This window comes from Abramis brama, assembly GCF_963993115.1.
Source record: "Abramis brama genome assembly, chromosome: 9".
NCBI classification, from domain to species: domain Eukaryota; kingdom Metazoa; phylum Chordata; class Actinopteri; order Cypriniformes; family Leuciscidae; genus Abramis; species Abramis brama.
This window is the reverse complement of record NC_139971.1, coordinates 40,606,548-40,727,119: the sequence shown is the minus strand read 5'-3', so window position 1 is coordinate 40,727,119 and position 120,572 is coordinate 40,606,548. Positions and strand designations below refer to the sequence as shown.

General features: G+C 38.8%; 1 protein-coding gene and 1 long non-coding RNA gene across 2 annotated transcripts; one reads left to right on the top strand and one right to left on the bottom strand.

Moving 5' to 3' along the window:
- Positions 1 to 7,381: 7,381 nt before the first annotated feature.
- On the top strand, positions 7,382 to 108,566 carry lekr1 (Leucine-, glutamate- and lysine-rich protein 1). The gene is made up of 13 exons (XM_084124157.1): positions 7,382 to 7,456; positions 10,936 to 11,018; positions 19,177 to 19,391; positions 36,713 to 36,802; positions 50,770 to 50,933; positions 60,771 to 60,956; positions 64,769 to 64,850; positions 73,917 to 73,982; positions 77,572 to 77,754; positions 86,048 to 86,141; positions 89,788 to 89,952; positions 92,382 to 92,603; positions 107,588 to 108,566. Exons 2-13 carry the CDS (start codon positions 10,971 to 10,973, stop codon positions 107,981 to 107,983), a joined length of 1,911 nt encoding a protein of 636 aa, XP_083980283.1. The 5' UTR covers positions 7,382 to 7,456; positions 10,936 to 10,970; the 3' UTR covers positions 107,984 to 108,566.
- Positions 103,278 to 107,592, bottom strand: LOC311089456. The gene is made up of 2 exons (XR_014607696.1): positions 106,241 to 107,592; positions 103,278 to 104,102 (listed from the first exon to the last, which is right to left on the bottom strand). It is a non-coding gene; the product is annotated as an uncharacterized lncRNA (long non-coding RNA).
- Positions 108,567 to 120,572: the final 12,006 nt, after the last annotated feature.

Sequence of the window (120,572 nt, the reverse complement as noted above, 5' to 3'; positions counted from 1 at the left end):
TACCAGTGGATGACAAGAAGCAATCGCTCTCTCTACGACGCTTCCTCCTTACCAGATTGCTAAATAATTGCTAAATCTCGCATCGGAGAGAGACATATTTGTTTAAGGTGTGTCTGGAAGAGACAGGCAAAGAATGTGCGTGATTTCAGATGTTTGACTTCTAATGCTGATTTCAAATATTTGACTTCTTGTTTGCTTCTTAGAAGAGGGTTAGGCTCGGGGGAACCAGAGAGAGCTCACAGAAAGCTCCGTGATGCTCGAATCCCCGTATTTCCTGCTCAACCCAGTTCCATATTGCTCCAATGACGCCCAGCTGCAACCAATGAACATTCCAGCTCACTTTTTTTTATCATTTCAAATTTCTGCCATAAGCCCTTAAGAGCAACAGGGACGGCCCAAATATGGGAAGGAGATTGTGCCCTGAACTTAGCGTGACCTTAAAACCAGCCCTGCTCTGCATGACCTCTGCTTTCTGCCCTGAAGAAGGAGGCTTTAATAACAGCCAGTTTTCCATGCATGGTCAAGCTTAGGATTTTCCTCCTGGATTTCTTCTTTGCACGCTTCCAGTTCATCTCGTTTATCTAGCTCCCTTTTCCTCCTGTTTTATCTCTTTTTCTTCTTGTGGGGAAAGAGCATTCTGAAGGGCTTGGCAGTTTGACGGAGCAATCAAGTCATTCATTCACTTTTCTTCAGGGCTTCTTTTATTGGATTTTAGAGTAGGTCATGAAGTAGATACGGGGAGAAGGGAGTTTAGAACCAATGCTATCAAGAAATTGACTCATTTGCAGGGCAGAAACTTGATAGGAGCCTAAATTGGACTGACGAATATATAGCGGCTCTATCCAGAGGCCAACAGGTTATCAAGTAGCTCTAAGTCCAGAGCTCTGCTTTATGCTGATAGCTCACTTACTCACGCTTCAGTAAATCTTGGCTGTTGTGGAAGACATGTGAATGAATTGCTCACTCGGTAAGTCAGCTGTCCTGAAACATTATTACATTCATGATGATTATTTAGTACTGTTTCAACTTCTATTGACAGATTGTGGAGTTTGTGCTTTCAGTTGGTTCTGTACTCTCATAAAATCTCCATCTGGAGGATTAGGGTGGAAGGCAAGGCAAGTCGAGGACAGGGGGAAGAATGGAGAACAGGAAAGAGGTGGATAAGTGAGGCTCATTGATAGTGTATACAGGTGGAGCAAAAGTGAGGAGGCTAAAGAGATCTCAGCCTGTTTAATGCCTGATGGATTTGAACATGCATACATCTCGGGAGTGAAACTAAACGCTTTTATGATCACATAAGAATTTAGTTTCATTCTGAGGGTCTTCTACTAGGCCTTTACCCAGCAAGCCGTCATTTCACCGTCTAGAGATTAACTAGACCCGATATAGTCCATCTATGAGTAACCCACTTCAAGCCAAAATAACCTTGAATGTGGTTACATGTCGTTTTTGCCAAAATAACTTGCGAGTTGTATGATATTCCATCACGTAAGCAAAGTCAACAGTGATTACGAGGTGTTTGGTTTCATTTCTACACTCATTTCATTTCTTTGTTATCTAATTGATGACTATTCTTGGGCTATGGTCTATTAATTTTTCACTGACAGCCTAATTTTAGCCTAGACGTCTATGCTGTGTTTGGACGGATATTAGACGTCTTTTAAACGCGCTGGGTACTGTCCTGTCAAGTTATTTGCTCCCTTATGTCTGAAGCTCTAAGCAGGCCAAATGCAACGACAAAGGGAAAAAAAATATCATAAAACTATATTTAAAAAAAAAAGGCAGCCCTGCCTGTGCATCGTCATGAGCACTTGGTTCATGGTTGGGCAGGGTTGTTGGTTGTGACAAGCCCCCTGGTAACATTTCGCTGACTGGAGCAATGGGAGGTTCTGGAATATGCTGGATGCCCAGAGGAAGGGTATGAAAGAGGAGGGAGGTGTAAAGCCAGGGGCAGCGTACGTGCCGCACAGCTTGAGACTGGTGCTGGAGGTGGAGACGAAAGGAACAGGATGCTGAGCCCTACAGGAATGCATACGCCCCGCCAGTGTGTGCATAACACTCATCCCTCCCGCCCATGACCATGCTGGAACAGAGAGAGAGAGAGAGATAGACCAGGAGAAAGAAAAAAGATGGAAACTGAGAGGAAAGGATCAGGGCGGAACTGCATTTTGGAGCATCTCTCGTAAAAGGAAATGATCTCTGCAGATAAAACTGCAGGGTAGAGTCGACTTTTGCATCACAGTTTCTGGTTATCACAAGAATCAGGGCTGATCAACATGCCACCAATGTGATTCATTGCATTTGGAAAAAAAATAAAAAATGTTTACGCTTTGCAGGATGTACCTGATTAACATGTGTGAATTAAACTGCCACATGAAAACACGTTCACTGACACATTAAACACACACAAAATAAATAATTTGGAAATGCACATCTGTGTAAATATAAACTCTTTAGAGCCGTACATTTCCCACACACTCACAGAAAGTCAAATATTTGGACAGCTGCTCATTTCTTAATGAATGCTATTGTCCACATTTTAGTAATAGTAATATTAAGATGGCAACTTCAAGCGAACCTTTACGGCTTTGCACATATGTGGAAGCTATCAGGGATGCTTTTCGAACAGTCTTGAATTTCACAGATGCTGAACATGTTGGCGGCATTCCCTTTCCTATCTGTTCCAAGTCATCCATTACGTTATGTAAATAATTTCACACAGGCAAAACTTACATAATAATTATAACTCAATAGTAAAAATCTTCAGATAGGGCAATCATGGGACACTTAAATCCTTTCAAGTGTGTTCGAACTTTTGACTAGCAGTTCCTCATTAACTGCGTTTACATGGAGCCTTTCTGTCCTTTTAGTGTCGCATCTAGTGACATCATGTCCTGGTTTTGGTTCGTTTACATGTCTTTTGTCCATGTTGCGTTCATATTTCATTGAAACCCTACCAGAGTTAGTTTGGGAGCGGACCGAGACCCATCTTTTCAGTGTCTCTGTCCGCTTGTTTGGTGGCACTAGGGTTCGAATGGCAGCGTTCACACTTATTCAGATGAACTGCACTAACAGAGCAATTGCACATGGGTTCGTTTTCACAAAAAATCGATTCTGATTTGAAGCTTTTGACATATAAATCCGCACATCAACCTGATCACTTTATTCAGCGGTCATGTAAACACTACGTTCGGATTCATAAATCAGAATTAATTCATTCCGATTGAAACAAAAGGTGTCCATGTAAACACAGCTATTGTCCCCTAAATGCATGTTCCTATGAAAGCCTGAATGCTAAGCTAACGTTAAAAGCCCAGCCGGATTCCAGGCCTGAGTTGAACAGAACACATGCCGCTGTGTCAAGTGTCGGCCTGCCTGGGTGTTGCTTACAACTGTAACTTCCCCTAACCCGAGGGATCTCAATCCAGTCTCTAACGCCATAAAACATTCCTGAGTCTCAGTGGTAGTCAGCTTTCATTGCAGGCACACAGCACCTTATATAAACCCTCCACCAAGAGGAAAATGCATGACTTGGTTTGGACCACAGCAGATGCTGGTGCTTTTGAGCGCGTTCGGAAACATTATAAAAAGGAGCATATCATTAATCCAATCGAGCTTCGAAACACAGAGGCCTGGACACAGAAGAATTGTCTCCAAGTTATACGACCTCAAATCCTATAAGCATATTTCCAAAATATGGCTGAGGTTTTCCTCTCAGAGGAGTTAAAAACAAAACAAAAAAACAAAGGGAAAAGAAAACATGCATTTGTGTCTTACATTTGCTTAAAGCACCACACGTGCGAGGCGACCCGGCAGTGGGACCAGGTGTCAAAGTACAAACATCGGTTCCCTCCGCTCATCCTGAGCTGCTCTTTCTACTGAACAGAACAAGCCTGGGCAGGTTGTCACGGCAACAGCGAGAGCACATAGTCTCACACTACCTGCGTCACCGGAATTCTATGTATGTGTGTGTGCGTTGTTCAACTCAAGCAGAAGAAGCCTCTCATGATCCGCCTTGGAGAGAAAAAAGGCTGAGAACTTAAAATTCCCCTCACGTTCATGTCCCTATGGTGAGCTGGCGTTTTACTGCTATTGGCTGGAATCGCAAGCAGTGTTTCCAGCAGTGCTTTAATTACGGATACTGGGTTAAGTCTTAAACAATGGCTTTATTTCAGAACTTTCTGACACTCAAACTCTCTCAAAAGTTTATGGGGTGGAATAAATGTGCAATGCAAATATAAAAAAAAATATGTTCAGTGTCATATTTGTCATTTCCATTTGGCAGGAGATGTTGATTTAGTAAGTGTGGGCTTGAAACCAGTTCCTAATTAGAAACTGGAGTTTAATTTCAACCATGCACAACAGACAACTAATCATAATCAACAAAAACAACTTAACCACATCACGGGTCACATGCAATGTCACATGGAAGCTTCATTTCTCCTCTGAGAATAAAAGTAATGTGAAAAAGTTTCATATGTAATGCCGACTTGACTGGAGTGTATGAGAAGTCATGCATTGCAATGATACTGAAACCATGTCTAAAATAAAACTGGCTTGATTAATGTCAAATTACATGCAAAGAACCTTGTGAAATATTAAACTGAACTGTTTCGCGAATGCAAATGCACCCCTTAACGTTCACACAGATAAACCTGTTCCACAGAAACAATCATGAAAAGTCTTTGTGTCCTGATACGATCAGTTATATTTAATACTGAGGCGCAAACTGAAACCTGCCTTCTCATTATGCATCATCACACACATTTATGTCACATTTAACTTCTAATCAGAGAGACACACACTACCACTTCCTTACTGTCAGCCTCAATCAATCCCTTTAATTCCCCCTTTCTCCCATTTAAACGCTTGATTAGATTCTTTCCACAACAGTCTTTCCCAGAGCTCAGTAGTAAACATCCACACAATAGCATCGCAAAGAAGGAGCTATTGTCGCTCAGAGTGTTTGCCTTCTCACAGAGGAATCTCTTTCTTTCAGGGCCGAGAGACTGTTTTCCCCCTCGTCCCGCCTTCATCAGGGGTGGTCCGGGAAGATAACCTCACGGAGAAGCGCTGATAGAGATCACATTTGGGAGGACTGGCTGGAGAACGGCCCACTAAAACAGTCACAGTTGATAGAGAGAGATTTCAAAAACACGATGAATGCTTATGAATGGGCAAATGTTGCAGGGTTATGTTGTGGATTGATTATCTTCTTTAGATGATTATGTGAAGGGATTTAAGGGATAATTGGACAGGCTGACTTCTTTTTTGTTTTAGCAACCAGAAAATGAAATAATTACCTTTTTAAAACACGCTGTGGCACTTTAATTCTGGGTTAAGCAACGTTTAACATCTGTCATTTTAAAAAAGGGGTTAGCACATTTTTTAACCATAATGTTATGAAAACCCAAGCACCAATTTTGCTTTTGCTGTGCTAATACTAAATGTAGTGCCAGTGTGAAACAATGCTGGAATGTTATAGTATAAACAAAAGACAACTAATCATAAACTAAATAGTGCTTACAACAGGCTCTGTGCATCCAGTCAACGTGACTGACCTTTATATTGATATGCAAATAAGAACTTTGGCACAGGGTTTGCAACTGTAAAGGGAAATTTAAAAATATTTAAAATATGGTGATGGGTTAACAATATCAAGTGTAAACAGTCCATTAAAGCCGCCTGTTACATGACATTTGAGATGAATGGTTATGGAGGGGCAGATTATTGGTTAGATATTCAGGAAAACCGCTTAGATCTTTCCGTGCTTTATCTACTCCAGACACACACTGTCGATGATTAACAATAAAATTTGAATCCACTATTTGACTTTTCATGCTTTAAAGTTTATCTCGGGTCACGGTGTTGAGTCCAGACCTGTTGTTTAAACTTTTTTAATTACGTTGCTCAGCATGAACAACAGCTCGGATGTGTATTGTCTTCAGGGTCAGTGTGTTTTTGGTGTCATGACCTGCATGCAATTCGACACTGATTCCTCCGTGATTAAAAAGCAAGAACTTCCGGAATTCATTCAATACAATATAACAATATAATATGGAAACATTTTAACTATGTTTTAAAGAAGTCTCTTATGCTCATCAAGGCTGCATTTATTTGATCAAAAATACAGACAAATACAGTAATATTGTGAAATATTATTACAGTTTAAAATAATGGTTTTCTATTTTAATATACTTAAAAATATAATATATTTCTGTGATCAAAGCTGAATTTTCAGCATCATTACTCCAGTCTTCTTCAGTGTCACATGATCCTTCAGAAATCATTCTAATATGATGATTTATTTTTAATGTTGGAAAAAAAATTAAAAACATTTCAGGATTCTTTGATGAATAAAAAGTTAAAAAAGAATAGCATTTATTAAAAATAGTTTTTTTTTTTTTGTAATATATACACTACCGTGCAAAAGTTTGGGGTCAGCCATTTTTTTCTCTTTTTTTTTGAGAGAAATTAATACTTTTAAATGTGTTAAATTGACACAAAAAAAGTGATAGTAAAGATTTATATTGTTAGAAAATATTTCTATTTTGAATAGGCTAAATCCTGTTCTTTTTAACTTTTTATTCATCAGTGAATCCTTAAAAAAATATTACAGGTTATGAAAAATATTAAGCAGCACAACTGTTTCCAACATTGATAATAAATCAGCATATTAGAATTAATTCTTAAGGATCACTGACTCTGAAGACTGGAGTAATGATGCTGAAAATTCAGATTTGTATCACATATATAAATAATATTTTAAAGTATATTAAAATAGAAAACCATAATTTAAATTGTAATAATATTTTTTACAATATTCCTGTTTTTTTTCTGATCAAATAAATGTAGGCTTGATGAGCAGAAGAGGCTTCTTTCAAAAACATGAAAAATAGTAATGTTTCCAAACTTTTGACCTGTACTGTATATAGCCTTTATGTATGTGTGTATGTATACATACATATATATGTCAAAATAATGATAAAAAAGATTCTGAATCATTTCTAATATAGCAAATTCCAAATAATTTAAATTAATTAAAATAATTATAAATAATACGTTTTCTGTGAATGCACTAATTAACACCTAATGCAGCCCACATTTTACCCGATATTTTCCTCGTGGTGAAGAACAGCCATAGACTGTAAAAAATGAGAACAGCCTGTATTTGTGTCAGTTGTGACGCAGTTGTTGAGGCCACGCCCCCTGTGCTTGATGCGTGACTGTGTTGCTCAGTGACTTCAGTCTGTCTCAGCGGTTATTTGAACTGATATGGCGGGGGTTTGTCACGACATCCGCCGCTCAAATGTGTAACACAACGCGCTGCCGTGAGAAGAGCAGGCTCGCTTCTGCGATTCTCATGCAAATCGATTCACAAGGGCGCCCTTAAATCTCCCTTCCTCCATCCTTAAACACACAGGCACGCACGAGGACAGCTTGCTCCTTCAAAAATGTACGTCTGTTGCCTAGTCTTAGTCTGGTGGTATTCATGTAGAATCATATAAGGGGTTACGTCACGCTCATCGCACTCCTCAATTTCATTTAAACCAGGGCTTATTTCCTGTCACAGGCTGCTTGCATGTCAGGTGTCTTCCACTTTATAGCCCTATCTCACGGAACTGGGACGAGAAGTGAACAGCAGTCACGCCATTGCCTGATATGAGAAGCGACACACTGGCAATCAGCTTTAATTGATTTGCGAGATTGGGTTAACGCGCGTGTGCGTGCAGACAGCACGAAAAGACCATTTGGTGTTTACTAGGTTCCCTGGGAGGCACAAATCCCTCAGGGCTGAGCGCGAGGCTGAAAAGTTGTAGTGGAAACAAATAACAAACACCAGCAAGCCTATTTATTGCACAAAGGAAAACATGCCCTGCTAGGCTATATATAACAGATCGAGTAAACAACATGGTAGGCTATGTGAAAAATAATTAATGCATGCGGATATAGCTTACAAATAGACACATATGGCGCACATTTTATGATATTAATTATTTAAGCTTAATGGTCTGTGCCTTACATCAGATCCATGCTATTTTCAGACAAGAAACAACCATGGTTACATGCACAATCTGAATTGGTCATATTTCTATAAGCTAAATGTGTCCTTTAAACATGAAAGCTTTTCTTTGTTATTTTTAGGGCAAGACAATTAATGTGTTGGTTAAATTAAAAATGACTAAATTAGAAAAAGACGCAAAAGTATCGCAGAATGATCCCATACGACGGTCTGGGGGAGAGGGTTTGGTGAAAAACAAACCGAAATTTAATGTAATGAAAGTCTTGACCTTATCCGTTGGTCTTCTCTTCTGTGTATGACTCAAGATACTTGTTGTGAGGAATTAAGATTAACAAAAACACGCAAAAAGAAAGAAGGGCATATGGCATTAGAACAACACCAGGGTAAAATGATGACTTAATTCGTATTTTACGGTGAACTGTCCCTTTAAGCGGAAAATGAGGTGGCCTACATGCTAACATATGCAACATGGTTTGGTAACATTTGTTTTGTTACATTTTAGGATTTTTTTTCTATGATTTTCTGAAATAACATAATCAAGCTAAGCACTGTTCAGAAGATGAGCCGTGATCACAGCCAGTAGACTAATTCATTGTCACAACATTTTATTATATTGTTTGCTTGATCTGTTACAAATAGCTGGTTAGGCTTTCTGAAGTTTTCAATAAAAGGTTTTCAGCCTTCAATAAAAAACTAAATCTTACAAACATTGAAAAATAGCATCCACAATACAGGTAAACAGTGTGAGAGGTTGTGAGAAATACAAATACAGATCAGAGCAAGGTAAACAGCATATTAATAGGATCATATTCAATACCTCTACAACGTTACAAATCAATAAAACAGTTTGAGTTCTTTTTCATTTTTTTTTTCTAGACCCCACCCATTTCTTCCTACTCTCACGCCACAGCACGCACAAGGGATCGCACGCACACTCTCAGTCATATCCTAACGCACGCAAACACACTCATTCAGTGACTTGTCCTTTCGGCAAGGTTCTATTTACATTACACACTTCCCCACACACATAGCGTGCCTGGATGAACTAACGTCCTGCAGGCACACTGCCATTAAACAGTGGCTCTCTATTGGATTAAAGGAATAGTTCACACAAAAATGAAAATTCTGTCATTAAATACTCACCCGCATTCATTCCAAAACCAGTAAGACATTAGTTCATCTTCAGATCACAAACTAAGATCTTTTTAATGAAATCTGAGCTTTCCTTCACAATTAACGGAAACTTTTGAGCTTCAAAAAGATCATAAAGGGATTGTAAAAGTAATCCATTGAGCGGTTTAGTCCAAATTTTCTGAAGAGACTCGATCACTTTATGAACAGATTGAATATAGGCTTTTATTCACATAAACGTTCATCAACGAGTTGTGGTAAACAAGCTCAAGTATGTTCGCTTGACGTGCGTTCATTCTCGTGTTACGCAGCACGTTTGAGCTTCAGCAAGGTTCGCTTCTGTTTATGTTCGCTGATGAATGTTTATATGTGAATAAAATCTGTTCAACATATTATGCCATCGTGTCTCTTCAGAAAATGTTGACTAAACTGCTAAATTCATATGGATTAGTTTTACAATCTCTTTATGAACATTTTGAAGCATCATATTTTCAGTTAATTGCGTAGACTGTCAATGGAGGGACAGAAAGCTCCCAGATTTCATTAAAAAGGTCTTAATTTGTGTTCTGAAGATGAACGAAAGTCCTACGGGTTTGAAACGAGGGGGAGTCATTAATGACAACATTTTCATTTTTGGGTGAACTATCCCTTTAACACAACATACAATCAACCGATTAAAAAGCGGTGCAATATTTCATATATTAACGACATTTATGTAGACTATCATTACTATTTAATCATGACAGGATAAAAATCCAAAGGAGCCATTACACGCAGAAAGAGCTTTCAGAGTAAATCCCGTTGCGTGTCTTCCAGGGTTTAGCATAGAGAGACACATAAGGTCGGGGTTTCGAGGATTTTCTCTGAAAAAATCCCCTCAAAGCCCACTTGTTTTATTTTTATCACACACATCCGTGCTTTTCTGCTGTAAATGCGGATCAGCCATCACGAAGGCACACAGAGCAGTCGAGTTAATCTGCGTATTTAGACATGATTCACAATTCATCTCATTAACTCAAACTGTCAAAGATGCGAAACATGGGCACGACAATTTCCAAGGAGGATCCTTAAATAAATACAGGTCTGTCAGTGCGTGGGTTGGGTATGTGAATCACTCTCATGCGCTCCGAGAATACTCAGCATTCTTTTAGTCTCTACGTAATTTGCGTAGAGACTTGCGCAGTCGTCGGGGTAACTACGTAACGCTTAAGTTTCACGTGCTTTTCACGCGCATTGATTTATACTTCTCAAGTCTAACAGTTTTTGTAGCAAACGGACAAAATAATGGGTATGTACATATGTTTTTCCATGTAGTAACGTGAGTCTCTTCACTTAACTGTTGAAAGCAATCAGAAATTTCACCAAATATGTAAGTTTTAGTGTTCGAGCTAGCGTGTTTTGTTATGCTTCGTTGGCTAATCTCTTTATGAGAAAAGGATTTAAAATGAAAACAACACGACAACTAACCCTGCTGTATTAAAAGCCAAATGTTTCAAAAGGATGGAATGAGACTAAATAATATTAAATGTATTATTGCTCTTGTTATCCAATGTAGTGTGATGTTATTTTAGTATCATTGAGATACTATTATAGTTTTATACTATTATTAATTTTTATGTATTATTTTTTTTTTCAGTTAACGTTTATTTTATTATATCAGTAATAAAAGTGTTTGTTTTTTTTAAAGTTTTTAGTTAACTATAGTAACTCTGATGTGTGATGGTTTGTATTAGTCTCTATCAGTAAAGTCAGTAAAATTAACATTTTTTCCCCTTCTATAGAGAAGATCCCTAGGGAGAGCGGTGATAAAGAGGAAATGGAGATACACACCCCCTCATACCCCCTACCCCTGGAAATACAGCAGGTAAATAACGTTAATTTCACAGTTTTACACCCCTGCTGCGCAGATGTAATTGCATAGGTTCTCAGTTTTGTTGCTGTTACACATAATTACAGACACTTCACATCTCTGCGTGATAGAGAGGGAAGTTTGATTCCGTGATAGAGAGGGAAGTTTGATATTGTGTGATCCGTTGTGCTCCGGGGCAGCTGGCGAGAGATATGAGAAGACCAGCATTCATTCTGTCTGATTTATCAGGTGCCTTTGTGTCCTAAAGAGGTCATGTTGCACTGGGTTGTTCAAAAGAGGTTTATTATCAAAACCTTCTTGTGAGTAGTTAAAACATTCAGACTTTCTACATTTGCCTTTTTATGCCTGTCTTTTTCTCTCAAAGCTCCAAAAACAGGCATACTCTTTAAACCAGTTTACCATCTGTATTTCAGTATTTAACATATTATTAAAGTTTGCCAGGATGACATTCTTGACAAAGGCTTCATTGAGATCAACAAGATCAATGTTTTTGAAATGCCAAATTTGACATGACATGAGAAATCAAATTTGCCTCAATCTTTTGGCATGGTCTTTGTACTATTAAAAACATCCTGCAATTTTCATAGCTTAAAACGTCCTCCTCATTACAAACAAAGCATTTGTTTAATCAAGCTCCAAAAATGGCTTGCTTGGATTTTGTGGGATGACGTCACATGGGCAAATACATTTGCATATGACTGCAGAGCAAGACATTGACGAATAGTTATACATCATCACATCATAGGCCCCGCCCACTGGCGTTCAGTCGCTTAATGGCCGACATTTGCCTACATTGGATGTGAGCGTTGCGTCAAAAGCAAATAGAGCCTCATTATTATCACTGACACTGTCTACACTGATACAGTATACAGATAGAGCTGCACGATTCATCTTTAAAAGATTGTGATTTTGATTCAAACGCCCACGCAAACTTTCTTAAATCCTTAAATGACGGCGATTCGCTAATGTCTTTTACACCTTTGACAAGTAGAATCGCAGCGAAAATTAAAACCTGAGTTTGCGCTGCCGCTGAGCCAGAAAGAGCAGTTGTCATGAATAGGTATGAAACAGCTTCACAATCAGTCTTTTCAACCACACAGTGTCATTATTTCTGTGTTACAGTAATTCAAATCATCACAGAAGTACTAAGGTAAAAGTTTATAGTTCAGATATAAACACTGATGTCTATGGTAGCGATCAAATTAGAGTAAATCACCTTTTGAAAGTAACTTGACACTTCAAATAAAGATTGTAGCAATTACATCATTACACCAGTAGGTGGCGACAAGTGACTGTTAAAAATTCAAGTCTATATGAGTGAGTCATTGAATCATTCATACAAACCGATTTCTAAGAAAAAAGGAATTTAATATTTTTTAAACTGACTGCAGGAATTAACATTTTCTCAGAACCATTAGTAAATTAGTTTAGTTGTCTATTCGTGGGAGAATCATGATCCATATTTTAAAGAAAAAAATTGTTTCGGTCATGCTTCACGTGCTTGAGTCTGTCGACAACAGGACGAATGGAAGAGTGACAGAACGTTTGCTTTGAGGCGTCCAGTTTAAACAGCTGGTTTGTGTCTCTGTACAGACTACAGAAGGATCCCTGCATCAGGAACAAGTGGATGGACTATTTTTAATAAATAACGTCTGAGAATTATATGTTTGTTCAGAGCATTTGACTGCAGCTGTTTTGTAAACGAGGCACAGTATAATGGAGAGTACTTTTGTTGTAAGATGAAGCAGCAGCTGTATTGGATCTGACAGCAGCTGCATCATAAACCGGTTAAATGGCAGTTTTATATGGATAATGTTTTCTAAACACGTACTCATGTGCCAATCATAACAGTGGCCGTTAACTGATAACCCTTAAAGGAGCAGCGCCTTAAACTGGATAATTTCAGACTGAGGGTCAGATTGAGAATTGAAAATGATCGTTTTCCTACAAATAAATATTTTTTTGTGCAAAAAAAACAAAACTTTAAAGTAGAAAAAGTATTTTTATTTAAAGCCTTATACGGTATATTTAAAGGGACTGTCTACCAGGAACATCACAGCTATTTAAATGCAATGCATAAAAGGATATATTTTGCTGTCTGGTTTCTCAAAGGCACTGAAACTCAACATGCGCTGACCGTGTTTATCTCAGAAAATATATAGTCACATGTACACATTTTGCCCTAAGATGCCCTCAGTTCATGCAACGTCTCTACATAGGGAGGATCCCAGTTAAATGAACACCTTATAGTATTGTGTTCTGCTGCCCAGATTCATGGCGTGCCACTCACATGCTGAACACCAGCTCACAAGTATTATCCTTGGGCTATAAACAATTAATTAAATTATTTGTATGTCTCGTAAAAAGTGTCTTTCACACAAATCATGTTTTTCTCAGATGTCGTAAATCTGACATTTAACAAATAGATACACACCTACTCTTTCCTGGTAATTTCTGATTGAATTCCCTTCCTGTTTTTTTCCTCCCTGGCTTTAACCCACATCCGCCTGTTTTAAAATGTTCAGACTTTCCACTATTCATTTTTGATGTTAGCGTGGCAAGTGGCTCCACTGTGACAAGAGAAATGATGGAGATCCCACTGAGTCTCACTATGGTGCCTCTCTCTAGCTCTGCTTCTCTCTAAATAATGAATGGGACAAAAAAACAGCCACATTTTTCAACCTTAGGAGACATGCGGGGATAATGGCGGCACATGTTGCGCGTTCAATGGCATGAAAGTATCCTCAGCTCGCCCCGCTGCTCACCCTCTCCACGCACTAACAACACCTCCTCTCGCCTCTCACCTGTGTCTGCTGGGTCAAAAAACAAACTCCTCTGCAAGTATACATTAACTTTTGTGTGTAAATTATACATTATATATAAGTTAATAGCTGGTAACTATCAGGAACTGCATGAAAAGCATGTGGTTTAAATGCAAGATTGATGTTCTACTAGTGGAAAATTTGGCATCAGAGGTTTATTGAGGATGTCTTAAGATTTGTTTCCATTCCGAACTCCATATGGCGACACATGATTGACACACGACCCATCATGTGAGTTTAAATTTTTTTTTTATTAGAGGAAGCCTTTCACATAGCGACTGGCTCAGACTTTCACAAGTCTCTGAGGTAAAGTTAAGTCTCAAACCCTTTTCCTAGTTTTTATTCTGTTTTTTTTTTTAAGGGGGATTTCCTTATTCATTGAGTCATACATAAAATATCATAAAAATTTTACTTAAAAAAAAAAAGAAAAAAAGAAACTATTACTTTTATTCAGCAAGGATCATTACATTGATCAAAAATGACAGTAAAGACATTCGTAATTTTTACGAAATATTTTTATTTCAAATAAATGTTGATCTTTTGAACTTTCTATTCATCAAAGAGTACACAAAGATAATTTGACGCTGAAGACCGCGAATAATGGCTGCTGAAAATCAGCTTTGCCATCACAAAAATGCAGGCTTGGTGAGTCTAGACTTCTTTATAAAACATTATTAATGAAACTTGAATGGTGTATATCTATGCTTTAAATGTGTTTTAGAGAACATTTACCTAAAATATATGATTATGTGAATGATACAATGACCTCTGCATTGCTATATACAGTATATTCATCTATATAATAATACAATATTTTTTACTCTCTGGTTCCACAAAGGAACTGAATTTATTTGAATATAATTATATGTATTTTAAATGAAAATACAATAAGAGAAATATTAATGTCTCAACTCCCTCTGTTGGCAGGTGTAAATTTGTATTCTCTTCCCATAGGCTTCTAAGTTATGTGTAGATTTATGGATGAGTTGTGAGCTGAATTTTCCTTCTTTTAAAACTCTTGAAAAAGCCATTGCAAAAAAAGAAGTGTTCTTATTTCTCTTCCATAAGAACAATGGAAAAAAACGCTCCACCCCCATCACTTCCAGCTTGTTTGTCTCTGCGTGCGTTGGGCTGTAGATCAACATGCGGGCAAAGGTGATTCTTCCCAGCCACTGCCCTTCTTCTCCTTCCACGCGAGGAAGTGTGCGTGAAGGCGGAAGAGGATGGAGGGAATTGGGAGAACTCATCCAGGCGTCAAATTCACCCATGACTGCTGAAGGCCATCGTCTGCCCCCCCCCTCCGCCCGCCCCAAGTCCTATAGTCTTCATCCCCCTGTCAACGGCCATCCTGCTGTCATGTAATGTGTTGGCACTGTGGGTCCAGATGAGAATCTCAGCATTGGCTCATGGTACAGTGAGCACCACGGGGGGTCTTTATCACCACGAAAATCCACAAAGCTGCAGTCACGAACCATCCTCTCATTGACGTGCTCCACTCACTCACAAACCCTCTCACTTGCTTGGAAACATAATTTAGGGAAATAACATGATCAGCAGTGTCCGAGACTATTTCATGGCTAGTAGGAGATGAGAGGAGATCAAATACAACGAAATTGAGAGCCAGGAATTGACTCTAGAACCAGTTGTTCTGGAGTTTTAAAGGGATAGTTCACCCCAAAAATTTGATTCTTTCATATTTACTCACAATGACATGACATTTCAAATAGGGCCGTAAGTAACCACTGTTGACATTGTCCCCCCAATAATCAGGATATGAAGAGAGTTTCAACCAGTATAACAAAAAGTGTTTATGAAAAACATTGGCTACACTAGCTTTAAACGTTACATTTTTGGCTCTTCCTCTTCCTCAGTGGTCTAACAGCTCGACAATTAACTACAAAATGTAAACTACAATATATATTTAAAAATGCTTGTGTCCCAAATTAACAGTAGCATCACGAAAAAAGGTCTTAAATGCATAATTTTAATTCATAACAGGTTTCTTTGTGTAGCGTTTGGCAATTTGCCGAGGTATTGGGGGGTATGTTGCGTGCCTGTAACACTGACCCATTTCTGACACGGGATTTGAGGGGGGTAGATGAGAAGAGGGGAGGGGTGAGTAGAAAAAAAGATTAGGGGTCTGTTTCTAAAGACCATGCCACATAAACCGCTCTTGCCTATCAGATAACCTCTGATGCTTCATGATGATGGCAGAAAGGTTCCAGTTAAATGAATGATGGCTCTTTCCTTGATAAGACCTCTGCTGTTATCTTCAGCCCCCCTGCTGTGTGTCATATGTTTAATTCATCTTGTGGCAAGTGCCATCATATCAATTAAAAAGACATAGAATAGGCTTATTTTGGCTTTGATATGACCTTAAGTGGGAAGTGTGTAATTTCTGCAAAACTAACAGCTTTAAAAGGAATCTATTTGTGTTAGTGTTTACAACAACATTGGTATAATTTGGGATGACCTGCTTGTCAGAGAATAGAAAACAAGGGCTTGTCTGAAGTCATTATTTTTGCAATTCTCTTTAGTGCTGCTAATAGCACAGAAATTACACGCTTCACCTTTCATTTGACTTCCCAGGCTGTTTTAAAATGTCTCACCGGCTTAACCGCCCAGTCAAATAAGTTTACTTAATCTTTTTTTTTCTTTTATTCATTGAAGGTTATATAAAGTGAACTTCTATATCGTTCTTTTGAGAAGGTATGTGGAAGCAGGGCCTTTCCTGTCTTGAAGTATCCATCCAGCTCGGTACAAGGAGTGTGTGTTAGCATGTGTGTGAGGACGCCAGTGTGTTTGAGCGCTAAGTGGAAGTGTCAGTGCCTGGGGCAAAGGGCTCCCCGAGGGCCATCACTGTCACGGGAACACGTTCCTACTGGTGGCAGACATCGTCCCCTCAGGCCAGTGTGTGTGTGTGTGTGTAAGCCTATGCATGCGTGCCTGTCTCCAATGCGTGAGGGAGAGAGAGCGGGGAGATCAGGGCTTTCAGATTTCGTGCAAATGTCCACATTTCTCCGGGAGGCAGACGATTGCGTGTGCGTGTGTTTAGACAGTTAGGTAAGCTGGATCACAGACAGGCTTTAACTGAGACGGGGTCAGACTCATAGAGAGTGTGTGAAAAATCCAGCCGTGATCCAAGACACTGCATGATTGATTAAAGAAAAAGTAAAAAAATGTAATGACTTGTTCATGATTCTACAGGTAAACCTCGACAAATTTGAATATTGTGCAAAAGTTCATTTATTTCAGTAATTCAACTTAAAAGGTGAAACTAATATATTATATAGACTCATTACATGCAAAGTGAGATATTTCAAGCCTTTATTTGTTATAATTGTGATGATTATGGCTTACAGCTTATGAAAATGTTCTACATTTCTGAGATTTTGAATTTGGGGTTTTCATAAGCTGTAAGCCATAATCATCACAATTATAACAAATAAAGGCTTGAAATATCTCACTTTGCATGTAATGAGTCTATATAATATATTAGCTTCACCTTTTAAGTTGAATTACTGAAATAAATGAACTTTTGCACGATATTCAAATTTTTCGAGTTTCACCTGGACAGTGCGTGCGGATCAGTCCTGAATATAAGGCTTTAACATGAGACGGGGTAAGACTCGTAGAGTGTGTGTGAAAAATCCAGCCGTGATCCAAGACGTGATCTAAGAGATTAAAAAAACAAAAAATGTAACGACTTGTTCATGATTGTACAGTGCGTGCAGATCAGTCCTGAAAATGAATGACACTGAGTGAAGGGGTGAAAATGACTAGTGAGAGATGAGATGATACAAATGCAAATAAATCATTCGTCTTGTCCTCTCAGCAAGAACGTCTTTAATACTTCTCTTTTCACAAACGCTATAATCAGAATGAGTCGCAGACCATATATATATATTTACAGTAAAATGACTGGAACACACTGCAGGTCCGGTCATCATAAACACATGGTTACAGTAAGTGTAACAGAAACCGATGCTGACACAAAAAATGAAACTGCAGTGCCTGACCTCTTCTGTTAATTTTTGCTTGTATTCACAAATGTAATGAAAGGGAAACACATTGACTACAGTGTGCTGTTCAGATCAAGGTTTAATGGGCTTTGGTGTGGCAATTGCACTCTGACAGGTCTCTTTCACTCCGGGGAGGAGTAGCAAGGCTTGGTTGTTTGTCATTCTCAGACGGTCTTTATAAAGCTGCCACTGGATTCAGTGAACTGTGGCGGTGTACAGAACTGACTATGATAGAGAAACTTAATCAATGACTAATTTGTTCTCCCTGGACTCCTGGCAGTTTTGAGTGTGTGTGCAGCGGCAGTGCTAGGTTTGTGATGGATGGGTTGATAGATGGGTAGATTTATTGATGATAGGAAGTAGGCGGGTGGGTAGATGGATGGATAGATGGTAGATAGGTAGATGGTAGATAGTTGGTTAGATGGATAAATTGGTGGATGAATAAATTAAGTGTTGGTAGATAGATAGATAGATATATAGATAGATAGATAGATAGATAGATAGATAGATAGATAGATAGATAGATGGGTGGAAGATAGATTGGTGGAAGATAAATAGATAGATGGATGGATGGATGGATGGATGGATGGATGGATGGATTGATAGATGGGTGGATGAGTCGATGAGTGGATGAATGGATGAAGGGTAGGTAGGTTGGTGGGTAGATAGATAGATAGATAGATAGATAGATAGATAGATAGATAGATAGATAGATAGATAGATAGATAGATAGATAGATGGGTGGGTGGATGATAGATAGATAGATGGGTGGGTGGATGATAGATAGATAGATAGATAGATAGATAGATAGATGGATGGATGGATGGATGGATGGATGGATGGATGGATGGATTGATAGATGGGTGGATGAGTGGATGAATGGATGAAGGGTAGGTAGGTTGGTGGGTAGATAGATAGATAGATGATAAATAGATAGATAGATAGATGGGTGGATGATAGATAGATAGATAGATAGATAGATAGATAGATAGATAGATAGATGGATGGATGGATGGATGGATGGATGGATTGATAGATGGGTGGATGAGTCGATGAGTGGATGAATGGATGAAGGGTAGGTAGGTTGGTGGGTAGATAGATAGATAGATAGATAGATAGATAGATAGATAGATAGATAGATAGATAGATAGATAGATAGATGGTGTTTGGTGTTTTAAGCCCCCAACGGCGCCTTCCAGGCAGCGAGGGGATGGGTAGGTTTAAGGTTGAGGTTAGGGTTAGCTGCCTCTAAGGAGCCATTGGGGGCTTAAAACACCATCGAGCGTTTATACTTGTGTTTGTGTTCAGATGGATCATTCGGAGAAGGCCTGTCGTTATTGTGGCGTGAGTTATCTGATCCTGCACGAATTCCAGCGTCTGCAGGAGCGTTTGTGGGAAGTGGAGAGAGAGCTGGAGCAGGAGAGAGGAGGTGTGGAGAGAGAGAAACCCCTGAGAGAAGAGCTTCAGGCAGCCTACACTCGGCTGGAGGAGCTGAACACATCTCTGCTTCAACAGGAGGACACGTGAGTCTCATACCTCATACATCTGATGACATGAACATAAAACAGAACGTTTCATTTCCTCTAGACGATCGTGTATTTTTAGATCAGGGTGAGTGTTTAAACTAGGCTTTAGTTTTGGGTAACAGGCATTTTCAGCTTTATTTATTCACTATATTAGGTTGTTGCACACATGCTGCATCTGCGGCTCATTTTGGCATCCCAAAGTGTGATGTTTGGATTCTTTGTTTTGAGAGGTCAGTAAATCCCTGCTGATAAATCCAGAGCTGGTCAATCAAATCCAGAGCTGGTTATAGTACTGGTCTAACTGGTGAACCAGCGTAGTCATGCTATTCTCAAGCAAAACTGAGCTGGTTGTAGCAGGTCCACCAGCGCTCCTGCTTCCCATGATGGACCCTTATACTGGTATTTTCAGCAGGAATGAATATTATACCCTGGCTTGTTGAGGAGAGCTGTACTTTGAGACTTCGATTTTCACCCATGACACTTTTGGATGGGTACTTATCACTCACATTTTCTTCAGAAAGTGTAAAAATCTTGTATCTATCATCCCATTGCTGTAAACCATCAAAGAGACATAATGGCAAAGAGAAAGACTAAATCTTACACCAAATCCCATCGTCCCCTTAAAAGTGAAGTCAGATTCTGTAACCTGTCAGTGCTGCGGAGGAACTATGATATTATACCACCGATTTCCCTCTTGCTTCTCATGGAGCTCGTTTTCACACCGGCTGCAAAACTGTTAAGCGCCCACAGCCCAAAATGTATGAATTCACTGATCGAGAAAATGTGACACCCACTGCATTACATACATTCAGTCTTTCACTTCATACAGCATCCACCCACCTCCTACCCAGAGCGCTTACAGTTTGGATTTACACGTCATCCTACAAGTCGAACTAGTTAGTGAGTCAGATCATGACTTAAAAACTAATTTTAATATATACAGTAGTCATCTGGTGCACAATCATATATATTGGTATGTGTTTGTAGACACATATAGAGCTTTTGTATACAGCTGTCGTTAAAAGGTTCTAGTACAATTTTGTGGATGGCAACCTTTTTGGATCAAAGATCTTACATTGTCCAAGACAGTATACAAAGGCCACTCATGTAGGCAAAGATATGTCTGGAGGCAATATATTAAAATAATAACATAAATTACTTAATTACAAAAAAATCCCAGTAAGTGAATGTTCTTCAGGGTTTACAGACTTAGTTACGAAATAATTGACATGACTTTTCCAGTATTTCCTGATTACTGGTTAAGCTTTTCTTTTTCTTTTTTACACACAAATAGCAATTAATCTGTAATATAAATATTTTAACATACAACAAAAGGAAACACTTAATGAAAAATATATTTGTATTTGTTTAGCAGCATGTTGTGAGATGATTAACCAACATCAGAGAACCATGAATATGCGAACGTGTTGTTAAATTATTGAAATATTACTTTAAAATCTAAAAAGTAAATATTTTGGGCTCACACAAACGTTTGGGAACCCCTGTCTTACAGGACCTTAGCAGGCCGGGGACTCCGGGCCCCTGATGAAGGGTTGTGTGTGTATGAATGCACGTGATAGTGCGATCACTTCGTGTTCAACTATTTGCATATGTGTGAATAGTTCCTTGTGCTTTGAACTCTTCAGCTCTGGTTTCCCTCGTGAGTCACCGTGGGAAAGACGTGCATGTGTACGTCCTCTCTCCCAGCTGACGCGAATGCCAGGCATAATTACACCGCCACAGCAATCAAAAATGAACCTCTCAACACCTACGCCTCCGTAGTTTAGCTCAGACAGAAATTCAGAGAATGAAGAGAGAGGTGTGAAGCGAGTGTGTGATTGTGGATGCCGTTTCTGCGCTCCCTCCTGCTGTTGCTGATAATAATAGCAGGTTGTGGTGTTCGTGTGAGCTCACGAGAGAAACCGAACAGCGCAGCAGTCGTGCTTCTAGATCGGCCCCCACCGATTCATTCATGTCCAGCACATACCAGATCCGACACGACTGAGCAGCGGGCGCAAGCGTGTGTGTTTGTTATGTGCTCGACTTCTGAAATGAGGACACAAAGTCACTTCTCTGCTTTTGGGCTTTGTTTGTCCAGTGTAAATTCATGTTCTAGCTGCATTTCAAAATCAATTCAAGCTCTTTATTGTCATTGCATATATAATATATATGTATATATATGTATATGTACATATATATATATATATATATATATATGTAAAGTTGGCACACCATGCCTCCAAAAAATGTCTTTACAGACTCTCACAAAGGCGACATTTCAAGCACAAAGGCTCTTCATCACACTGACCTTTGTGAGAGTCTGTTAATAAATTGATAAATTGTTGGAGCTGTGGTGTGCTGACTTTACACTTTTTCTTGTGCAAGTTATTTTTGGCCAAGCACCTACTTTGAGCAATGTGCATGCTTTTGTTTTGTGCTTATTTTGTGTATATATGGCATGTTATAAAGAAATTAGATTATAAAATATATTAAAATATATTTTTACTGTATTTTTAGATTTTCTACAAAAATATTAAGTAGCTGTTTTTAACATAAAGAAATGTTTCTTGAGCAGTAAATCATATTAGAATGATTTCTGAAGGATCATGTGACACTGAAGATTGGAGTAATGATGCTGAAAATTCAGCTTTGAATAATTATATTTTTAAATATAATAGAAAACAGTTATTTTAAATTGTAATATTTCACTATAACAATATTGTTGTTTATTTTTTTTAATTTTTTAAAAAATAAATAAAATAAAATGTAGCCTTGGTGAGCATAAGAGACTTCTTTCAAAAACAATATATATAATTATGTCAGGAATCCTGAACGAGAGAGGGCCCAAGAAGGTAATGGAGTAGTGACAGGCCAAACATAGGGCAGGACACACAATAGGAGAATAGGTTGAGACTGCAAAGGTGTGACGGCCAATGATGGAGACAAGACAGTGGCTCAGGGAACCAGAGGCTTGACAGTGGGTGATGAGACGATGCAGCAGACAGGAGAGTCAGCGACTGGGGAGAATGGGATGCAGGGCAGGAACCAACACAACACACAACACAACAAGAGATAAACACACACCAGAGCAAATAAAAACTGGCAAAACTACAACTGGGAAAAATAAAACTATATAACTGGAATCTGAAAAGAAACAAATATAAATTCCAAAAACATAACCCTTATTGTTTTATATATACCCTTATTATATATATATTGTTTTTGTATATATACACCCTTATTATATATATTGTTTTTGAAAGAAGTCTCTTACTTGCAAAACAAGAGAAAAGCAAAATAAGTAAATTCTACAAAAAAGTGACAGGATCCAAAAACAAAAGAAATCAAAACAAAACTGCAAACTTGCAGGAAACTAGAGAGAAAAATAAGAACTAAAAATCTAGTGAGAAACAAAAAGGCTTGAGAGAACTGGAGCAAAAGACTGGAACTTGTCTAAAGTAAAAAAAAAAAATACATGAATATCAAAAGAATTATCAAACAAGGGAAAACTAAATCTAGCACTGACTGACAAGATCTGCAAGCAACATATGAACACACACAACAAACCAGCAAAGACATGAGGGAAAGAGGCACAATATAAAGGGAACAGCACATGAGGATCAGGTGAAAACAATCAAGCAAAGGAGGACTAAACAAGGGGGCGTGGCCACGGGATACAAGAGGAGCACATGACGAACAGACAAGACAAAGCCATGTGCTGACACACAACACACACATAGAGACATGAAACAAAGTCGACACAGAGCCCGGACACATTAGTCAGCATTTTCTACCTAATAAAATATTTTAGAGCTTGATATAACAAGAAAAATATAAATTAATTATTGAAATGGCCATGATTTTTTAAAGATTATATTAATTTCCATAACTTTTCTAGGTATAGAAATCACTCTTTTAAAAAATATCCCTCGCATATCCAGATTTTCCAAGGCTGTGGATCCCTGGTGTCTATATATACTGTATATATGTATGTGTATATATATTATTATGGATTTTAAGTATTTTTCCAACAATAACCACAATACTGTAATACAGAACCAAGCTTATTTAATATAGCTTTTATGTATTGCTACTAACTGTTGTTCAGCTGTTATTGTTACACACCACAGGTGTCATGAAGGTCACATGACTTTTAATTTGACAAGTTGCATGAGTGACTCACTCAGCAGCTCACTCACAGATGATCATTTCAAATCATTTTAATTTTAAAAATAATAAAAAATAAAAAATAAAAAAAAAGTTAATTTTGATTCTGATGTGATTAAAAGTGGTGATATATAAGTCGGTGAATTGTTTAGGCTGTAATTAATTTGCCCATTTTCGCCAGTTTGAGACAGATTAGCACATCTGATGCAAGATGAGTCAATCACAACCACCTCTCAAAGAACGGATGCTTTGCACACTATTTGATCTCGTGTTTCATAATATTTGTTCTGTTTTACTCTTGCATTGAGGGAGCACTTCTCCAGAGAAAACAGTGTTTCTGCTCTTGTTGCTTCTGTTTGTATTTTGAAAGATTGCCTCCATTTTCCTACACCTAAAACTTAATCACACTTATTTGAACAGCTCAAATCATGCATCACTGTGTGAAAAAGAATTGGGTCAGTCACAGCTTAATACGCTGATTGACAACAGCTCGAGTTGGGACTTTCGGTTTGACTCAGACAGTTTTGCGACCTGCTAGTGAACCCTCTGAGGTGACGCTAAGCAAAACTCTCTGCTAGAGAAAGGAAGAGGCAGATGTGAGATGGCAGTAAATGGATCGTGGGAGAGACAGCATGTGGTAGATGTAGATAGTTCAGTGGGCAACAACATCCGGGAGAGAGGTGTGAGAATGGCACAGACATGTAGCTTTGAATAAAGGCTTTGGTTATAGGCTTAATTAATTCTGATGCAGGTTTTAGGGAAACTTTCAACCAAACAAAGAGAGGTGTGAGAATGGCACAGACATGTTGCGGTGAATAAAGGAATCAGCTAGGCTTATTGAATAGACAGAGTTCTGATGCAGGTTTTAGAATAACAGCTAAATAGGGAACTTTCAACCTAACAAAATAAAGTTAAAGGTGAAGTGCATCATTTTTACACCGCTAAGCACATTTGTGTGTGTGTCTGCATGCGTGTGGCTTTCGCAATAATATAAATTTATCGGGCGAACAGCACTGTACTGGATTTGGTGGTTTTTCACTTCCTCATCGTGCGTCTCTCAGCTGTATAGAGAACTTGATATCTTGGTACTTCTTGCACGCATGTTTACCAACTGCTGTGTGCCTGCGGTGAGCCTGTATACGTGTAGATAGACCTCTGTCACTATGAGGGTTAATGTGTTTGCATCATCCAGAGATGCAGCTGCCATATATGCACATGTACACGTACAGCATGAACAAAGACACGCTATTTGCCTGTGGTTGGTGCAGGAAGTGGAAGAGGGCAGTATATAGGTGTGCTATTTTTCTCAGCATGCTTTTCAAATACACAAAACACATACTTAAAGCCCTATTCAGACGGGATTAACTTTACAAGGGTAGATGGAGTAATGCAATTTTACCACAGGACGTCTGTAATATTAATGGCCAATTCGCACGGGATAAGAGATCTCAGTAAAACTAACAGAAGTGGGAGAGTAACTCGATTTGCGCATCGCCGTCACTCCTGTCATCATGTGTGTATTACGCTGCTTCCTGATATCACGTGTGCAAACACATATAACCTATATTTATATATATAAAACAGTTATGTCTGGTCGAACGATGTATTAATTAACTTCAGATTGGATTGTGTTGGTAATAGGCACTAACGCTAAAAGATGTTTCGTGCCTCTAACACGTGCTGTCGATCTTCTCTCTGATCTGAATGGTGTGTGTGTGTGAAACACTTGAGTTTTGCCACAGACTCGTCCCAGCGTCTAGAACGCAACTGATGCTTTTTCAAACGTCTCCATACTTGAAAAAACGCAGCAAACTACTTTTAAACAGGAAATGATGAAATATTTACATACATATGTACAGCGGGTCTATTCGCACAGGATTAGTATTACCTGAGGTCATTTTTCTGGACCTTTTTATTGAAGGTAAAAGTCGCTGTAATCTTTACTGACATTGTCCGTCATGATCACTGAGATGCACATTCAGCTCTGGTAATTATTACTTTACCCCACCTCTCCATGTTAAACTAGTCCTGTCTGAATAGGGCTTTAGACATTCTGCATACCATCTGAAACATGATGAAAATCGTGTTGTAGAGGCACATGAATCGAGTGTGCGCTTATTCAGATGTCTTTACACTTGTCGTATCAAGGTGTGAACATCATGCTTTATATGGCCGTACTTTATTTATATGCTAATGCGTGTTTGCGAGGTGATGGAAAAGAGTTTTGTTTTTGTGAAATTATGTCTGACAGCTTCAATTAGTTTTGAGATATGAATGTTGAAAGGGCCGAGCCGTGCTTGGCTTTGTTCTCACCTTAACTAACAGAGATCGACAGGCCAGCTGTGGTACCCGCTCTTCAGAAAACATCTTCAGATATCTTGTCTCTTCTAATATTACTATTCTTAAAAGATGAATTTTTTAACTTCATATGCTTTGTCTGTGGTCCCCAAGCCAGTGAGCGGTGGAGTAGTTCCTGTTTTCTCTCTGCGTGAGTTCAGACAGAGGTCACACAACGGCTTCTTTCATTATTGATAAGTGGTTCCCTTAGTCTTGTGAGTGTGTGGATTTAAATGACCCCCTGAGTCTCCCTGTAGGGCTTAAAGATGTTAAAAATGAAATTTCCTGGCTTTTTTTTTCATGATAACAGAAGTCTAGGGGCGATGTAACTACCATATAAGTTTCAAAACAGTCAATCCAAAGACAAATGCACACAGCCTGAATAAAGTAGCTGTACCTTTTCACGAGCCGTTGTGGCTTTCGTATAAATGTGATGTCAGTCACCAAACACTGTACACCATCCCTCACTCCTTTTGCCCAACCCCAGACAACATTGTTGCTGATCGAGCAACAACAACACGGAAACATGTCGAGAAAACACTGTTCAGTCGATGGATGTAGAGACCTGCACTCCCGCGGGACCCAACGCGACAGAGTGCGGCGCGGGACTAGATCTGATGGCCGAGTGCGGGCGTAAGCTACCCTGGAAATCCAGAGTTCTCGCGAGAGCACAAGTTGAATTTGCTCAGCGAGTTACTCTGGCGTCGAGTAATGATGCTCATTAAATATGCCCTTGTATCCGAGCTGCACCAATCGAGGCGAGATGACGAGATGACGACAGCGCTGTGACGTCGAAGTCATCAGTAAACATTGCAAGATGGCTATGGATGAACACCAGTTGTTTGAAACGGCTTTGGCCGCTACAATGAACGAGTTAGACTTGGCTTTTTATCTAAAAGAGGAACAGAAGACGGCGCTCGAATCGTTCCTTTGCAAGAAGGGCGTTTTTGCTGTTTTGCGACCAGATACGGCAAGAGTCTAATCTCCCAGTTAACTCCGCTGGTAGCTAAGCGTATGGGGCTTGTTGTGATTGGTCGTAGTGTTATCCAATTGCGTGCAGTGAGATTTTCAAATGCATGCTTGGTGCCGCCCCTCGAGCTGGCCGAGTTTCATTAGTCGATGCCAGACCATTATAAGGTCATAAGGTCTGGATTTCCAGGCTAGGCGTAAGGTACTCGTGTGTGTGTGTGTGTGTGTGTGTGTGTGTGTGTGTGTGTGCGGGTTGCGGGAGAATAAAACGATTCGCGGGACTCCCGCAAAATAGAAATATCTAAAAATAAAACATCTAAAAACAAATAAATTGTTATTCATATGTTGCACAAATGCAACAAGGATAACTAAAACTAAATATATGTGTTGATTTCTTGAACGCAATGGCCAATGAGATGCATTTAAGATAGAAACCACTCACCGCTCAAAACTGAGATTTTATTCAGTGCTGAATTCTGCTGGCAAATCCTCTGATTATAACAAATGAAGTGTTGACATTATGAAAGATGTATTGTGCAGTCAGCTTCATTGCTGCTTTATTGATAATAACGGAGCTTTGTGAGATCGCGATGAACTGAGATATCAGCTTTTTAGGAATTATTAATGCACGTTGTAGCCTATGCTTGCTTTTATTTTAAATTAACAGATGTTTATGCTTTAATAACAAATAATTTATCACCATCATTACAGGTGTTTTATTTACCTTACTTTATTTAAGCCACAGCAGGCTACAGCATACATGACCCTAGTTACCTGTGGTTGGCCTGGCCGTGCGTCACTCAGAAAACAACAGGCCAATCAGAAGAGAGGCTCATGAATATTAAGTAGACAGGCCAAAATCGACCTGTTCTTGGCAGAGCTCCCGAGAAAGGAGCTGTGAAAATATATTGAGATGTTTTTTGGTACTTATACCGCAAATATATATTCTCAAGGACATCAAAACCTAAAATAAAACTTCAGAAAGGTGTACAATATGGGACCTTTAAGTAAGACCCCATAAGCGTCATATCATTAATGGAGCTCTAAACAATGTTAAACCCTGACTCATTAGTATCCATGTCAGATTTGCATGTCACAGGCAGGGTCAGAAGATCAACTAATGCATGATGGGATTGGATTTATAGATAGATTTACAGAATAGATTAATCTAGCTGAGGTCTAGGGCACTACAGGGGATCTGGCAGTTTTAAAAGGGAAGCGTGGAGAATGTAAATCAGACGCTCTGGGCTGTTTGTGATTTTGTTCTTGATTTGTCAAAAAAGAGGCTCTGAAAGAGTCAACGAAGGGAATAGAGATTCAAATCAGGCTCGTGTCATGCCACTTTATCAGGAAACGGCCCGAAACGCTTTCCTTTGATGTGCGACTGCAATATGATTTTAGTTGCACACTGCAAAGAGATCAGGCTCCATCATAGGAGACTAATTATTCTTAACCAAAAATGACTTATTTTTATTTACCTTTCTATTAATTTCCCAAGCTAGACTTTAGACAGTAGAAAAACTAGCGTTCAAAAAAGTTTTTATTTATTAGTGAGGATCATATGTCAGATTAGTCAAAAGTGACAGTAAAGACATTTATAATGTTACAAAAGATTTCTAACTCAAATAAACGCTGTTTATTTGAAATTTCTATTCATCATCAAAGTTAATTTTTTTTTTGCACTATTTCCACAAAAATATTAAGCAGCAAAAACTGAGATGTTCAGATGTTCCTCTCAGTGCTGGAGGTTTGACAAACACAAACCACATACAGAGACATTCTGACATTCCTGTTCACTTTTCAATTCAAATGTTAAGTCAAATTGTCATGCTGATATTAATATAATTTGTATAATGATGTTAGAAACAAATGCAAAATAGAAGAATTTTCACTAATGGTCTTTTGGACTAGGGTTGTGCCGATAGACGATAGTATCGTGTATCGACGATAGACAGAGATATCGCCGATGGCAGATGCCTTTGACGATATCAATACGATAATTGGCTTGTTTTCCCATTAATGTATTAAATTATTATTATTATTATTATTATGAAGCTAGTATAGTTATTAAATTAATTAGGAACTACAATTATATTTGCCTTGCCTAAATTTATAACGACATCACCACATAACCACACTTGCGCCATATCACGCGCGTATGAGGACTCCTCAAAGAAAATGTTTTTAAAACAGACTAAAAAAACTACATCCCACAACGAAATTGAATTGCAAGGTGATCCATTCACAAATTGTCAAGAGTGCTTGTTTTAACAGACGCATCATTCTTATACAGAGCCAAGATGAAGACGCGGCATCGTTGTTCGTCAGTATTTTGTTTCCATAGCACATTAACAAAATATTTAATGACACTAATAACACTAAAAACAATACAATTACAAAATATTAATTATAATAATATCAATAAAATTATATAGGCCGCCTAGGCCTAAAAGTCTTTAGTTCACGAAGCATATCTGTGAAACTCTGCCATCTGTGAAAATCACAAGCTACTTCAAACTTGTTTAACAAGAAATATTCTTCAAATTTTTTCACTGTCAATAATGTAAGTCCACAAGAGAAATAATAAGGCAGTAAATTGATAGTTGCTGTACCGTTATGTCCACCGTCGTCTCTGAGAGAACGCGCCGTTAATGCAGTGAAAGCTCAGTTCGTTTCTGATTTCATTTTCAGGGATTGAGCGCGTTTACATGCACGTTATTAACTCGATTATGCTGAATAAACTGACAATGCATGTGGTCATGTAAACGCATTAACCCGTTTTCCTTTATCAGAGTCAAGTCATAGGTTTAAGTAGCCTATAACCGATCGACTTTTAGATTTTTGCCTCTGATTTCTCCCGGCATTTAAAACACATTAACCCGCGTTCTTTGGGCTTATTGAAGTGCGGTGCGCATAAGTGAAGTGCATCCAGACAGAGAGAGCACTGGTAGGAGGACATATATCGCAGACTCCAACACTTTTTTTTGACCCAAGAAATTAAAACGTGTTCTCATCTCGTGCAGAAGTAGCCTACAGGCAAAATGCTGCATCTGTAACGGCATGAGAGAATAATGTGTGTCCGTAAATTTCCCGCTGACGATTAGGATCTTTTTTTACCTCACTATACCGGGAAATAACCTGATTTAGCCTATTAATAAACACTCCACCTTTGCTAGCAAAATAGAAAAAAATTCTCATATTTAAAACTAAGTAATAAAACAAGCAAATTGATGAGTAAATTTAATAATTTACAGAGCAAGTTAATAATCAAATAAGTAAGCCCCGCCCCCCTCACGATAATATCGTGTATCGCCGATCTCACAGGCTGACAATAAGACGATATGAAAATGGAGCATATCGCCCAAGCCTATTTTGGACCCCATTGTGCATTTACACATAGCACTAGAAATCAACACAAAGCACATTTGGGTTGAATTAGTTGAAATAGAAGAACGAAACCTGTTGGAGTGATGTTAGATGTTAGATGTTCGATTACATGCTTGTCCTGCTGTTACTGAGAGCAACCAAGCAAACAGAACTGAGTCCTGTGTCAGTCTGAGTCAGCGCCAATCATGCTAACACACCCACCCACTCTTTCTTTCTTTCTTTCTTTCTTTCTTTCTTTCTTTCTTTCTTTCTTTCTTTCTTTCTTTCTTTTGTACTATTCTTTTGTCTGTTCTTTCGTTCTTTGTATAATTTCTTTCTTTCTTTCCTTCTTTCTTTCACCCTTTCATTCGTCCTTTCTTTTATTATACTATTCTTTTGTCTGTTCTTTCGTTCTTTGTTTAATTTCTTTCTTTCCTTCTTTCTTTCGCCCTTTCCTTCGTCGTTTCTTTCACTCATACTTTCTTTCATTCGTTTGTTCTTTTTTCTTTCTTTTATTCGTTTGTTTGTCTTTCTTTCTTTTTTATTTGTTGGTTCTATTGTTGTTTTATTCTTTCATTCCTTCATCCACTCTTTCATTCTTTTGTTCTTTCTTTCATCTGTTCTTTTATTCTTTTGTCTATACGTTCGCTCGCTCACTTGTTCATTAGTTTCGTAAAGCCTGAGCTCTATTTTCTATCCTTTCTTCCCTCACTCCATCAGCCTCGTCATCTCAAACCCCAGGCCCTGCTTGTATTTTTGCGTACGTCTGCTTACACTAGATGCGAATACAAAAGATATTTTGTGTATGCAAACCCAGAGGCCTCATTCACCCACCTGCACATAATATGCGTTTGATATACTTTCATGTGTCTGGCTTGTTTGGGAAAACATGAGTAGGCCGCACATTTAGCTTCAGGCACACACTGAAGACTCGACGGTTGTGATGACAACAGAGTAAACTGTAAAAGAGTAAACTACAATAAAGGCCTCCTGTTGTGGGTTTGAAGGAAAGGAGAGTGTCACAATGATGCACATGATTTTCATATTTCAGCCGAGTGTTTTGTGATCTCATTCAAGACCCAATTGCATAAACTTTGGTGAGCCTTGGGGAAAAGCGGATGACTGAAACCTTTTTGACTGAAATAACATCAGAGGATCACACATCCCTGAGAGAACGAGAGTGTGAGTGTGTGTGGTTTAGTGTGTCACCTCGGTGTTTGTGTGCATCTCATTTTGTTTGTGTTTTATGATGTTTGGTTTCCATGAATGATGCCATAGCAATGATTATAATCAAGGAAATACTTTAGGATGGGAAGGACAGGCTCTCTCTCTGTTTTACGCACAATGCACTATTGCCCCTTTGAAATTTGCGTGCTACTTCTATTCTTGTTTTCACATTACCGCTTCATTTGCTCATCAGTGCCAAGTAATAAAATTAGCCAGACCGTACATGTCAGTTCAATTAATTAGGATAGGTTTTGTTTGTCTTTGCAATGATTAAAGCGTACTTGCATTAATTTTCCAAAGGTTTGAGCGTGCATAGTCCACATAGCTGCTTCTCAGTAGCCTGGTTCTTTCAGTAAGACAGTGATTTAGACTGCAGCTCTTTGAACTTCTCGACTGATCGGGAATGTGACCATGAGTCACGTCTCTGATCTGTGTTCATTACTCTAATGCTCCCCAGCTTCACACTGCTGATCAAAACCTCACGTTCAAGCGCTCACTGGGTCTTCCGGCATGCCGAAAGAAGCGGAAACCACACATTCTGTTGGCATGATGCTGTATTGTACGATCATTGCATAAGTGATTTGGTGTAAGATGGTGTGATGTTGCTTCTGTTGATTACAATGACTGGCAAGAGATGGTTGGATGTGTGTTGGCAGAATAGACTTGAAAGCGCACGAAGATGAAGAATGCAAGGAAATTGTTTTTTAATTCAATAATCAAAAGGATACAGGACAAAAACACTGGGTAACACATTCACTTAACAAAGATGTGACCGGACGAAGATAAAACAGGGAGAATAGCCTATATACACAGACTAAATGAGGTAATTAACAAATAACAGGTGAACACAATCATTAATCAAACACACTTGGAAACTGGGTCAAATTATAGTGCAAACAGAAACAGAACTAAAACACAAAGAAACTAAGCCAAAACAGAACATATATGTGACACCTACTAAGTATATCTCCATCAAAAGATTGAGGACAAGTATAGGCCAAATATACTTAGACTTTTCTGTCACTATAAGTCAAGTATAATTTTTAGTTTAGTCCTGAGAAGTACTTAAAAAGTTGATTGAAAGTATACGGTACTTTCATATTTTTAGTTTAAAAGAAGTATACTAATAGCACACTTGAATTAACTTCCTTTTTGTAAGGGTCAAGGGAAGGGAATTCTTTTCTGCATTCCAAGATGGCAAAAATGTAAATATAATGATAAAAATGGTTTAATTAACTCTTTTCCCGCCATTGACGATGTTTTCCGACTTTCTGTGTTTCCACTGTTATACGGTAGGGGGCGCTGTTACACATCTTCTGAAAGAGTAGAGAATCTCCTGATCAAAACACAGGAGAAGAAGAAGCAGAAACAAGCGATAGCAAGCAGATGCACATGTAAAATAACACGATCATTAACATTAAACCGCATATAAATCAAAACTGCCTAATGTTACTGAATGAAATGTCGAGCCAGGACGAGCTGCAGGACTGTGAAGCTTTGAGTTGATGGACTCGATCGACTCCATCTGTGTTTTGATCATCGTTCCAGACGTAGTCTTTGACAAAAACACGATTTTCTCAGCTTTTTGTTCAAAATGTTGCTTACCCATTGATAAAATATGCATGAAGCTTTAATAAAATGTTGTTGTTTTTTTAAAGCAGAGGATCTGTTCTTTCTGTATTGCATGTTCAGATATTCATACAACAAAATATTCTGTGGGCCGTGAAACTTCTGTGAAAATGATCAAAAATGCTGGCGGCGGCTGGCAACGTTTTTCAAAAAGGCTGGTGGGGAAAGAGCTCATTAAAATCTGTTTTAATTTTTAAAATTTATTTGTAAGTTGTGCATTTTTATGCTGTTAGCTTAGCAATATGGTAACATCAACTCTACTGTAAAATTGTTGATTCGTCTGTGTGCTTCATATGAGGAGCTTTTACCTATGAAGAGTGTTCAAAATCCCTCACTTATGAGTTTCCATTTCAGCTTGGACGGCAGCTGCGGATGTAGGCAGTAGACAGCACGCAGCTCGCTTGGTATTGGAACGAAGCCAGTGACACAAATGTCTATAAGTAGCATAAAATCATTATCATGGTGATTCACCATTGCATGCACACTGATAAATGTGCGGAAGCACACGTGCACTCAGCCTCCCAGTAAATCACACATTAATAGAAAGAGCAGGTCGGTTCACCGGCACGCTCACGCACAGCCAGTTGCTATCTGTTATCACGATTCTTTCAGCCTCCTACACACACACACACACACACACACAGTCCTGTAGACGAGAGAACAGCAGAGTCGTCTTTAGTCTGAGATTTGCAGCCCATTATCACGACTCTTGGTACACACACACACACACACACACACAGTAGGCAGCTGACGCTGTGCTCTAATTCTGATTGAGTAACGTGAGGTAACGAACCAGACATTGTGCACTACTGGCCTGTGTCTCATTAAGCCTCGCTTTGAAACAACAGGACCCACATACATTTACCCATGATGCAGCAGGACGGCTTGACAATGCTGACATCAATCTGCGCTAAAGCTTAACGTATGGATTTATGAAACAGTCTGTAAGCTGCTCATCTCTGCAAGCTTTCTAAATACCCATAATCCCCGTTTTTTAGGACCCATTATTTACCTGTGTGGATGGTGGGAAAGTAAAACACAAATGACAGAGACATCTGGAGATGAATATAATGTTCGTGTTGCTCTCTCTCAGTGCCCTTAAATAAGTGATGAAGATTCTGGAACAGGTCTCTCATGTCCTTACAAGACTGTAGCGTGTGTAATTTTACAGACAGTTCTGGGTACAGTGCATTCTGAAGCCATCTGTGGCTACGCTATATATTTTAGCATGGCTGGATCGTCTGACAGCAGAAGTGAGAACAGTGCATTCTCACTCTTGAGAATGATTTGTTAAGGGAATAATGAAGAGTCGAAAGAGCCTTGTCTTTCATTTCCTTTGTGGGGTTTTTGAAGTCCTTATTTCACAGTATGAGCAGAGATCGTATATCAGATATGTCAGGCTGAAAATGTTAATATGGAAGCAGTTTTTGCCACTTATGCACTTTCAATTCCCACACACACACTATAATAATATAAAAATAATACAATTAAATTGATCTGGCAATTTTAACATTATCCATAATAAAAGAGTATTTCCATTAGGAGAACTTTAATAGAGTGTGTGTTTGTTTTTAGGTATTTTATTGGAGTTTTCATAAAACCTTGCTTGTTTGTTTGTTTTTTGTGTGTGTGTGTGTTTGTGTGTGTGTGTGAGTGTGAGAGAGAGAGAGTGCATTCTCTTCTATTATCATCCCTTTATGGCATCCTGTAATCCTGTCATTTTCCTTCACTTTACTGCTATTGAGATTAAAAGATCTTTTATGTCTTTAACGGGTTCATAACCCATTTTTGATTTTAGATATGTGTGTGTGTTTTATAATATAAAGAAACATACTACCTTTCATAAGATTTTTAATCCTCACTAAGTCCCTCATGCTCAACAAGGTTGCATTTATTTGATCTAACATACAGTAAAAACTATAATATTGTGAAATGTTACAATTCAAAATAAATGTTTTCTATTTTAATGCATTCTTCTATGTAATTTGACAAACATTTATTGATGGCAAAGCTGAATTTTCAGCAGCCATTAGTTACTCCAGTCTTCAGTGTCATATGATCCTTCAGAAATCATTCTAATACGTTTATTAGGTTACACTTTATTTCAAGGTGTCGTTGTTACAGTGTAATTATACATTTAAATACTGAGTAATATTAATTAACAACATGTACTTACTAAATGTTTTGGGTAGGATTAGGGTTTGGTTTAGGGTTAGTTGCATGTAATTATGCATAATTTACTGTTATTACTATGGTAAGTACATGTTACATATCGTCACCTTCCTAAAATAAGTCATTTTTTTGACTATTTTTATTTTTTTTTGCATTAGTCATCTCCTCATGATGCTCTGGTAAAATCGCCCACATCCTCAGTTGAACAGATCATGCAATTCAACCCCTGTAGTATAATGGCCTATGTCAAGAGTGTGACTTAGGCTGTTTTATTTTGCCTAAGTCAAAAGACAATGAGACTTAGGCAATTTTACAAGCTTTTCAAGATGGCAGCTGCATCAAGAAGAACGGAAATCTACTCAACCTCTGAAGTTAGGTTCAGTTTTTTGTGTTTTCTGAGAAACCTGAAAAAATGACGTGCAATTATTTTAGGAAGGTATGCATGCAACAAGGACAATGTAAAATAAAGTTTTACCGTTTATTATCAATGTTGAGAACAGTTGTGCTGCTTAATATATTTGTGGAGATCAACCACAGTTCAACAGTCAGGATGTATTATGCTTTCAAGAGCAGCACTGATAAATCCATTTAAAACCAGAGAAGTTTGAAGGGCATAACAATTTAATAATAATAAGAAAAATAAATTTCTCTAAAGCAAACTAGTTTTTGAACTATTTTCCATTGCTCTAGAGGGCTTTTAACTGAAATTAGTTTTTCAAAATGCAATTCAACATCTGCTGCACACCAGAAGCTGTCTGAAACGCAGCATATCCAAAGCGTGTGCACAAACACTAGGCCTTTCTGAGTTCAGCTACTGATAGAAGGGGAAACTGATCCAGTGAAGTTTTTTAGATCTGCATGCATTCTGATTTCTCACACACACATAAACAGATGGTGTGAATGAAATACATGACTTCGCCACAAGAACCCAAGAATCTGCAGCTGGTAATCTTCTGAGGGTCTAAATTTATTCATAGTCTTTTACCAGCACAAACACAAACAATAGCGCTCACACACACTTGCTCACGCTCTTGTTCGGTCGTAGGCACACGCAAACACAATGACGCTCCCAGCGGTATCGCACTTATATATCAGGTTTGATAATCCCCCGTTCGTGATCTCCCTTTGCTATAGCCACCATTTCTGTGTGAGATCCACAAAAGCCCATAATACTCTGCAGCCTGTATATATATATATATATATATACCCTACAGACGTCTGTGTTTCATTTAGTCGCACACACTCCACACACACAGCGCGTAACGCAACCCTCCTGCTCTGTGGCTGGGCCGCTCTCCTGCCATTGAACTTTTATTGAGGGAAAAAGAAAGGCTTTTTATATTTTGGAAAATCAACAAGTGAAATGTTTCCACACAAGCAATATTGTTCCATATATAAAAAACAAAAAAACTCAACGTTATAATTATTGTCTCTCTCTGTGTGGTTTCCAGCACGAGGGCCCTTGACCTGCAGCTGTGCGTGGTCACGCGTGAGACGGAGAAAGAGCTGGAAAACGAGCGCTCTCGCCGCCTGCACCTCAGGTAAGGAAACGAGGGAACAATGGCGTTAGAGGGACAAAAGAACGAGAGCGGCTGATTGGGTCGTGCGAGTGTGTGAGGAGTGTTTGCAGTAGCCACTTCAGCCACGGCACGACAGGAAGAGATGCAGATGGGAAACAACTGTGTGCGTGTGTGAGTACACTTGTGGGTGTTTTGCAGGCACAAGTGTGAGAAAAAATACAAAGTAAAAAGGGAAGGAGGACTAAAAAGAGAACAAGCGTACATTGATTTGAGCAGAATAGATTTCTGTGTAGTTGAATACTGGTATTATGTAAAATAAAAAGAAAAAAATACATGCTTGACCACTTAGTCACATTGCTTACATAAAGACTGATTAGGGTTCCTTAAAGATATGTTCCAGCAAGTTTGCTTGATCAGTCACCAAAGAAGCATGTCAATTTTACAGTTTTTTCCAGTTGCTAACACACTAAAATGACATGCACTGCACAATTATTTAAAATGACACACAGAGAGCAAAACCTCTTCTCAAGTCTCCAAAAGTCGAAACATATTTTCTGTTTTACACACATTTTGCAATTCAAAATGCCACTTTTTAAACACACTGAACACGGTTCTCTGCATAAGACACAACAATCTGACATAACGTCACATGTTTGCCATTTCAAAACACTGCCATTCAAAATGACACTTACATGAGCTGATTGGCCGATACACGTGTCACCTGACCAAACACCTCAATGCTTAATTGTTAACACTTCAATCTTTTTCAGTGTACTGTTTTTTTGTGAGCATATTTGTGTTCAGTCCGATGTAAATATTTCTGCTGTGCATATTATGTTGCACTGACTTGTTTGGTGAAAAATAAAAAAATAAATATTTCAACAGCATGTGTGTGTATCTGCAAATATTTCTGTGCATGTGAACAATCTGAAGAATTTTCTACAATTTTAACTATTTTAGTATTATGGCAAAGCATCCTAAAGATGAGAGTGTTTTTCATTATGCCCAACAGTGTGTAGTTGGTTAGACAAAAATCTGCTAATATGAATGAAGTGTGTGCCATTTTGTGCAAAAGTTTGATTTTGATTATGCCATATGTAGTTTTGGTTGCAGTGCTTCATTTAGCAGGATATATTAGGTATTTTGCAGTTTGAGTGTGTGGGTTTGTGAATTGTGTTACGTATTTTGATAAAACCAGCCTAGTTTGCAAAATTGTGTGTTAGCAATTGGAAAAAACTGTATTCAGGAAAAGATTTTCTTGTCCAAGTAATACAATTTTGTGTTGCAAAAATGAGTATACCCTCCTGAAAGTCACTAAAAATAAAACATTTCTAGTGCAAATTAAAGGCAATTTTTGATCCATAGGTGAGGATGTTGAACTGAAAGATTTAAATAAGTGTTATTTATTATTATATTTCTCAGCATCGCCTCTGGAGCATCACCATGCAACTCGTGATTCATGATTCATCACTCATCACACAACTTCCCATATTCTGTCCCATTCATTCAGTCTTTGATGTTTTTCTGAGACACCAGTTGCTTTTTTTAAGTTGTGCATTTGCTTAAATATGGCTCATTTCCTGACTAATAAGTTGTGGTTAAGACAAGTTTGCCCAGGAGTGTGTATATTTTTAGTATGTTCGAGGCTTGTTCCTGCAGATATCTGCTGTTTGAGATGTGAACAGTTAATAAATCAGGTGCTGTGAAGTGAAGCTGTCATGAACGACTGAGTCTCGGTTGACTGGCAGGTGATAATGCAGTCGTGAGCTCTCTGACAGGCGTTTCTATCTTCTCCAACCGTCTATGTGGGCGGCACACACAAATGCCATGATGGCGTCATGCTGCAAAGTGCTTGTCTATGAGAGGTGTGTGTCGGGGAGTGTAAGCGAGTAAAGGAGTGTGTGGCAAACTTTTATGTGTGGTTGAAAAACCTTTTTCTAATTTGCTCTGAGTTTGCTCTCTTTGTCCCATTTTGAATTTGATAATTTCAGCTGATAGAAATCTGTCAAAAAGTCGTTGTTATCAGTTTTTAATATGCTGCCAAAACTATTACAATTCAATTCAATTCAACTTTATTTCCAGACTCAAGGTCCATTAGAGAGAAAACATACAACAACCTACAATGATCTCCAGATACAAAACATTTAAAATAGGCAATTATACCAATACTTTCTCATAGATGACTGGCATCGCACCACACTTTGCCTAGGCCTTGACAACAGCATAATAATAGCATTCTGTGAATTATCCAGCTGACAATTGCATTTATACATCAAATTTCTCATTAAAGCCATAAAGGTTTTCTTTAAAAAAGGTGCCCTAAAAAATCTTAACCTGATCCGAACACATAGAAAAAAAATTTCACCAACATATTAGCTTTAGCATATAACATTCAGCGCTGTGTCATCATCACACATTTCATAATTAATGATATGCCCCAAATATTTTGTTTTAGTGCATACGTTTAGTACTTGCCCTGACAAATAAAAAATAAAATAAAATGAAGATCCTTATTCCCTTTTGTTCTACATATCATGGCAACACTCCTCTTTGCATTATATTGCACATCATATTTAATCCCATAATCAGAGCAGACATTTAGCAGCTGTTGAAAGCCAGCACTACTTGGAGAAAAAATGATCTCCAGATCGTCAGCATACATAAGATATTACAGAAAAGACAATACTGAAAATAAACATAAAGGTGCAATGTTTAAAGTAACACAGCAGCAGAATACAGTTGTCAGTCCTGTATTTGAGCCCTTAAGACGGTTAAGTTCACACACAGTTCAGTTATTTATGGGAGTGACAACCGCATTCTATAACCAACTCACACCCGTAAATTTTCAGGACTTTTTTCAAGGCCCAGAAAGGTAGTAAAGACATCGTTAAAATAGTCACTTCATAACATTACATTCGAACCACTTCAAAATAGTCACATGGACTATTTTAACGATGTCTTGACTACCTTTCTGGGCCTTGAAAGTTGCAATGACGTTGCTGTCTATGGAGGGACAGAAAGCTCTCAGATTTCATTAAAAAGATCTTAATTTGTGTTCTGAAGATGAATTAAGGTCTTACGGGTTTGACATGAGAGTGGTAAAATGATGACAGAATTTGAATTTTTTGGTGAACTATCCCTTTAATGAAGATTTGACGGATGATCTAGTGGCTCGATTGGACTCTTGTCATGTCAAAACAAAAAAATAAAAATAAAATTACACTTTTAAATTTAATGAATGTCACCATCTTTGATATTACTTGGGTCACTGTCGCGATGGTTACTGGTTAGAGAATACGGGCTGGACTACCGTTGCATGTTCATATTGATGCTACTGTAAGTTGTTGTTTGAATGGGACATTTCGAATCTCACAGTAAAGAAAACAGTAAAATAAATGTGGTTGTCAATCCCAAAAACTGACAGTGTGAGTGTAGCCTTTATATGTCATGACCTATTATATTGGAATGTGTGCCGTTTGTGGTATATAGTGGGTGTTAATATTACATTTGATTTCTGTGGTCTTACATTGCACCCCATCAAAATGTATCCCTGGATAAACAAAATGTTCTATTCTGTGTTCCTGTGCTTTTAGGGATTGTGATAGTTAAAGTGTTTCTCTCGCTGATTTTTTTGTCCTGTCCCGGTTGTGCAGGACTCTATGGAGTGCAGTCTTAAAGTCCCCCTGTAGTCAATAATTGTATCCCTTAAAACTGATCACCAAAATTACATATTTAAACATTTTTCCTTGAAAAAAAATTCTTCATGCCGTAAAATAGCTCAGATGTAACTCTACACCCTTGCCTCATTTAGTATACGCGGTTCTATGAATATGCAAATGAGCCCTGCCTCCACTCACTCACTCAGCTCAGAGATCCACTGGTTGACGATCACACGTTGATCTGATTGGTTACAAGGTAGTTTGTGACGTCAGAAACATCAGCGATTTCAAACCGTGTTTTAAAGGCACACTGTCAAACTTTTCAACCTTCATAATATATTTCCCCATAATAAGACCCTTGTGATGGTACATCGACTTACAATAGGTTGAATGACACGTCTGCCATAGCCTGACGGGATCTGTTTCGCTTTTACTGGCACTATGTAACTTCGGGGTTCGGGTAGGTACCCGAGCACAAAAAGAACTACAAAATTCGACTGCTTTACGGCATACGTCACTTCCCCCACCACTTCCTCAAATTTGGACGTGAGAGGCCAACCAGCGTTTGTTTTCGGCTTTCGTGCGTATGTTTTTGTCATGGGGCTGTTTACACCTGGCCACTTCATGCGTTTTCTCAGATGGGATAGCTATCTGATCGTGAAAAGACCAGGTGTAAATGTCCTCCGAAACGCATTCGAGACGGATTTGAATCCGATCGCTCAAACCACTTCAGGAGGAGGTCTGAGACGCATTCCAGACGAAACTGGACAAGTGTAAATGCATCTGGTTGTTGAAACCACATGTAAATTGTACTCCTCTCAAAAATGCTAAAAATAAAAACGTGTGAGAGCGTGTTATAGGCTATATGTTATAGACAGATATGACGACGCTCCTGGAACACACATCACCGCAGATGAGCAACTGAGCATAGTCATCAAGAGAACGTGCAAACTATCGCAAATCAAAGTGAAAGTAAGTCGCAGACGCTTAACACACAATCATCATCATTAAAAGTAAAGAAACGAAATGATCTTACCAGGGCTGTTACTGCTCTCTCTTATTGCGGTCTTTGATTTGAAATTTTAGCTGATGATCAATAAAATGCTGTTCATATCTGTTGCTTTCGGTGACGTGCACTCCGTTAAATCTGCATACAGCGCGGGAATTGAAGATCGGATTTAAATCCGTTTCGCAAAAACACATTTATGTGACCAGGTGTAAATGGAATTGTTTTGATAAATCCGATCTGAGAAAACGCATGAAGTGGCCAGTAAATAAATCTCTTATTTGTAAACTTGTTTGCATTCTATGTTGTATGTTGTTGCGCTTGCTTGTAGTATGTTTTTTTATATGCTGTTCATTCATTTATTGCTGATAATTAGACCAGTCCAATAATTTCCACATATGTCTAGCTAGCTTTCGATTATCAGAGCTGTTAACAGACTTGCTAACAAACACTCGTTTCTCTTACGTGTTTTTTGCGTTATGTTTTATTGCCTAGTTTGCCAGCTGAACTCAGGTGTTGTGAGGTGTATTTATCACGTAGGCCTGAGGGATATCAGACGACGCTGTTGACGTTGATTCTTGCGATTATCATGAGAACAGTTTTTAATATCTCACATAATTATCAGGACATAAATAAGCCTAACGTAGAGGTTGTAAATAGTGTAAACGAGTACAATTTGCAAACTATTATGATAAATTGCAATAATCATGTCTTCGGAGTCTATCTGTGCCTATTCCATGCCCGATGCAGGTACCGGTGTACAGGGTGCGAGGTGGGGGGGTGGAGGGGTATTTACGACAGTGCAAGTATTCCATAGCGACTCTAGGGGTCGCTGTTTGACAAAAACACAATTCCTTCACAGTGTGCCTTTAAGGAGAAAATTCTTTGCATTGGTATTGACATGAATTTGTGCATAGTTTGTCTTAAAGCATATTAAAAACACCACATAGACATATAAACAACATGAAATGATTGTTTGTCTTGATTTTCACCACAGGGGGACTTTAACACTGATGTGTTGCGTGCCAGTCAAACATCGGAAGAACTTTCAAATCATTCAGTTTTGACCCCATTTGCCAATGATATTTTATCAGCCAGTAATTGCTAAACAATTTGCACATGATATGTACAGTCTGTCTTCTCAAAGACAAGTTTAACTTTGCTTCTAAGTTTGAGATTTTCCACAAATAATTAGTCTTTTTTTAGAGCAACAAGAAATGTTTAAAAACGTCTAACTCTATAAAGAGCTCTTGAATGCCTCATAATCTCCTATTATTCATTTTTGATTTATTTTATTGTTTCCAAGACCGCCCCGAGACGGCAGTTCACCAAGTACTCATCCAGAGATGGTAAACTATAATTGATGGCTCCATTTGATCTTTTTGCACCGCAATTGCCAGGCTTTTAAGCTCCAGTACATGTTTTCACTGTTTACTGTGCATACTTCACACTTCCCTGCTACCTAGAAACCTCGTAAAATCTTCCTTTTGAGATGTTATCTAACAATATTTCCACATTGATGTCAAAGCAGAGCGTGACCCTTGCGATGAACAGTGTGTTGAAGCCTTGACACTAGTCATGTGAAAAGACCTAATGCACTGCAATAACAATTTGTACTACAGACATGAATGATACTTCAAAATCATGTGACTCATTGAGAAGAGTTAATGAGTTTGCTATTATTGTAATCATACAAAAATGGAAATTATGTTATCGTTTACTCAGTAACTTTTTTTGTCCATACAGTGAAAGTAAATGGGGTCCAATGATGTTTCTGACCCTATTGATCTTTATTGTATGTTCAAAAACAGTAAAAAAAAATATTTGTGTCCCATTGAAGAAAGAAAGCCATAGATATGTCATGACCAATAGGAGTGTGTGGCGTTGTGGTAGCCTATATATTGACTTTCTCAGGATGCCTTTCACATTTCTCAAAGCGTGAAGAAATAATCAGAGTGCTCTTGTGTGGTCTTACATTGCACTCTATCAAAATGGATCCCTGGAAAAACAAAATGTTCTATTCTCTGTTCCCGTGCTGATAGGGCTAGTAATGTTTCATGATGGTTAAAGTGTTTTTCTCGTTCTCTCATTCTCTGTATTTCTTGCCTGTCCAGGCAGTGGAGAACTTTATGGAGTGCAGCATTAAAGGGTTAGTTCTAGGGCTGTCACTTTTGTGAAAAAATCCTGTTAGATTTTTGAGACATAAGTGTTCATTGAATCGATTGTAAAATCGATTTTCCATGTCTAAAGACGTTTCCATTTTAAACTAACAGGTATTAGGACGAACGTAAAGAGGGCGCTTGAGACGTGCACATGTCAGTAATATTTCTGATGATTTATTGGCGTGAAGTTTCGTGCACAATGACAAACAGGAGAGCAACATTCTCGGAAAACAATAAGCAGAGTGGACTGCCATAACATCAATGAGAAACATCACTGCAGGCTTCAACATGGCTGTGTTTACCATTAGAAATGTCAAACAAATTTCGCCTACGAAGGCGATTGTAGCCCGTAGCCCGAATCTGTGTCTGTATACACGAAACTGTCTGAATACTGGCAGAATTCACATTTTTGTAGTAAAAAGAGAAACATTATGCAGAGGTATAATTTGCTGTTATGTGTGTGTGTCAGAGCCTGCAGTTGCTGTGTGACGTGCGTTTTGTGACGAGCTGGACGCACTCCGAGAGAAGGCTGTTAAAATTGATCCCCTATTTTTGTTTTCGAAACTTGCGTTGGTTGGTTCGATCGATTTTCGAACGTAAAGTGACTGCCCTAGTTAGTTCACCCAAAAATGAAAATTCTGTCAGTAATTACTCTCCCTCATGTTGTTCCAACCCCGTAAGACTTTCGGTCATCTTCGGAACACAAATTAAGATATTTTTGATTAAATCTGAGAGCTGTCTCACCCCTCCATAGGCTTCTATGGGATCGAAACTTGCCGGCCCAGAAAGTTAGTAAAGACAATGTTTAAAACAGAAGAAAATGAATAGTTGAATAAAGTTGTTTTTTTTGGGGGGGTTTTCGCACAAAAAGTATTCTCGTCGCTTGATAAACTTAAGGTTGAGCCACTGTAGTCACTTGGACTATTTTAACGATGTCTTTACTAACTTTCTGGGCCGGCAAGTTTCAATAACAGAGAAGCCTATGGAGGAGTGAGACAGCTCTCAGATTTCATCAAAAATATCTTAATTTGTGTTCCGAAGATGAACGAAAGTCTTACGGGGTTGAAACAACATGAGGGAGAGTAATTACTGACAGAATTTTCATTTTTGGGTGAACTAACCCTTTAATGTGTTGTGCGCCAGTCAAACATTGAAACACAGTTCTCAACTTTCAAATCATTCCACTGATAAAAGAAAGCCATAGAGGTTGACTGATGACAGAATTTTTGTTTTTGGGTAAACTATCCCTGTAAGGTTTTCGCCCGGTGAATGATAAAATGGGTGAAACTTACATTAACACAAGGACCTAAATGAAGTTCCAAACATACAGTAGGTTTAGGAGGAGGAGCCTAATAATTCAGTCCTGTCAATCATCATTACAAGCATTATAGGGGGGTTGAGCTCGGAGCTTGAGCTGAGCTTCGGGTTCGAGCCTCTGTTGAGGATAGAAAGCCAAGTTAATTTTCCATTAAATATTAAGAGTGGCATATTTCTTAATTGAAATGATGAAATCAGTGTGGAATCATTTGACTTGAGCATGAGCAACCACCCAGAAACATGCTAAAAATACTCTTAACTCTATAGCAATGCTCTGGCAACCACCCACAACATTCTAGCAATATACGGTATTAAAAAATGAAATATTGATATCATAGTGATATTACACACACAATAGTATTATAAGTAATCCAGCACCAGTAACTGGCCGACACTCCAAGATGCGTGTGGGTTTATTGCACCTTAATGCTGGTTTCCACCCACCATAAAATGGAAAAAATGAGGTTTATAATGGACATGACAGGTGAGACACCCAACCCGCACCAGAAAAAAGGGTAACATTTTTTTTTACAGTGTCCTTGTTACATATGTTACATGTACTTACCATAGTATTAACAGTACATTATGCATAATTACATGCAACTAACCCTCAACCAAATCCTAACCCTACCCTAACCCTATAGTAAGTACATGTAGTTGCTTAATATATAGTACTATATATAATAGTACTATAGTAATATATAATTACACTGTAACAATGACACCTTAAAATAAAGTGTAACCCAAAAAAGTTGGATTTGGTAAAAAAGAAAGGGTGTTAGAATCCCAGTCAACATTATTTTTGTTCACGTTTGTACAGTTAGGATTACAAACACTCTCTGCATCTCCATACACTCATATTTTGTGTGTGATTCATTGTTAATTTAGTGTTTTCTCATATTTTGGGCCAAAGACAAATCTGACTGTGTTATTTTTTGTCAAAATGTTAATAGATATGTTAAATGAGTTATGACATGGTTTTTGTTTTTGTTTTATTATGTTCCCTTAGGTGCAATTATAGTATTATTATAGTTTTTTGGACAAAAAACTTTTAAATTTGAGTGATTTATGACCCTTTCCCCACCCTGTTTCTCATCCTCTGATTCAAACAGTCTGTTTTGGGGGTGTATCCCCTTTAAGAGTTCAGTGTTAACGCCCACTGTTATGATTGGCTAACGTCATTGGCTAAAAGTAGTTTTAAGATGAAATACATTACTTACAGTTTGCGGCGTCGTTGGGACCCAGAATAGTTGGCACGGCCTGATCTTTAAAGGAGAACTCCGGTCAATTTTAACATTGAGCTCATTTTTTTGTACATTTGGAGTGCTGTCAGTACAGAGAACAACGACAAAAATCGGTGTTGCCTACACCGTGTTATCCTCTTTTTAAAATTTGCACCCTGTTGACTTCAATAGGGCAAGTTTTAAACCTGCTTTTAGCCTCTTAACATCCTTGATGTGTCATTACAAGTGCACAGGTCATGTGAGTGATTCCTTCGGAGTGAACGCGGGTGAATCTGACTGCAGTAGATGTGAAAGATATGAATAAAAATTATGTTTATTCAGCCAGCGCACATACCTGTATTTACATCCTGTTTTCGATCGAAGTCCAAAGTAATCGATTGTCGAGTTCACGCGCGTGATCATAGGTAACTAAACCTATGCGCGTGAACTCGACAATCGATTACTATGGACTTCCCCAACGAGCTGTAATTAGAGCTTGATTAAAATTTGGTTTCTCATGTCATGACCCCTTTAAATTTTAATGTTAATGTACTGAAAATATGATATTGTGGCAACCCTACACCCTAGCACTGTGGTGGCTGCTTGCATTGACAATCGTTACTCATATTTTCATCAGAAAATATAAAAATGTAGTTGAAGAAGAAGCCTTTCCCTGAGGGTCGATAAAACGAGCGCTGAAGTACGCTTCCTTTATTCTCTACTTCACAAAGATATGAAGTAGATTTCAGCTCATCTTTGAACTGCCTCAGTCATCAGAGCACAGAGAAAATGAAATGGTGCGATTCTTAGATGTCTTTCCTCCTTAACCTCCGAGCCGTAATGTTAGCATCACTTTAAAAGCCCCTTTTCATGTCTGGTGTGTGTGCATATTCAGTTTCTGGAGTGAAGTGTGCTCCACATATGGGGCTTGTGCGTGTGTAGCGCGAGCTCTCTGTAGCGTGAGGTCTAGCAGTCTGTTCGGTCAAAAGGTTTATATCCTGATTATAGACTACGCCCCAGCGGTTCACGGAAAGGCACAGGAAGTATAAACTGTTTGATCCATGATCACCCCTAGGAAGGTGAAGAGCACCAGAATGCTTATAATGTTAATTTTGGGAGGTGATTTATAAAGACCGTTATGATGAAGTTAAGGATCTGAAACTGGTCAGGCTGGGAATGCTGGGAAGCAGAGGAAAGGAGGCTTAAGCAGCTGGCCAGACACACACACACACACACACACACACACACACACACACACACACACACACACACACACACACACACACACACATCAAAAACAGGCCATGTGCTGTCCAGACACACTCCAGAAACACTTCAAACCCTGAGAGCGCAATGAGAACTAAAGAGAGGAAAGGAATGGGGAACAAAGACAGAAAGAACGAAGGGTCAATCTGAATGGGTCAGTCGTTGCTCTGCAGTCCAGCTTAACTGACAGAGCCAGATGTGCTTCCAGGAGAGACACATCTGTCTATCAGGTTTATTGATGAGGTTCTCGACTCTTTTCTTCTCTCTGGTCTGGTCTCGTCGTTTCATCTCCTCTTTTCTCGTCTCGTCGTTTCATCTCTTCTTTTTTCGTCTCGTCTCATCTCCTCTTCTCATTTCATCTCCTCTTCTCATCTCCTCTTCTCTTCTCCTCTTTTTTTATCTCCTCTTTTCTCATCGCGTCGTTTCATCTCTTCTTCTTTTCTCATCTCCTCTTCTTAGTTTATCTCAGTTTTTTTATTTTCTCATCTTTTCTCATAACATCTCTTTTGACAATAGCCATTTTTCATTGTTCCCTTGTAATAAAAAATTAATTCCCATGATTCTCTTCCACTGTGTCGCTCTCTCTTTTTCTGCCTCTTTTATTGTCTGTCTCCATGTCTCGTCTCGTCTCCTTTTCCCGTCTTTTCTCATCTCATCTTGTCTTTTTCTCTCGTCTCGTCGTCTTTTCTCGTCTCGTCTTCTTTTCTCTTCTAGTCTCTGTCCTCTTATCTATTTTTTTTTAATTTTCTCCTATTTTCTCCTATTTTCTCATAACATCTCTTCCATGCATCTTGTTTTTTCTTGCATCTCATCTTGTATTATCTCCTCTCCTCTCCTTCTTCCTTCTCTTCTAATACCATCTCTTTTTCTTACCATCTCATCCTTCTCTCATTTCATCCCAATTGTCTCGTCTCCTCACCTCTTTTCATCTCCACTTCTAGTCTCCTATCTTCTTGTTTAGTATCATTTCCTATTTTTTTCTCATCTCATCTCATCTCATCTTGTCTTTCTCTTTTTGCCTTTTTACTGTAATTCTCTTTGTGTCTTCTAGTCTCCTCTCCTTTGACAATAGCCATTTTTCATCGTTCCCTTGTTATGAAAAATTAATTCCCATGATTCTCTCCCACTGTGTGGTTCTCTCTTTCTCTGCCTCTTTTACTGTCTGTCTGTCTCCATGTCTCACCCTAACACTGCCATGTTTACCTGTTGCCATGACTGCTAGACAACTGGATGAGTGTGTGCTTGTGTATGTTTGTTTATGTGGTGACAGACTGAAATGGGGGGATGGATACGCATATGGTTGGTGTGTGGTCGCGGAAGAGATTTCATACGTGTGTGTGTGGAGTTGGCGTCCTGTTTATCCACATTGAGACTTCTGGCTGCTCTTATCTGCCGCTGTCTCATGATGATGATGTAATGCTGGTGGGAATCAGAGGGGTGTGTGATGTAGTGCAGCCGAACTGACACACATCTTCAAATATACAAACCTCATTAAATCACCCAGTGCTGAAACCCAGCCAGAAACCACGAGAATCCAAAAAGACACAGACTGTCCCATAGAAAATGAATGGATTTCTAAATGAAGGTCCAGCAGGAGCATGTTCATCTAATCCTGTTCATCACAACACTAGTGCATACTGTATAAACAGCTGCTTACCAAATGTGTTTACCATGAGCTCACTCAAGGATTATATGAAAATGTCAAATCATAACAAATGAGACATAGCTTAAAATGAACAGGAGTGCAAATATCCCACCCACACATAAACTGTAAACTTTATTTATCTAGGCTTATGTCTGAATATCTAGTTTTACGTTCAAAGACTTGACATACAATTTTAATGGATCAAAACTGATACACACAGCACGTCAAGGATTCAGAATCAACAGTGATTTCAACATTGATTTTTTTTTATCAGTATTGATTGTGCTTGTTAATCAGATCACAACTGAGACCTCTTTAATTCTCAATTGTTTCTCCTGAATATCATTGAGATTGAATGTTGAATGAATGTGCTCAGATTGGCAAAGATACAAAAGTGTGCAATAAAAAGTCACAGATTTTAAAGGGATATTTCACCGCTGGAAAGATGAATGTGTATTTAAATTGGGTCATTTATGTAGTAGAAATGTGAAATTATTTTAGAAGTTGGTGCCTTCTAGACTGAGAAAAGACAGAAAATGTATTTTTGGCTCATGTGGATGAAAGACTACAACTCCCAGAATGCACTTGCTTCGCTGCCCTACGAGGACAAGCCACGCCTACCGGTTACAGAGGGCAGTATCGGAAGAAATGATACAACTAGGATACTAGTCGACTGGAAACTGAAAAGACGGCGTTTTATCGTGAGATCCCCCTATGGGCGGGTTGAAGACATGCGGGACGAGCTCCTCCTACTGACTGGAGTCTCTCGCCTCTGGACAAAAAAGCCGCACGGTCATTCCAAAATACCACCGGGTTTCTACTGATACAAAGCTTAATGCTAATCGGTGAAGCATCCCTTTAATGTTCTTAAACATCTGTTTGCTTCTATTCTCGTCTGTTCTTTTCTCTTCAAAATGAACTCAATTATTATTCACGGCAAAAAAAGTTTGAGCAGCGGTATAGTGTTAGTGAATATCCCTATGCCGTCCACACTGTTTAGATGAATATGTAAAACATTGACAAATTGAGAAAACAGCCGTTAAGAAAGCATCAGTCAAGTCACATCACTTTTATTTATATAGCACTTTATACAACAGATTGAGCAAACTTGTCTTGAAAGTTCACTCTGGCACGCTGTTCTGAACTCCCAAAACACACTCCAAGCGAACTTCAAAATAATGTCACACCACTTGAAGTGAACTAAAACGCTTCATCTCTTCTTTTCCCATCAGCATTTAATGCATCTCTTCAACTTTTCTTGTCATCTTGTCTTGTGTCTTCTCTTCAAACAGAACTCAAATGTTTCATCTCATCTTTTCTCATCTTTTCTCTTTTGTTCTCGTCGAACATTTGATGCAGTCTCTTTTCTTGTCTCGCCTCTTCCCCTCTTTTCAAGATGAACACAAACATTTCATGTAGTCACTTTTCTTCTCTACTTGTCCTTTCTCTTTTCTTCTTGTCTTCTCTTTTTCTCTTAGATTGCCATATGGCCAGTTTCCTGAGCCAGTATTGTTGTCTTCAACAAAAGCAGTGTAGAAGAAATGTAGTATTCTTCAGTATAAAATAGTGTCTTTTGAGTAACCCTCTTTGTGCGTGTGTGTGTGTGAATGTGTCTGTGTGCGTGTGTGTCTGTGTGTGTGCGTGTGTCTGTGTGTGTGTCTGTGCGTGTGTGTCTGTGTGTGTGTGTGTCTCTGTGTGTGTGTGTGTCAGATCGAGGTTTGCACAGCAGCAGAGGCGTCTCAGGGAAGCTCTGATCCTGCTTCAGTCGTCTCGAGGGGAGATGACGACTGTTAAGATCCAGTTAACTCACTTCCTGGAGACATGGGACAACAGCAAAGCACGGATACTACAGAGTTGCATCAGTGCTGACGCAGGTAATTAAACACACACACACACAATGCAATCTCTAGCCGCTTACCCTAACCTTACCCATCACAACTAAGTGCCTAACCCGAACCCTGACCCTAAACCGACCCTTAACCTCATTATAACCTTATCCCTAAAACCAAGTCTTGACCCTCAAACAGGCCTTTAAAGGCTCTCAGAAAGTGAGGACCGGCCAAAATGTCCTCACTTTACTCTCTTTGTCCTCACTCCAATCTCCACTCCACACACACACACACACACACACACACACACACACACACACACACACACACACACACACACACACACACAAACACAAACACACACACACACACACACACACACACAAAACAACCACTTGCTTGTGTATGTCTGTGCATGTCTAATACACACGTGTTCTGAGCAGATGCAGGCAGTCTCATGCACAGAACACACTCCTACACGCCAAGGGTGACAATCACAATATATCTTGTCATGGTCTGAAATTAAAATAGAACACACTCTCCCTCGGCCTGTGAGTGTGTGTGTGTTGGTGACTGTGAGATGTAGGGCATACTGTTCCCGCTGTGCTGAGATAATTGCAGTATAATGATAATAGAGGATGTGAGATATTTAATATCAGGGAACTGGAAGAGAAGAGCGTGTCAGTGGATGGCAGGGACAGTGTGTGTCTCTCAGTATAGTGTGTGTGGTATCGGGAGTCTTGTGGGGCTGACATGTATTAAGCTCATCAGGGTAGTAAAACATTTTAGGAAAAAATAACAAATACACTGGACACTTTAGTAGATACACCTGTTCAACCTTTTGTTAATGCAAATGTCTATTCAGCCAATCACATGGCATGTGGACATGGTCAAGACAATCTGCTGAAGTTCAAACAAAGCATCAGATTGGGGAAGAAAGGTGATTTGGCTTTGAACGTGATTTAAATATTTGCTTTTATTTTCTAATACATTTTCTAATATTCTGTACAGTTTTGAAGCTTTAATTTCAGTGTGGCTGTCCATGTTATACTTTTTTTATAGTAAAACCTGACAGACATACTGCCTTTGGGGTCAGGAATATTTGTTTATTTATTTAATTAATGCCTTAATCAACACTTTTGATCAAACGTGACATGTATAATGCGAATGTATCTCGGTTTTCACAGAAATATAAAGCAGCACGACTGTTTTCAACATTTATGATAATCAGAAATGTTTCTTGAGCATCAAATCATCATATTAGAATGATTTCTGAAGGATCATGTGACACTGAAGACTGGAGTAATGATGCTGAAAATTCAGCTTTGATCACAGGAATAAATTACATTTTAACATGTATTCACATAGAAAACAGTTATTTTAAATTGTAATAATATTTCACAATATTTACTGTATTTTTGGTAAAATAAACAGCCTTGGTGAGCAGAAACAGCGTTTGAACAGTAAAACATCCTCTCAAGGAAAACAGCTTAATTAAAGGAGCTTAATGAATTGTTTGGGGTTAAAGGTTAAAGTTGGGGGAAGGGTTAGGCTTGATTTTTTTTTTTTTTTTTTTTTTTTTTTTTTTATTAAACAATGTCATGTACAAACAACATGGCAAAAAATATATATACAATTACATAATGACAGTAGAATCAGGTGCAAAATTGTATTACCAAAAAAAAAAAAAAAATAATAATAATAAAAGTAAAAAAAAAAAAAAAAAAAAAAAAAAAGGGCTAGAGTTTACTTTTCAAGTCATATTCTTCTATTATAGCAAAAAGTTTTTTAGCATTTTTACTTTTCATCATTTTAAGGGAATTTGTATAAGAAAGAAACTCATTGTGAAATACACAGAATTTAGGATACACTTTCAGGTATTTAGATTTGTGTATATAGAATTTCACTAGAATAAGGATGCTATTAACCAAAAAATCGTCTTTGTTGCTTTCCATAACGAGTCCATAAATAATGTCCTTGTGAGAGAAGACTTCGAGATGAGGAACCTTTGGATATAGCCAGTCATGAATATCAAGCCATAAAGCTAGGGGTTAGGCTTGAGGTTAGGGTCTGTATTCTGATGTGGTTATCGAACTGCGGTGGTACACGGACTGCCCCCAGGTGGTATGTCACATAATGGGAAATTTATAATAATAATAAAAAATTATATATTTTTTGTGTTCCATATTTGATTTATAATATAAACTTTATATATTTCAATATAGCTTAATATAGCATACAAGACTCTTGTGTAATGCATAATGTATATTCTTACTTCTGCCAGGGTTCCTACGCAGTTTGGAAAGGTCTGGAATTTGATTTAAGTAATTTCCAGGTCTGGAAAAGTATGGAAAAAAGAAAACAAAGTGTGGAAAAATATTTTGTTTCAAGACTAGTGCACCTATTCAGTTTTCCAAAATATGAATTAATTTCTAAAAATAATTTTGTCATACAAGCAGAATGTTTTCATGGCAAAAGTTTCGTGATCGTTTAATGATTGTCGAACACGACTGAATGAATTCAAGGCGCACTTTTCATTGCACAAAACTGTTTGTCTTTACCAAAAATCTACAGTCTACGGTTTGGAAATTTGTATTACTTTGAGAAAACCAATGAAGAAAAAATATATATATTACAGGTGACTGTACTATATACTAAATATAATGCTGTATGAACCATTTATGTTAAATAAGTCTGAAAAATCTACAGATTCAACGGGTTGGAATTTTGAGTCTGGAAAAAGTATGGCATTTTGAAAAGAAAAATGTGTAGGAACCGTTTTCTGGATGCGAATAGGAATTGTTTTCTTCAAACTGTGAGCTGGCACAGCCACGCTGATCAAAACACCACATTTTTATTCAGTGCACGAAGAAAAGGAAACAAAAAAGCCACAGTGACAATCAAAACAGTATTATTGTGTTCATTTTATGGAGCATCTCCTTCAGAATGACTTGTTTTGACACTGGATTCAACGCTCCAGTTTGAGCAAGGTGTCAGTAATGTAAGTCTGACAGAGCAGTTTCAAGCACTTCTTGGCAGATGTTTTTGTTAAAAATGTAGTATTAAAGCAAATTTTGTATTAATGTGTTTTAATTAGACATTTAAGTGATGGAGTTTTAAAATTTAAATAATGAATACAACTCTTAGCAATCAATACACCCTTCATGATACTTGTAAATAATCTATTTTTATCGTAGATGTGCTGGGAAATTTACTGCAACGTGTCACACAGAGGAATGTGTTGCCGGTTTGGACGCATGATGCTTCACTGCAGCTTTGTTGATTAAAATGTGAGCAATCAAGTTTTGTTTACTGTAATTCTAACCAGACTGAGATTTTGTTCTGAGAAATACTTGGTGTTCCTTGATTCAAGACTGGCATGTTTGAGGGGTCGGTGCAGATCTGCTTTTTCTGCTGTGTAATGCTTCCAGATTGGACACGGTATTAGGGTTAGTTAGTTAGTTAGTTAGGGACATTCATGCAAATGGTATGTGTGTGGGAGAGTAAAGGTGGAGTTAGGCCTGTCACAATCATAAATCATAAATATATTGCTTGGAAACATAATTAAATGGTCTGTTTTGTAAGCTCACTGTAAATTATTCAAACACAAACATATCCTGTGACAGCTGTAATTGAATGCACAAAACATGCACAGCCGTTTGCATTTGTACTCTGCATCGAAAATATATATATGGATGTGCTGTTGCATCTGTAATTTTTAAGGCTTATTTTGTGGCATTTTTATAGGGCATTTTATCAGTTATATGGCCTTAAAGATCGGTTACACTCAAAGTGTGGATGAATTGTGTTTGAAGACTCAGGATCTATTGAAGATAACTTATGCGACACAAAAACGCTTACAAAGCAAAAACACTCATTTTTGACCCATTAATGAAATGTAAGCGATCTCACTGTTCGAAGCGCCTGTCATCAATGTGTCGTGAATAATTAAGCAAGGCATCTTCTCATAGGATGAGGATATAGGCCCATATTATATTTCTTAATGCTGTGAAAATAATATTTTAAAAATTTAAAATCAGTTTTCATTAAATTTTAATTTTGGTCCACTTTACATTCACACTGGAGCCCAGCAAACTAATGTAATAATAAAAAACTACTTTTAGAGCATGAGACACAATTTTGATGAACAGTCATGATTCTGGTTGTTTGGTGTTTTTGTTGGTTTGACAATTACTAGTGAACGGAAAGTGAAATTTCACTGACATGTTGCTAATGTGACAACACATTAAGAGAGAGAATAGTTATAGTTATAGTTGTCATGTTTTTTTTGGGGGGGTTTTGTTTTTACTTTCATGTTTCATGTCTTTTATTTTGTAATTTGTCTTAGTCTAGTAGGTTCCTGCTTTTGTCATGTGATTCCCTTCCCGTCATGTGCTTCCTTTAGTCTCTTGTCTTATTGGTTCATTGTTTTATTGTGTTTCTTGTTCATTGTCTCTGGTCTAGTATTGTCTGTGTAATCTCAGTTGGTGAGTTGTTTTCATGTTTATGTCATTGACCATGTCAAGTCAAGTCTTTGGATTAAAGTAAATAAACTACACTCGGGTTCAGCTGCGATTTTCCTTCAGTGGACTTATGTTCCAATAGTGAGACAAAAGTGTCAGTATTTTTCAGTGAAGTATACAGAGATGTATTGTGCATGTAATTATGCTAAAAGATTGTTTGCATGTTTGAAGGCGTTTGTTCGGTTTATACATTGGCATGCAAATCGCTTCATGCACTGATACTAACGCATGCATACTTGTGTGTCGCTTAACATAGTTTTGGTTAGCAGACGATTCAGGTGCCGTAGGGTGAGTTAACCTCTCGCTCACCCCATCACCTGTCTCCTCCCCACCAGCGCTCGGGACCGCCTTCCTTCTGCCTGTTGCACGTTCCATAAAGCTGCCAAATTCCTGCAAGTGCCTGCGTGTGTGTGTGTCACTGAGAGGTGAATGAGTATAAAAGGCTAGAATCCTTTGAACCAAGAGACAGGTATTTTGTTTACAGTAGCCTAAGGAGTGTTTAGGCTTTGCTTCTCCTGCTCCCTCTACCTGTCTTTCAGCATGTACGTGTAACACTTGCATTTTTGTAAATGTGCGTATGTTACGCTGTCTGCTTGTGTCGGTTCAACATAAAGCACTCCAAGGATGTTATATTTGGCTGTTTGTGTGCGTGTAGGTTCTGCTCTGCTCAAAAAGACAGCTTGTGTGTGTGTGTGTGTGTGAGAGAGAGAGTGGGAAATGGCCAAACCGATATGGGTGTGGGCGCAACAATTATGCGCTGCTACCTGTCTGTCTGCTTTCCACGGTCTTGAGACATGAGGGGAAGACGAGATGAGAGCAGAAAGGTGTATATAAAGGAAGGTGAAACATGACACGGGAAGAAAATTAGAAAAAGGATGAATAGAGAAGTCTTGTGTGTTGTTTTCTGCTGCTGCTAGCTCTGTGCTGAAGTAGGTTTGGTCATACTTAAAGTATAAATAAATTATACAAATTAACCAGGTTTTGTATTTACCTACAAAATGAAGTCGACCTGTTGACCTGTAGGTCAGTTGCATGACATCATTTTTTTTTCCGATTGATTTATTCAAAAATACATAAAATCCACTCATAGATATGACTTGAATACAAATAAATCCACATTAATTAATACAATTCTTGAAAAAGTTTTAGTGTGTTAGTAAAAGTATTTAAGAAAATGGAGCCTGAAACACAATTCTGACACACAGTGGCCCTGTCCCAAACGGAGTCCACACTTTCGTGACATAATGCCGCTTTGACTGTCGGGTGTAAGTCTGATGCAGAGCTCGTCTCAGTGCAGGCTTGACAAGTGTGCATCGCGGGCATATATATCAAACTCCCTACAGCAGGGATGGGCAACTTCGGTCCTGGAGGACCACAGTCCTACAGAGTTTAGCTCCAACCCTGAAAAAATCACCTGCCTGTAATTTTCTAGTACTCCTGAGGACCTTGATTAGCTTGTTCAGGTGTGTTTGATTAGGGTTGAAGCTAAACTCTGTAGGACAGTGGCCCTCCAGGACCAAAGTTGCCCATCCCTGCCCTACAGCAGCCATTCCCAAACTGTGGTCCGCGGACCACTAGTGGTCCGTGAGGGTACTGCAGGTGGTCCGTGGAAAGGCAAAATAAAATATAAAATAATATTTTTTTTACCTTCATTTTACCAGGAAATTCCCATAAAAAAAAGTAAAAAGAATATGTAGGCCTATATTGATATAACATTTTAATTAAATTGTCAAGTTATTGTGTGATTACTAAAATAGCCTAGTGGTGTTCGGCCGTGACATTCAAGTTCAGTGCCGTTAGAACCACAACATTGGTTCGGTGGATAGCAACAGGTTCTCTGAAGAGAAAAGGGCAGAGGCAAATATGTTCTCATTATCACATCACACGCATAGCCTTTAATGGTGCGTTCACACCGGACGAAATTTCGCTTCAAACTTTTGTTTTTACGCGAGTCAATTTCGCTCTTGACGCGCGAATTGATACAAAGTGATCAAGCGTATCGCGTATCATTAATTACTCACCCTCATGTCGTTCCAAACCTGCAGGACTTTCGTTCATCTCCCAAACACAAATGAAGATCTTTTAAATTAAATCTGAGATCTTTCTGTCCCTCCATTCACAGTTACGCAACTACCACTTTGACGCTTCAAAAAGTTCCTAAAGAGATCATAAAACTAATCCATATGAATTGAGCGGTTTAGTCCAAGTTTTCTGAAGAGACTCAATTGTTTTATATGATGAACAGATCGAATTTAGGCTTTTATTCACATATAAACATTCATCAACTCACACATTAGTTGTGGTAAATGAAGCTCAAGCATGTTCGCTTGATGAGCGAGAACCAATGAGGTTCATTCTTGTGTTACGCATCACGTTTGAGCTTCTCAAGAACCAATGAGGTTCATTATCGTGTTACGCATCACGTTTGAGCTTCTCAAGAACCAATGAGGTTCATTCTTGTGTTACGCATCACGTTTGAGCTTCTCAAGAACCAATGAGGTTCATTATCGTGTTACGCATCACGTTTGAGCTTCTCAAGAACCAATGAGGTTCATTATCGTGTTACGCAGCACTGCTCTTTATGTTCGCTGATCAATGCCCTGTCCCAAATGTCCAGGTTTCAGAAAGATGCTCACATTTGCCAAGCCCGATGAGCTCCGCTGCAGACTTCTACCCAACAGTCAAAGCAACATTACATCACTAAAGTGTGGACTCAGAGGAAGGTCACGAGGGCTTAGGGTGCCATTTGAGACGGGGCCTGTCTTTATTCTGGATGTTTTTGTTGGTTTATCCACCTTTTGCAATCACTAGTGAACAACTAAAGGGATAGTTCACCCAGAAATGAAAGTTATGTCATCAGTTGTGGTAAACGACTCAAAAAACAAACAAAAAAACAGACATTTCTCAAAATGTCGTCTTTTATGTTCCACAGAAGAAATGCATAGAGGTTTGGAACGATATGAGTAAATGACGACGGAACTTTCTCAGTCGCTTTAACAGATTAGTAAAAAGTTGAATAAATTGTTTGGTGGAGACTTTAAAATCCCTGTGAACCGGAAGTTGCAAATGACTTTTCTCCAGTGCTTTTCTCCAGTGTTTTCTCCATTGTTGTGGCGTATTTCCAAGTAAAAGGGAATATTGAACAGAGGGCAGGGTTTTACTTTAGCGCTCCTCCAGCATACTAATGGTTTGAGGGGAGTGGTTAAGCGTTTTCAACCCAAGCTGTCAAACTGACGTCGTCAGAAAGGGAACGCCATTCCAGACCAGAAGTAACTTTTCAGATTTTGATTAAAGATTACCACGGCAAACAATTTTTTTCTGTGTATTAACTTGCACTGATTAATTGTTCACCACAAGACTAGTAATATGCGCTAACAAAGTAAATAGGGTAAATTTTGATTTCATGTAGACTTTAAAGTGAAGTGCAGCAAACAAATTCTTTTCACTGCTGTTTCTTGCAGGTTCAGCTGATCTTTCACACTTTCCACACTGCTGCCTGTTGTCTGTAGAGAATAGTGCAACCAAGCACCTGATATAAACGCTTCTTCTGTGCACACGCCGTCTGCGGGGGTTTGTGCCACAGCGAATGACTTCAACAAGACTTAACTTGTGCTCATGCTACACCCGTCACATACTACACCACTGACATTGAATCTTCAGATTAGTGCTTGATCAATGACCAGATCTGAGACTTTTACATTGGGTCTCAATCTCAGTATACAGTATTTGGTTACCATTTGGTGCTAGATAGCAACTCAAGTAACACTTTCTTAAAGTTACAATTGTAAATAAAATACTTTAATTTTTAAAGTCGATATAGGTTTTATTCAGTAGTCTTTGGTACGGACTTGCCCCTTCACACAGCCTGGGAAAACCAAAAGCAAGTTCAGACATTCACACAGGGCAGGGCTTTAGATTGCACCCCCTTTATGCACACACACACACATTATGCACTAGTATGCTAAAGAGTTTTATCCAAAGCGTTCATTGAACCCTAACCCACGCTGGGTCAGCACTAGCAGCTGCTGTTCAGGTGCTTAGTCAGCTGAGAGAGACAGGTAGGGTTTGAATGTGTTTGAATGTGTGTGTGTGTCTGTGTGTGTGTGTTCATGAGACAGCAGGTTTGGAACCAAATTCAACTGAGTTGATGGTAACACCCCATGACCAGAAGTGCATCAATCAGCAGACAGAGGCTCGGCCTTTCTCTCTCTCTCCGTTCTGATCTATGTGCAAGCTCTTCATTGGTCTGGGTTGCTGACATGAATTACTGTGCCCGCTGTTGTTGTTAAAAGTTCTCTGGTATTTTCTCACCCATCAGAGAATTTCCTTTTGTAGTTGTCTTTGCTATGCCATGCACAAGCACTTTTCTAGAGATTTTTATTGATTTACTTTGTGTGTCACTTATCTTAAGTCTCAAAGGATTCACACAAAATATTTTCTCAACGAAAAAAAGTGGAGTAAATCAGATTGACTCTTAAAAATAACTCTTTCTATTGTAATATATAGTAGAGTAATTTATTCCTGTGATCAATTACTGAATTTTCAGCGTCGTTACTCCAGTCTTCAGTGTCACATGATCCTTCAGAAATCATTCTAATATGATGATTTGATGCTCAAGAAACATTTCTGATTATTATCAGTGTTGAAAACAGTTTATATTTCTGTGGAAACAGACATTTTCTTTCTTTTTTTGGGGATTCTTTGATGAAATTTCAAAGAACAGCATTAATTGGACATAGAAATCTTTTGTAATCTTATTTTCATATTTGATCAATTCAAGGCACCTTTTCTGAATAATAGCATTAATTTATTTGATTTTATATTATTATTATTATTATTATTATGTAATAGCATTATTTAATTTAATTTTATATACATTTGGTAGTAATATATAGAGATTACGGTTTTATTGTTATTTTTTATTTTAAGTGTGGCCTACAACTTTATAAGTAAAATAACAACAATATAATGGTAATAATGTTTTAAAATGTCGCATACGTGTCTATACTCTTTGTCCCACCGTGTTTATGTTCTTTAGCCCTGCCCTAAATTCTCTGAAACTACTAGCATCCATTGAAACGGCCTGTGTACTGTGTCATTATACAGTCTGCTGTAGAGGGTGGGAACCATGCTGACCGGATTACCCTGCACCTCACTGAACTCATTGTGTTTCCAGCAGGTCAAATCAGTCTACGCTCAGGCATCTTGTGTTTATCATTATGTTTTGCATTTGAATTAATCTCAGGAATACTTGCAGGACACAGCACTTCCACTACAAATGATGACAAACAATTGAAAAAGTCTAGTTTACATCTGACCTGATAAGTCTGACCACTTTCACAAATGCATTTATTTCCAGAGTGTGCTCGTCTGAGTCTGGAAGTGGACGGGTTGCAGGCGGAGCTGAAGAGTCTGCAGGTGGAGGTGCCAGGTTTGAGGTCATGCCTGAATCAAGCCAGAGAACAGATGCTGCAGTTGGAGAACCAGGTCCAGTCCCACAAACTACTGCAGAACCAAAACCAAGAAGCCCAGACTCTCATACAGGGTGTGTAAACCCACAGTTTAAAGGTGAAGCGTGTCATTTTAGCGCCATTAGTGGCACCAAACAGAACTGCAATTATGACTTTCATTCTCTCGGTTTCCTCCATGTTTGTCTGTTTGCCATCCTTGGAAATCCTTGTACATCTGGTGTGTGTTTGTGTGCGTGTTGGACAGGTGTTTTGGGGTTGCAGTCTCACACCATTTCAGTATCCAGACATGCTTATGGTGTGTTTCACTAGCTTTTTCAGTTCTTGCGTGTGTGTTTGTGTGGTGTTGAGCGTGTGTTTGTGTTAGACAGGTGTTTAACCCCCCTGCTTGTGTCTTTATGGAGCCTCTGAAACTCTCAGTAGTGCAGTTAACACTTTTGAAACGTTTCCCTTGTCAATAAGCCAACGGCCCCTAACCTCCATGAGCGGCAAACAAAGAAACATCACAAATGATTAACACATTATTCAGTTGTTTCTCCTAGACAGCATGAGAATAAATGGAGACTTTTGTGTAAAGTTAAAGATTTTTCTCCAGAGAAAAAGACAGCAATAATCTTTCTTTCTCTAAAGTTTTGAAATAGATTATACAACACATTATAAAGTTGTTTATAATGCATTAAGAATACCATTATAATGCATTATAAATACAGGCTTCATAGAAAGTGTTACCATCTTGCTAACATTATAAATGTCTTTACTGTCACTTTTGAATCATTTAATGTGTCCTTGCTAAATAAAAGCATTCATTTATTTTTCTAATCAATCATACTGACCCCAAACTTTTAAATGGGTCTCTATATTCCAGGCCAGATTATCTGAGCTGTGTGGCAAAAATGTGTCTCTTTTCTTCTTTTTTTCATAAGAAAACCTCTGTGAAAAAATGAATACCTAAATGAAATGCGGCTAAGAACTCCATTAAGTCTAAATATGAAAGAGCATAAAAATGTTTTTCTGAGAAGTACTTATTACCCTAGAATCATCATTGGAGCAGATGGATTTTTCCGTCCCATGCGAGGCAAAAGAAAAGAAATAAAAGGGAGCAAAACAAAGAGTGTATATAAGTATACCTTGATCTCGCCTGGTCATGTTACGGTGACCAGAGAGCAATTATCTGTATGCTTCTAAAGAGGAGAAGCCCCCTCCTCTGCACTCTTCTACCCCTATCCAGAAAATGTCACGCTGACACGGGCAACACAGTAGAGAGCACTTTCACCAGAAAAAGCACGACGTCACCTTAACCGGTCTCAGCCTCTCAGAGCCGGCCAGACAGCCGGTTCACCAACAAACACAGAACAAAACAGCCCATTTTTCCTCTGAATAAAAGCCCTCTGGATCGAGCGTGTAGCGAATCGACACGATCCCCCCCACCAGCCTTTATGCAGTTCTGGAATATATCCTGTTGTGATTTAGCAGATCTGTTCGCCAGCACAGAGAGTTTGAGAACAGAACGGCCGCTTCCTCTGGACTGTGGTTTCAGGTGTTTATGACTTGGCCCTCAGTTCCTTTAGATACAAACACGTTTGTTTCCCGTAATTTACTGTGGTTTTACACCCCCTGTTCTCTATCTCTCCTTCTGCAGCTGCTGTTTTCACAGGGATGACGCAACAACCTAATCACTGTCTCCATTCGCTAAAGACAATGCTGTGGTGCTTTTCCTCGGGAGATGCGTCTTACTAATAATTTCTCCCTGGATCTCTGAAGTGTCAGCCTCTCTGGGATATTTTTTTCCTGTGGTTTATGATGCTAATCATTAGGAGAGTAGGAGGAGAGGTCAGAACAACTCGCTCTGGTCGCTGGCAGTAAAGGGCAGCATCTCATCGACTTCATCCATTCAAACACAGACTCCTGACTGCGGTTACGTGTGTGTCCGTGTGTTCCTGCTCGTTACATTGACACCTTTGACACCTTTGCAAATTTCAATATTTCTTCATGCAAACTGGTTCATCTTATCTCTTGTGCATCTCGTCTAATTTGTTTTCTGGTCATATAGGCACCTGAAAAGAGCCGTTTATCCATGCATTATTAATAACCTTTGACAGTCACATAACCACAACTCTGCATGTAGTTTGAGTATAGGCAATAAGAAAATCATAAAAATAGTAACTAGATTTGTTACCTCAATTATCACTTTCAGTCATTTGTAATATATTTGACTTAAATAGTATATAGTATATTTGACAAACATGTAATTAATGTTCATAAAGTGCATTTTCTAGATTTATTTTGTCACAATCTGTGATGCACTTGAAGTTGGTATTAGATTTATTCTGCCTGTAATGAATTCAGTGCAATTCATTTCAAGTGTGGTTAAAAATGAGTTTAAATTCATACATTTATATTACTTTAATGGCATTTATTTTAAAGAAAGATAGCATGAGCAAGCAAATTCTTTACGCAAAACAGGTTCTGATATAATAAATATAAATATTACCACCTTTAATACATATTACCACCTTCTTTACCAGTGGATCTTTCCAGTCATTTTGATCAGGATTTTTAAAAGTTATTTTAATTCTAATTGATTCAATAATCATTTTGTGAACCAGTTTGACCGATTTATTGAAAATTAAACACCTATAGCTTGCAGGCAAGTCTCATATTCCCACCTTTTTTGACCAGTTCATTTCCATAATTTATGACCTTTCCGGTCATCCGATAAGGATATTTTTAAAAGTTATTTTAATTCAGATCGATTTGATAATCATTCAGGTCATTAAGTGAACGAGTTTGATAGATTTCTTGATAATGAACTGCCTCAAAAGAACAATTCACTCCCAAATCTAACATCAACAAACTTGCAAGCGAGTTTAATTCCACAGTTTAAGCTCTACATATGAGCAATAGCTGTACAGAAACATATTATTTACAATGGAAATTTCCAGGTTTCCATGACTCATGGAAGGTTTTTGTCCACATGTCAAATGTTTTTTTTGGAACTAGTTCACTATGACCTGTTAGGATTTGAGAGGAACTTCACAGCCACTAAAAATCACCTTGAGACCAGGTATTAACTGCGAACGACTAAAAGTGGCATTCATTCTGAGAAAAGCTCTAACATCATTTGTTTGCAGACGCCTCTTGGTTTTATTATCTAATTAAATGACATACATTTTAAGTGTAGCTTGGCCACTTTAAATACTAATGCTGTCATCACACAAGACAAGTTGAAGAGTGGTTTGTTTGGCCGTATTTTGTAACTTCGACGTCCCGCGTGTCAGTGACTCCAGTAGCACAACTCTAAATCTGTGGCTAGTCTGACTCCTACGGTTTCCTGTCATCCTTCCTCCCTCTTGTCTTTTAAAATGTCTCCTGTTTCAAACCCTTGGCCGTTTGTCCTCTGTCAGGATAATGAGAGCGGGTCCGACTCCTGAATGCTGCATCGGATGTCAGCGAGCCGAGATGATGAATGAGAAAGCTTTCACTGGCCCGTGTTTGGGTGTAGAGTTCGCCCTCAATTATGTCTTCTGGCAACCGATAGGCTCCAGATTATGCTTCAGTGCTTCATGAGAAATACAAAGCAGTGAGAGAGAGAGGAAAAAGAGAATTACATTTATTGGCAGGGGAGGAAGCGGATGAATGAGGAAAGAAAACCAGAGGAACATTTATAGCTAGTGACAAAAGACAGTGAGACAAAAATCTGTTTGTAACTTTTGCCAACTGTAGATGTTGAGCCAAGTCGGATTTATTATCGTGAACATTTCTGTGTTACACGAGTTTCCTGAAGCATTCCTCAGTCACCTGATCAACACTGTTAAGCCTGTTAAGGGCACATCGTGTCATGTTATTGATGTTTTACAGGGTACATCAAGGATTTTTTTTGTTTTTACAGGCCTGAAGGAGGAGGCGAAGACTCTGAAAATAGATCTCCAGAACAGCATGCATGAAAAAGAGCATGTAAAGAAACTCCTAGAGTAAGTTATTTTTTAATAGTCTACACTTTCAGTGCATAAATTAAAACATGGTAATATTTTGAGGATAATTATGTTTTTTCCATTATTCATATTTTATTTTATTTTATTTTATTTTATACTGTTTTTAAATGTTTTTCAAAAAAGTCTCTTTTGCTCATATTTATTTGACTAAAAATACAGTAAAATCAGTAATATTGTAAAATATTATTACAATTTAAAATATCTGTTTTCTATTTGTATATATTTTAAAGTGTAATTTATTCCTGTGATCAAAGCTGAATTTTCAGCATCATTACTCCAGTCTCCAGTCACATGATCCTTCAGAAATCATTCTAATATGATGATTTGATCTTTTGTAACATTGTAAATGTCTTTACTGTAACTTTTGATTAATTTAATGTATTCTTCCTGAACAAAACTCTGGATCTCTGAATATATGTGTATATATATATATACTGACCCCAAACTCAGATATACTGAACCCGTTATCATATCATTAGTCAGATTATCAAATATGATCAAAGGACCGTTCCTTGTGTGCTGCAGTTTTGTCGCTTTAAATGCTCGAGCTCTTTGAACCAGAATGTATTCTGATTCGCTCTCACTGTTTTTAATCATTCATCAGCTTGAAAAAAATAATCGTTCTGAAAGTGATTCCAATGATATTGTTTCTCTGTGCCGTTATTGTTATAGTTGTGGTTATATTTAGAATTTTTTTAGAACTATATCTTTATCGTTTTCATCATAGTTATCATCCTTGGTGTGAACAGACCTTTAATCAACCTGACTTAAACAGTCATATCGGATAGAAAGCACTTCTTAACAAAAAAAGGACATTTTTATTTTTAGAGTGCCCGAATCCACTTTTGCTAGTTTAACGATGGGAGAAATGGTCGGCGCTCCCGGTGCATGGTCTAAAAAGGTTGTCCCTATTCTCTTAATGAGTAATGGGTGTGTTTTGGGCGTTACGTGCAATGAACCAATCAGAGTCTCATCTCCCATTCCCTTTAAATGTCAGTTGCGCTCGTGCCATGGCGGATTCGCTATTTACATGATGGAATTTGATAGTGCCAACAATGCGCCAGAACACAGCTCGTTTTCAGACCAGCACACCCATGGGCGCACAAATGGGCACGAATGCATTTGATATTTAAACAACGTGGCGCAGGATGTGAAAATGATAACTGCGTCAGACTGAAACTAGCAAAAACACTTGCGTCGCGCTTGGCGCTGCATTGCGCCGCATTGCGCCGGGTGTAAGATAGGTGACTGTAACAGTATTCATGATACGCACACACGCATGAGTGCTAATGTTGTTTCAGAGGTTGACACACATTAGGTGGAGTACTCTTAACAAGTGTTTCATCCTGATTTACCCAGAATTCAGTGTTCTTCATCATACACACTACACCCAATCTCAGCATGTGCAGCTTCCATTACAGCTCAATATAACAGCATCATTTATGAAACACCCCCTCCTCACCTCGAGAATGATTTAATGTGTGGGGAAGAGGAAAGAGCAGTATTTTATGATTTGCTCAGTTGGGTAACAGCCATCCATCTTCCTCCCAGTCTGAGAGAAGCCGTTTTGTATTATATTTGCATACAAATGCACTGCCGTTCACACCAGACAAGAATATTTATTTAACCAAAGAGATCAGGATATCTTCCTTGGAATATGTGATGTATCTCCTCATGAAGGGGGGTTATTTAAGGGAGGTGCAGAAGGAGCGAAGACTTGCGAGCTCTGTGACCTGGCAGCGCTTGAGGAAGAAACATTTTTGTTGAGTGTCAGGTGTTGCTTCACACTCCGCACACCTCCCTCGGGTTCATCACGTTACACACACTGACTCAACGTTGGCTCATACTCCTTTTATAATCTATCCCAACTTCTGTTTTTCTGGATGCTTTTCCCCCTTTGTAAGCGAAGGAGCCTCGCGGTGTGTGTGTGGATGAGCTGTCAGAGCGCTTTGTGGCAGGACAGTGTGTGTGATGTGACAGTGGGAGAGCTGGTGTCGCTGTCAGGGTCGCTCTGGCATTGACAGCTGTGTGTGTGTGTGTGTGTGTGTGTGTGTGTGTGTGGGAAGGGTCTCGTCGCGTGCTGGTTCTTCCTGCCGTCTGCACTAATGTAGTTTGGAAGATTGATAAACAGATCTGATGCACCAACAGCCCTCCATCTTTGCAAAAACACACTGTATACACTAAAATTGGGGGTTAGTATGTTTTTTTAAAGAAATTAATACTTTTATTCAGCAAGGATGCACTAAACTGATCACAGTAAAGACATTTATAATGTTTAAAAGATTTATTTTTTTAAATAAATGCTGTTCTTTTGAACTTTATATTCATCAAAGAATCCTGAAAACAAAAATGAGTGCGTGTGTGTGTGTGTGCGTGTGTGTGTGTGAGCGTGTGTGTGTAATGTTTGAGAAAGAGAAATTATACGGAAATTGAATAACTGAAGCTATTTTGGCATCTAAATGAAAACTTTCGATAGTGCGATCAAACACAATCTTACTTGAAAGCTCATTTTTTGAGATATCAACCTTAAGTTTGGACTCACTGTCTTCTGCAGAACATAAACGTTTTCATAAAATGGAAGTAAATCGGATCAAATATGGTTTTGGACAAATGGACAAAAACAGTTCTTCAAAACATTTTCTTACTGTAGATTTTCCAAAAGAAGAAAGTAAGTTATACGATGTGAGGGTGAGTAAATGATGACAGAATTTCCATTTATTTTTTGAGCAATCCCTTTAACCTAATTTAACTTATACAAGCAAACAAGCCAAGAATAACACCTGAATTATTCAACTTTCTCAGTAAAGATACTTTTTTTTTTTTTTCAAGAGAGAACTGTAGACCTCATGAATTAGATTGCGCTCGGCAAATGCTAGAACAGCATGACGTGTGTGTGTGTGCGGAAACTTGTGCCAAAGCTTTGATATCTCCATATCAGGGAAGAAAGAGCAGTGTTTGTATGCAGCATGTGTTCCCATGACAACTATGCAACCTCTAACCCTATTTCACACATATCACACACACACATCTGCCGAGTTGGTTTGTTTCCCTGGCTACACTGATACATGTCAGAAATAGTTAGGGGTTATTTAAAATACTCATGGAGTGACAGACCACCAATGTGATTAACCTGCGGGGAGAGAGAATGGAAAAGAGCAAGACTGAAAGCGATAAAGGGGATGAAAACTTTTTGTAAATGAGCTGGACCTCCGCCCGGTGAGATATGAAGTGATAAACAGTATAAGCTAAGAAATGTGAATATGCAAAACATTTCACTGGACCTTCTCAACTGATGAACTGAACTCAGTTACCTGGAGTTTATATATCACACCCTGTTATATTCACCGTTTTTCAGCAGAAAAACATGATACCTGGTCTTGCATGTCTCACAACGCTTCAGTAGTGTGAGAGTAGCGCCTCAGGCATGAAGCGTGTGTGTGGAAACTCGTAACGCTCTCTAAGAAATAGACTCTCTCAGATTCCACCTCCATTTGTTACCCATTAATAAACCTCAAAGAAGTGCTGTCCAGCCATTATTATAGGAGACAAACGAAGAGAATGACAGGGAGAGAACATGTTATTATACCATTATTTTTTTCTTGTATACCTTTTGCTTAACTTTTTTTTCATTTTGTATTTACGTGGACTGGAATGAGCAATAAAACCTCATTCTGATTCAACTCAACTGAATAATTTGGGCCTTGTAGTTAATTATTCAAATTAAATGTATTTTAATGTACCAAGTTTGAAGGTTCATAATTTATAGCATTAGCTGATTTGAGTTTCTTTCATATGTGAGCAAAATATAACTGAAATATACAGTATATAGTAAATCTGTATCAATTCTCAGCCATTGTTTTGGGTGGTGCCTAGATGTGGCTAGATTCCCTTCTTCAAAGTTTCTGCTTTTGTTTTGCCTTTTTCCCAGTCACGCAGGAAGGTGATAGCACACCTCTTCTGAACAAGGTGCATAATTTGAGGGATAAAAAGAAAAGTTAGTAAGACATCGTTAAAATAGTCCAAGTGACTACAGTGGCTCAACCATAAGTTTATCAAGCGACGAGAATACTTTTTGTGCGCAAAAACAAACTAAAATAACGACTTTATTCAACAATCTCTTCTCTTCCATGTCATTCTCCTCAGCTGTAGACGTAGTGTAACAGCGCAGCGCTTCTGGGTTGTACGTCAGAACGCAGGCTCACTATTGGCCGACACTGGTCATGTGTGTGACGCGTGTGATGCTGGCCAATAGTGAGCCTCCGTTCTGACGTACAACCCAGAAGCGCTGCGCTGTTACACTACGTCAACGGTATTTTTGTGTTTTTTTGCGCACAAAAAGTATTCTCGTCGCTTGATAAACTTAAGATTGAGCCACTGTAGTCACTTGGACTATTTTAACAATGTCTTTACTAACTTTCTGGGCCGGCAAGTTTCAATTACAGAGAAGCCTATGGAGGAGTGAGACAGCTCTCAGATTTCATCAGAAATATCTTAATTTGTGTTCCGAAGATGAACGAAAGTCTTACGGGGTTGGAACAACATGAGGGAGAGTAATTACTTTTTCTATGCGTTTTGGCTGTTCGTCCACACGCAAACGCAGTATCCGGTCACTGAAACCAAACTTTTTTGAAAACTCCTGCCGGGTTGAAGATTTTCAGAAACTCCGGTTGCAGTGTTGTCATGTAGACGGTGAAACCGGAGATTTTGGCTTGTGACGTCGGAGTGTGCGCTGTTATCTCCTTTGTTTACATGAGGCGAGTCTGTGCAATGGCGGATGTAGCCAAAATATTTCTGCTAATAACTGTGCTAACAAGGCTTATAACATGTATACAGATACATGCACAGTTCTCCCATTACATTGCGGAACAGAAGTGTCAGAGAGCAATACCACGCAGGTCACTGCTAATGACAACATGTTGTTAGTCGACCAGAACCGGTAATAACCTGTTTTTCAGGCTTCTGATTGGCCAACATGGCTTTAAGTTTAGGGTTATATCGACACCTGTTGTTTGGCTTGCTCTTGACAGCGCTTCATAGCGTGTTTTTGCATTTTCATGTGGACGGAGATTTCTTTAAACTGTGCTTGTGTGGACACAATTTTGTTTTTTAAACGAAGGAGGAAAAACTGTTTATAAAAATACCCGTGTACGTGTGGACTAGGCCTTAAAGTCCTCTCGTCTTGCACTGTCGTCACTCCTCCTTTAATCCTGGAATTCCTCCGTGAGACTCAAGACCGGTGTGGGACGCACATGACGCTCATTTGCAATTGCTCCGTTCCCACGGCTATCGGCCCCACCCTGCTTGCCACGATGAGCTAAAGTCACTCAGGTCATTTATTTCTATCAAATCTGATTCATTCTTTAGGAGAGGCAGGCTTCTAGTGAGCATGTGAGAGTTACAGATTGCGTTCTTGTTTTCAGGTCCACATGACCTGACATCTGCCATGTTTTCATCCAAATGGAGACATCCATCTTTAACATGTTAATCCCATAATCACTTTCTCTTTTTCTCTCTCTCCCTTTTCCTCTCCCCCTCACTCTTATCTCTAGTGTCACAGAGATCCAGGGGAAATAAAAGGTTATCTTAACCCGCTGTCAGATAGCAGTGTGTCACAGAGCTCAGCGAAACCTTCAGGCAACCATAATAAACAAAGAAAGAAAGGTCTTCACCAAACCTCCATAAGACGCTCGCTCGGCTCAGCTGGGAGACACCAACTCCCCAGTTTCTCCCCAGACTGGTGTTGAGGGAGCCAGTGGAGTAGGATGGGGAGTGTTAGTGTGAGAGGGTGAAAAATATTTGTGAGTTGGTCTGATGGGGGGATTCAGAAGGCTTAACAGTTGACAGACGACACCCGCAGGGAATCTGTGCCGTGCCGACCTTGAGAAAGAAATGGAGAAACTAGAGAACGAGGGAATGAGACAGAGAGCGAGAGACTGATTGTTATTCAACTTAGCAATGCAGGGATTTCTCTGCTATGTTGTGCTTTAACATCAGGCCCCAGGAGCAAGAAAAGAAGAAAGAGGAGAGGAGAGTTTGGCGTTTATTAGCAGCCAGGCTCAGACATGCAAGGTCTGCGCTTGTGTCCTGATCGACAGGAAGGTCAGTCTGAGAGCCAGAGGGAGAATGTGTCCTGTGTGTGAAGTTATCTGGGTCGAGTGGGGCAGATTTTACCTTCATTGCTGGAACGAGGGAATTCTAGCCAGTTCTGATAAGCCATGCAATCATTATTTTCATGTTATATCCGATAACCAGTAAATAGCCAAGTTCTATACTATACTATCTTTCAAAAGATTATTTTAAAAGTAAATTACATCTTAAAATATATTAACAATATATTAGTTAAAATGAGTTATTTTACATTTTTATAATATTTCACAGTATTACTGTTTTTACTATATTTTTGATCAAAAACAAATGTAGCCTTAGTGAGCAGAAGAGACTTCTTTCAAAAGCATTAAAAAACTATTTAAAAATCATACAGACCCCAAACCTTTGAAGTGTTATTATTTCAAATAAATAAATTAAAGCACAAAAAACTAAAATCAGTCATTTCTAATGCTTCATTATAATGTACAGTGTAAAAAAATAGAAATTAAAGGTACACTGTAACTTTTGGCCCTCTAGCAGTTAAAAAACCAAAGATGTCAACCTTTCTCACTCGTTGTGATATTATATTATATTATATTATATTATATTATATTATATTATATTATATTATATTATTTTATTTTATTTTATATTATATTATATTATATTATATTATATTATATTATATTATATTATATTATATTATATTATATTATATTATATTATATTAGCAAGATCAATGGCAAGTCCATTGCATTTTATAATGTTATATTATATTATTGTTTTATAATATAATCGATGGCAAGTCCCGACCATGAAAGAAAAACAAGAATGTGGGTTTACATGTACATATGCAGCAAATGTTTAGATGTTGCCTGACACAATTGCTTGACTAGCATGCAGAATTTGAGAACGTCATGGTGAATTAATGAGTCAAAGCAATGACAGAGTGATAGACACACATGTAAACACTGTCTGGCACGCATTAAACGAAAGCACGCTCATGCAGGCATATAATAGCCCCCTGTTAGCATATTAATAGTCTCGCTTTGCCAGACTTTTGACTGGCTGAAGTTTGGACCACTTTGCAGATTATTGTGGCATGACATAAAGAGGCCGTCTATCTGACGTGTTTCGGGTAAACCTGAATAATAAGGGATCCATTAACATTAGTTATCATTAATTAAGATTAATAAATGCTGTAGAAGTATTGCTCAATGTTAGTTTCAACATTTACTTTTTTATGTTAACATTTGTTAGTGCACTTTGACCTAACATGAATAAACAATGAACAATTGCATTTTATTAACAAACACTGACAAAGATTAATAAATGCTGTAAGAAATATATTGATCATTATTAGTTTATGTCAGCTAATCCATTAATGTTAAAGGGGTCATGACATGGATTTTTTTTTATCATTCTAATATATTCCTTTAGGTTTACTTGTAATGTTAATAAAGTTTTTTGCACAAAAAAAAAATATGTGAAAAAACTATTATTCTGACCCTCAGTCTGAAATGATCCGTTTTAAGGCGTTGCTCCTTTAAGGCTAGTCAGTAAACGGCCACTGTTATGATTGGTTAACGTCAATATATAGGAAACAGTATCAACGCACATGAGTGTTGCACATTAATAAGTGTTTTAAGAACATTATCCATATAAAATGGCCTATCTTTTTTCTTTTGCGTTTTATTTGTAGCTGATTTGTGCTGTGTCTGGTCTGTTCTGTGTACATGGTGTTAAAAGTTGATGGTATTTTATATAATGTACAGCACCTTGGTCAACAATTGTTGTTTTTAATAGTGCTATATAAAATAAAGTTGAGTTGAGTTACAGACAAAGCAAAACAAACGTTCATTCACTCTTTCATTTTTCTTGTTATCGATGTCAGAACTGTCAGAAACTGATCTCGTATCTGTATACTGAATCAGTGTAGACAGCATCAGTGATTATAATGGGTTCTTTTAGCTTTTGACGTGACGCTCACATCCAGTGTAGGTGAATGACCCCTGTTAAGCGACTGAACGCCAGTGGCCTATGATGTGATGTTTAACTACTGATTAAAGGAAGTCATGCAAATGTGTTTGCGGTCACAGATCCTGCAACATATCTAAACGAGGCGTTTTTGGAACTTGACTAAACAAATGCCTTGTTTATGAGGAGGACGTTTCAAGCTCTAAAACTTGCAAGATGTTTTAATGGTACAAAGATCTCTTGTAAAAAGATCAAGGCAAATGTGATTTCTCATGTCATGACCTCTTTAACAAAGACCTTATTATAAAGTGTTAACATGATAAGTAAGTGAATCTGAAGAATAATGGTAGTGCATAAAATCCCCAAGAAATTAGCGAGAAATGTGTGACTTTCAAATATTTGAATATCTTTCACATAATTGAATCCACAAACTTTGCCAAATCCATTAATTATTTTTTCCCTCAGCAGAACTCATCACACTGTAACATAATTTCACTTGGCGCCACTATTGCTTTCATTCTGTGTTTTATTAGACTCCCACATCCACACTTGTCACCTCTGTGCTCGCTTACCGAGTTTCATATTATTACTCAAACTACAGACAGAGCGATGTTTAAAAAAAAACATAACACTTAACAGCTGTATGTCAGATTGTGTTTCCATCTATTTTCCACCTGCTTGCTTTTTTTCACCTTCTCCGTCTCACTCAGTGAGATTTCAACACCCATTCTACCCTGGATGGTACCTGCTAACATCACACGCGGACGTGCCCTGGGCTACACTCGTTTACACGCCATTGTTTAGCTGCTCACGCTGAGATGCTGGTGTTAAAGCGCATGCCAGAGGGACATGCTTGAGTGACTTTTTTTGGGGAAGGGGAATTTTTTCAGTATCTTTTGCGCTCACAGGCAATAGAGGAAAGAGAGAACAGATGTTAGCGGCCGCTGCTTTAAATAAAAACACATCTCTGTTGTCTTTCAGGATAAAGTCTGTGGAGAAGGAGGATCTGCAAGCGTTGTGGAGCGAACAGACCGCCACCATAGAGAGGTACAACCATAAGAAGGAAAAATCACACAGTTGTGCTTCGATTTACCAAGATATCAAAGTCTGAAACCAAAAGCAGAGATTTCAATATGAACTAAATGTATGTTTTTATATATACTATATACAGCAATAATAACCAACAGCAGCAGCGTAGCAGAACTACTCCACCAAGACCGTCATATCCATTACCATGCTAACTATATGATAGATAGATAAATTAATTGTAACTTTAAAATAAATAATTCATTTATAAATTACCCGTAACCAATCTATACAGGTGGAGCTGGGGAAGGTGGAGGGTTTCAGAGAAAACTTCTACAACAAACCCTGAACAACTAGTCAAATGTTGAGCAGCAAGCTCATTGGCTCAGATGAGAAAGGAACCAATCAGCTTGTGGTTGTAGTTAACAATGTAATTGTCAGCCGGTTGCGTTAGCCTGCTCCATCTACACAGTTTCATGATATTTAAACTATGATAATTGCTATCCACATTTATGTCAAACATCATCAAAATTTAAACTTGTCAAAACAATGACAGGGCAACCTCGATAAATAATAGTTTTCTCTTGGAAGAGAAAAACAGTAGTTTCTCAGATACACACAAATACTGAACTCAATCACCAGGAAGTTATAAATAGAAGTATGTCAGGCATCTTTGGTCACATTTTGTCTGTTTTGATTGATGTCATGGTCCACTAAACAGTGCAAAACCATGAACTATTGTGTATTTGTTTGACTAGGATGTGATTATGTGTTTGTCCATGTAAAAGTGTGGTGAGTGTGTGTTTATGTGTGGCAGAGACAGAGTTTGTTAGTGTCTGTCAGTCATCTGCAAGCGTCTCAGTGGATTGATGCACATTCCTGCCTGTGGTTTGAAGTGCTGTGTGCTGTTTGTCACGAGTCTGTGATGGAGAGAGGACGACACGCAGATAAAGAAAAGCTGAAAAGACCTAAAAGCTTTTCACAGAGTGACCTTTGACATAAAGACACACTGGCAAATACCACAAAACCCATTACAGGCATCAATCGTAATACAACACCTCATCATTTGGACTGTTTCTACAGCATGGATAGAAGAAAAGTTAAATCTCATTTGATACATTTTTTTGTGCCTAGTACTCCAAAAGCAGGATAAAGAACAGAAGATGAGAGAAAGCGGACCTGATGAAAGAGAGACCTGATGCCTTTGAGCTTAGAAAGTGGCACGTATGTGCGTGATGATCTGTGTTTCGAGGTCTTACACCCTCCTCCTCCTCTCCATACATCACAGCTCTGTTTCAGACCGAGTGATATTATATAGATATTAAATTCTGTAATGTGTCAGCAGGCTTAAGCTGCGTGTGAAGCTCCCACTCACAGGGCTTCGGGTTTCAAAGTTCCCCGCACCTCACACACACGCATACACACACTTCACATCTCGGTTTTCAAAGCCCCTTTAATTTTCACCATCCCATTGGAGCCACGATATCTGCAAAGTAGACTCATATGTCACAGGCGCTAATGATTTATTCCGATGACAGATATCAGACTGAATCTATTTTAAATCCGACCTCTGTCATCTTTAACCACTGTTCTCACTCTTCCATACTCAAAAAGTATGGAAGCTTGAGTCCGTAACACCCATAGAGAAGCCCATGTGCTCCCCACATTGCTTTCATTTCGCATTTAGCTTTATAGCGAACATATGTTAAGCTTCAGCATTTTCTTAATTGTTTAGGCATTCCAAAGAAGCCAGTGTGTACTTTGGGAAAATGTTTTATCCACGTGATTCAGGCATACAAAAAAAATCCACAGATGTGAGCGTTCCTGTGGGATGGCGCTTATCTTTTAAGGACACCGGCTCAGATCTAAGGCCATACCACTTCCCACCCCGTTTTTTGGCTGCCTGGTTCCTCTTAGAAGGGCCAGAAGAGATCTTCCGTCTTATGGAGGAAACTGTCTGATCTTTAAGTGATAACTGTTGCTCATGGGAAGTGTGTCATTATCACACCTTTTCCCAAAGTGTCTTCCTCAATCAGCGGGAGAGGAGGCTGGAGGCCAACAGATAAGATCGGCTGTGTTTGGGAATTTCCTAGTTTTGTCCTGCAGGGAAAAGATAAACAAAGAGAGATAAAGGGAGAGAAATAGAAATGTGACGGTTTCTCCAGGACGTCCTTCTTCAGGCAGGTAAAGGATTTTTGTACATTTTTTTCAGTGTGTGATAATTGTGAAGGAGACCCTTCCACCTCAATTTCATGTCATACATCATACATATGCCTATTCACTATGCACTGCAGGATTGTACCATTGGAGTTTCAGGGCCGGTTTTCTACATTTCTAGGACACTAGTTGTTTTGTGACAGCGCCACCTACCAAATTGGATGTCTTTGGTACTAACAACTTATAGGGCCAGATTTACTAAATTTACAAATTAGAGTGAGAGTGCAATTCCAGGGTAGAAAAAAGGAAAATGGCAGAGTGGAAAGTTCTGCGTGTGATCCACTGATCATTTCCATAATGACCAACACAATCTACCAAGAGCAGCGCAAATTAGCATCTGGTTTAAGACATACTTTTATTGGGCGTTAAATGATGGTGCAAATACCAGTGCATTGATGAGCGCAAACCTTAGTAAATCACCTTGCATGATTCATTTTAATACTTTCCTCCTATACATTTTACAGACCCTAATGATTTTGTAAGATCTCTTTAAGAGTTTGTGTGTGGATGAACACAAAACCTATAGTTAGACGTCTACCTAGATAGCATTTATACGTATCATATGCGTGCTCGTTAGGCAGAGGTAGGTATTAACCAAGTGACTTTTTCTGCAATTACATGGTTTCACCAGTAGGTGGCTGTGACTTGTCTTTGAGTTAGTCATTGAATAATTTTTTCAACCAATTCATTCAAACACTGATTCATTCACAAGCCAAATAAGTGACTGTTGTAATGAACCAGACATTAAATTAAATCATATCATTCATTTAATCTGATTAATTCAAACAAGACTGGAGTAATGATGCTGAATATTCAGCTTTGCATGACAGAAATAAATTACATTTTAAAATATATTCAAATAGATAACAGTTATTTTAAATATTTCACAATATTACAGTTTTTACTGTATTTTTGATTAAATAAATGCAGCCTTGGTGAGCAGAAGAGACTTTCAAAAACATTAAAAAATCTTTACTTTTTGAACAGTAGTGTATTTCATTCAGTACTAAAACATATAGATACAAATAATTCCATCTACTAATTATTTGACGCATTATTAGTGTGTGCTAAGTATTGTTTGTGCTCAGGTATCGTGTTTGCATAGCGACTTGTACCAATGCCAGCTCTATTCAGGAATCAGCTGTGAATATTAGCACATGGTGACTTAGTTAACTTAGAAGCCTGCTAGGATAACCAGTTTACTAGCATCCAAAACTCAACATGTACTGGTCATTTCAGCACGGTATGATGTATGTAGGCAGTATGCAGTGAAGCAAGACTCGTGGTTTCAGAACAAAGCTATTTATTTTGTGTGTTCAGATATCTAGCTTTTACGTGGTTGTAAACGGTTGCATGTGTCGTGATTTCAGTGTGTTCACGCTTTCCCCCGAAGGCTGTCCCGAGACCTGAGGGAGGAGGAGGAGAGCCGGTTGTCATGTCAACGACGATGCGAGTCCATGAAGGAGCAGCTGTTGGCGTGGCAACAGAAAGAGGAGGAGGTAACCCGGAGACTGGAGCGTGCGGAGGACGAGATGAAGGACCTGAGAGTTGCCCAGTCCACTTTACAGCAGGAGAGGTCTGTTAGACAAACACACTCGCTAGTCAGTCACACTCCACAGCAGGAGAGAAGAAATAAAGTGTTGCTTGCGACACAAATACGTTTTTATTCAGCCACACTGTACAGCTTTGTTTCTCTTTCCGTGTTGCATCCCTCCATCATCCCACCTGCTCCTCTCAATAGACTGTCGACACGTCGGGACCTGTAGGATATGACTCAGTGTTTGCGAACCTGTTTCCTCTCTATCTGTCTTCATTTACACTGGTAAAACAAACCAACGAAAGCTGTTATGCAGAAGCTGTGCTCCAACTAAAGCTGTGCGGTACTGGAATATTACCAGGATTAAGGGGTGTTATTAGGCATGATGTGAGGCAGAATTAGAGCTGGTTCACACAGAACGCGTTTTCCGGTTAAAAACGTGAGACGCAGGGCAATTGAATGGGAAAAAACGCAAGGTCTAAAGATGATTTTTATTTTTTATTTTTATTTTTTTAAAGTTGAACTTCTTTTAACTTGAGCAGGCGCTAATCTAGTCTGTGTGAACGACCCAGAACGTTTATGCACTCCACTGCGCTGCTTTTCCATTGTTTTTCTATATAAGCATGCCATAGACAGATTGGCCGCTGTGCTTGTGTCTCACGCCTGACACGTCATTCGATCAAAAAAAGTTAAACTTAAAAAATGTGTCTTTACACCATCTTTTATCTTGCATTTTGAAATACACACAATTCCACTGCACTTATTATCCATTGTTTCCACTGCTTTTTTAATATGTGCTTGACTGACATGGTTGACTATTGCGACGATCGCGCACGACACATCGTTCTTAAAACGTGACACCAAGGTAAAAGAAGTAAAATTACAGAAGATGCTTTATTGTCAACAACAGCAATAGTGTAGGGGTAAGGTGCAACTCGCTCTCCTCCCTTTTCCCAACATATATCAGATCAGAAAGGCATTTATTGTCAATAAAAATGAAGAAAATACTCGAAAAGTGGAAATAAAGTGTCTAACGTGTAATTAATAATAACGTGTTTATCGTTTAGGGTTAGAGGCTTGTGTAGGGAAGGCTTTAATATCCCAATATGGCAACATCCATTTAATAATTTTAATAAAAATAATCATTTACACTCTGTTATTATTGCATACCGTTTAATGTACAACAACCCTGAGATGCAAATAATATCTGCCTCTATTTTATAAGTATAAATAGCAGCCAACTACCATTTACACTTATTGAAAAGAAAATAGTTCTACTGCTATTTTTACAGTGTCATCTATCGCTATTTAAACTTAGTGTAAATAGCAGCTGCCAAAAGTATTTCAACTTTCTAAAAATGCATCTTTCCCAGTGCACTTTTCTACTTCTGTCTTTAAATTAAAAAAACGCATTCTGTGCGAATGGCCCCTCAGAGATGTATAGGTCCCCAAACCCCTCTTCTCCTCCTCTTCTATTTGATCTTCTATTGTTCTTCCCACCTGTTCATCAGGGTAATTGCAAGTCAATTCACATCTGTCTTCTCCTTTATTAGGGCCTGATTGTATCAATGGCCACCTGTGTCTTGAGTTTCTGTTTTTCTCTCTGTTAGTGGGCTTTTGTTGCGTCCCAGCTGTTTGTGTGTTTGGATGTCTGATGTTGTTTGCATACACTCCTCTGTCCCTGAGGTCTACCTGTCTGTTAGCAACCAACATCACAGCCTTGTCTTCACTGTCTTTTGCTTAGTGTTGTGTTATGTTCGTCCTCAACGGTTTACACCTCAGCTGTTGCGTCGGCTAATGGTCTTGTTGCCATGCCACTCACTTCTCACATGTTGATGTCCAGGCTTGTCAGATCATGGTGTTGGGTGGATGCTATGGAATTGCTAGGGCATTTTGTGCGGTTGCTAAGGCATCGGCAATTATTCAGATCTGTGCAAGAAAATATCTGATCAGCTCGTTGGTCATTGTCGAGAACAACTAGAACCTGTCACAGCAAGCATCACTATGTTTTATGAATGTTTTCAGTTGCAGTATGCAGTGTATTCTACTAGTAGTTGTCTACTCGTGCCTGACGTTCTTGTATGCTACAGCAAAGTCTCCTTCTCAAAAATGTGTGTCACTTGGTCAAGTGCTATTCAACACCGTTCATTTTAAGCTCAGGGCAAACACTTGCTTTTCTAAAGATGTATTGATCTAATCATTGAGCAGTAAGACATGGGCTTTGTTCGACAGGCTCATACTTGTGCTGCAGGTGAGGTGGGGTCAGATGTCGCAGGTGTTTGAGTAATGAGATGGAAATGAGTGCTTAAGCTGTCATCCTCTGAGAAACAGTGGTGTCAGACTCAGGCCAGAATAACAAAATAATTTAAATAGCTTGAATGTAACTCTACACCCTTGCCTCATTTAGTATACGTGGTTCTATGAATATGCAAATGAGCCCCGCCTCCACTCACTCAGCTCAGAGATCCACTCGTTGACGATCACACGTTGATCTGATTGGTTACAAGGTAGTTTGTGACGTCAGAAACACCAGCGATTTTGGTCTTTGTTTCACTGCAGTTTTAAGGAGAAAAAACTCAGCAATGGTGTTGACTTATGAATTTGTGTATGGTTTGTCTTAAAGCATATTAAAAACACCACAGAGACATATAAACAACGTTAAAAAAGCTTGATTTTTAAAAAAATATATTTTCACCACAGGGGGACATTAATGTTGTTAGCTGAGGCCATCTTCTTGTTGTATTGTGTTAGTTTAGCAGAATCATCTCCTGAAGTCTATTGCTGCAGATATAGATTCATACTGTACATGCGTCTAACTACGGTTGCAGATGCTTCGTCAACTTTGACGGACAGCTTTGACCATTCCAATATGGCGGACAGCTTATGCATAGCGGTCCATAGAAACAGCTGCTAATGAGGAATCTCTCTCTCTCTCTCTCTCTATATATATATATATATATATATATATATATATATTAGGGCTGTGGGAATTAACTCGTTAATCTTTGCGATTAATTTGAGATGTTTAATGCATTTAAAAAAAATAACGCAGCACTTTTTTTTTTTGCCTCATTTTGCCATTTTAGATTTTTGGCCGAAAGAGAAAAAAGGCAGAAAAAATGCCGCCCCGCTCCTCCGTGTTCGGCGATCATGGCGATATATTATATTATATTTTATATATATATATGTATATATGTATGTTCAACAACCCAAAAAATGGCAATTCAACTTGTTCAAACGGTGGAAAAAAAAGAGCCAACCAACTGCGACGGTGTTACTGATCCGACAAAACCCGATGAAGTGCCGTCTGTCGGTGCAGTGTGAATTGGCTTTTAGATTCAGTGCGGGGAAAATTCAGGAAGCAGTAATAATCATAAATACCAGCAGTAAAAAGTGAGTCTAGACTTACAGTAGACATGCACAATCATTATAGCCTTTCTTTTGATTCCAGTTAAACTGAGTAGTTTTTGTATTATGTTTGAGTTTGATTCTAAGCGGGGGTGTTTTGTCTGGGGAATAGAGAGGCAGTGCAGCCTTAAGACAATTTTCTCATAGAAATCCTAAAGAGTGGTGTGAATGTGAAGGGGGTAATGACAAAAAAACACACATCAAACGACAGTGGATTAAGAAAAACAAGAAGAGCGAACTGTGCCTTCCTTCAGACGTCCACCACACACACACCACTGTTTCTGAGGCATTGTGGGAAGGAAGAATAAACACTTTGTTAAAGTGCAAAGAAGTTAACAGAATGTCCTGACCGTGTGCTTGAACTGTGCGTGCTGTTTCAGTTCAGAGGAACAAGCGCTGAGGAAGCACACTTAAAAGCATGCGCCTTGTGTTCTCACACATATTCACAGTCTTACAATAGCAGGGTTCTGCTGTAACCACGCTTTGCCAATTATCACAGTCCCCGCTCGTGCCTTTCAGAGCAGATTCTGACCCCTGTTCTGCTCTATAGAGGACATTTTGTCCCTCAACTCTCTATTCTCGCCCACCAAACAACTACTGCTTCAGCCTTTTTATAAGCTCTGAGTCATAAGAACAAACCTCTCTTTCATGCATCCGCATAGATCACAATGGCACTGTTGATGTTTTTCATAGACTCTGAGAGTAACACTTCACTTCTGGTCTCCCACACGCACAGCTCAGGGTCATACAACCACAATCACCAAACCCCGGACAACAACAAAACACACTTCAGAGAGTGCGAGAGGCAGGAAGATGACGCCATCACTTTTAGGCCTTTTAATAGATCGTTCAAAAGTTTGGCGTCAGTAAGGTATTTTTAAAAAATTAATAGTTTTATTTAGCAAGGATGCTGTTATTTTGTCCACCCTATTCATCACAGCTGCTTTGTTTAACATTTTGTGACGTCAGAAACACCAAACATGTTTTTGAGGCTGTCTTTGGTTCACTGCAGTTTTAAAGGGATATTTCACTGCTTGAAAGATGAATGTGTATTTAAATTGGGTCATTTGTGTAGTAGAAATGTGAATTTATTTTAGAAGTTGGTGCCTTCTAGACTGAGAAAAGCCAGAAAATGTATTTTTGGCTCATGTGGATGAAAGACAACAACTCCCAGAATGCACTTGCTTCGCTGCCCTACGAGGCCACTCCCAAGCCACGCCTACCGGTTACAGAGGGCAGTATCAGAAGAAATGATACAGCTAGGCTACTAGTCGACTGGAAACTGAAAAGACGCTGTTTTATCGTGAGATCCCCCTATGGGTGGGTTGAACACATGTGGGACGAGCTCCTCCTATTGGCTGGAGTCTCTCGCCTCTGGACAAAAAAGCCTCTGATGCTAAATGACGATTTTTGCGTCATCGGAGGTTTTTTTTCCAGACACACAATCCAGAAATCTCTCGTCTCAGGGGGACATGAGGGAGGGAAGCACGGTCATGCGAAAATACTACCAGGTTTCTACTGGTACAAAGCTTAATGCTAATCGGTGAAGTATCCCTTTAAGGAGAAAATACTCAGCAATGGTGTCGACTTATGAATTTACACACGGTTTGTCTTAAAGCATATTAAAAACACCACATAGACATATAAACAACATTAAAAGCTTGATTTTCACCACAGAGGGACTTGTGGTGAAACTAAATGTTTTCAAATAGAGATGGTGGTAAAAATGGGATGGGAGAAAAAAATGTATTTCATTGCTTTTGCGTTCTCTCACAAAAGTTTTCTGTTTCCCTGAGAATCTTTGTGTTCCCTTGCAAAACTTTTGTGTTCTTTGCGTGCGAACGCAAAGTTTCTGGGGGAACGCAAAACTTTTGTTGAGAACGCAAAAGCACTGACATAATTTTTCCTCCCATCTCATATTTTTTTCTTTCACCATGTCCCTTTAGCGGCTCGTGACATTCACTATGGTGTTATCAAACAACACCAAATACAATCTGAAAAATGTGTTATAAAGAGGACAACACTGAAGCCTTTACCTGTTTTTATAATGTAAAATTCACATTACGTGCCAAATGCTTAATTTTTATCCCTCATGCCTGTGAGCAGTTACACATTTAGTAATGGTGACCATTAGCAAAGCTGCATGGAAAATCCTAGTTACGCTAATCTTCTCTCAGAACTTTTTTGTCATGTGCTTTTTTTTCCTCTTTCCTTCCAACTTCTTCCATTTTCAGAGCATTTGCTTTCTATCTGCCACTCCGATATTTTTCCATTGATTTGATTACACAAGTGCAGTGAAGTGTGGACATTCCAGACTGGGCTTATTTAACACTTGTGTTCCTGAGAGCCACTTCTTCCAGACATCCCCCATTATAGGCCATCTCTCTGGAGAGCCATCACACAAGTGCTGTCAGAGAGCTGCCTGTCTGTCAGTCCCCGTACAGCCTCACGGCACGTAAACCCCTAGACCGGCGAGATGAAACATTCCCTCTCTCTAAGGGTGGAAAAAATGAGAAAGAATACGCCTGGAATCTTTTGTGTGAGCGCCTCTGTCTCGGGGGAATTATGGCAACATCCATTAACACATACTATAGGGTGAATCAAAGCTATTTTCAGTGCATTATACTCATATTTAAGGTCTAAAATATCCTGAAAGTCACATTCAAGGCACGTTTTAACTGAGAGGATATAGGTATGTAGGAATGCTGGTATGTGGAGATCTGTTTTTGAGGACTTTGATGTTTCTCCTGAGCTGTTTATGTTTGTTTTCGTGTGTGTCTCAGTCTTCACCAATCCAGGATGGAAGTAGTCTGTCTATAAAGTTGCAGTTTCCGTCTCGTGGGAGGAATGTTTGAGCCACAGAGGAATGTGCTGTAAAAATGGAATTTGTGCCAAACTGTCTGTCTGTCTAGTCACCAGCGTTCCTCAAATCCCCGCTGTCTGTCTCGGCTAATAGCAGAAGAGCTTTTCAGAGGCGCCCAGAAGCACGGTTTGATGAGTCAAACTATAATCACGGTTTAAAAATGACGACAAACAGGAAGAGAGAAGCATCTTGGGCCATGTCTGCTGTCTGTACATGACAACATATCCTGTTCTTTATCTTTATCCTTATTTACATTTAAAGTAGTCCTTAAATGATTATATTAAGACTTTGTATCTTTAATATTCATCTATTCCTATATTCCTCTATTCCTTTTATTCCTCTTATATTTTATTTATACGTTACTTTTTAAAAGTTTTGGGTGAGTAATATTGTGTTGTTGTTTTTTTTTGATCGAAAGAAGCCTTTTGCTCACAAAAGCTGCATTTATATGATTAAAAACACAGTAAAAACAGTAATATTGTGAAATATGATTACAATTTGGTAATTTATTCCTGTGATCAAAGCTGAATTTTCAGCATCGTTACTCCAGTCTCACATGATCCTTCAGAAATCGTTATATTATGTTAATTTGCTGCTCAATAAACATTTATGATTATTATCTATGTTAAAAACAGTTTACCTGCTTCATATTTTAGATAGAATGTTCAGAAGAATCTTTGTAAAAGAACAATGTAAAAGTATTTTCTGTCAATTGAATGCATCCTTGCTAAATAAAAGTATTAATAAATCTGACTAACCTGAAACTTTTGAATGGCAGTGTATGTTTTTATACTTATAATTATGTATTTTCTCTTATATTTCTATTGGAAAACTACGGAGCCCCTAAAGGGACATGGTGAAGAAAAAAAAAGAAAAAAACAAGATTATTTGGTAATGTTTTTGCGTTCTCTTGCAAATGTTTTGCGTTCCCCCGAGAAACGTTGTGTTCACTCGCTAAAAACACAAAAGGTTTGATAGGGAATGCAAAGATTTTGCGAGCGCAAAGTTTCTCGGGGAAAACACAAAACACAAAACAATTGACTTATGATTTTTTTTTTTTTTTTTTACAATTCTACATTTATTTCCACCACCATGCCTTTAGGTGCTTCATAAAAAAAAGTCGAAAAAGACCCATACAATTTTTGGTAACACTTTATTTTACAGTGTCCTTGTTACATATGTTACATGTACTTACCATAGTAATAACAGTAAATGATGCATAATTACATGCAACTAACCCTCAACCAAATCCTAACCCTACCCTAACCCTATAGTAAGTACATGTAGTTGCTTAATATTACTCAGTACTTAAATATATAATTACACTGTAACAATGACACCTTAAAATAAAGTGTAACCCAATTTTTATTTATTTGCATTATGCTGTTTATATTTGGGGGCTGAAAAACAGGATATGGCGCAGATTAAAAACATCTCTGATATGAAAGCTAATAGATAACAACTTGTTTTGCAGATGTTTTCAGCTGTTTTTCTCCAGCATATGTATGTGTAGCTGACCTGCTTGCCTGTGTTCAGTGTGAATGTCTTCAGCTGGGATCAGCAGTTGTTGTGAAATACTCATTACTCCGTCTGACTTTGTTGGCCATGCTTTACGGCCAATTCTCCATTTCCTTTGTAACATTTTCTCTTCATCCCTGAGGCTCCGGACCAACATTAGTCATAGTTTTATATAAGAAGGTTTTATGACGTGACAATTAACAAAAATAACAATTATGCTTCCATAACAACTGTATCAAAATATTCTTGCTGGTAAATCATAGTAAATGTGTCACGTGACTCTTTGAAGTCTTGTGCAGTCGTTTAATTAAAACACCTTGTGTTGTAATAGCCTAATACAGTATGTCTCCTCTGTCTTGTAATATTAAACAGATCAATCATGTCGTAGTGGTTTTAGATGACTCGAGTCCTGGCAGGTATAACAGCCTGAGTCAGAATTAGACATTTGTTAATGATTTGCTCAGTGATGTTAAATGCATTTATGATATCCAATGTGTTCAGATGATTTATATGGTTGGTGAATTCACTGAAGACTTTTCACAGGGAGGAGTTGAGAAGAAGTCATGTGGGAGAACTGGAGAGACTGGAGGAGAGCTTGAGAATAAGGCTGAAAGCTGCAGAAGAGCACAGTTCAAAGGTGAGCTCACAAAATACAAATAAAACCTGTTAGAGGAGATGAGATCAATTCCCTCTAATGATTTATGATGGGTAATTTGTTCATAATACATTGTTTCCGTCATTTACAATATCAGAAGGACAGCATGGCCTGTGCACTATTCTGAAGTTTCACATTTTCACAATTCACAACTTTCACATCATTGGACTTGTAGTTGGAGAATAACTTAACATGGAGAGATGGGGTAAAGTAATAATTACCAGAGCTTCTCAGTGATTTTAGTCCCGTCCGAATGTGCATCTCAGTGATCATTACGGACAATGCGACTTTTACCTTCATTAAAAAGGTCTGGAAGAATGACCTCAGGTAATACTAATCCCGTGCGAATAGACCTGCTGTAAATATGTATGTAAATATTTCATCATTTCCTGTTTAAAAGTAGTTTTCCGCGTTTTTTCAAGTATGGAGACGCTTGAAAAAGCATCAGTTGCGTTCTAGACGCTGGGACGAGTCTGTGGCAAAACTCAAGTGTTTCACACACACCATTCAGATCAGAGAGAAGATCGACAGCACTTGTTAGAGGCACGAAACATCTTTTAGCGTTAGTGCCTATTACCAAAACAATCCAATCTGAAGTTAATTAATACATCGTTCGACCGGACATAACTGTTTTATATATATAAATATAGGTGATATGTGTTTGCACACGTGATATCAGGAAGCAGCGTAATTCACACATGATGACAGGAGTGACGGCGATGCGCAAATCGAGTTACTCTCCCACTTCTGCTAGTTTTACTGAGATCTCTTATCCCGTGCGAATTGGCCATTAATATTACAGACGTCCTGTGGTAAAATTGCATTACTCCATCTACCCTTGTAAAGATCCCGTCCGAATAGGGCTTTAGCCTCAGTCTCAGACGTCACACCCTCGTCGGCTGAACGTCTGATGCATAAGACACATTAAATGAGAAAGACTTTCGAAGTCGTCATCTGATTGATTAAAATCTTCATTTCCTGGAGAAGTGTGTGTCGCGTTCTTTAACAGTCCGCCTGGAAAAACAGTCGCTGTGAAGCCAAACCCCCTCATGGAAGAAGAAAGCCGTCATGTTTACAGCTGTGACGATGAGCACCATTGTTGCAGGAAACTTACACAACATTCTTGAATTAATAATTTATTAGTTGCATGCTGTTATCTGTTATCATAGGGACATCGACTTTACATGTCCTCAGACGTCATTAGCCAATGAAAGCTGTCCAGATCTTCTGCCGTCAGTCTGAAGTTCTGGATACACGAAACTAAGCTCTCAGAGACCCCTTGTGAGTTTACTAGACTTTACTGGGGAATTATACAGTTACAGAGCGCCAGAGGAGGCCATGGTGATGGAAAAAGTATGAGAAGAAATACATTATTCACTAACATTTGACAACCAGAACATGAAAACCTGTCTTCATTTTGATCATTATATCTATTGTTTCATCCTTTAAAATCTAACAGACTTCTGTTGTGTGAAATGTTTTGCTTGACAAATGTGCTTTGTTCTGTGTTTATTTATATATTTCGAATAAATGCCACTTGTTTATTTATGTATGCCTTTGGGCCCAATGTATCAAACTTTTACTGGATATATTCCCTTTGAACACTGAAGACACAAATATAGTGTTTTTATTCCGTCCATAGCGTCGCTATCCTGGAGAACTACAGGCACATTTTCTTTCTTTTCCTTCTGTCTGAAGTTCAGTTTAGTTTTTTTTTAGTTTTTTATTATTATTTGAGTTTCATTGATTTTTTTTTTTTGTGGGTTGAGGTCTGCCCTTAGCATGCTAGTATTAAGAGGAATGCCGCTTGATTTAGTGCAAATTACATTAAAGACCCGCCGGTTTCCTGCCGTTAACACAGACATGCTAGTCTAGTGTCTAGTGGAAGTGGTCTCTTACTGACACACACACACACACACGTCTGGTTTACTATCTTTGTGGGGACTCTCCATAGGCATAATGATTTTTATAATGTACAAACTGTATATTATCTCGCCTTACACTAACCCTACCGCTAAACCTGCCCATCACACACACACACACACACATTCTTGTACATCTATCTTTATGAGGACATTCATTGACACAATGCAATCTCTAGCCGCTTACCCTAACCTTACCCATCACAACTAAGTGCCTAACCCGACCCCTGACCCTAAACCGACCCTTAACCTCATTATAACTTTATCCTTAAAACCAAGTCTTGACCCTCAAACAGGCCTTTAAAGGCTCTCAGAAAGTGAGGACCGGCCAAAATGTCCTCACTTTACTCTCTTTGTCCTCACTCCAGTGGTCTAAAACTCAAACTGGTCCTCACAAAGATAGTTGTACAAGTCAAGTACGCACACACACACACACACTGACACAGACCCTGTTGTTTTCTCTCACACGCACACTGTCTGCACTGTGGGCTCCATGAAAAGCCTGGTGACCTTGGTCATGCATGAATACTAAAAATACATGGCATGCCAGCATCACCCTCTTTGCTGTTTGTAATTGCTCTAACCTTTTTATTCAGCTGCTGACAGTTCAGTATTTCAAAACCCACAGTTGGTGAAAAATCCTAGTGTTTGATATGAAGCGTATGGTCACTGAAAGACTACACAGACAGCTTTATTTGCCTTCCTCCCACCACAGCAAACCATAATGAAAGGAGATGAAATGGATCTCATAGCCATTTTGTCCTGTTAGCTGTTTTACTCTTCAGTTTTTAAAGACAAATAAACATTGTGTTATTCCCTCCACATGTAAATAAGCCAGAAGGTGATGCAAGTGTGCAGGTGTTCGGGGGATTTGCATGGGGCTTCCTATTTGGTTATGCATTATGATGTCAGTTTTTAATTTTTATTGTTTGTCCTTTTTGTCTATTTGGAGTGTTGTTTTACTATTATTTATATACTATTATAGCATTTATTCATATTTTAAATGAGCTTTCAGTAATTTTATCTGCTTCAGTATTTTTATTTAGCTTAAATCTATTGTTTAAGTTTTAGTTTTTTCAGTTTAATAGTAATTTTAGTACTTCAACTAAAGGCAACACTTATTATTTTCCTTGCTAAGTTTAAGTTTTTCATCTAATATTTATATTGTATTTTATTTCAGACTAATTTGAATTAATGAAAACTACTTTTTGTGTTGTGGCTGAAATATAGTACATTTGGTGTAATTAATAAATTCATTAGACTGAAGTTTGTGACATCTGTCAGAGAGTTTGAACTCTGCCCAGATGAAGAATAGTAAAGATGAGTCTTTTATAGATGTTTCCTCTCGGTTAAAGCACACTCTTCACATACATGTCAAAGAGAGAATGTTAACAGGGAAAAGAAAACACTCTGAAACACGCTACAAATCAAAGTGGAAGTAAACACATTCTAATAAAACAGCAGTCAGCAGCAGAGCGGCCATCTTTCTCTTTGCGCGAGCATTCACTGTAAGAACAGCACACATACAATAACGTACGCCATAGAAGAAGTCATCTTAAAGGCATATCAACATTCATGTCATGAACACTACTTAACACTAGGTGGCCGTTACAAGTTCAATTTATGGGTCAAGTGCACCAATAATATTCTGATTCTTAGGAGATCTTCTAAACTTTATTTGACCTCATCCCTTATTTAACCCGCAGATGGAGGCTTTACTCCAGCAGAAACAGGCTGAGCTGGACGAACAGCTGAAACAGCAGAAGATGGAGTTAAGAAGAGACGCTGAAACTGAACTGGACATCCAAAGACAGAAAAACCAGGAGCTGCAAAACAAATACCAGAGCGAAAACCAGCAACTGCAAAACAAGGTACAACTGGCTGACCTCTGATCTTCAAGCGTTGATCATGGTTCAGTGCCATCAGATTAGTAAAGCAGTTTTGTTTTCCAAAATATTTCACATTTAGCTTTGCCTTTAATATATTGTGTGTGTGTGTGTGTGTGTGTGTGTATATATATATATATATATATATATATATATATATACAGTACCAGTCAAAAGTTTGGAAACACTACTATTTTTAATGCTTTTGCAAGAAGTCTCTTATGCTCATCAAGCCTGCAGTTAAAAAAAAACAAAAAACAAAAAAACAGTAATATTATGAAATATTATTACAATTTAAAATAATGGTTCTCTTTTTTAATATATTTTAAAATGTAATTTATTTTTGTGATGCAAAGCTGAATTTTCATCAGCAAGTACTCCAGTCTTTGGTGTCTTATGATCCTTCAGAAATCATTCTAATATGATGATTTGATACTCAGTTATTATCAATGATGGAAACAGTTGTGCTGTTTAATATATTTTTTTGGAATACTTTTTTCAGGATTCATTGATGAATAAAACGTTAACAGCATTTATTCATAAAAACAGCATTTATTCAAAATAAAAACATTTCTAACAATATAAATCGTTACCATCACCTTTTATCAATTTAACGCATTCTTGTTGAATTAAAGTACTAATTTCTTTAAAAAAAATAGTTATTGTTCCCAAACTTTTGAATGGTAGTGTATATTGTTACAAAAGATTTCTATTCTAAATAAATACAGTTCTTTTTAACTTTTTATTCATCAAATAATCCTGAAAAAAGTATCTCAGGTTATAAAAAAAATATTAAGCAGCACAACTGTTTCCAACATTGATCATAAATCAGCATATTAGAATGATTTCTGAAGGATCATAAGACACCAAAGACTGGAGTACTTGCTGATGAAAATTCAGCTTTGCATCACAAAAATAAATTACATTTTAAAGTATATTAAAAAAGAGAACCATTATTTTAAATTGTAATAATATTTCATAATATTACTGTTTTTTTTGTTGTTTTTTTTGTTTTTTTAACTGCAGGCTTGATGAGCATAAGAGACTTCTTTCAAAAACATTAAAAATAGTAACGTTTCCAAACTTTTGACTGGTACTGTATATATATTCATGTTGTCTTCATATATATATAAACTATTTAGAGGAGTTTGCATCATCTTGGACATTCTTATTTGACCCTTTGATCTTAATTTGAGGAGAAAGAAAAACATGTTTGACTTGCTTGGACGGTTGAATATGAGACTCAACTCAACGCTCTGTTTCCCACTGGACTAATTAATTTACCCTCTGATGCATGAGTTATTAAACCACAAAGAAAACAAATATCAAAGTTTTGTTTTACTGCACTTCAAAACAAGAATAGAATCATTCCCAGCTGCCCTCCAACATGCTGTCATCTGACCTTTGCAATAGAAGATAAGGATCAATGTTGATATAATATATTATGGTTTAATATATATGTTATGTAATGTAATATAAAAATTGTCAATAGACAGAGGTAAGTGGCGGTTGATTGACATTAGACTTTTAATTTTACAGCACTTTACCCCCCCCCCCCCCCTCACACACACACATACACACACACACACACACACACACACACACACACACACAGCTCCCTGTGTCTGTTTCCATGTCTTTCTCTCTGAAAGTGTTTGGGTTTTGTCTCACACCTCTCCTTTGTTCATGGCCATAAATTATGTCTGATCACTGTCTGTCCGGTGGAGCCTGATACACCCAGTGTGTGTGTGTGTGTGTGTGTGTCCAGAGTAAGATCGGTGGAGGCAGGTCTACTGGTCCAGAAGTGATGTTGAGAGCTTTTGTCTTTCTGCATGCCACAGATGAGGAGTTGCTGATCACGGACAACATGGGGAGGGGATTTGGGAGTGAGGGGGTCGTTTTGTAATGTTAAACTTTTTAAAATATTTTCTTCTGCTCACCAAGGCTGCATTGATTTTATAAATAACACAGTAAAACTTTAATATTGTGAAATATTATTACAATTTAAAATAGCTGTTTTTTATATGAATTTCTTTTAAAGTGTAATTTATTCAAAGCTGAATTTTCAGCATCATTACTCCAGTCTTCAGTGTCACATGATCCTTCAGAAATCATTCTAATATGATGATTTAGTGCTCAGTTATTATCAATTATCGCTTAGATATTAATAGTGGTACTTAATATTATCATCAATATTGAAAATAGTTTTTGCTGCTTAATATTTTTGTGGAAACTGAAAAGTTTTTTTTATATATAAATAGAAAAAGAATAGCAATATAATTATAGTTATCGTCCGTGGTGTGAACAGGCCTTTATTTATAGAAACGCAGACAGCGTAATTAGTCACAGTCATCAGCACAAATGTTTTTTGGTGTGTTTTTTTGCAAACTATATTTGTCTGTCCCTCCCTCTAGATTCCCGCTCTGGTTCGTTCAGCCACACAGGAGCTCCAGGAGGAGTTGGCTGTGCTTCAGAAGCGCCTTCGTGAACAGGAGGAGCAGATTCGTGAGAGCGCCACCCAGAGGCAGAAGCAGACACTGCAGGAGCAGAGGACAAGAGAGACACAGATGCAGAACACACACCAGCTCAACATCATACAGAAGCTCAGAGAAGAGAGGGACGTCCTGGAGGAAGAGGTGAGGCACATCTCTACACTGACACGAGTTTGAGGAGGCTCATCGACTCACGTGTCCACAAATGGATTTAACAGACTGCACATTTACACCAGTCTGAGAACTTCATAGGGAGAGCTAGCTGCTATATAGTTTCTACATGGACAAATTCATGCTGCGAAATGATCGTTTCACTTCAACATCACCCATGAGTTACAATTAAAAGGGCGCTTTTTAAGGAAAGAATTTTAGGGATTACATGTTAAAGTCTTTTAAGCAGCACAACATCAATAATTTCAACATTGATAACAATAATACATGTTTCTTAAGGCCCAAACCAGCGTATTAGAATGTGACTCTGAAGACTGGAGTAATGATGGTGAAAACACAGCTTTGCCATCACAGGAATTATAATAGATGTTAATTTATAATAAAATTTTACTGTAGTTTGATCAAATAAATGCTGCCTTGGTGAGCATGAGAGACTTTTTTCACAAAAATAAATTAAAAACCTTACAGAGCCAAAACTTATGCATTTAACTTTAACATTTCATGTTTTATGAAGAACTGTGGATTCAAGGGTTCATAGCGGATTTTTAAAAATAATTTTAAGATCTTCCTTGAGGTTCACTTATAATGCACAAACACAAACACACACACACACACACATATATATATGGATATATGGAATATATATATGGAAAATAGTTATAAAACTTGCAGGATGGTACAAAGACCTCGTATTTGTCAAAAGATGAAGGCAAATTTGGTTTCTCATGATGTCATGACCCCTTTAAACAATAGTACATTTATGAATTTATACGTTGCACATTTTTAGTTCACAATAACTAATGCAGTAACTAATGTGAATCTTATTATAAAATTACCAAATGTCACCAAATGAAGCTGGAATGAGTTCTTCCTCCGGCCAGTTGGACCTTCCCCTTGCGGCACAAGAAAATAAGCAATATAAAGTGTGAATCTTGAAGTTTTTAATATGAATTGGACATGATTGTATGTAATTGAAGTTTGGATATTGTATTTTTTACTTGATAAGCCACATTGAAGCAAAATTGATTTATCTGATTTTAAATGGCTTTTTACTGACCCCAAGGGGCAAAAAAGTGAAGAGCAAGAACTCTGACACAATTCAGATACCGCTTACACGCAGCAGACCATTAATAATGAAGGCTAATAATAAATGGAGATACTAACAAAACAACCCGCTTGTGCTCATAACTGATGTACCGAGAGGGTCGGCAAACCGATCAGTTATATCATGCTGCAAAAAATGTTAAGCAAGCATGTCTAGACTCAGCACACAGACCGAGGAGAGAACGGGAATAAATGTCCAGCACCAAAATAAGAAACAGCAGAGGTGACATGAGCATGCGTGAGAGTGTGTGAGAGATGAGCGAATCCTTCTCGTCAGAGAGAGAGAGAGAGAGAGAGAGTGTATTTGGGGCAGTGTTCTGTTGACACGCATGCCTGCGTCTCCAGGGGGCGTCTGTGGTTTCAGTCACGACACTCTTGTCAGTTCTCTCATATTCTCCCACTCTGACTCTAAAAACCCTTTCCTTCAACCCCCCCCCCCCTCCCCCCTCCCCCTCCCCCTCCCCCCCTCTCTCTCTCTCTCTCCTGCGTGTCTCGCCAGTTCATCTAGTTCAAGGTGCCGTGACGTGAATTTCACAGCTGACACACTCTTTTATGTGGCCCAGAGCGCAGCGTCTCTCTCTCTCTCTCTCTCTCTCTCTCTCTCATCTCCCTCCCCGCTTAGAAAGCAAATGGCTTTCTTTTGTGGGAAAGATTTCACTGCATTTTAAGAATCCATTAAAGCTATCCAAGATCTGACTGTGATATAAAATCGATACCTAAGGGCATTTAACGCTTCACCTTTCATAAGAAGCACCTTCTTGATGTTCTTTTCCCTTCCTCCCCCTCTCGCTCTCTCTTTTTCTTTCATCTCGTCTTTGAACTGTGCCTGCGCTCTTCAGAGGCATCTGAGATATTTTCAGACTTTGGTTGATATTTTTGAGGATTTATGAGGTTGTTGCTGGTTCAAGAGCAGGAGAGGGAAGTGGGAAGGACTGCGGCTCTGTTTCTAAATGAAGTTAGCTGCCTACCTAGGCAGTGTTTTAAGACATCATAGACATGCTTTCGGCACACCAGCTGTTCTAAGATAAGAGACCCTGCCGAGATACTCAATTTTGGCCAAATTTAAAGGCATTGTTTTTATCTGTAGCCGACAGGCCAATCACAGCCATGAGTGAAACAATTCATTCAAGATGGCAGATGAGAGATAATTAAATCTAATTAGAAAATTACCAATTTTACTCACTATTTCTATGTGCTATGCATTTATAGGCTTATCAGATGTTGCATCTTTAACTTAGCAAAATGCTAATGTCGTTTTTTTTAACTATTTAAAACTAATATTTAGTATTTATTTTCAGAAGTAATGGTTACAATTTACAGTATGTGTGCACTAATATAAATAAATAAATACACAGTGCTATGCATAAGTTTAGACACCCATGCTAAAGTTGACTAAAAAGAGGAATAAAAAATCATCTTTTGGAAATTGAACTTAATGCCTTCATTAAAAAAATTAGGAAAAATCCAACCTTTAAGAACACCAATTTTCTTTGTGAATGAATAATGTATCGTAAATAAATAAATGTTCTTCCTTAAAATACAGGGTGCATAAGTTTGGACACCCCTATGTTAAATTCCCATAGAGGCAGGCAGATTTTTATTTGTAAAGGCCAGTTACTTCATGGATCCAGGATAATATGCATCCTGATAAAGTTCCCTTGGCCTTTGGGATTAAAATAGCCCCACATCATCACATAGCCTTCACCATACCTAGAGATTGGCATGGGGTACTTTCCATAAGATCATCTCTCAATGCAAATCAAACTAGCTATTAGGCTAACTGAAATAAAACCATGCCAATCTCTAGGTATGGTGAAGGCTATGTGATGATGTGGGGCTATTTTAATCCCAAATAGGCCGCTGTACGTGAGCTGTATCGTTCAGTTTCGTTCCGACAAACGGGGCACTACTTTTTCTTTTGCTCAATATGTTCAACGTTAATAAAAGGTATCCAAGCAAAAAGTTCTCCACGCATTATCCTGCAGTTAATGAGAAAAGTGTAATTTATTGGCGCACTATATTGACTGCGTATTGAGACATATAAAACTGTTGAGCTAGATTTTCAACCAATCAGCATCGAAAATGTAAGTAGGTCAGAGCCGAAATCAAGCCAATATCACTACGCACATGTAAACATGGAGGAGGACGTAAGCAGCGCATCTTCATCTGATAGCGGCGATCAAGCTCGATTAACACCCATAAAGTGTATTCTTCATGTCGGAAAAGATGGTGGGAAAGGTCCGCAGCCCTTTACTGAAGTCCGATGGGAAAAAATTAAGCAATGTGTGTAGGAATGGCTCAAAACGTCAGACACTACGGAGCTAACGTTAGCTATTGCTAATAAACATGTTGCCCTCCTGGACAAACCGGTCTCTGATGTCCCAACAACTACGGGTTTCACCCGGCCTGCTATCAGCGTTTTATAGACAAAAAACGCTTGACTTGTGTGTATGTGTGTGATGGGTAGGTTTAGGGGTCGGGTTAGTGTGTGTGTGTGTGTGTGTGAGAAAGAGAGAGAGATGGGTAGGTTTAGGGGTCGGGTTAGTGTGTGTGTGTGTGTGTGTGTGTGTGTGTGTGTGTGTGAGAGAGAGAGAGATGGGTAGGTTTAGGGGTCGGGTTAGTGTGTGTGTGTGTGTGTGTGTGTGTGAGAGAGAGAGAGAGAGATGGGTAGGTTTAGGGGTCGGGTTAGTGTGTGTGTGTGTGTGTGTGAGAGAGAGAGAGATGGGTAGGTTTAGGGGTCGGGTTAGTGTGTGTGTGTGTGTGTGTGAGAGAGAGAGATGGGTAGGTTTAGGGGTCGGGTTAGTGTGTGTGAGAGAGAGAGAGAGATGGGTAGGTTTAGGGGTCGGGTTAGTGTGTGTGTGTGTGTGTGTGTGTGTGTGAGAGAGAGAGAGAGAGAGATGGGTAGGTTTAGGGGTCGGGTTAGTGTGTGTGTGTGTGTGTGAGAGAGAGATGGGTAGGTTTAGGGGTCGGGTGTGTGTGTGTGTGTGAGTGAGAGAGAGAGAGAGATGGGTCGGGTTAGTGTGTGTGTGAGAGCGATGGGTAGGTTTAGGGGTCGGGTTATTGTGTGTGTGAGAGAGAGAGATGGGTAGGTTTAGGGGTCGGGTTAGTGTGTGTGTGTGAGAGAGAGAGAGATGGGTAGGTTTAGGGGTCGGGTTAGTGTGTGTGTGTGTGTGTGAGAGAGAGAGAGAGATTGGTAGGTTTAGGGGTCGGGTTAGTGTGTGTGTGTGTGTGTGTGAGAGAGAGAGAGAGAGAGATGGGTAGGTTTAGGGGTCGGGTTAGTGTGTGTGTGTGTGTGTGAGAGAGAGAGAGAGATTGGTAGATTTAGGGGTCGGGTTAGTGTGTGTGTGTGTGTGTGTGTGTGTGTGTGTGTGTGTGAGAGAGAGAGAGAGAGATGGGTAGGTTTAGGGGTCGGGTTAGTGTGTGTGTGTGTGTGTGTGTGTGTGTGTGAGAGAGAGAGAGAGAGATTGGTAGATTTAGGGGTCGGGTTAGTGTGTGTGTGTGTGTGTGTGTGTGAGAGAGAGAGAGAGAGATGGGTAGGTTTAGGGGTCGGGTTAGTGTGTGTGTGTGTGTGAGAGAGAGAGAGAGAGATGGGTAGGTTTAGGGGTCGGGTTAGTGTGTGTGTGTGAGAGAGAGAGAGAGAGATGGGTAGGTTTAGGGGTCGGGTTAGTGTGTGTGTGTGAGAGAGAGAGAGAGAGATGGGTAGGTTTAGGGGTCGGGTTAGTGTGTGTGAGAGAGAGAGAGAGAGATGGGTAGGTTTAGGGGTCGGGTTAGTGTGTGTGAGAGAGAGAGAGAGAGATGGGTAGGTTTAGGGGTCGGGTTAGTGTTAGGCCGCTGTCGGTAGCCTAAAAGAGGCCTAGAAATAGGGTTTCGTTCCACCAAGTGGGGCACTACCTACTTTTTTATATTTAACATCAGAAATATATAGAGATTCCTTAGGAAAAAGTTCTCCACACACAACCTTGCAGTTTTTGAGAAAAATGATGCTAAAGGTGCCCATTTTGAAAAAAAGGGAAAACATAGGGAATTTTGCACTTTCAAACCTGTTTATCATATAAACCCAAAAATGCCGAATTACCACTTGAAGTAGCCTACAAAATAAACCAGTTTGAAATGTGTGATATACCTGAAGTTGCTATCTAGGGACAGTCAACATGATGACCATTACCTCAGGAAAGCCATTTAATGACCATAATATAGACAGGTTAGTTGGCTAGAAAAAGAGCTATAGAGAGTATTTTGCTAAATATGTGTACTATATTACATATTATATTTGTACTTATATCATTAAATAAAGTTGTTATTATAATAAAAAACGCATTATATTTAATTTGAGTTATTTTTAACCTTAAATAATACTACCAGCTGATAGGGCTGTCTGTATGTATGTAGCCTATGTATTTTTTTTTTCTTGAGAAAAATTTACGCCCATCTTGTGTACCTAATATTTATCCAAATGAGTCAATATTAAATCAAATCACAAGAATTGAATTGAAATCGTGAAATTTGTAAAAAAACAAAACAAAAAACATAGCTTACCAGAAATTGTACCATATAAACATTGTAACATGTTGTCACTAAACCTATTAAAATTCAGTTTAGTTACTAAAATGTTTTGACAATCACAATACACTTATTGTGATGCAGGTTTTTTTTGCAAACCCCCCCCCTAATCTCCCCAAATCTCACTCCAAGTTAAACTCAAAAGTATACAAAAAAAACACTTTTAAAAATAACACATTTAATGGTGAATTGTTAATTTGCATACAGGAGCAGTAACTGCACTACATGTACATATTCACAGGAATGATTATTGTAAACAAGATTTAATTTTGATTTATTTATTTACCTACCCATCTCTCTCTCACACACACACACACACACACTAACCCGACCCCTAAACCTACCCATCGCTCTCACACACACACTAACCCGACCCATCTCTCTCTCTCACTCACACACACACACACACACCCGACCCCTAAACCTACCCCTCTCTCTCACACACACACACACACACACACTAACCCGACCCCTAAACCTACCCATCTCTCTCTCTCTCTCACACACACACACACACACACACACACACACTAACCCGACCCCTAAACCTACCCATCTCTCTCTCTCACACACACACACACACACACTAACCCGACCCCTAAACCTACACATCTCTCTCTCTCTCACACACACACACACACACACACACACTAACCCGACCCCTAAACCTACCCATCTCTCTCTCTCTCTCACACACACACACACACACACACACACACACACTAACCCGACCCCTAAACCTACCCATCACACACATACACACAAATCAAGCGTTTTTTTGTCTATAAAACGCTGATAGCAGGCCGGGTGAAACCCGTAGTTGTTGGGACATCAGAGACCGGCTTGTCCAGGAGGGCAACATGTTTATTAGCAATAGCTAGCGTTAGCTCCGTAGTGTCTGACGTTTTGAGCCATTCCTACACACATTGCTTGATTTTTTCCCATCGGACTTCAGTAAAGGGCTGCGGACCTTTCCCACCATCTTTTCCGACATGAAGAATACACTTTATGGGTGTTAATCGAGCTTGATCGCCGCTATCAGATGAAGATGCGCTGCTTACGTCCTCCTCCATGTTTACATGTGCGTAGTGATATTGGCTTGATTTCGGCTCTGACCTACTTACATTTTTGATGCTGATTGGTTGAAAATCTAGCTCAACAGTTTTATATGTCTCAATACGCAGTCAATATAGTGCGCCAATAAATTACACTTTTCTCATTAACTGCAGGATAATGCGTGGAGAACTTTTTGCTTGGATACCTTTTATTAACGTTGAACATATTGAGCAAAAGAAAAAGTAGTGCCCCGTTTGTCGGAACGAAACTGAACGATACAGCTCACGTACAGCGGCCTATTTGGAATTAAAATAGCCCCACATCATCACATAGCCTTCACCATACCTAGAGATTGGCATGGTTTTATTTCAGTTAGCCTAAAAGCTAGTTTGATTTGCATTGAGAGATGATCTTATGGAAAGTACCCCATGCCAATCTCTAGGTATGGTGAAGGCTATGTGATGATGTGGGGCTATTTTAATCCCAAAGGCCAAGGGAACTTTATCAGGATGCATATTATCCTGGATCCATGAAGTAACTGGCCTTTACAAATAAAAATCTGCCTGCCTCTATGGGAATTTAACATAGGGGTGTCCAGACTTATGCACCCTGTATTTTAAGGAAGAACATTTATTTATTTACGATACATTATTCATTCACAAAGAAAATTGGTGTTCTTAAAGGTTGGATTTTTCCTAATTTTTTTAATTAAGGCATTAAGTTCAATTTCCAAAATATGATTTTTTATTCCTCTTTTTAGTCAACTTTAGCATGGGTGTCTAAACATAGCACTGTATGTCAATCTAGTTCAGTCATGTAACTCTAGAGGGCGCAAGCTGATTGGTCCTTTACATGCAGTTTGCATGCAATCACATCAGCAGAGACTCAAGCTGATTGGCCTCTGCTGATCCTGCAGCCAGTGAGATTGCTTGCTCAACATTTAAATAGTCTGGTTTACTGTAAGCTAGTGCACATTTTAATTATGTAAGTTTGAGCCATATTGGCTCAGGCACAATGAGCTGGTTTAGGTTTATGGCAACCAGGTACACATTGCTAAAGTCAATGATAAATAACTTAAGGCCTCACTCAAACCACTAGATTTCCCGACATTCGTCAAAGTATGCCCGTGTACACACAGATGACAGATGTGTGGTTCTCGTGGCTCTTCTGAGAAGCAGCAGGACATATGTCTTGGCGGTAGATCTGCTTGTTTTGGGGGGCTGTAAGTCCTTCATAAGCGTTGAATTGATTTAGTATTTCTCCTTACACTTCATTTCTTTGACAAAATAAACAACTGTCTTCTGTTTATCCATCCTTTCTCCACACACACACACGCACACACACACACACACACACACACACACACACACACACACACACACACACACACACACACACACACACTGATGCATTGTTTTTCAAACCGAAGAGATAAGCAGTGTGTAAGTGAAGCATCAGAGGAATTGTGGTTTCACACTGACAGAGTTTCTACTTCATAACAGAAAGATGGTGATTTCTGTGTTGCTACATTAAATATATATATTTATATACACTGCCATTCAAAAGTTTGGGGTCAGTAAGATTTTTTGTAATGTTTTTGAAAGAAGTCTCTTCTGCTCACCAAAGCTGCATTTATTTGATCAAGAATACAGTAAAAACAGTAATATTGTGAAATATTACAAGAAGTTTTCTTTTATATATATATATGTTAAATCTGAACTTTCAGCAGTTATTACTTCAGTGTCTCATGATCCTTTAATAATCATTATAATATGCTAATTTGGTTCTCAAGGAACATTTTCAGGATTCTTTGAGAAGAAACAACATTAATTTGAAATAGAATATTTAGTAAGGTCTTTAATGTCACTTTTGATCAAATTTAATATGCCATTGCTGAATAGAAGTATTTATTTCTTTTTAAAAAGAAAACTGACCCCAGACTTTAGAATTGTTGGTTGTTTGCCATAAATTCTAAAATGGCCGACAGGAGGGAGCCAATGGGAATTATTAAAACCTTAATTTGCTTTACTTTATAAAATCTCTAATATGTGACATGCTATCCTGCAGAAGTCTGACCTCTTAGCTCTCGTCTCTGAGATCATCATCATCTTTCTCCTTCCCCTCAGCTTTGCTCATGCTGTGATATGAACTCTCTGTGGCTTCATGTGTCAGACGAGGAGAGGAGTGAAGCAAAGGTCACTTTGTCTACACAAGATGCCCGTATAGCGTTTGACCTTTACTGGCACACACACACTAGTCTCTCCGGTACAGTTAAAGAGAGATTGTGTGTGTGTGTGTGTGTGTGTGTGTGTGTGTGTGTGTGTGTGTGTGTGTGTGTGTGTGTGTGTGTGTGTGTGTGTGTGTGTGTGTGTGTGTGTGTGTGTGTGTGTGTGTGTGTGTGTGAGCTGCATGCATGGCTGGTGTGTGTTTATGAGCTGTAGCTGCAGGGAAGAAATGGGGTGTATGTTTTGGATCAGCGCTGGTTACATGAGGTACAGTCCAAATCAGGACTAACACCCACATTTATTGCGTCTAGCATTATAATAACCTATATTATTTTGTATATTAAACAACTAACTTTATCAACATATATTTTTTTTTACATAAGTTGAAATGATGAAATGATTGACAACAGACCATTACTGAAAACGAATGCACACAGAGATGCTTATACTGCCGTGATAGGAAGAATATTTGCTCATTAGTTGTGCATGATTTATTTGTATTTTTTTTGTATGTTTTTATTTTAATATGTTTTAATCAAAACAGTCACTGAAATTGAAATTGCCACTGAAAAAAATATTTGCATGCTTTCAAGATGATTTTATAATTTGGACAAGTGTAATGTGACCTACACAGTGGCAACAGTAGTAGGCCTATTTAAATCATTCTATAATAATAATACTGGTTGCATTATTATTATTATAGAATGATTTAAATAGGCCTACTATTATAGTAAAAAAAAGTATATATATAGAGAGAGAGAGATTATAATATATATAATATATATATTTTTTTATTTATTAGGTTTTATTCTTATATTTTTCAGGTTTAATTTATAATTTTAAGTAATTTGTGCTTTTTGTCTTTTTACTATTAGACCTATTTGGTTTATTTTTCTTTCTTTCTTTCTTTCTTTCTTTCTTTCTTTCTTTCTTTCTTTCTTTCTTTCTTTCTTTCTTTCTTTCTTTCTTTCCAATTAGCATTAGTTCTAAGAACTTATTTCCGCTATTTGCCAAAGCAACATTTGTCATTTTTGTTTAAAGTTTTTCATATTATATATATATATATATATATATCATTCTAATTTGTATTATTTTTATTATTATTATTATTATTCAGGTTTATTTCAAATAATAAAAATAGTTTAACCATAATAACTTTGAAAACCTGTAACTGCTTCATAGCTTTGCAGTTATAGAACCTTATAGAACCCTTAGAACCTCTGTCAGCCAATCAGAAACAAGCGTTAATGAGTGCCATTATGAACTAATTTCATAATTCTAAACAGGCTGTTGAAGTGATCTGTGTACTGCAGTATCTCATTATGACCACTAGATGCCAGTGTTTCACCTGAAGATCGTATCTGGTGACATCATGCACACAGATATGTAGGGAACTCCCTGAGTTTCACACAAACACGTGCGTTTCCAAAGGCATGCGTGACCTCCTGTGTGCTTACGTCATCATCCCGCTGTCTTTCCAAGTGGAGTTTCCCTGTGTTACACTTTCAAGTGAAATCATCTTAGTGATGGATAGGCTACTATTTATCATTATAACAATAGACCTTTTGAGCAGATGATGACTCAAAACAAAGTAACTTGATGAATCATTGTTTTCAACTTTTACATTGACATTTCCTATCCTTTTTTTCCACACACAGATAACAACATTATCAAAATGTTCACACAGATCTGGAAAAACAACTCAACTCAACTCAACTTTTATTTATAAAGCACTTTCAAAACCATTAGAATGGACCAAAGTGCTGTCCATAAGTAATCAATAACTCTAAAATACATACAAACATTAAAAAACAAAGCAATAAACACATATTACACATGCGTTTTTGTGGTTTACACAGACACAAAAGCTTTCAAAAGTTTGCCTTTCAGGCCCCCAAAATGGTATTGTTGTGTCAATAAATGGACGAAAAGCATTAAAAGCATTTAGTTTTCTGAGGGAATTATATACACAACAACTAATGAACTAATGAGGGACAGGTGTGAGAAATAACTCAATTAATAACCATGACAACCAAAGACAAGCGGGAACATGTGAACAAAGGAGACAGGAAACAAAGAGAAACAAACTAAAAGTCCTTGAAAATGAAACCAAAACACTGGCATAATGTGATGGGAGGAAGGTATTTCTCAACTTACTGTCCTACTTTTACTGTGCTTTCTAGCTATAAAGGTTGCAAAAGCCAAGGCATTTTCTTGATCTTTAGCTATTTGAACATCATCAGCTCTGATGTCAAACAGAGCCATTATTGGGTGAATTCTTCATTTAAAAGCTGAGTTTAAAATCTAAGAAACTGACAAACAAAGGTTTCTCTGTTTAGAACATGACCGTAACACATGGGCTAGATCTGCCTTGGATGCATTACAGCGATCGCATGTTTAATCAGTAAACAGTTTAGCCAAGTTGGTTTTACAGTAGAGAACTTTCATCTGAATCAGATCCCATTCACTCGGACTTCAGCTTTTATCTCAGGTGACTTTAGAAATGGTCTTGGATGAAGTGACAAACCTGAACATATTGAGAGAAAAAATCAGTTTTTTAAAGATTAAATTGAACAAGATCACTTTAATTAGCAAAAATATGTTTGAGAGTTGAATCTAGTTTGGCAGCCAAGAAAATACGAAAATAGAAAAAAATGAATTAGAATTAATTTCTTGGGGACCTATTGTAATTTAGATATTTTCCTAATCTTCGGAATAAGCTGAGATGCTGATTTACTTTTTAACTGTTTTGCGAGAAGACGGTCTGCCTTTTTGCCGTGTTCGTAATCACACTCGGTTTTTTCTATCAATAATGAATCAAATATTGTTGATTTTCTCTATATAACTCTGGCGTTGGAGCCATAGCATATTGGTGATCAATATTCTGTATAGATTCAATAAGTTAACTATTTGTTTATTGAAAAGATGACCTGATACACTAATGTACCGCCCTTGGGGATCTGAAATCGTTCCAGATGCAGTAAATAGTGTTCTTTTGTGAATTATTTTCGCTACGCCTCCACACATATGGTTAAAATTGGAGTGGTAGACCTGGCCAACCCAAGGCTTCCTAAGTCTGTTATGATTTTCAGTACGTGTTTCCTGTAGAAAGGCTATTTATGTACTTAATCACAGCTCTCTGTTTAATCTCTGTCTGTATTTAATCTCCTCATATAATACATTCTAGATTTGTCCATGGAATAAAGACAAACCGCAGCTCACAACCATCTCTCGACTACCAATGATCCAAGTCCATATCCTTTTGAGTTTTTTATTTTCCCTCAAAGCTCCAGACATAATGTAACCAGAAAAGCATAAAATATAAAATCAGGCATACAAATAAGTGTATAAGCGGACCACAAGCACTATTAACAGACACAATACCGCATTAACAAAACTATAAATGCAAACCATCATTTCTGGGCCGATCAACGGTAAAGTTATTAATCATCAATACTATTGAATAGCCTGTTAAATGTGCAGTTAGCGATATCTGAGACACGCTGTTAAAGGATAATTCCGGTATTTAGCACTTTGAGTCTCTTTTCTGGTTTGTTTTGGATGAACTAGAGTGGTGGACACAGAAATGTTGACGATGGGTCCTGTCTCGACTCGTTTAGAATCGCCTTTGACCCCTTCAGAGTGTCTGGCTACGGGCATGCACGAACATGTGCTTAAAACAACCCTTAACGTTCGTTTTCAAAACTGTGCAACTCACAGAGTGGTTAGTGGTGTTCGTTGATGATTAAAAACAAATATATCGGCGCAATGTATGATTTCAATCCGTGTTATCTGCTATAGTGGAACTATTTTTTCAGATACCTCACAACTGCGTAGAAACTTCCGCTCGATATTTGAGTCTGAAGCGCAGTAATATCAACAAGCAATGAGTCCTCCAACAGAAATCAATGGGATTTTACAAAATGCCAAATAAAACACGACAGAAACTGCATTTCGCTACGCTACTTGTTTTGGAACATCAACGAACACCACTAACCACTCGGTGAGTTGAACAGTTTTGAAAACGAACGTTAAGGGTTGTTTTAAGCACATGTTCGTGCATGCCCGTAGCCAGCCACTCTGAAGGGGTCAAAGGTGATTCTAAACGAGTCAAAAAGTCGAGACAGGACCCATCGTCAACATTTCTGTGTCCACCACTCTAGTTCATCCAAAACAAACCAGAAAAGAGACTCAAAGTGCTAAATACCGGAATTATCCTTTAATATTTAAAATCACCAAAACAAACACGCCCCTGTATTTTGATAGCCCTGCCAAATTCACAAACATGCTCTGCTACACAGGCTCCTCCCCATTCATGAGTGGACACACCCCTTAATGCTGATTGGCTACAAGTGTGTTTTGGTGCTCGATCAGATCCACTTTCAACAGCGTTTCTCAGAAATTGCTTACTGCACCTTTAATTAGCACAGATAAGTAAAGTGTGTTATAATATAGCAGACCTGTCACTTAAAGCATTTTAAACCTGCTATCAATTGCAGGATCAATGATACACTTAATGAATTACGAAAATTAGGCATTGCAGTTGTCAACACAGAGGAAAGCATATAAATCACCCTAATGTGAAATGTCTCAGGCCTGCCTAGTAATTAACATGACTCTTCTGTAATTCTCAACATTGCTGCAATAATATCAAGAGTTATTCACGTGTAGCAATCCGTTGAGCTTCATCAGGCGTATTACAAAGCAATGTTTCATCCTCAGCGAACTGGTAGTCGTACAGCTGGAATTGTACATCCGTCTGGTACAGCAACTGTTTGATGGTTTTTAAAGCGATATCGACGGAAATGTCAAGGTTAGATCCTCAAAGAGTCTTTGTATTTTTCCTCATGTTGTCCGGCCCGTTCTATTGCGCTTTTTCCTTCTCCTGGAATTTATGAAAACACATCGAGTGGGCGTGGAGGAGGACCTTCCCATGGTCCTCTTTGGGCATGAAGAATTATTCCAATTTGGGAGATTTAAAAAAAAAGACTGGCCTTTCTCACGGTTCTCCAGACTGTTTAAGATCCTGAGATTCGCTGTCCGTCACCAGATTTAGAAGTCATCATCTCAATCCAATCTTGTCTTTCAGAGTTATATTTCGCCCGCAGCCAGCGCAGTGAAGTTATCGCCTGTGAGTGTCGCCACTCTGTGCCACACAAGAGACACTGGAAACTTGCCCATGAGACCATCAACTGATACTTGAAGAGACACCTTTGACTCTTGGATCAAAGCTGAGATGTTTTCTTTTATCGGAGCGTGTTGCTTTGTTCGGTCCTGGCTCATTGAGAGGTGTTATCATCTGACGGGCTTTCTAAAGACTTCCCAGCACTATACTGGTTCTCGTTGTGGGCTGGGCATTGACTGCCGATTCGTTCTTACTCATTTGTTCTTGCTATTAAAACACTACTAAACATGATTTATATGACTTAAACAGCTCTATCAAAGCGTATTATCAGAAACAGTCAGCTCTCTTTAACCTTAATAAAACGCGTCTTAACCTCACATTGCCAAAAAGGAAAAACGCTGATGTGTACTTCTTTTTCTCAAGAGTAACCAACAACCTAGAGGAAAAACATATTCGTTCAACGGCATGAAAACTTAAGTCAGAAGCATATTAGACATATGAATGAAATACTTGCTAAAAGTGTCCCAAAAAATGGGTTACAGATTTACTGTAAATTGAGGCATTTTCTAAGTTTAAAGCTACTATAGCTACTTTTCATTTAGTTAGATTTTTGGGTAACACTTTATTTTACAGTGTCCTTGTTATATATGTTACATGTACTTACAATAGTATTAACAGTTAATTATGCATAATTAACCCTCAACCAAATCCTACCCTAACCCTATAGTAAGAACATGTACTTAATATTACTCAGTACTTTAATATATAATTACGCTGTAACAATGACACCGTAAAATAAAGTGTAACCGATTTTTGTTGTAACTATGTAAGGGTTTTATTGGCCTGTGAGAGATCCCTCCACCTTTTTTTCTCTCTTTGATTTTTAGAAGTCCCTTCTTGAGGAGACGGTAAGGCGTGAGTGTGAAGAAAGGGAAGAACTGACTGCAGCGCTGACTCTGGTCAAACAACAGCTTCAGGAATTCAGACGCTCCACCCTTCAGACACACACCCGACTCTCCAGATCCACAGTTACAAGTTCAGACTTCCCCATCCCCAGAGTCAATCCCAGCCCTTCCCATCCTCAGATACGCAAACAGAACATTTCATCCAAACCGCCTGTTCCTGAGAGTCATTCTGCTAGCGTGGGAAGAAGTACGGCTTCCTGGCATGGATCGTCCCGGCTAACACCCACCCTGCCCAAAATTAGCAAAGAGAGAGTCACTTCAGTGAACGACCTGTGCAAAAGCTTCGGCAGGGTGAGGAGCGGACAGGACAAACCCTGATTCTCCCTAAAGACCCCTAGATTGTGTGCTCACTATTCTTCTAGGTGTCACGTCTGTTCATGTTTTGATGTCTTTTATTTTGTATATTGTCTAGTGTCATGTGACTCTAGTGTCGTGAGACTACAGTAGTTTCGACATGGCGTGAATGCAGAATTTAGCCCTCATGTTTCCATTGTGCCTGTTGGTGAGTTCTGTTCAAGTCATGTTCAATTATATTTACATATTTATGTACTTAATATAAATACCCTGCAATTGAACTTTTGGTATACTAAACTGATATACTTAAAGTCTGCCTAAATTGGAACAACTAATATTGTAGTTAATGCACGTTAGTTATCCGGAAGTAGTTCAACTAAAGATATACTTTAAATATCTTGCATTGAAAGACTGATAGTATACAGAGATCATACTATCTTTACTAATAGTGATATTTTAGTGAACACATTTTAGGCTTAATATTAAGAAATGTGCATTGTGCAATAAAGAAGTACTCCAAATAAAGTTTAATTATAATATTTATATCAGTCTCAAGCGATATGTTAATGGTTTTGTAGTATACTTAGTATGAAATAAATGCTTTTTTAAAAACATTTTGGTATAGTTTTTTTTTCACTGAGAAGTGCGCTGACAAGCAAACTTTTGGGTTGTACCGTTTTATAAATAAATCTCAACCTCTGATTAACTTCTGAAAGCAAAAGCAGTTTTCCAAACACACGGTGTCATGAGGACAACACTGCAATTCACTGAAGCGTCGTCGTCTTTCTTTGCACACGCCTTTGGGTGGCCATTATGCTAATAATTCACATTGTGAGAAAGTAATTATCTGGTCTTGGATCGAGGTATTTTAGGCAGGTCTGCTCTGTTAGATTTCCTTTGTGGGAGACTGTGAGCTTTGTAACTTTGCAGATTGTACACATACAAACATATACATTACAGGTAAAGGAAAACATTATCCAGCAGATGGAGGCAGAGGTGTTGTCAAACAATACCTTTACCATGTCCATCCATCCATCCGCTTGTCTTATGTAGTGCACCTTTTGACATGTTCAAATGAATGTGTTTAGGTTAGCATGTGTATGTTTGTGAGAGAGATCAATAGTTTAATGCATTCATAAGGCACACACTGATGCTCCTCAGCCAAGAACATACACCTAGATTCTCACACATATTTGAGCCGCCCACAGATGTGCTTACTCCCAAAATGTTAGGAACCAGCCGTAACACCACCCTTTCATAGGCTAATTTCCCACACAAACATTCCCATGAAATGAAGTCTCATAAACACTTGCCCAAATCCACCCACATGGATCTATCTGGCACACAGATACACACACTCTCCTATTCCTCTCCCTGGAGAGATTCTTGCTTCTTTTATCTCTAACTAACTTTGATCTCTTTGTGCCAAGGTCTTTCCCTTCGGTCTGTCTATCTCTCTATCTATCTCTCTGATAATGAATTCGCGGGATTAGCTGGTGTGTGGCATTGAGAAATCACTGTCTAAATCAAACAATGGCACAAGTTGAAAGATTTGTACTTCCTTTAACTTTCTATTCATCAAAGCAGCACAACTGTTTGATGATGATAAAAGAAATGTCTGCATATTAGAATGATTTCTGAAAGATAATGTGACACTGAAGACTGGAGTAATGATGCTGAAAATTCAGCTTTGATCACAGGAATAAATGGCATTTTAAAACGTTAAATTAACCTCTAAGTCAAATTATTATCTTAACTCAACTAATGATACTTTTAACAATCCATCTAAATTCTGGAAAACAATTAAAGTATTGCAGAATAAAAAGGTTTCAGATTTTCCCCAGCAATTGAATATTGGAAATATAACTATCACAGATAAAAGTGACATATTAAATGCCTTTAACACTCATTTGAGAAGGCAGGTCATTTATTTGATCAGCAGTTTCCATCAATTTCAGTGGATCCTTCAACACGTTTTTTGCTACCTAGTACATCCTCAACCTCTGCTTTCTCATTTGATTTTGAAGCCCTACAAGTTCAAGATGTTATGCAATCGCTGAATTCTATAGACCCCAAAAAGGCACCCGGACCTGATGGTCTGGATCCCTTTCTGTTAAAGGTGGCTGCACCGGTTATAGCTGAGCCTATTACTCACATTTTTAACATGTCAATCAGTTTTAATCAGGTTCCAGCTATTTGGAAGCAAGCTTACATTACACCCCTATTTAAAGCTGGCGATCGATATGACATGAACAACTCCAATCTCTAATCTCCCTGTTCTTTCAAAAATATTGGAATCTTTAGTTGCTACCCAACTTAAATCATATTTGCACTCGCATACCATTTTAAATGAAATGCAATCCGGTTTCCAGTCGGGGCACAGTACAATATCCGCCACTTTAAAAGTCATGGATGACTTCAAAGAGGCTATAGACAGTAAATTTACCTGTGTTTCTCTGTTCATAGACCTCACAAAGGCGTTTGATACTGTGGACCATCCATTACTGGTTAATACCCTGCTGAGAGCTGGCATTGGATGTAATGCGGTCAAATGGTTCCATAGCTACTTGACCAATCGTTCACAAATGGTCAAATATGGCAATGATATGTCAAACCCAGTTCCTGTTACGAAGGGTGTTCCACAAGGTTCAGTTTTGGGACCCTTGCTTTTCCTAGTTTATATTAATAATATTTGTGATAAGTTTAAATTTTGTAAGTATCATCTGTATGCAGATGATACAGTTCTGTATTCCTGTGCCCCCACAGCTGAGTTAGCCTTTTCAAATGTGCAGGCAGATTTTAATACCCTGCAACATGCTCTACTAGATTTGAAGCTGTTGTTAAACCCACATAAAACTAAAGTTATGGTTTTTACTACTGGGCGAACAAAGCTACCATCCTTCTCAATCACGTCACTGGATGGAGTCTGTATCCAGTCTGTAGATAATTACAAATATCTGGGATTTTGGATGGATAAAAACCTAAACTTTAAATACCATGTTGATTATCTTGCAAATAAATTAAAATTCACATTGGGTTTTTTGTATAGGCTAAAGTCCTGCTTTTCCTTGGCTTCAGGAAAACGCTTAGTTGCTAGCCTTTTCCTGTCACAGATTGATTATGGGGATACTATACAGATTTGCCTCTCTGTCCACCTTGTCCAAACTTGACCCCCTTTATCACTCTGCTCTCAGATATGTCACTAGCTCTAGTTTTAGGACACATCATTGTATACTGTACAGTGGTCATCCCTTCATTTGCGCAGGCTTGAACATTGGTATATTTTAATTTGCAAGGTTATTTTAGGAGAACTTCCAAATTATTTAAATAGGAAATTTTTATCATTTCAAAGTTGTCATAATCTCAGGTCACATAACTGGCTACAGTTCAAAGTGCCGGCTATCAGAACAGAGGCTGGAAAGCTAAGCCTGTTCTATTATGGCCCTTGGTCTTGGAATGATGTGCAGACCAAACTCAAACTACAACCCCTCATCTCTTTAAATGATTTTAAACATAGAATAAAGAAGTTGGTCACTGCTAATTGCAGCTGTTTTGCCAATTCTACCACTTAACTCCTTATTAAACCTATGATTTAAATAATGTTGTTTCTGTAATCAGTACTATGTAGGCTATTATGTAATACCTAAATGTTTGTGCTGCTGTGCTGTGTTTCGGTGTTGTACAACATTTTGTTGTGGAGACTTGTTTTGTTGTGTTTTTTTTTTTTTTTTTTTTTTTGCTGTATCAAATGATGATGTTGTTATTGTTTTTTTTTTTATTGTGGCTTGTTATCTATCTAATCCTGCTATCTGACCCTATCTTGACTAGGTCTCACTTGTAAAAGAGGTTTTAACCTCAATGTGGCTTTCCTAGTTAAATAAAGGTTTAATAAAATAATAATAATAATATTAGAATAGTTATTTTAAATTGTAATAATATTTCAAAATATTATGTTTTACTGTATTTTGATCTAAATAAAGGCAGCCTTGGTGAGCAGAAGAGACTTAATAGAGACATACGATTATTACTGTCTGATAAGAAATGCCACAATTTATCAAGACGTTGAAGCAGAAGGAGGGAGAAACAGCTCATAGGTGTCGTTCCCAAGTATAGAGGCTTTCCTTGCCATTAATGCTTGGATAACATTAAAAATAATGGCTGCGATGTAGGCCTACATAAACATATACCAACATCCGTTGCCATGATTTTTGGCATAAAAATAATAAAAAAAATAATAATGTTTTAGTCACATAACATTGGTTAATGGAAACGGCGTCATTTCGCAATCGTTTTATTTACATTTAGAAAATATCGCTAAAGTTTTGTGCAAATCTGTAACGGAAACCAGGCTATTTAATCGCATCTGGCTTGCTTAGTTGGGGACACTTAATGTTCAACAATATCATTGCTCGGACTGTATGAGATCTGAAGCTGGACAATGACTTTTTTTTTTTTTTTTTTGCAAAATGTTTTACTTTTCCTGGAGGAAAAAGAAGCGCCGCAGCCAACGACAGCCCGAAAGAATGGAGGTGAGCGAGCGCACGCCGGCCAAGTCCCCGCGTGCCTCGTTCTCCCCATCTCAGTCTCACTCGCCGGTCCTGTTCACTCAGGTAGACCTGCGCCCCTTCACCAGCCGTAACACCACCCTTTCATGGGCTAATTTCCCACACAAACATTCCCATGAAATGAAGTCTCATAAACACTTGCCCACATCCACCCACATGGATCTATCTGGCACACAGATACACACACTCTCCTATTCCTCTCCCTGGAGAGATTCTTGCTTCTTTTATCTCTAACTAACTTTGATCTCTTTGTACCAATGTCTTTCTCTTCGGTCTGTCTATCTCTCTATCTATCTCTCTGATAATGAATTTGCGGCATTAGCTGGTGTGTGGCATTGAGAAATCACTGTCTAAATCAAACAGTAGTGGGTGGCACAAGTTGAAAGAGTTGCACTTCCCTTAACTTTCTATTCATCAAAGCAGCACAACTGTTTTCTGATAATAAAGAAATGTCAGCATATATACAGCCCGAAAGAATGGAGGTGAGCGAGCACACGCTGGCCACGTCCCTACGTGCCTCGTTCTCCCCAACTCAGTCTCACTCGCCGGTCCTGTTCACTCAGGCAGACCTGAGCCCCTCCGTTCGAGCGGCGGGTCTCGTCTCCCTCGGCGGATTGGCTTATTAAGTTGGCTTGAGAGAGCCAACTTTCTGATATTGTACTTAAACTTATTATTATTAGTGGTGCTTGCTGAAAGCAAGGCATCACTATTGTTATTGCTCATACTTATTATTCTTTTTATTATTATTCTTCCACACAAAAGTTTGGCGCGTAACTCGCCCCGCACCGTTTGTCACAGACCCCTGAGTGAGGTGTCAAATCGACCGGCTCATTAAGGAGAGGTGTGCTATGACTTTTATAAGCGATCGGGGGTGCGGTGTTCGCCCCAGGGGCGAAAAAGCGGCCAAAAAAGTCCCATTGACTTAACATTGCGACGAACTTTGACCACACGTAGCTCTGAGCGAGGATTTCGCAGAAACGTGTGATTTGCCACATTTGGAGAGGCTGACAGGCTCTGTAAGAACATACCTCACAATGGGGTAAAAGTTGCACCCCTGGGGGGCAGGAGATGCCCAAAGTTGCCCCATTGACTTACTATGGGGAAGGAACGTCCCGTGAAACACACATGCTTTTCCTACTATGGTAAATTGCATAGGGACTTTGTATTGAACGTAGCTCTGGATCACAGTGTCATAGAGAGAAGGGGGAGGGCTCATTTTACTCAGACGACCAATCAGTCTCTCAGGATCATTGTGAAGCTATCAAGCCACGCCCTAGCAACCATTTAGAGCCCCTTAGCAACAAGTTCCATAGACTTCCATTGAAAGAGTTCAAAGAGATATCTCCAGACTGAATTGTCATAGAAACGTGGGGGTGGTCTCATTTGACTCGGGGCAGCAAACAGCCAATCATGAATCACCTCAACACTTCCAAGCCCCTCCCTAGCAACCATTGTCGAGCACCTTAGCAACCAAAATCCAAAGAGGGATATCTTCCATTCTGAATGTCACAGAGGCATGGGAGTTGGTTTATATCATACATAGTGACAAGAAGCCTTTGGAGTTTAATGATTGGCAGCTGACAAGCCACTCCCTAGCAACCAAACAGAGTACCCTAGCAACCAATATCCAAAGAGGCATATCTTCCATTCTGAATGTCACAGAGGCATGGGAGTTGGATTATATCATTCATACTGACAAGAAGCCTTTGGAATTTCATCATTGACAGATGACAAGCCACTCCCTAGCAACCAAACAGAGTACCCTAGCAACCAAAATCCAAAGAGGCATATCTTCCATTCTGAATGTCGCAGAGGCATGGGAGTTGGTTTATATCATTCATAGTGACAAGAAGCCTTTGGAGTTTCATCATTGGCAGCTGACAAGCCACTCGTTAGCAACCAAATAGAGTACCCTAGCAACCGTTTAGCAAAACGTATATCTCTGCATCAGAACATCGTATAGAGATGGGGGTTGGCTCATTAGTTTCAGTTGGAAAACAGTCTGTAAATATCACCATGGTAACTGTGTATTCACGCCCTAGCAACCATTTAGAGCCACCTAGCAACCATATTGCAACATATAGAAGCCATATTTCAGCTCCACAACATCGTACAGACATGGTTGTTGGCTTGTATGCAATCATGTACAACACCCTAGCAACCGAGTGGCGAGTTTTGCCACTGCAAGCACCACTTCACATTTTCTTCAGGAAATGTACATTCTAGTGTTGTGATTACTATTCACCTAGACAAAACTTCGGCGCGTAACTCGCCCCACACCGTTTGTCACAGACCCCTGAATGAGGTGTCAAATCGACCGGTTTATTGAGGAAAGGTGTGCTATGACTTTTATAAGTGATCGGGTGTAAGATGTTCGTCTGGCGGGCGGAGAATTAGCCGAAAAATGTCCCATAGACTTAACATAGCCACAAAATTTGCTAAATCATATCTTTGGCTCAGAAGGTCATAGAGCCTTGGGGTTGGGCTCTTTTGATTCGTCCTATCAAGCAGCCAATACGTAGTGACATAACAACTTCATAGCCACGCCCTAGCAACCAGTTACAGGCCCCTAGCAACCACTGAACAACATTTACAAGCCATATCTCAGCAACAAAACATTGTAAAAACACAGAGTTGGGCATTTTTTGACCCAGACCTGCAAATACTCTTTAAATATTACCCCATAAACTGTATAAACAAACCTTAGCAACCATTTGGAGTACCCTAGCAACCGTACAAACACATGAATGAGCTATATCTCAGCACCAGAACATCGTATAGACATGGGGGTGTGCTTTTTTGTTTCGGTTGGGAAACCAATCTGTAAATATCATCATGGTAACTGTGTAACCACACCTTAGCAACCGTTTAAAGCTACCTAGCAACCATATTGCAACATATAGAAGTCATATTTCAGCTCCACAACATCGTACAGACATGGTTGTTGGCTTGTATGCAATCATGTACAACACCCTAGCAACCGGGTGGCGAATTTTGCCACTGCAAGCACCACTTCACATTTTCTTCAGGAAATGTACATTCTAGTTAAGTTGGCTTGAGAGAGCCAACATATTGAAATCCTATTTAAACTTATTAAGTTGGCTTGAGAGAGCCAACTTACTGATATTGTACTTAAACTTAATATTATTATTATTCTTCTGTTAAAAACTGTTGACTCAAACTCCTCCTAGAGCTTTAACTCTACATACTCCAAACTCGGCTCAGACCTTCAAACTGATCTGAAGTTAGTTGCTATATCTTTTCAGACTGATCGGACTTACGGTTTTCCTAAAAATGCCGATCAAAACTCTGAAAAACTCCCATTGACTTACATTGGGGAGTTCTAAAAAATTCAAATCCAGATTCAAACTCACCAACCGACGAAAATTCAAATCTAAATACCTTGAAGACTAAACCAAACTGCCGTTCTATATACTATATTAGCCAATGAGACTCATTTAAACTAATAAACTCTAAACTCATACACTTATAAACTAATTAACTTATAAACTCATGAATTCATAGACTTATGAACTCTTTAACTCATAAATTAATAAACTCTGAACTCTTAAACTCATTTAAACTTATAAACTCTAAACTCATTAAAACTTATAAACTCTAAACTCAAAAACTCTTAACACTTATAAACTCATCAATTTACACACTTATAAACTCTAAACTCATAAACTCTGAGTGTGTGTGTGTGTGTGTGTTGTCTCTGTATCAGAACATCGTATAGAGATGAGGTTTGGCTTTTTTGACTCATGCTAGCAAACAGCACTTCCAACATGTTACACATGCTAGCAGTGAATAGCTACATGCTAATAGCAATTAGTTAAATGCTAAATCATGCCAAGATCATGTTAAGAACTCTATAAAAACTCCATAGTAACCATCTGTGACAACTACCAACCACCTAGCAACACCATAGCAACCGCCCAGAACACCTTAGCAACTGCCTAGCAACCGCCCAGAATACCTTAGCAACTGCCTAGCAACATCATAGCAACCACCCAGAACACCCTAGCAACCGCCTAGCAACCACCCAGAATACCCTAGCAAACGCCTAGCAACACCATAGCAACCACCCAGAACACCCTAGCAACCGCCTAGCAACCACCCAGAATACCGTAGCAACCACCTAGCAACACCATAGCAACCACCCAGAACACCCTAGCAACCACCCAGAACACCTTAGCAACAGCATAGCAACCACTCAGAACACCCTAGCAACCGCCTAGCAACCACCCAGAATACCTTAGCAACCGCCTAGCAACACCATAGCAACCACCCTGAATACCCTAGCAACCGCCTAGCAACCGCCAAGAATAGCCTAGCAACCGCCTAGCAACACCATAGCAACCACACAGAACACCCTAGCAACCGCCTAGCAACCACCCAAAACACCCTAGCAACCGCCTAGCAACCACCGAGAATACCCTAGCAACAGCATAGCAACCACCCAGAACACCCTAGCAACCGCCTAGCAACCACCCAGAATACCGTAGCAACCACCTAGCAACACCATAGCAACCACCCAGAACACCCTAGCAACCACCCAGAACACCTTAGCAACAGCATAGCAACCACTCAGAACACCCTAGCAACCACCTAGCAAGCGCCTAGCAACCACCCAGAATACCTTAGCAACCGCCTAGCAACACCATAGCAACCACCCTGAATACCCTAGCAACCGCCTAGCAACCGCCAAGAATACCCTACCAACCGCCTAGCAACACCATAGCAACCACACAGAACACCCTAGCAACCGCCTAGCAACCACCCAAAACACCCTAGCAACCGCCTAGCAACCACCGAGAATACCCTAGCAACCGCCTAGCAACAGCATAGCAACCACCCAGAACACCCTAGCAACCGCCTAGCAACACCCTAGCAACCACCCAGAATACCCTAGCAACCGCCTAGCAACACCATAGCAACCACCAAAACACCCTAGCAACAGCATAGCAACCACCCAGAACACCCTAGCAACCGCCTAGCAACACCATAGCAACCACTAAAACACCCTAGCAACCGCCTAGCAACACCATATCAACCACCCAGAACACCCTAGCAACAGCATAGCAACCACTCAGAACACCCTAGCAACCACCTAGCAACCGCCTAGCAACACCATAGCAACCACCCTGAATACCCTAGCAACCGCCTAGCAACCGCCAAGAATACCCTACCAACCGCCTAGCAACACCATAGCAACCACACAGAACACCCTAGCAACCGCCTAGCAACCACCCAAAACACCCTAGCAACCGCCTAGCAACCACCGAGAATACCCTAGCAACCGCCTAGCAACAGCATAGCAACCACCCAGAACACCCTAGCAACCGCCTAGCAACACCCTAGCAACCACCCAGAATACCCTAGCAACTGCCTAGCAACACCATAGCAACCACCAAAACACCCTAGCAACAGCATAGCAACCACCCAGAACACCCTAGCAACCGCCTAGCAACACCATAGCAACCACCCAAAATACCTTAGCAACCGCCTAGCAACATCATAGCAACTACCCAGAATACCCTAGCAACCGCCTAGCAACCACCCAAAATACCCTAGCAACCACCAATAATACCCTAGCAACCACCTAGCAATATCATAGCAACCACCCAAAAGACCCTAGAAGCCACCTAGCAACGCCCTAGACCCCACCCAGAACACCTTAGCAACTGCCTAGCAACACCATAGCAACCACCCAGAACACCCTAGCAACCGCCTAGCAACCACCCAGAATACCCTAGCAACACCATAGCAACCACCCAGAACACCCTAGCAACCCACTAGAAAACCCCCAACAACTTTTTAACTGTAAACTACTTTAAACTTCAAACTGATTTAAACTTTAAAATAATTTAAACTTTAGACTAATTTAAACTTTAAACTAATTTAAACTTTAAACTAACCCTAACTTCAAACTACTTTAAACTCCAAACTACTTTATACTTCTTCAAACTCTCTGGTCCGGCTTTCTCAAGCCAACTTAAAGTTTGTCTCGACGAACTTTTTAATCTAGTTAAGTTGGCTTGAGAGAGCCAACATATTGAAATCCTATTTAAACTTATTAAGTTGGCTTGAGAGAGCCAACATATTGAAATCCTATTTAAACTTATTATTATTATTATTCTTCTGTTAAAAACTGTTGACTCAAACTCGTCCTAGAGCTTTAACTCTACATACTCCAAACTCGGCTCAGACACTCAAACTGATCTGAAGTTAGTTGCTATATCTTTTCAGACTGATCGGACTTACGGTTTTCCTAAAAATGACGATCAAAACTCGGAAAAACTCCCAACTCCCAATTCAAATCCAGATTCAAACTCACCAACCGACGAAAATTCAAATCTAAATACCTTGAAGACTAAACCAAACTGCCGTTCTATATACTATATTAGCCAATGAGACTCATTTAAACTAATAAACTCTAAACTATAAACACTTATAAACTAATTAACTTATAAACTCATGAATTCATAAACTTATGAACTCTTAAACTCATAAATTAATAAACTCTGAACTCTTAATCTCATTTAAACTTATAAACTCTAAACTGATTTAAACTTATAAACTCAAAACTCAAGAACTCATACACTTATAAACTCATCAATGTATACACTTATAAACTCTAAACTCAGACACACACACTGAGTTTATGAGTGAGTGTGTGAGCGAGTTAGTGTGTGTGTGTGTGTGTTTGTGTGTGTGTGTGTGTGTGTGTGTGTGTGTCTATCTAACTTATTTATCTATCTGTCAAACTTCAAACTACTGTAAACTTCAAACCACTATAAACTTCTTAAGTTTAAATCTTCCAGCTCCCAAGCAACTCCATAGCAACCAAACTTGAGTACCCTAGCAACCGTTTTGCAAGACCTATATCTCTGTATCAGAACATCGTATAGAGATGAGTTTTGGCTCTTTTGACTCATGCTAGCAAACAGCACTTCCAACATGCTACACATGCTAGCAATGAATAGCTAAATGCTAATAGCAATTAGTTAAGTGTTAAATCATGCCAAGATCATGCTAAGAACTCTATAAAAACTCCATAGTAACCATCTGTGACAACTACCAACCACCTAGTAACACCATATCAACCGCCCTGAATACCATAGCAACCACCCAGAACACCCTAGCAACCGCCTAGCAACCACCCAGAACACCCTAGCAACCACCCAAAATATCCTAGCAACCACCCAAAATATCCTAGCAACCACCCAAAACACCCTAGCAACCGCCTAGCAACCACCCAAAAGACCCTAGCAACCACCTAGCAACCACCCAAAATATCCTAGCAACCACCCAAAACACCCTAGCAACCGCTTAGCAACCACCCAAAAGACCCTAGCAACCACCCAAAATATCCTAGCAACCACCCAAAACACCCTAGCAACCGCCTAGCAACCACCCAAAAGACCCTAGCAACCACCCAGAACACCCTAGCAACCACCCAAAAGACCCTAGCAACCACCCAGAACACCCTAGCAACCAACCAAAACACCCTAGCAACCACCCAAAACACCCTAGCAACCGCCTAGCAACCACCCAAAACACCCTAGCAACCGCCTAGCAACCACCCAAAAGACCCTAGCAACCACCCAAAATATCCTAGCAACCACCCAAAACACCCTAGCAACCGCCTAGCAACCACCCAAAACACCCTAGCAACCACCCAAAACATCCTAGCAACCACCCAAAACACCCTAGCAACCGCCTAGCAACCACCCAAAACACCCTAGCAACCACCTAAAATATCCTAGCAACCGCCTAGCAACCACCCAAAAGACCCTAGCAACCACCCAAAATATCCTAGCAACTGCCTAGCAACCACCCAAAAGACCCTAGCAACCATCAGAAATATCCTAGCAACCGCCTAGCAACCACCCAGAATACCCTAGCAACCACCCAAAACAGCCTAGCAACCACCCAGAAAACCCTAGCAACCGCCTAGCAACCACCCAGAATACCCTAGCAACCACCTAGAACACCCTAGCAACCACCCAAAAGACCTTAGCGACCACCCAGGACACCCTAGC

Excerpts from the sequence above, each read along its gene's own strand:
- lekr1 (XM_084124157.1), top strand. The coding sequence starts at position 10,971 with ATGGAGATACACACCCCCTCATACCCCCTACCCCTGGAAATACAGCAG. Across the intron at positions 50,934-60,770 it reads TTGCATCAGTGCTGACGCAG|AGTGTGCTCGTCTGAGTCTG; the intron begins GTAATTAAACAC and ends ATTTATTTCCAG. Across the intron at positions 77,755-86,047 it reads TCCACTTTACAGCAGGAGAG|GGAGGAGTTGAGAAGAAGTC; the intron begins GTCTGTTAGACA and ends GACTTTTCACAG.